Source organism: Phaenicophaeus curvirostris, chromosome 14 (assembly GCF_032191515.1).
Source record: "Phaenicophaeus curvirostris isolate KB17595 chromosome 14, BPBGC_Pcur_1.0, whole genome shotgun sequence".
In the NCBI taxonomy this organism is placed as follows: domain Eukaryota; kingdom Metazoa; phylum Chordata; class Aves; order Cuculiformes; family Cuculidae; genus Phaenicophaeus; species Phaenicophaeus curvirostris.
Window position 1 is genome coordinate 9,288,583 of NC_091405.1, and position 118,043 is coordinate 9,406,625.

The 118,043-nt window shown below is 41.0% G+C and overlaps 3 protein-coding genes and 1 long non-coding RNA gene across 6 annotated transcripts in view; 1 reads left to right on the forward strand and 3 right to left on the reverse strand.

The window, feature by feature from the left end:
- LOC138726794 (uncharacterized) overlaps positions 1–8,073 on the reverse strand; it is a 9,344-nt gene extending 1,271 nt beyond the window's left edge. Inside the window, exons 1-10 of the mRNA XM_069868804.1 lie at positions 7,864–8,073; positions 5,763–5,897; positions 5,180–5,304; positions 4,793–4,861; positions 4,182–4,295; positions 3,253–3,368; positions 2,899–2,954; positions 1,598–1,650; positions 830–957; positions 128–284 (exon numbers count right to left, since the gene is read on the reverse strand). Coding sequence (XP_069724905.1) covers positions 128–284; positions 830–957; positions 1,598–1,650; positions 2,899–2,954; positions 3,253–3,368; positions 4,182–4,295; positions 4,793–4,861; positions 5,180–5,304; positions 5,763–5,897; positions 7,864–8,073 — 1,163 coding nt within the window. The remainder of the gene's footprint in view (positions 1–127; positions 285–829; positions 958–1,597; positions 1,651–2,898; positions 2,955–3,252; positions 3,369–4,181; positions 4,296–4,792; positions 4,862–5,179; positions 5,305–5,762; positions 5,898–7,863) is intronic.
- Positions 8,074–18,085: 10,012 nt separating this feature from the next.
- On the forward strand, positions 18,086–33,515 carry ZDHHC7 (zinc finger DHHC-type palmitoyltransferase 7). The gene is made up of 7 exons (XM_069868742.1): positions 18,086–18,171; positions 20,628–20,950; positions 23,743–23,867; positions 28,402–28,498; positions 29,058–29,139; positions 30,272–30,402; positions 31,299–33,515. The coding sequence occupies exons 2-7, from the start codon at positions 20,645–20,647 to the stop codon at positions 31,473–31,475; spliced, it is 918 nt and encodes a 305-aa protein (XP_069724843.1). The 5' UTR covers positions 18,086–18,171; positions 20,628–20,644; the 3' UTR covers positions 31,476–33,515.
- A 1,515-nt stretch (positions 33,516–35,030) lies between these two features.
- Positions 35,031–62,128, reverse strand: LOC138726754 (hepatocyte nuclear factor 4-beta-like). Of its 3 annotated transcripts, none has more exons than XM_069868740.1 (10): positions 62,044–62,128; positions 52,346–52,517; positions 50,398–50,492; positions 43,322–43,428; positions 42,068–42,223; positions 41,440–41,527; positions 40,474–40,626; positions 38,506–38,742; positions 37,727–37,840; positions 35,031–36,519 (listed from the first exon to the last, which is right to left on the reverse strand). In XM_069868740.1, the coding sequence occupies exons 1-10, from the start codon at positions 62,105–62,107 to the stop codon at positions 36,380–36,382; spliced, it is 1,326 nt and encodes a 441-aa protein (XP_069724841.1). In that variant the 5' UTR covers positions 62,108–62,128; the 3' UTR covers positions 35,031–36,379. The 3 variants fall into 3 exon arrangements, with proteins under 3 accessions (XP_069724841.1, XP_069724842.1, XP_069724840.1); XM_069868741.1 differs by lacking the exon at positions 62,044–62,128 and adding an exon at positions 58,101–58,223; XM_069868739.1 differs by lacking the exon at positions 62,044–62,128 and adding an exon at positions 58,101–58,585 and having other exon boundaries at positions 36,380–36,731.
- Positions 62,129–66,082: 3,954 nt separating this feature from the next.
- Positions 66,083–73,592, reverse strand: LOC138726756 (uncharacterized). Its single transcript, XR_011338477.1, has 3 exons — positions 73,382–73,592; positions 71,879–72,014; positions 66,083–66,507 (listed from the first exon to the last, which is right to left on the reverse strand). It is a non-coding gene; the product is annotated as an uncharacterized lncRNA (long non-coding RNA).
- Between the last annotated feature and the right edge of the window lie 44,451 nt (positions 73,593–118,043).

Below are 118,043 nucleotides of genomic sequence, written 5' to 3' on the forward strand. Positions count from 1 at the left end.
AAATGAACTTTATATTAAGTAAAAAAATCTGTGCATTTATGCTTCAAATATCTATGCAGCTGTAGTCATACAGGTCAATATAGGAGAATGGGAATACTTTACCTCTTTAGTTCTATAATTAATTTACCTGTAATAAAATTCAACCAAGCCCCAGCCTTGTGTTAACTCATTTAGCTGGAAATCCGCAATGCACTCATGGAAAACACCACTTCCAGTCAGGCCATTGTACACCACGGGGCAGGCCTGCTTATCCAGCACCGCAGAAACATCAAAGTACTTGCCACCTTTGATAAGAGCAAAAAGGGTAGGATGTCTTTAACCTTCAACAGTATTTTATCTCAAAAATTCCCAAGACATATTATTTTTCCATATGGTTTCTTCTTATTCTATTCTAAAGAGCAATAGTTTTCCTGTCTGTTTTGTAAATTAAGTAAAATCTTTGATCAAGTCATATTTCCAGAGCAGTTGAATCCACCTTGTAACATAGGTTTTGACACCCCAAAAGCGAAAATCACATCATTTATCTGGCTTCGCGCAAGCAACAGCCACCACAAATAGAAACTGTAACTCTCCCTCTGATATAGCTGCCTGTGGCCCTGATCCTGCAGTGGGGACACACACCATTCCACCAACAACAATCCACAAATATGATTTAACCTAAGCACAGAAATAAATTTCTCAGGCTGTAAGATGATGCATTCAGCTTTCAAACTTGCTCCAAGGATCAAGTGAAATGATCCTTGAAATTTAACTAAGGTGTCTTTCCTCCACCCAATTAACCATGTGCCAAAAGCTGAAAGCAGATATAGGTGGGCTGCATTTAGCTCACCAGCAGTAAAACTGACTCCGTATTCATCCTTGATAACACCATCATCAGCCATCTCAGCCAGCGAGGCGTTGGACCATTCAATGCCAGCCTTCTTCCCATCGGGGAAAAAGACATAACCTACAGTGAGGCTGAAGAGAGGAAGAAATGGAGCAGAATTAAAATTCAGCTAAAGCTCAAATGCACCAGCACATTGGCCTTCTGGGGGAGCTAAGTGCTGAACATGGCCTTCATCCCTGGTAAGCACAGGAATAAAGTAGAAGTGTATATTGTGAGACATTGCACATGTTGAATGGCAGAAGCCACACTAGCAGGAAAGACAAGGCTTGCTGGATGGATTGTGGTGGGCAGGCGAGACAGGTGAATCATTCAGTTTCACCTGGTCACAGGGCCATGAATGATGGTCTTGAAGTTTCTGGTTGCAGAAAGTGCCAGTCAGGGCTTGTGTAATGCCCCACTGCAGACAGACACACCTTCTTAAATAGCTGGAAGTGCTCTATTTGTACCTCTAAATCATCTAGACAGCAAGATGGGCAGCTGCATCAGCCAAACAGTAATTGAATGGGAGAGAAATAATTGAAAGCAAAAGCTGTCCTTGCGATTAACTACAAATGGAAAATTGGGTGGAAGGAATGGAGAGGAACAGGGTGTGGATGGGAATTGGGCCATGCAAGTTCAAAGCAAGAATGTGCATATGAGTGTTCTGCAGAGCAACATCTACCACCTGTAAAACACACATTTTTAGCAGTGTAAACTTGCTTGGTTACTTACTTAGTTGTGGTAGCTGGCATATTAATAACTGTTAAATGTACCGCAGTTCCATCCTGTAAGACAGCAATAAAGAAAAAACAGTCTAATTTGTGTAGACTCATTTCTGTGGATCATATGCTGACTTGACAAAAAAACCCACTGGATATAACTCCAGTTATGCAGTGTGCAATCACTTTATACTCTTACATCTTCTCAATATATATCTTCAACAAAAATCTGGCTGCAAATGAGAGGGCAACCTATTGAAGTTGGTTCTGCTTTGACCAGACATCTCTTCTAACCTTTATTATTCTACGCCAGAAAGCAGCATACAGGAAAAATGTTAAATAAGAAGGAACTAGAATCTCATGTCTTTATTAATTTATCTTCCATCCTGTGATGTTATATATGTACAGACAATCAGGTTCTAAGAACTCCAAACTTCAGTCAAACTTTAATTCCTTCTTAACAAACACTCGGGTGAATTTTAATTAGGAGAGGAAGAGCCATGGTTATTTTGAGTCCTAAATAACTAGGAAGAAAAGGGAGAGGTCACTACCTGACTATACACATGTGCAAAAGCATGGTCTTACAAAAAAGAACACAGGTATAAGTTAAATCACAGCAATTACTCTATCTGTACATATATGGGTTTTTCCAAGGTGTGTTCCTGTGCTTGCCAGCATATACCTGGAAAAAAAACTCTTTTATTCTGGATTCAGTCTTAAGTCCTGTAATGCTGCCTATCGTACAAAGCTTAGATTTCTTCATGCCTGTGTTGGCAAAGGAAATGCCTTTTCAGGATAATCTGTTCAGGTTGCATGGCAGCTTGTAACAGCAGCATTCAGCATTTCCCCAGGCTGTGTACTCTCAGCAGCCACAGCTGGGACACGAGCAGAGTACTAGGGCTCAGCACAGGCAGAAATATTTGCTGACTGCTGTCATGAAGGTTTAGGATGCCTTCAAACACCTCAGGCTCTCAGCTAGAGTGAATCAGCACTGCATCAACTCCATGGAGTGCTAGGTACTTGCAGCAGCTGAGAATCTTGCCTGTAAAACTGCCTATTTTTTTTTCTGAAAAAAAGCCCAAACAATTTCAAGTTGCCAAAACAACTTTTGGTTCAATCAGTGTACTAAAATCTGCTTTCACATGCATGGCTCAGCTGCTCCCAACACTGATATATGCTAATGATGACAGCAGTTAGCGCTTTTGATTGCACGCCAAGGATGCTCCCAGGGCCTTATTTCATAAATATGAATAACAAGTTCAGAAACAACTCAAATTTCACGCTTAAGTAGCACATTGCCACTTTAATACCTACCTCGAAGTGTGCCAAAATCATGACATAACGGTAAATCTCAGACCAGTTCCGGATACCTGCAAAAAAGAATAAAATCACCCAATCTGAAGGTCACCATTTCTGGAAAATGTGAGCTAATAGTACCTGATTTGACATTAACTTTGTATAAAGAAATATCTAGTAATTAATATCCAAATATCCAGTAATTATCATGATAAGTACATTTGTGTCCCCAAAACAGTCATGGTATTTCCTCCAAAATGTCTTAACTTCATGCCCATTCATGAAATTGGTTATTTTTAAAGTCCCATTGTCCTGCCAGTACCAGCTACAATGAAGACAGCCAAGTCACTGAATTGTTTCTGGTGCTGTTACCGTAAGAGTGGCTCCGAACACCTTTGAGGGAAAGTTCAGTTTTCTCATGTTTTTTTATTTCAATTTCTCCAACACACTGGCCCCACTGCTCATGTCGGAAGTGTTGTTCCTTTTGTCTGAGAGAAAGGAAAGAGTGAATTGACAGGCAAAATCAACAAGGCAAAATCAAGGTGGCACCAATAGCCTCATAGACATAGATCCCACAATGAAGGAGAGATTTCAGAGCATCTGGGTCATCCCAGGCTTTACACGTTAGCAACCACTTTTACATTTCCCAGTTATTGCTACATAATGTCTATGAGACACTTGAGAATAAAGGAGTCACTGATTCCTACTCTGACAGACTATAAAAATGCCTTTTGTTTGAAAAAATGCTGTGCTACCAAACAGGTGCTGCTTAGAAGTCAGGAGGTATCACCAAATACAACACACTACTGATATACATATTTTCCACTTGTAGTTAAGACAAGACACACTTGACACATATTTTCTTCCCACATTTTCAATTTCAAGAAACTTGTGTAGTAACCAAGTGACTAACTTTAGCCCTCCTTTCTCACGATTATATTTGATCCTTTGATACACCTGCATCGTTGATCTCAGAAGCAGCCTAAATCAGGTTGTTAGCAATGAAGAAAGACAGAATAAGAGATATTCTTAATGCTTAATGTTTTACAGACCAAAACTGTAAGCAGATCCCTCCATCCATACAAGAGGAAGACCCCATCTATGTGCAAGATCCTTCTTAGGTATTGCCAGGTCTGGAGAGGTAATGAAACCAAGAGATACCTGACAGGAGCCACATCCTTTATTAGCTTACTTCAAATTAAACTCAGCTTCTAAAATCATGTGTAACAACATGATAGACTCTGAGGAGATTTATAAAAAAATTGCTATTAACCCTAGAAGAAATTAATCTCGCCTCTCACTGTTTGATCCTTTGGAAGAACTCAATAGTCCATGGCTCCTGGGCAAAAGCACGTGCGAATGTGCTGGGGTGACTGTCGACACTAAAGTTAAAGACTTCTGTGAAGTTCTCCCAACTAAGAAAAGAGGGGAAAAAATAAAAAATATTATTAGCTTTCAGGTTATACTAGGCTGTGTTCTGCACTTGCTACTCTGACAATGGCAATCTTTGTGTTTTATCATTATTGGAAATTTCTGATTTTCATAATTTTAAATGTGCTACTACTTTTCAAGGAAGCACGCAAAAGGAAACTGAGAAGAGCAACAAAGGCCTGCAAGGGTAAACAGATTATCTAGGGAGGGAAGTTGGCAGGGCACAGCTGCAAGCTAAGGCGTGATGCTTTCTCTCGTGTAGTCTATTCATAGGTACAAATGCAGCATTGCTCCAGAAATGCTGCGTTACTTTGACAGCAAATATTTTTTTTATCAGACAAACAGAGTCCAGAAACAGAAAGAGAAAGCAGAGGCAAGGGCTTCATGTGTTACTTTGTGCAAATGACCCTTTGAAAACGGTAAGCAAATCACTAACCATGAACTCGCTATATACTTCAAAGCAAAAGGGAAATGCTCTTACCGTAAAGAGAATTTAACTGGTACAAGTTCACCTTCCTCTTCACTCCACTGCTGTCGGTAGGGTCCTTTTCTGTAAGGCAAAACACTACAGTTTTGTGTCGCTCCTAAATAAAAAGCAAAATGCTGTTTATATGATTGGAAGTGGATGCAATAAGAGACACTGCAGAAGAATGATGATGTTGTGTGCTAAGGTAGGATAGTAATACTTTATTACAACCATATACCAGACACCGATATTACTAGCAGTTAATTTCATTCCATAAAAATCAATGTATGCTATTGTTACCAAATAGCTTTCGGTTCACGTCAGTTAAATACATTTCCAGATGGTGTTCCAAAAGTCTTGGGTTTAAGTGTAGATAAATGAAACTACAGAGTGCTGCAATACCTGAGTAATCCGTCAAAGTTTATTTTCCAGTGTGCTTGGGACTCTATGTATTCAATAGTGAGCCCTCCTCCACTCCAAATCTCTTCAGATTCATCACTCACCATCATGTTTGGATGTTGTGGGTGCTAAAAAGACATTTAAGGAAAGCATTTGCTTAATTCAGTCGTGGGGATGCAAAATGGGTGAATTCCTGCTGCGATGGTTCTTTGCAGAAATATTTGGTTGAACTGGCTTTTCAGCTCTACCTGCTTCTGATAATCAGATTATTAGAGAGGTAAATTTGCATCTAACACATTAAAAGGTAATACATTATTATTTCAGATACTACAACTTAATTATTTGTGTGGAAGTAGGGTCACAGCAAGAGCTCAGCTCCTTACAGTAGTGACTCTGTCAAGTTTACAGCCAAACTGGTGCAAGGCTTTGGGGGTGAATTAATTTTCTGAGTGAATTTGATGAGCCTCTAAAATTATATCCTTTTTCTAGTGCATGCAAGCTCCCAAAACTCATCAGTTTCAATTTCAATTTCATACAATTTCAAGATAGGAGTTAAGCCTTACTCAAATGCACATATACCACTTACTTCAAACTCTCCTATTCCATCCACCCTCAGGAAAAGCCACATCTCACAGATCCCATTTGGCCGTTTGGCAAGACGAGCAATCACAAAGGTCTTGTTGATCTCTGCAAAGCCAGTGAAGTAAACTGAATCAAGCGCCTAGGAAAAAGGAAATGGGCATCAGCTCCAGCTGGAGGCTGGAAGGGATTGGGAGAAGGCAAGTAACTGTTTTGTTTTCCAAGAGTTTCTTCCCAGGAATCAAGTTCTACTTTCACTTTTTCCACTTAACGACAGGCACCGCAGTGAAGCCTCATTCGTAAGACAGGACAGTCCATGCACTCAGAAAACATTTAGTCAGCACGGCACACAATAATCACATCATTCATTGACACAAGAGCATTTCTCCTTTTTCGTTCAAACATTTCCTAATTGTGGCATGTACAGAAAGCAGAAAGAGAGCTGATGAGAAGCATTTTTAGAGAGGGAACAGAATTATTGCATCGTAGCCAAGGACAAGGTTAATATTATCTTGAATTAAGATTATTATTTTGCATTAACTTCCCTTGACCAAAATCCTTACGAAATGTGCCCTCAAAAAGTGTCTGTGGAGATGAAATTGAGCCAAAAAGATCCTGTCTCCCCATCTAGTTTCAAATTGTATTTTGAGGGCAGCGTCGATTTACACACAGTGAGCCTACTGGATGCCAGCACAGAAATTCAGAGACATCATTTCTGGAAGGATTTTCCAGATTTGCCTTTAGACCTCTTTTGTGAGCGTTGCTCCAGTGCTGTTGAGTGGAGGAGCAGAGAGGAAATCGTAAGTGCTTTGGCTAAATCTCAAACCACTTTGGATGTAAGTTTGATTCGGAAGACAATGTCATTCCTACCCTATCAAGTTTGATCGAGATTGGCAAAAGACTTCAAAATGCTCCAAGCAGCTGTTTAATTAGTAGAAAGGAAAAGCTGGAGAAACCAAATTCTTTCGTAAAAAGCTAAGCAGAAGCCTCCATGCATTTGTTAAATAATGTGTCTTGAGGATTCCCAGAAGGCTCCGGGAAACGTCAGCAAGAGGTTGATTTTTCGCAGAAGTTAGTTCGGATCTGAAATCTCAGCTGGCATCTGCAAGCTGAATCTTGATGAGGCAAGGAAAACCAAGGGAAGTCCTGTCTCATCAGCCTTTCTGCCTTCCTGCTTTCAACAGCAAAGCCCATCCAAATCTCCCAGTTGGGCACAGTGAGTAATTTGGCAGGATAGCACATAGCACAGGCAAAGTACAGGGTGAAGGCAGAAGGTTTATTATTTATTAGGCAGATAAACACACCCGGAAAACTAGATTTAGTTCACTGTGTGTGCTAAAACAAAAGGTTTCTGTATCCCATTGTGCATCTTTTCCCCACCGATACCAGCTGGTCTGATTTAAGGCAATCCTTTTCCCTGCAAGGGACAGTCGAGGTGACAACCCCTCCACCCTGCCCTCCCGGTGATATACTGAAAGAGGGAAAAGGGATGCAGGTCCTGAGACTTTATGGATCAAACAGTGGGAGCGCCAAGCATCAGGATGCAATAGATGGGGGTTCCTGAGGGATGTAGGTCCCAAGGGATGCAAGGTGCTGGGTTGCAGGGAGGGATGCAGGTCCCTGAGGGATGTGAGCTCTGCAGAGGGAAGCGATGTGGGTCCATGGGGGTATGGGTCCAAGGGGAAGGGGTGTTGTGGGGAAACGTGGGTGTCAGGAGATGGGTGTTCTGGGGATTGGGAGATGGAGACGCTGGGGATGGGGATGCTGTGGATGGAGATGGTGGGGATGGAGATGGTGGGGATGGAGATGGTAGGGGTGGAGATGATGGTGGGGGTGGGGATGATAGAAATGATGGGGATGATGGGGATGATGGAAATGATGGGGATGATGGAGATGATGGGGATGATAGGGATGATGGGGATGATGGGGATGATGGAGATGATGTGGATGATGGAGATGATGGGGATGATGGGGATGATGGGGATGATGGGGATGGGTCCCAGCAGAACAAGGGTAGCCAGGTCTGAAGGGAGATGGGGGTGCCCGGAAAAGGGGTGCCACAGAAGAGAGTCCTGGGGAATGGGGTCCCAGCCCCGGGGGTCACTCACGTGGGGGTCGGGGCGGAGCGGGCGCGGCCGCCGTGGCTCCGCGGGACCCGCGCCGGCCGCTCGCTGCCGCCAGGCGCCGTGGCAGAGCAGGAGGCAGCCCAGGAGCCAGCGCTTCAGCGGGACCCAGCCGCCCGCCGCCCGCCGCGCCCCGCGCAGCGCCCCGCGCAGCGCCCGCAGCGCCGCCAACACCAGCGCCAGCAGCGCCGGCATCGCGGGGCGGGGGGGGGCGCGGAGAGGGGCGCGGGGAGCGCGGAGAGGGGCGCGGGGAGTTGAGCGCTGGCGGAGCGGAGAGGGGCGCAGGGAGTTGCGCGGTAGCGGAGCGGGGCGCAGGGAGTGCGCAGGGAGTTGCACGTTAGCAGAGAGGGGCACAGGGAGTTGCGCGGTAGCGGAGCGGAGAGGGGCGCAGGGAGTTGGGCGCTGGCGTAATGGGAAAAGACGAAGGGAGTTGCGCGCTAGCGGAGAGGGGCGCAGGGAGCTGCGCGCTAGCAGAGGGGGGAGCAGGGAGCTACGCGGTAGCGGAGCGGAGAGGGGCGCAGGGAGTTGCGCGCTAGCGGAATGGGAAAAGACGAAGGGAGTTGCGCGCTAGTGGAAAGGGGCGCAGGGAGCTGCGCGGTAGCGGAGCGGAGAGGGGCGCAGGGAATTGCGCGCTAGCAGAGAGGGGCACAGGGAGTTGCGCGCTGGCGGAGCGGAGTGGGGCGCGGGGAGTTGCGCGCTAGCAGAGCGGAGAGGGGCGCAGGGAGCTGCACGCTGGCGGAATGGGAAAAGACGAAGGGAGTTGCGCGCTAGCGGAGAGGGGCGCAGGGAGTTTCGCGCTAGCAGAGGGGGGCGCAGGGAGCTGCGCGCTGGCGGAGCGGAGAGGGGCGCGGTGAGTTGCGCGGAGCGGGGCGATGCGCGCAGGCTGCGGCCGCCGCCAAACCCCGCCCCGGGGCCGCTGAGCCGCTGTCCGGGGCCGTTGCGGTCATTTCCGCGAGGGGCTCGTCCTGGTTCTTGAGCTGAGGTCACTCCGGGAAGTTGCATTTACTCCTTTTATTGTTGGGGTTTTATTTATTTCCCCCCCCCCCCCCCCCCCGAGAAACGCGATCCCGACGCGCGTTCCGCCCGGCTGCACGGAAGCGCTCAAAGAGAAATGTCCCCGCAGAGGCACAGCCAAGTTTCTAGGATATCCTCCTGGATAAGTGTTGTGGGGCAGGAGAGGTGGGGTTTGGGGTCTCACACCGCGGGGTACGAGGCTCTGCCCCGAGGCTGAAGGTCGTGGCTGTTTCCATCTCTTACCACAGTTCCCAGTATAGATTTCTGACCCTGTTATGTTGGGGTCTCAAGCGAAAGTGGCTCCTTTGCCAGTTCTTACTGCTCACTCCAGCCAGCAGGTAGGGAAAAGGCTTAGCAACCCATTTCACCCAAGGCACTGAAAGAAAAATTGCAGCGAGCATCCCTTCAGCATCTTTTGTAGGTACCATTTCTAGAAGTTGATGGCTTTGGGGTGGCTGCACAGTATATCTTTTTTCCCTTTTGCAATTAGCAAGCATTTCATCATGTTTTGCCACACTGAATTAAATCCAGTCTCTCAGAAATGGTTGAGGCAGCAATCTCCCTTTGGAGAAAGACGAGGCTTTCAGGACCTGTGCTTCCCTTTGGTTTCTTAGTGTTCTGACTCTCTGTTAGGTCTATGGACTTCTCCACGGGCTTTCTGTTACTTGAAAAAGTATTTATCATACACCTTTATGTCTTGTCTCAGTTGTCCCTCAGTTTGGTTATAAAACCACCTCTGCTGTGGTTTGTGTTTAACAGATCAGTGCTTATGATTCTTCCTATTTTATTTTCTTTTCTTGACTGCAACTGCTTCTTTGTTGTCCTTTATCCAGTCTTTTAGGATACAAATGTACACTTACTCTGTCTCTGTGATTATGTTTCTATCTATATTTCAAAAGCCTTTAGTGTCTTAGATGTTCCTTTTCCCTTCTTCTTGGAAAGCTTCCTTATTTTTACACAGTTCCCCTTTTGTGAGTCTGGGCACAACTGTTTTATATTACTTTATTGCTATCCATAGACCACATCACATCAAAAGTAGAAAGGAACTGAAAAGCAGAAGGCACCAGAAGGAAGACAATGAGGTTCAGGAATTTATTTCTGTAAATGACCATTGCTTCAGTTAATATTCAAGGGGCACATCTTAAAGTTAACCACACACAGTAGGCAGAGTGCCAGCAAGATAATGAGGTTATTTCCTTACTTCAGATTGTGTCGTGGAGAGACTGAAAACTGTCTAATAATAGGAGATGTGTCACAATGTCATCACCCTGCACCTGCACAGCACAGCAGATAGGGTTCAGTACAGAGAGGATGGGTTATGAAATACAGGTTTTATTTTTTGTTAAAATTTAAACATGATATTGACACAAAGCAATATTCAACGGGGAAAAATCCACACAAATGACAAACCTTTGGGACTTTACAAATGCATATGTAATTAAACCCTCAGCAGCTCTAGTCTACTTGAGATGTAAGATCCTGTGGCAGATGACATCTTGTAAACTCTTCCCTTTTTTTCCTACTGCAATCCATGAGAAGCTTTACTGCCCTTTGCCAACCTGTCAGGAGTCTTTATACAAATCATTTGAACTTTAGCATTTGCATTTCTGAGGGCAGGATAAATGTGGTGTGGATATTTCATATGTACCTCTGATATGTGAAGTATCCAAAACCTCATAGCTTAACAAAGGCATCAGTGAAGGTATTGTGATTGTCTCGATGGAATCTGTAACAGAGATAAGCTCTGTTCCTTCCTATGAGGATAGGAAGCATGGGAACAATTTGCTTTGTGCAGCATGATGTTTCAACATTTCTTAGGTAATTTGTTTGAGGACTTGAAGTTATCTCTGGCAAACAGTTTATCTTGGCAATATTGTTTGCTGTGAAAACGGGTTCCAAAACAGCAAGACTCACAGAAGAACCAAAGTCCTGACATGTCTGGTAATGTTTTTAGCATGGCAAAACCAGCACTGTGCATATTAAAACAAGTCTAAATTCTGCTCCACATGCTTAGCAAAAATGTGGAGAGGAAAATATCTATCTGGTTTGGTTTGAAGTTCATGAGGAAATGAGAAACCTACGACTGATGTGTGGTGCTACAAATACAGAGAACAAAGCAAGCTGAATTAAAAAATCTCTGGTTAGCATAGGTTTGCTAACTTGTTCTTAAGCATCTGCACTATCAACCAACAAGCTTATCATTGCATATTGAACATTTTATACAGCGCTGTCTCTTTTAAATCCAGCTGCGGGGCAAAGGAAGATGCCTGTCTATTCCTCTCTTGTGAGACCTCATTTTGAGTATCATGTCCAGTTCTGGAATCCTCAACGTAAGGATATGGAGCTGTTGGAACAGGTCCAGAAGAGGCTACAGGGATGATCAAGGGGCTGGAGCACCTCCTGTACAAGGATAGGCTGAGGCAGTTGGGGCTGTTCAGGATGAAGAAGACTCTGAGGAGACTTTATAGAGACCGTCCAGTGCCTGAAGGGGCTACAAGAAAGCTGAGGAGGGGCTGTTCACAAAGGCTTGTGGTGATAGGACGAGGGGCAATGGGGATAAACTGGAGAGGGGCAGATTTAGACTGGACATAAGGAGGAATCTGAGCGGTGAGGCCCTGGCCCAGGTGGCCCAGGGGAGCTGTGGCTGCCCCATCCCTGGAGGGGTTCAAGGCCAGGCTGGATGGGGCTCGGAGCAGCGTGATCCCGTGGGAGGTGTCCCCGCCCATGGCAGGGGGGTAGCACTGGATGATCTTTAAGATCCCTTCCAACCCAGACGGTTCTACCATTCCCGCATCGCAGCGGCCCGGGGAGCGGACACCGCCCCCTCACGGTGCGCATGCGCTATGGCCAAGCCCCGAATGGGGGGGCCCGCCTCTCGCGATGCGCATGCGCTGTCAGCTCGGGCCCCGCCGCGCGTGTGCGCCTGCGCCGCGCACACACGCATGCGCAGCGCGCCGCTTCCGCCTCCCGCGGCGCTGCCCCGGCCGCTTCCGGGAGCGTCGGCTCGGCGGAGCGCCGGGCTGCGGGCGCGGCGGCGCCGGGGGTCCAGCCGCGGGGGCTCGGCCCCGGCTCGCCCCACCGCGCCGCCGGCACGGCCCAGCCGCAGCGCTGAGGGCAGCGGGGCCGCCGACCGCTGAGGTAAATCCGCTGCGCCTTCCCGTCACGGAGCCGGTTGCCGCCGCCTCTCTGTCCTTCGTTTCCTTCCCACCGCGCCGGCGGCTCCCTTCTGGGCTGACCGGGTGCCCCGTCCGGCCCCGGCGCCGTGATTGCAGGGTGTCGGCTGTGTCCTGCCTCTTTTCGGGCTGTCGAAGAATAAATGGATAAAGCCCGTCCTCCCGCAGCCGTGGAAGCGAGCCCGGAGCCCCCGCACGGCCGTGTTGCGGGGTCCCAGCTGCCGCCGTGGGAGGCGGAACGGGGAGCGAGCAGGAGCCGCTTGGCACGCACCAACTTCCTCAAGCTCGCTCTGGGGAGGTTTGCGGATCGAGGTGGTGGTGGCTTTCCTCGTTTCCAGGAGGGAACGGGAAGTGGGAATGCACCTAGTTCACATCTGGAAAGCGAGAGGGCTGTTTCGCACAGTACCACATGTATGGGATCTGTGCTACGGAAACAGTTGTATAGTTGTGTCAGGATGCTGAATTACAGTGATGTTCATTTTGCTGAAGACATAGACTGGAGTCCTTGTGACTGTTCACATTGAGAGGCATTAAAATTTCTTGAAGTGGGTGTTTTCTGACTCTGAAAATTTAGAGATTAATTAGACCTGTACTAATTAATTAGTAGATGAAACGGATGTAAAATTTTCATTGCTTCAGATTAGAGTTAACCTGTGAAAGCTCCTTGTGGCTAAAAAATATTGATAATACTTATAATCTCTTTAAGATTTTCTTGGGTTTCCTGTAGTTTATTTTGTCTCATGTTTGATTTTGGTTTTATGGCTTTTATGAAGACGTAGAACATTTAAGGAAAGCAGATCGATAGAATTCTGCAGTAGTTGACAGGCTGAAGGTGAGTATAGATGAAACGTGAGACTTTATATATGTCTGATACAGGGAACCACTGAAACAAAGGTTTTAACCCTCCTCTAATTGTGATTGAAAACCACTAGTGAATATAGTTCAGCTTTGATATGTGACATTACTTTTTGGAACCTGAAAGGAAGAATCGCATTTGGATATGGATATAACAACTGACAGAAAAATGTGCTTGCCAGCCTAATGTCACAGTACAATCAGTAGATATGGTACCTAAGCTGTCCTCAATTGAGTGTGAGGAGATACAGCGTATATTCATGAATACAAAAATTAGGATTAAAAATTATGCTCTAAAGTAGAATGTCATTCATCCAGTTGTCAAAGGAGTAAAGTTTTCAGTTTCCACATAGTAACACTGATCGTGGTTTAAGTGTCTAGCTTTTTGGAGTCTAATCTGAATTTGAGCTTGTGGCCCTGTTCCAAAAGAAGTGAGATAGAAAACCCAGCCATAGATTATATTTGTGTCCTTTTCTCAAGTAAAGGTGGTTCTTCAATCTGGGAGTGTTCCATCCTTGCTGTTGTAGTTCAGTGAACTCTTTGTGTATTGGATAGTGTGCATCTTTGCTGGGCACCAAAGTCTTGTGAAACATATTTTCTTTGACTTCCACATCTGTGGGGAAAAAAATCGGTTATTGAAAAGATACCTTGCTGAAAATCTTGAAGTTATTTTCATGCTTATGGAAAAGTGGATTGGTATCGCAGTTCTATTTGGTTTATCACTGATAGCAAAGCTCCTTAACACATTATATAAAAATGTATTCTGAAGACATGCATAGTTTTTTTTCCTTTCATGTTACTTTTTTACCCTGAATTCTCATTGCTTTTGGGGATATTTATAAAGATGCTACAGGCATAAAGACGTAAGTATTTAAATGACCACCTTCCCAATAAGACATCCATTTTTCTGCCTAAGTACCTGGCTATGCCCTTTTTTTCTGAGATTTAGAAGCAGCATATTCCCTTTTCAAAGCTGAGAAGACACAATTCCAGTGTTTTCCTACAGCTTGGCACATACTGTATAATCGATTGTCATAAGGAGAATCAATCATTACAATAGCTTGAAACTTGATTGTGTTAAAGGTATACTTAAGAGTGTCTCTCGAATTTGTTGCCAGGTGTTAGCATATAAACAGCATCGTGTTAGTTATGTGTTTCCACTGTGAAGTGTCACTGCATGCCTGCAGCAGAGCAGATATGGGTCAGTACAAAGGAAGGCTGTAAGGCATAAGTAGGAAATGAATGAGATAAACATGGTACAAAATATATTCAGTTTGAGCAAAAGCACCAAAAATTTAGAGAGATGATGAGCTGTTCTACTGAGGGTATGGGATAGATTTGAGGGTACGTTGATAATAACACTTTAGAGTTGTATCATGGGTTGTCATCAGTGGCTTCTTTCCAGAGTTGTGCTTGCTGTGTTATGTATGTCCCAGATTCCTGAAATTTGGCATATTTCTTTGTAATTGCAGATAGTAAAAGTGGAGTCTGTCAGGGCTAAATTGGGATTGTAGTTGATGGACTCCTGAATATGTGCTACTCAGACCATTTTTACATATTATGGTTGCTGAGAAAGGTCACCCTTGGAGCCCTAGCAGAGGGCTGCTTATACAGAGCTCAGGTGTTGCTGGGCTGAGCTGCAGAGTTTTCATTGCCATTACTGGTTGATGTAGTTATTGGAGTAGTTTTATTTGTTTGCTGTGAGGTTGTTTGGTAGACCAGTCACTGAGAAGAATTTGAAACAAGCCACAGTTTACTTATTTAATGGCTTTGCAGTTTGGATTGCATGTATGTGTAATAAAAAGTAGGTTATTCACATAAATAAGGCGTGGTTCTGTGCTGAATATTCATCTGTCAGCGATGAATGGTCCAGATTATCCATGGAATTGGATGCAGTAGTAGGTGTGCCAATTTGATTAAATAACTGCTATTTTTTAAGTAAATCAGTGATTACACTGTAACCTTTTAATGAGATTGCAGTTCTATGATATGCTTTCTAGGTAGGATTTAAATTTGTTGTATGCAAGTGCTGCGGGATTATTATTCTGGTGTACGATATCTGTTAGTGTCCCTACAACTATTGATTTATCAGTATGCTATCAGAAATGTTGAAGTAAAGGCATGGTCTGTATTGGTTGTAACAGAAATATGAGGAATTTTAGGAATTGTCTGTTGTATAGCTTCAAAGGAAAAGTGATCAAAAAAGATTTACGCTTGACAGCTGATGAATTTTTAGGCTTTATATATTTATATATACCTGTATATCTGTTAAAAAAAGAAAGACGAATTAGTGGGGTTTTTTTTTCCCCCTACAACAATGTTATTCCTTTCTTCCTCAAAAAACAGCAGGGAAAAGGATTGTGCTTAACCTTGAAGTGCCCTTTTTTAAATTTAATTGTCATGCGGGAGCCTTATGATACAATAGTTGTATCATTTGTCTTCCCAATGCCCTTGGTAGCTTTCTTTCAGTAAACCTAGAGAAGGGAGTTTTGTTGCTGCAGTGACCTTCTTTAGACCCACTGAAAAACTGAAAACGTCTAAGGCATGGTCATTTTACAAGACCATCTTTCTAGTGACTGTGCATTTGTAATGTAACTTTTTCAGGAGTTTTTTTGGTCACAATAATATATTAGCAATTTGTGCTTATGTTTCATTAACAATGAGGGGCAGTTCAGATGAGGCATTCTCAACCTGAGACTTTCAAATAACACCTAAGAGTGGAACTGCATTGTGTTAGGTTCAATGTAATCAGCTGTGCAAACAGATGATGTTTTGCTTGAAACTTTGAATAATTTAGTGTTATCTTCCAATGCTAGATAACAATTTTTAGAAGATCAGATTAAAAACTGTTGCTTGGCATGTTAGAGGCTGAAGTGTAATGCTTTGTCCTCAGGATTTGTATTTTAAGTATACAATAAAGAATCAATGTTAATTTGGTTAGGACAGGCATTGAAGCAGATAAATTAATAGTTTGGAGGAAAGCTGTGAGCATCTTGGTGGGGATGCTGAGCTCTTCATAAAGTCTAAGTGCTTTTCAAACATTGATCCTCTGCCTCTTGAAGGGGACCAAGTTGGGGATAATGGGATAGGCAGCTGGAGAGGAGAGTGATGTAAAGGAGCAGGGGAGATGGAAGGGCTGAGGGGAAATCACATGGGAATGACCAATTCTATTATTCTTGCAAAAACTGACCTTTGGTGGCACTTCCACATAAACCAATAACTGGTGAGGCCATGGTAAACACTGAAATTTTGCACAGAATTGCATTTAGGATTAGTGAATTGACTGAACAAATCACGTCCCTGTCTTGTCGATAAATTCTCTCTTAATGGTGTCAAATGATTACTCTGACTGTAATGTTTCGCCTGCAGAGGGTTGACGTGTCATCTTCTATTGCTTGTCACCTTCACCTCAGGGAATGGTGGATGATATTGCAAATTAATGTGATACACTCAACCTGTCTTCTTCTTGTCAATGACAACTTAATGATTGTGGATTTCACAATATTGTGAAAACTTGTTTAATAAAAGTATAAAGGCTTATTTATAAAGCAAAGCAGAAAGCAATCAGTAGCTTCATGCAGCTATATGTATGTAATAATCATTTGCATTACCTTTTAGGCTTGCAATAAAATACATGAGTTTGTTTAAATAAGGCAAGAGGCTTCATATTTTCAGGGGACATCTGCATTGGTATAATTGCCCTTGAACAATTTGAAAATGTGTAGTGAAGCAATATTGTATTTGGAATATTTTTTCCTAACAAGGTAGTTTTAGAAGATTTCCTTTATAAGCAAGTGGCTTAGTCTTTTCTGTAGCTGTTAAATGTGAGAATCCTTACATTACTCTCAACATACATTAATTTAAGTTAACCTTCCAAGTAAGAGTGAAGCTTCCATATCACGGGAAAATAAAACAACTAAAGAAATAGACATAGGTACTTTTTTAGCCAACTTTAATCAGACACAAATTTGAAATTCTTACTCCAAGCTAGGCATTTTATTCTGTACTATATAAAATAAAGCAAGGAAATCTTTCTTGATCACACATTGGGGCTTTAATTGCCAGGCAGTTGTTACAGTTTGCAGCAGTAGAACTGGGTGAGAGAATGGCAATGGCAGTCAATGTTGTTGCACAGAGCGGGTCGCCAACTTAATTTGGCAGAAACCGGTGCAGCAGCGCTTGCTGTGCAGGATGCATGTGGTCACTGACTTTTCCAGTCAGAAACTCAGGCCCACGCCTCTTTTGTTCTTTTCCCCAAACAGAGTCTAACTCAAGGTTCTGTGTTGCAGTCCTGCTCCAGATGCCACGCGGTGATTTCCAAAAGTTAATTGCTAACATTTTCACATTGCTTTTCTAAATAAAATAAGTTCCTCCTTTTCTTCTTTCACTAAGAATAAGGAAATCTACTGATACTCTCTTCCTTTGCAGTTTGTGTTGTATTTGAGTATTACATCCCTGTGAAAAGGAAGAAATGTGATTCAAGATTGTGGAACATTTGTATTGCAAAATTAAGCATGGTTAGAGTGGCTTATGCTAGCGTTTCAGTCCTTAAACTGGTTTGTAGATAAGTCATGTGGTAATTATTTCCCTGTATGGCGTAATTCTAAATGCATATTCCCTTTGGCATTGTTGCGGGCCATTTTCTTGTATGTACAGATGCTGGAACGAGTAGCTTCTTTATTTTAGATTGACCATAACTTGGTCTAATAATCAGAGTTAAAACAATTTTTTTTCTATCTTACTATTATAACAATAGTGGTTGGCATTCATGCTTGTTATTAATAATTTGCTACCAGAAACTTTGCTGTAAGCTCTGAAGGCAATCAAGTAAGATTATTATTTTATGCATACCCTCTCATAGTTGTACAGGAGTGGCAAACAGGAAGTAGTAGGAAGTCTCTGGATACATTAGTTTGTAATGCTAGAATTTGGATATCCAACTCATCTTAAAAAAACAATCAAGATGCATACAATGTGACTTGAAACACTGTTTAGGGATTTTTTGTTTGTTCTTTGATAGTTTAATCTGAAAGTTTTTTTCTTCTTGATCAGAGGCTTGTTTGCTGTAAGTACATGCAGTGTGCTTGAAAGTACTGCTATCTGTGTATTAACGCAGTGAAGCAAGAGTGCTTTTACTAATCAGTTTGTTGATGATGTCTTTTCAGATTACATCAGATATGACTGCGTGAATAGCTTAGAATAGCCCAAAGGAAGGACACGATGTCAAAATAACATACAAAACATTTGTGAGGTATGTGGGGTCTTAGTTGTCTTTTAATACAGCTAAACAAAATTAATGCAGTCATTTTATTTATTTACACTTTTAATTTGTATGCCAAGAGAGTTGCTTGCAGAATTGATGTAAAATTCACATTTATTGTGAAATACCAAATACCAATATACTTTTTTGTCAGAATCTTGATGTCTGTTCCAATTTAATGTAACTTGTTGATTTGAGCAGCTGAAAACTTACCTTGATTGCCTCTTCCGAGGTGTTGCACCTTAGCTGGAAGGAATTTTAAATTTATGTTCTGTAGGTTTCAGAATCAGGAGATTGCTTTTCATTTATCAATTCTCCGCAAATACTTCAAAAGATCTGTGCAGCAGGAGGTCTTGAAGGAGTGGGGTTTCTAAACAGAAAATGTTTTGAATTACTTATGTGTTGACTTTTTTAAACAAAAAGATACAATTGGCAAAAAAGAACATAACAAAAAAACCTGGAAAAGTTACTAATTTTGTCATTGCAAATTTGGTTGAATTTACCCTATATTTAACAAAAAAAAGAATTTGCCAGTGAAAAATATTTTGACAAAATTCTAACATGTGACTGAACTGTATTTTGCTGTTTCTGCAGTGCTGCCACTTAGCTTTTTATTGGAAGTTTGGCTCTTTAGAACATTTGTTAGGTCTTTTGTGTGTGTCATATACTTCAAGGCTTAATTGAATGTTTATTGTACGCAGCTTCTTGTGGGCCCTTTTTTGAGAAAGAAAAACAGACAAGAACATTTCTGAAAAGTTTTATGTGCCCATTTTTGATGAAGTAATAGCTGGTTTGCCCATTTATCTTTGTGTTCCAGCTGGTAACTATGTGGTCTCCATGAAACTTGACACCACTAGAACTATTAGAATAATTTCAAGTAGCCTTTACTTAGCCTGGTTAAGAGAGGTAGAGTTTATTCTTTTCTGAGATGTTTTTCTTGTGTGTGACTACCTTCATGCATGGCAGTGTTAGCAACTAGATCTGGGCACCAGAGCTGTTTTTCAGTTTTTGTTCTGCGTCCCAACCAGAGAATATAACCCACATTTAACTGTCCCCTATGAGTATCTTGGCTCGTTAGGTTAACTTTTACTCTGGAATTTCTACACTGCAATCTGCATATATTTGATTTCATTTCTAGTCTCTTGAATTATTCCAGCCTAGTTCTATCATTAAGACTGAAGGATGTGTTTATCTGAATTGCTTCTTGGTAGACAGAATTGAGAGTTTTTGGAAGGATTTAAAAACATGTAGCTTCATCTGCAACCTCAGTGTGAGTCTTTACCTGGTAATGGTCACTTTGACCACTTTAGACTAATAAAATGATCCTACATGCAACGTCTCGGGATGTAAACTGAAGTGCCATAATTCCTACCAGTCATATATAGGCTTTCATTAATAAGGGGAAAAAATGGAGACTTCTGTGTGACTGCCATCAGTCAATGTAATGCTTTCAAGTTTATCTCGGACATGGCCTTTAATAGCATGGATCAATACAAGTTTTGGAACACAGTATACTTTAAGGTAGAAGGCTAGCCTTAATGCTTAATGTTTAAGCTTTAATGTGTCTCCTTTTTGTTGACAGCATTTCAGTTCTACCCTTTTGTATCTTTTTTGTATCTTTACAGATGTCTGGAAAATAATTCTGTTTTTATGAAACCTCTTTAAGGTTTTAAGTCTTGGTTTTGTTCCACATTGGAACAGCAACAAAGCCCTAGAAGAATTCTCTTGAAATGAAATTAATTATTGTCTTTGAAAATCTGATTCATGTAATCTGTTGCCATGCTAATTTAAGTACTGCCATTTGTTTCCCTTAAGTTTGGTCTAATCTGAGACAATTTTGTAAGTTATCCCATATATCTTTGTTACAAGTTTGTGGGTTTTTTCAACACAATAGCGCTTTTGTCAATAAATTTAGCTGCTTTCTCACTTGCTCTTTTTTTTTCTTGTTATTGTGAACGATGTACTAGACCAGCTTTATTTCCATTCTGTTTTTTCTTTCTGCTCTTCCCTGTGCTGCTGGAGCAGTGTGAAAAGTCATCAGTGCCATAATTTGCTGTTTTCTGAGAAACGTGAGCCTTAATTTAATGAAGACTTTGAAATAAAAGAAAGAGGTTGCATTTTTAACAAAAGGGGAAGAGTCATTTATGGGCACAGCAAGATGGAAATAAAACCATTCTAAAATCCCTTTGTCAAGCATTGAAGTTGCAAGATCAAGTTATGGGATTATGGCTTACAAAATTGTTGATTAAACTTTGTAACTTAGTATCTTTTGAGTAGAGAAATAGTCCATCTTCATGTAGCCATACAGTTGTTCAGGTTTTGATCAGAAAAAATCTCAGTAATCTGTTTTGAACTTGGATACGTTTTATCTTGCAGAAACAAAAAGTGAGAGACACCTGTCTTTCCAGTTTCCTCATGCATAATAATGGCATCTTTGCTTCCTGCAGGGCAAGGCCAGAAAACCATGCAGTCATCAGGGCACAGATTCCGTGATGTTGAGCACCACCCACTTCTTGCTGAAAATGACAGCTACGATTCCTCTTCCTCAGAGGCCGACATGGCAGAGAGGGTTTGGTTCATCCGAGATGGCTGTGGTATGGTCTGTGCTATAATGACATGGCTTCTCGTTGTCTATGCAGACTTCGTAGTGACTTTTGTCATGTTGCTGCCTTCCAAAGACTTTTGGTACTCTGTGATCAACGGTGTTCTCTTTAACTGCTTGGCAGTACTAGCTTTGTCATCGCATCTGAGAACTATGCTAACTGATCCAGTAAGTATGCGATTGTTCCTTGACATTGGATTGTTCTCTCATGTAGCTGCTCGTCTGCAGAGAAATTTGGTGAAATGGTATCCATCTTCTGCTAGGAAAAGTAGTGTTAGATTCAAAGCCCTCCAGGTGAAGAGATATCTCTACTTTTCCTCTTGTTCTGTTAATAAAACCATAAATAATGTTTTGCTTAAGGAGCAGGCAGCATTAAATCAGTTTAAAAGTGAGAGGTAGGCTTATGAGAAAAACTGTTAGTTAAATATTAACTGAGGTTCTGAAGAAGCTCACAAAATTATAGTCTTTTCTGCACTGATTTTTCTTACTTTTTTCCCTCAAATATATTTTCAAAACTTCTTATGAAGTTGTAGCTTCATCCTGTTGTATTATTTGAAGCGTATCTTCCATTTATGTCACATAACTTGTAGTGGTTGACATTCTGGAAAACCTCAGTCACATTGATACCAAGTAACAACTACTTTACTACACCATTTATACATTACTGCATTTAGGTGTTTGGAGTTAGTGGGAGGAGAGATTTAAGTTGAACTCACGTGCAGTTGGAACAGTGTAGATAAGAAAGTTCTTAGAAGCATTCATTTCTTAGCACTTTTACTCTTCAAGATTTCAAGAGATGAAATTATTTATTTTGTACTAAAGTCTATTAGTAAAATCTTCAGGGAAGAAATCTGATGAGAGAGGGGTAAAGGAAAAGAATATTTTCTCTACATTTTTGAAACAGTAGCAGTGTATATGAAAGTTATGGGAGTGATCAAAAAGGCAGCAGCGTATTGTAGTTAATGGTTTGCTAGGTCTTTCATTTACTTTTGAGCCCACACCCAGTGATGAAATATTATGACTTCTACAAACTGTAACAGCTAAGAAGGTTAATAGTTTAGTGATTGCTTAAAAATATGTACTGATAAAACTACGTGTATTTCTAGACCTGTGTTGTTCTTCATGGATAAAACATGAATCACTACCTTTTTTTTTTTTCCCCACTCATCTCGTACTGACTCCCAGAATGGAAGACAAGACTGTGATGGAAACTAAGATTGAAGGAAAAAGGAATAAGCTGCCTCAAAACATGTGTGGACTAAATATGCTTTTATAACTGTAAAAATAGACTATTGAAAAGATTTGGTGACAGTCCGACACCATGAAAGATGTTTTTGGAATAAACATATTTTTATCAGCAAAATGCTAGAAGCATGGCCTGAATTTGTTTTTAGTGAATAGGTGAATTCCTGAGATGTTTTTGAAGCATAAACTTACATAGAACAAGCTAAATCTTTCTCTTTGAGATAATTCACTATGTCTACACAAAAATATTAACTTAAATGAGAACATTTATATTGCAAAAAACACTTCAGCAATACAACATGAGTGTTGAAGGAACTCTCTGTTCATATCCCTTCAAGGGCCAGCTGGTTCAAGTTTGAAGCACTACTTAACCGAAGTGTTCATCTAGGGCAGAACCTGGGCTGTGTTTCAGGCAGTACAAACACAAGGTTGTTACTGTAGGCAATAGGCATCAAAAACTTTCTGCCTAAGTACAGGGTTATTTTGCAATTGAATTTCAAGTGCCTGCTGGTTTGTTAATTCTTCCACAAGCTTTCTTAAGGTTTCTGTATAAAGTGATGATGTTGCCATTGGGTGTTTTAGAATAGGAAAGAATTATAGAACATAGCAGATGATTTAAGTGAACCTGAAGAAGACCATCCCTAAGTGAAGTAAATGCTGTCTCGGAGGAGTTGGTACAGAAAGGCCATTGCACTTTCTTATTACATCCCAGTTTATTTCACAATCACTGCCTGTCACAGATAAGCCTTTAGATCTATAAATAAGCAAGGTGACAGTAGTACTTGCCATTATTTTCTTCTTACTCATCCAAAGTTAGATTCCTATCTTGTGAGGCTCTATATTAATACTGTTACTGAGAGAGGCAATCTTGCCTACTATTCCTGTCTGCTCATCATCTTCCTAATTGTTCTGAAACAGCTGCTAATGTAGCTTTGTTGAACAGCTCAGAGAACTAATCACTAAAAAATAATTTCTTTTCCTGATGGGTTATTTTTCTTTCAGATCAGTTCCTTCGACTGTTTGCCATGTAGCTACACAAGCTTTCACAGTAGCAGAAGGCAGCAGGATATAGGAGATGTAGAATAAAGCAGCCACTGGTGACTTGGGCTGACGTTATTCGAGTTATAAGCTTAATTATAAAGGAAGAAAGGATAACTGTTGGTGCCCACAAGTTGTGTATGTGGTGCAGGTGGCTGAATCTTGGTTTCACAGAGCTGAAAGAACATCTTTCAAGTAGTTGTTGCTGATATAACTTTTGTGGCTGGCTTGTCTTAAAAATTGAATGTCACAAAAATTAACGTGTGCTACTGTAAGAAAGCATGTCTCTTTTAGTAGTGCTCTTTCAGAACTAATTCTCAGCAGATATTTTACCTGTAGCGCTTGTATCTGAATGCAAAGATGCGTCTTCCGCTTCATTTTATGTATATTGGTAACAGCAGATTCTATCAGAATTATGGTAATATTTGGCCATAGATGAGTCTTGCTGAAATGAAACTGAGCAAGCAGAGGTAATTGATTCATTGAATGAATGAAACCTACCAAGCAGAGGTAATTGATTCATTTGGGAATCATTCTGGCTTGTGGTGGACTAGCTTTGAGTAAATGAACTTATTTCAGTGATAATCCTGAACTTACTGGTATGAAGTCTATAAAATGTTTTTTAAATGCTATCATACAATTTCAGAAGATTTCTCCTTTAATTGAAATTATTCCAGGGGGCTGTACCCAAAGGAAATGCCACTAAAGAATACATGGATAATTTGCAACTGAAACCAGGAGAAGTGATCTACAAATGTCCAAAGTGCTGTAGTATCAAACCTGAACGTGCACACCATTGCAGGTATGCTCTAGTTTTCTCTAAAGCAGTTATGCTTATTGAGTCTTGGAATAGCATTCCTGATATTTGTGTTATTTTTTTTCTCACAAATCTCTTTTGGTATCCAATAAATTTTCAAATTCATAGGTTGCAAATTATTTTATAATTATAACATGTTATAGCCAAAAAATAATGTAAAGTCAAGAGACTTGCAAGTTTAAGATGATCATACCATGGTGTCTTAAATACTTCTTGATCTGTGAATGGTTTTTCCTGTGTATCATTCATGTTATTATGCTGTAATGTTGATAATGCAGGGCAAAGGAAAGAATCTCAAGGAACTTTCCCATAGAAGCTGATTTAAGGAATGACTCTTGCAATCTTAAATTAAGAAAATATAGATAAATTTCAAGCTATCATTTTAATTTGTGTTGTCTTCATAGTGCATAATTTGAAGTTATATGTGAATTGGCAGATTATTTTCCCGAAGTTGTCGGCGTAATTGGTTAAATGTACGTCTGCTTATGGAATAGTCATTTTAATAAAGACCGAAGTGATGATAATTTGAACCTGGAAGAGATAGTAATTAATTAACTCTCAATTATTTGGATTTTCAGGCACTGTGGATATGCATTTGTAATGTTTATTGTGTGAGAGTTGAAAATAGATATGCCATCATAATTAAGACTTGCATAAATATGTAAATGTTTCTGGTGGCTCTCCTGGATGTGAGAAGTGATGTATATTGAATTGTGTGGCATATTAAATTTTAGTCTCTGATTTAGTGCCCATCAAAAGAGCAGAGTGAAGTCTTGTCAGGACTCTCAAGCGATTCTGTAAATTTGTTTCTAAATTAAATGTCTCTGTGTATGTCACTTATCTGTGTGAAAGTTATGGCTGAGAAGCTGTTGCTGTTTTAAATACTCTGCCTTTGCAATGGAATCTTGTTCTTCTCTCAGATCTGAGTGGGTTTTCATGTCTGGAGTGTGAAGGGAAAAGTTGCATGTAGAAATAGTAAAACTAACTGAAGATTATTCTGTACTTATCTGTGGTGTAGGTTAGCTTTTGCATGGATGCAGATACAAGGCCTACCTTCATGTTCCATGAGTTTGGTACTGGCTGGCTTTATTAGCCCTGGGGTTAGAAGGCCTGGGGTTAGAAGCAGTGCAGCTGCTCTGTTGTGGCAGAACATAAGCCGTTAACCTCTGGGAATCCAAAATAGACTTGTGCGGTCACTTCAGATGTCCTGGCATTGTGTTCAAGGGACACCCAAGAGGCTCCGCTTAGTGTAGGTTGGATCTTGCTAATTTTCTCATCTTGGGTTTAGGCTGGCTTCTACAGAGACTTTGCAGGTGTCTTTGTGAAATATTTCCCACACCTTCAGTCCTGATAAGATTTACTGATTTGGGAGTTAGCCCTAAATGAAGTCACTTTGTGTTGAACTCTACATATGGGCTGGCATACCGGGAAGCCTAGAGTTGCTGCAGAGTCTCTTGGTTACATCTGGGCTATCATGCTCAGCAGGCACTGCGTTATCTTGGATGCTGCACTAGCCTGTGATCCCAGATAAGGTGGTGTTGATTCAAAAATTATTTCTTCATGAAAGAAGAATAAAAATGAGCTGGTTAGGGTTTTTGAATACATTGTTTATAGCAAGATGATGAGTGGCATTTATTGTCAAAGCAGAGCAAGAATGGATAGTGTCTGTGGTGAAGGAAATCTGTGATAGTTTCCAAGGGTTTGTTTTCACTATCCTCTGGTTTGGGAACCTGGTTTTGAATATCTTGTGAATTTTTTTACTTTTCAATGCCTTGGTAAAATACACTGAGATATTCCACATAAGGGCAAAGGATACGTTTTCATGCTTGCACAGTGCATAACTGGCTTCATGGAACATCTGAAAAAGAAAGCCAGAGCCTGAAAGCATATGTACTGTCCTTTTGGAATCCCACTGTCGTGTGTTTCTGAGCAGTTTGATATCTGGTTTAATTGTCTTTGCTACTCATACAACACATCTACAGTAGTTGCTGTTAACTTTTCTGAAGTAAACAAAAGGATTTGTGTGTATTCTTCTGCAACATTTGATACATACTGCATAGACCAGCTACCAGAACCTGATTCTGTTCCATAGGCTTATCATCACAGAAGTGTACTGAACAGAAAAAACGGTTTGCTTGATTATACTGCCAACACTTTATTGGCTTACAAAAACATTCCAAGGACATTAAAAGGATGGTCTAGTCCCAAGTAGCCAAAGTGGCAATTTGCTGATAGAAGAGACTTGAAAATTGAAGTTGGTTCCTGTTGGGAAATAGTTATGCTGAAAGCCACAGTGTATGTTTTGAGTGGTAAATTATTAACAGAAGAGGCTCTTGTGATATAGTTATGAAAATTGTTGTGCAACACTGCAGAAGAAGCTCTTTTGAGGAAGAAAAGTAGTTTCATGATACATATTAGTGATGGGGAGAAGAACAAGAAACCTTTATTTACAGCTAAGTATCCAGCCTCGTGAAATACATTGAACTGGGATTTTACTAAGCAGTTAACATTTTCAGCATAAGGAAGAGGCTTACCCTGAGTGAAGCTATGTCATTTTCCCTGAAGGAGCACATCTGTCATTATTTCTAGCCTATTCTGAGTGCCTGCATTTGTGAGTGGGGAATGGTTATTTAGAATCAGCCACGGAGATGTTTCCTGGGAATTTGTTACCCAGACCTATTTCTTCTAAGCCATTAGCTGTATCCTTCTGAATGTTATCTTTAGCATTCAAAACTGTAATTGCGGTTGTAGCTGCCTGGGTGCATTAAGCAGCAGAGCCAAGCTGGAGATGGCTTTCCCCTGTCTGCTGCTCTTTGCTCTCACTACCCTATTGCTCCTTCCTCTTGTGTAGGCGTGAGTGTTCATGCACAGTGTAATGACTCAGGCTGCAGCTAGCAGAGTGACTTCCATGAACTCTTGTTGCATGAACATCTATGCTTGGATAAGGGAAGAGATAGAATGGGGGTAGGAGGAAGGCAGGACTGCTGTTTTCAGCATTGCTGCAGATTTGTTGGCTGGAAATGTTTGTTGAATCGTAGTGCAAGATTAGAAATGAAGGCAGGGTTCCAGACGTGGTGTCTTGGATAGCATTGCGTGGGCTTGTGAAGAGTATTGAATGAGCAAAAATGTGCCCTGCCCACCTCACATCCTCCAGTATTTGGCTTGATTGAGTTTGGATATGATTTTACTTAGTACTTCACATTAATGTTCTTTTTAGAGCAACAGTATATATTCTGTGTTATGTTAGGAGGCTTGTGTAGTTGTGGTACTGGAGTTAGCCTACCTTTCCACAGAGCTCTGGAAATTAATGGGAGGCTGAACTTAGAGTCAGCAGGCTCTGAAATGAAAATCTTTTGGAGAGTCTTCTGAATGCCTTCTCTTGAGTGATACCTGTTTCTTCTGCACTGACTGCAGTGTTTTGAGTGTGTGGGTATCTTAAGCACAGTATTGGGATTTTCATGTGTAACTGGCAGTATTTAAAAAGTAATTTGTATCAAAGGATTGAATTGAATAATAGTGTCTGTATTTTTTGGTCTAATTTGTGTTTGTAACTGCTGAAATGAAAATGCTTAATATTCTGGATGTTCTGTAGGCAAATCTGGGACATTTTGAGTCTATGGCTAGCAAAACTAAATATCAGCACTACTTAAGCTATTGATTTACAGAATAACTTAACACATGTTGCAGCTGTTGTGTTTCTCTTGTATAACTGGTCATGTTGGGCTGCAGACCTGAATATAAGAGATGTGAGCCCTCTGGTTCTGTACAGCCTAGCAGATGTAAAAATGGACTTAATGAAATACTTTTTTTCCTGAAAATAACCTTGACTTAAAATTGAGCAGAAGCTAAACAATTAGTTGCACAACTAGCAAAGGACAGAAGTGGTTAAATATTCATTAATAAGTAGGCAAAGAATATGCATGGCTTATCATTTCAATATTTTTGGTTTATATTTAGGCAGTGAGATGTAACATTGTCAGCTGTTCTTTAGTTGAGATTTTGATTGCATGTTAGAGTTGTATGGCCCATTGAAACCTCAAGAGTGAGAATTTTTCTTGAAGATGTAGATATTTTCTGATTCACAAACTAGATTTACAACTTTAAAGTCTATAAACTTGAAATAATTACTGTGTCTAAAAAAGCTCCTCTAGAAGGCAGGTTGTTTTTTTTTTAATACTCAATCTAAAAAGAACTGAAACTTGGCTCATTCAGTGCCACAAATGTCTAAAATCAAGTTACTGTATTTACTTGGTTGTATGTTTGGATATACAATTATTCTCGTTTTAATACTGTTTTTCTTATCTGAGGATAATCTCATTTACACAGTCAGTTTTGTAACAACCAGAAGCTGAGTTGTCAGTGAGCAAGTAGTTTCTTTAAAGAAATACAAACAAAATCACTGTTTGCAGTTTGTCAGGAAAGATTTTGGCAAATAATATTATGACTACTGGATACCCTTGTTTCTACGTTAGAATACAAAGTACTGTTTCTCAACAGAAGTCTTTTCCCTTTCCTCTAGTATTTGCAAACGATGTATTCGAAAGATGGATCACCACTGTCCCTGGGTGAATAATTGTGTGGGGGAAAAAAATCAGAGATTTTTTGTTCTGTTTACGGTAAGTGATAAACAACAGCAGCTTGATCTCAGTATGAATCTACCTTGATTGTAGCATTTTTGGTTTTGTTTATTGATGACTAATGGCTTAAGGGCACAAATGTTGTGTGTTGGGGTTTTTTTCCCTTTATGCGAGATCTTCTCCAAGGAGGAAGATATTTCTACTCAAAGTCATTTTAATCTGTTTTGTAAAGTGCTGTTATTTTAACTAGCCTCATCTTGCTATGTTTTATATGGTAACAATTAGTGAAATGGTACTGTGATTTAAGGAGCTAATCCTTAAACTTAAATTGTTGCTCACATTTTTAGAATCAAGCTTAATTGGAATTTGTTTTTACATCATTGTATTGAATTAAAAATTGAAGTAGAAAAGTGTATTGACTGTGCAGTGACAAAGGAATGATAGGAATGCAGTGCAGTGATAGGAATGGTTGGACTCGATGATCCGGTGGGTCTCTTCCAACCTGGTTATTCTATGATTCTATGAAAGTGTAGCTGAAAGGAATGTCTGGTTTACTACCTGGCAGCAGTCAAAAGTAAGCACTCTCTCTTATTTCCAGATGTATATAGCCCTAATTTCAGCTCATGCGCTCATACTGTGTGGGTTTCAGTTTTTTTCCTGTGTCCGAGGGCAGTGGACTGGTAAGCAAATACTTAACTTTCACTGACATAATCTAGCAGGTATTAAGGGAAAGTCATAGCATGTCATGCAGTCCCATGTATGAAATATTACAGAGAATTGATCTTTTTAAAGCGAGGTCCTGAAAATGTTTCATACCTGTTTATCCACCTTTCTTATTTGTTTTATTTTTCCCTTAGTCATTCACTCTAAGAGCTGTGGCTGTCAGGGACTTTCTCACTCCCTTTCCACATGGTAGTAATTTACTGTTGCTGTAATATGACAGAAACAGATAGCTGGTCCTCAGCCACCTTGGCATTCTTAAACTGTCCCAGTTGTTTTAGTCTTCTGACTTGCATTTCTTAATGTTCCAATGTGCCAGAGCTTATTCTCATCTTGTGCTTTTGACTGAAGATGGTTGATTGTATGTTTTTTCTCGTACCTGAAGCAACAGGGGAATCCATGTGACTAATTTTTGCTGAGTTTTTCATTAAATGGTCGGGATATTAGTCCTTTTTTTTACTTGAAACATTTTCTTGTGAATTATTCCATTTCTTCTTTGTTTAACTGTAATTGAGTTAATCAGTTGATAAGAGACTCTTCAGAGATGTGACTGTAAGTGTAAGACAGAACTCGATTACTTTGTGTGGTGAATTTAAAAAACAAACAAACAAACAAAAAACTACAAAAAACAAAACAAATAAAACCCCCACAACTAATGAAGAAATCACAGGAAAGTGGGCATCTGGATTAACTAGCCAGTCAGAGCTAATAATGGTGATGGCTTTTACAGTGTTTGTCATGCATGAAACTTCAAGCTGCTTTCTTCTGCAAGTCCAAGTACTTAAATCATCTCATGTGCAAACATATATTTATACATCCATGAAATTCCAAGGGAGGATTTTGATTGTGTGGTACTGTATACTTTATAGGAAGCCCAAAGTGTTACTTCCTGGAAATTCTTCATTTCCTTGGGCAGCAAATAAAACTTCTGCAGTGCTAGAAATTTGAAGTGTTTTTAACTGTGAGATGTCATTTCATGTGTCAGATATTTAGCTTTTATTGCTGTTTGTTGAAGAGGGGATGTCTCAGCATGAACATGCTCTATAGAGTTTTTTAAAATATTTTTTATAACTACATATATCATTTTCACAGAATGCAGTGACTTCTCCCCACCTGTAACTGTGATCCTGATGATCTTCTTGTGCCTTGAGGGTTTTCTTTTTCTCACTTTTACTGCAGTCATGTTTGGCACCCAAATCCACTCAATATGCAATGATGAAACGGTAAGAACTTCTGCTTTTGTATCTTGTGACAATTGTTCTAGGAAGATGTGATGAGGTGTTGTTTTACTTGGATGAGGTTAGGCTTTTGTTTTGGGAGAAAACCCTGAATCTGAAGTAGCTAATCATTTTTATTTTCTGCAGTTGTAAGCATTTAAATACTTTCTCGTGGTTTGCTTCCAAATGGAAGTTACTGCGTTATTTGCTTTTCCAACATAAATTTTATAATTAGGTTTTCAATATCAAAAATGACACAGCTTTTTACTTACATTTGGGCTTCCACTTCTAAACTATCACCAACTCCAGATAGATCATGAGAAATGTCTGCATCTCTCTGGTTTACACTTAAACTAGCTATCTTGTACCAACCCCTCACACTTTCTGCTGCTTGATAAGCTCTATATTAACTGTAGCCATAGTTTGAACCTCTGGCTGCTTTGCCCTTAGGTCTGCAGTGTTAAGCCTTGAGAGAGGATGTTTTGTATTGGATAATTGACTGGGAACATAAAGAATCTGAATTTTGTGGCTGCTCAGAATTTTCTCACTTGAGATTCTTTAAAAGTGTGCTTCTGTACTGAAGAGTAACTGTGAAAAATGGTAAATATCCAGCTGTCATTAATGGAAAGTAAGAAAAAAATGATCATTAAAATAATGCATCTGGGCGAGTTAGCCTTGCTTCAGTAATTGCAGTACATGAATCTTTTTGGAAGCCTTATTGTCTGGTTCAATTAACTGAGTAAATTAGTGTTAGTATATTGCCTGCAGATTCTCTGCTGTAACATCAGCTCACTAGCTATACATTAAAAGAATGCAAAGTAGTCATCAGTTTGATAACTGCTATTAGACTTTACTCAACTTTGGGCTTAACAGTGCATCACTACCTTTCTGTTTATGTACAGGAGATTGAAAGACTGAAGAGTGAAAAGCCAACATGGGAGAGGAGACTACGTTGGGAAGGAATGAAATCTGTTTTTGGGGGTCAGCCTTCACTCTTGTGGATTAATCCTTTTGCAGGATTTCAAATCAGGCGACTCCTACTGAGAGGAAAGAAAGGAGGACCTGAATTTTCTGTTTGAGTCTACTTATGCTGGAACTTGCAAGAATACTATACAATATTTATTTGGGGCCAGAGAAGGCTGTCTGCATATATTCTGTGACCAGGTGAAACTGATATCAGACATTTGCTTGTAGCAAGCAGAGTTTTATACGTTTATCGTCACAGACATCTCATTAACTTTCAGAGACGCGAACTGGATCTGTAGTGATCTTAACAGCAAGATAACAAAGGAAAAGCACGTGGTCACACTAAAGAAGCCAAATGTCATGCTACTGTAATTTATTTTGAGATGAATTATCCATTTTTGTTAAACCCTTTTTATTTGATAAATGTTTGGGAAATTACCTGTGTGTTTTTATAAAAAGTATATACTTAGGTGCAGTTGTCAATCATAAGGAAGAGCAGTATGGTGAAAGTTGATCTCAAATGAGAACTAGCCTTCTAAATACAGTTTTCAGGGAATATCGTTTTGTTCACTTTTAATTTATATTTCAGCTTATCCTAATAAAAGAACTGTACTCTTTGTCCCACTTCAGGCACACATTCCTCATATGCAAGTCATTCAAAGGACTGGTGCACACAACAACATAACACATCGGAGGCACTGTTACACCCCTGCCAAATGTCTTCCCAGGCTCACAAAAGCATGTCTTGTACTTGGCTGTGTTAATCTCATATGGCATTTAGGTGAGTTCTAAGTCTTCAGCAAGCAACGCTTTTAACTAATGGCTGTGGGCCAATTTCTGCCCTCAGATATTCATCTCCGATTCTTAATGCATTGATTCTAGAGGAACTTTAGGTGTTTGAGGATTGAATCCATTCCTCTGTGCAGGGCTAAGTGGGACCAGCGACTCTATCCTCCGATGTGAGAATGAATGTACTGCAGATTGGAGTTAATCGGTTAAAAATAGTTATTTTCGTAAGGTCTTGCTCTGCCCCTTTTTTTATTGTACAGGCTTTTCATAGATGGGAAACTGTTAAAGATGCCCTGAACAAAGACATCAGAGGAAAGAGATGTTGCCTTTTTCACGAGTACAGCAGATCTTAAATGTAGAAAGATCTGCAATAGAATGAATTATTTTGAATTTAGCCATTTTCCAGCCAAAACTACTTTCAATAAATGAGAGCAATATAGATCTAGAACTGCTTTATGTGGGCCTGACAAGCAGCAGCAGTGCTAAGAAAAGTTTATAAATCTGCAAATAATGAGATACAAGCTGCTAGTGATGAAATTCAGCTAAAAGTGGATTCTTCAAAAGCTGTATGTAGACTATTTTTTATATTGTTAATCTGTTCTATAGATCACTGACAATATAAAGGATAAAGCAGGAGCCTTGATGCATAGCTTGATATCGTGCCTAGAAAGTAAATAGCTCCCTGTTCTGGGACTTGCCTTAAAACTGTCCTGTTCATGCTTTTGCTTTGCCAGTAGGACTGTTGATCTGTCCCACCTCAAGCAGTTCAATGTGCTGAAGAATCTTGCATTACAAAAAGTTTACATATTACAGAAGCTATACTTTTTTTTCCAATTACCTGCTTCTGCCTTTCTTTTTAAGTGTTTGTGGCATCTTGATTCTAGCTTCATCAGGTTTTATACCATTGGGTGGGTGAAATTACTATAGTATCCATTTATTATCTATGGCCCTGCGAACAAAATTGTGCAATACTATGTAATATGTCCACTTTGTGGGAGAGAATGCGTAATACTGGACAGTTTCTAGGTGGATGCAGCCAGTGAAGTTGCAGTCAAATGAACAAAACTACGTCTTGTGTAACTGAGGGGAAAGTTGGAAGTTCTACAAGAATCTTTGCTTATTCAGTTGCACATCTTATAGATTGGGAAAAAATGAGTATGGCTTTGTCATGAGGCTCTTAATGTGTATATTGTTTAATAAAAAAATCCTGATGGAAATCACAACATATCACTTCAAGCGGATGAACCCTGTGACTTAGCAAGTGCGTGCGTGTGTGTGTGTGTGAAATCAGGTTTACTTGGCTTTTCAAACCCTTGTTACGTTGTAATTTTTTTAATGTAAAAATAATAAAGTAATGAATCAAAGTCTTAGTTGATTAACTTCTGCTCTGTATGTTGGTTTTTTGCACATACACGTGCGCATTCACATATATTTAAATTACAACAACTTCTGCGTAATGCTCATGCATCCTTTGGCTTGTAGTTTATATGTACATGTATATCAAGTAACAGGTGATACTGCTCCAAATTAAAGATGCTGTGTTGCTTACTAAGTTTCTTAAGCTATGCTAACTGCTCTGCTGGTCTTAGGCATTTCCTTTTCTGCATCCTGTGGTGTAACTGCCTACGGCATGTATGAAAACACATGGTGAATACTTCTGATTTGAAAACTCTTAACAGGGTATCTCAGGCTTTGCACCTTCAATGTGTTTGTGTAAAATACAGGTTTGGGCTTCCTTCTGTGCAAGTGTTGACTTTTCCCACTAGTTCTGTAGCTTCAGATACAGAGACAGCCAGTTATGCAGCCTGGAAAGCAGCAGTTCAGGTAGTTGCCAACAGAACAAACAATCCAAGAAGGGTGACGAGGAAACAAGGTTTAAAATGGCAGCAAAGCATGGAGAGGCTGGAAACAGTTTATTTCACATTTGCAACAATACTGAAAAATACTTCATTATGTTTCCTGGGTATAATATCACACTTCTGTACACTGCTGTTTCTATGGAGAAAATAGCTGCAGGTGCAATCGTATAAACTTTGTGCCACTGCTTCTTGTATTTTTAAGCAGGTTAATGATTTGGTTATGCTTGTATGCCACAATAGTTACACTGTACTGTAGTTACACATATTTTAGAGAAGAGCTTGTTTACTCTCCAAATGCAACAGAGGTTTCTGCAGGTGGATACTACTGATTTATCTCCTTTTTATTATCCTGTATAATTTCTAGTAATAATGTCAGGTTCTTTCATTGACCCGTACTGAAGTCTTAGATTGCAGCAGTGGCAAGCAAGAATTCATTAATGGACTGCTTTATGCCTATTCTGTTCAGAAGTGTTGTTTCTATGATTTTTCTCACTTCTTTCTATTGGCGCTGTGTTAATACGTGAATGTATTCAATACTATTGAAGAAAGAAAGTGGCGTAAGTTTTTAAATACAGAAATTGGACTATAAAATTGTTCTTAAATCTGTTAATAACACTAAAATACACCACCATTATAGTTCTGTCTATTTTAAAGTGTTATTTCTCTGAATGGAGTGACAGTTCAACTCATGCACTGTACTTTGTGGTTGAATATGGATTGGTGCTTCTCGGTTGATGAGATTGTAATATCTTTTTTTGCTTGTGTCACTCATGATTTTTTTCTGTGTTCTGAATTTCTTCAGAGAAATACTATCATCCATTTTTTGCAATACTTCTGACTCTATTGCAGTAGCATACTGCACATTATCCTTGTACCCAAAAAGACCTCCAGAAAATAGTCAACATGCATCAAAGTAGCATGGATACTGGAGGCTGAGTCTGGTATCTCCTTGTTCCTGGACAATTTTATTTTCTTCTATCAAATAATGTCTTAGATTGTTAATTACATCAGTCTCAAGTGAAAGCTGGGTTTTGCAGCCACAGGTGATACTGGTTTTTACGAAAAATAAATCCATAAGGTCAAAATCCCCAAGGTATTTGCATTGGAGAAATCAGCAGAGAAACTTGAAAACCTGGTTTTGAATTAAAGAAAAAATGCAAACTCTCTTTATGAAATATGAGAATATGGAATTTATTTGTCCCATGGACTTATTTTCTTACCATTAATGGATATAAATGTACATTTAATTTCTAGAAAAGTAATGTAATCTTCATGATGGAGGAACTGGAAGCAATGGTAGGTAAGTACAGTTGCATCTGTCACGCAGCAGGAATGCTGGCAGTGGAACCTGTTTTCCAGATATAGCTATTGCAAATCAAAGTTATCAGCATATTATGTCAGATCAAATTCATCACAGACAGTAGAAAAATAAAACTTTGTGATCCTAGGTGAAATTCAACCCAGCCTTCAGGGATTTAAAAATCCATTTTGTGCTGTAGAATGGCAACTCTTAAAATATCTCTCCAACGAATGAAAGGCAGACTGAGTACAAAGTATTCCCCTTTTGATGAAGGTTCAGATCCTCTTGCAAACTTCCCTTTCAGTCAATAAGATTGCATTTCAATCATGTCCTCCACTGGAGGATCTCAAAGCGCTTCATGAGTGTTAGTGAAATAGGCCTCACAAAGCTGTAGCCGGGCACTGCCAGCTCATTGCCATGAACAGGATGCACTTGGGTTGAGGTATTTGTGCCATGTGGCAGAACTTAGAATTCTTCATCACATCCTACTGTTCAGTATGGTTCCCCCTGCCCCATAAGAGCTGTCTGACAGACAATAATTTGGGCTCTTACACAGATGAGCATAAGTTTTGTAGGAGTCCAACAACCTGCTTCCTAATGAGGTTCAATTTATGCAAAGTAAAAACCATACCACAGTAACTGTGCTTCAGGAAAACTTGAGGCTGTAGTCATAAATTGGCATCATTTTAAATACTTGTAACATGGTTAGTGCTTGATTAAATTTTACATTAACTGCAGAAGTACCTTACGTTTTAAATACAAACAGTTTTTTAAAATACGTGCCACATCCTGCCTCTCCCTTTTTTGCTAATTTACAGCTTTGAGGTTTAGGTTGCAGACATCACAAAGATATATAAAACTACAGCAAAATCAAGACCTTTTCCCACTGACAATTCAAGACTCACCATACTCATTACCAGGAGCTAAGGCATTTGGTTTTATGAAGATAGCAGCCAAAGGCTTTAAAAGGGTCCTGATCACACCATGCTAGGTGATAGCAAATGCAATCAGAAGCCCTGCTCCAAAGAGCTTACAGTCTTAGTTGCACTAAAACAAGCATTAACCTCAGTCATGTGGAATGAGGGTGATGGTCGTGGGAAGACACAGGGTAAGGCTCCTGCTGCAGTCTGGTACCTGGTGCTTGATTCGCGGATGGGAGGGTGTGACCAACAGAGCCGGCTACAGCCAGGGAGTTGCTGTGCTTTTCCTCTGCAAAGAGAAAGGGCCTGTTTCACTTTCAGTATGGTTTCCACATTGCTCCCAGCTTCTCCTGCACACCTCTCCCTATAAAATCTCCTGCTTGGGTATGACTGTCTGAGGCAAGAGCTGTGCTACGACGTTGGGTCCTGCGCTAGAGCCTATTTTATAGTCTTCACTGCCTGTGCTTGTAGAAGGAGATGGAAGGGATGGCTCAGGAGATGCTGTAGGAGAGAAAAGAAACAGAATTAACAAGGACCTAGATGTCGTTCAATAGAGCAGTGCTGGAATAAAACCAGCAAACCATCCTATGAACCAAGTAGCAGAAGCTTGAGGGAAAGAGGCAGGGGGATCCATCCCAAATTCAGGCATATGCTGGCATATTCTTTCTTCCTGGTTTGTGAAGAGGCACAGGGTGGACTGGTAGGCATGTACAAACTCTTCTCAGTATTTTGCACTTGGGAAATGCCTCCCTGGCTGCTTTTTAAATTTTCCTCTGCTTGTCAGAGGAGACCTCAACCTGCCGGCCACTGTACTTTATTTACAGAACACTGCACCTCTCTAATCATCCTTGCTGTAAGGTGATGATGCCAACATTTATATGGCGGAGAAATTGCAAAATATGCTACAAGAAGTGTAGGATCATAACTGGCAGAAGTAGACAGTGTGTGCAAGACATTGTGATTACATGGCAGTGGCTGTTAGATCGCAACTCATGTTCTTTTTGTTTTAATAGCATGGTCCATTTGCTACCACAGTGGATAAACACCTTAACAAACAGCCATTGCCTAGCAGCAGTGCCCAGAGGAGTTGAAAACGGTCTTTTATTCAGCTCATATTGTGTTCTGGTTGACAGCAACCAAAACCTTAACATAGGGAAACCCTTGCCACTAATAGCTATGTATACTTCTTTGTGGTGTTTCCCAGAGCTGCCCTTGTTCACTGAAACACACTGTCACCAATCTCAATTTCTTTTCTTTTTTTTTAACCCTGTGATGTTAAATAGTATCTCCAAATCCCTCTGGATCATGCTATTACGTGAAAAATCTCAGCCTGTCTTTTGGAAACATGTTTCCAGACTTCGTAATAAAGAATTCAGCAAGGGGATTGTGAAGACTGATTCAAGTCCAATGCTTAAACACATGAATAGTATTCTTCTTATTATTCTATTCAGTCACTTCATTATGCTAACAGTAATGATGTAAAAACAGACACTTACGGTTTGGAGCGGTGTGAATCACAGAGCTCATGTTGCTTGGGAGAACGTGTCCTGGCAGCTGTTCCAGGTTGAGGTTGGGAGGTCCTGATTGGTACTGAAGATCAACAGAAGCCCCTGCAGTTGAAGTGGGAAAGGACATCATTCTTTGCATAGTTACTGAGAAGCCAGATTCTCTGGGCCTAAACTCTTTTTTTTTTTTTTTCAGAGAATGTGGAAGACCTCTGTGGGTGGGGGTTAATGTCCTGGCTCTTCTTTTCTTCCTTTCTAATCTGTCTGTCCTCTTTGTTCTCTGCCTTCTCACTGTCTAGGGACAGCTGCCCAGGATGGCTGTGGTTTCAGCTGATAACTGACTGCAATGTTCATCTGATTTTTTGTGCGCCCCACTTACTGCTCTTACCAGGGTTTCCCATATAGTTATAACTTTTGCCTGTTGCTAACAAAAAAACGTACTGTCTTCTTGCAAAGTGCCTGAGTTTGGTAGGTTGCTTAAAAGTCAAGTGTCTCACTGGTGTGAAGCATGACAGAGTTTACTCATTTCTATAAAACTGATCCTGGGCCAGATTTTCAGAGACAGGCTGGAAAGAAATAGATTGGGGATTGGATTGGAGTGAGAAGGACCCATGTTCAAGCTGCAATTAAACCTGAGCTTTCACTTTCCTCCTCCCAAGACCAAGCTCTCTCTACTATACAACCTCCAGAGGACACAAACCCGAAAACAAAACCCTGTAATAGCTTTGAAATAAAAGAACTTTACCATCCTTTCTCAGTAGGCTTCGTACCTCCCAGCAGCATCTCCTGCAGCAAGCTGTCGATCCTGGCCACACCGAAGAGCCTCACAAACTGGACTTGCTCTATCATCTGCCAAGTGATGCTCTGCAGCGGGGGCAGCAGCAGGAGGATGTCACTGAACCGGCCTCGGCAGTCATACTGCCGATCATTGATGTAGTCTTCTAGGTTGACTTGGACCTGGAAGCGCATGTTCTTCACCTTCCCAGGCTCACTCAGGCCTTTGCAGTCTGGAAGGGGGAAAAAAAAAAAGTTAATTTCTGGCCTGTTTAACCAAGAAAGTGTTAGCTTCTCAGTCAGGGTTTGTAGAGGGAAAAGGATAAGATGCCAGTGATCCTCTGACAATTATCTGTCAGAGTTTCCAAGTTTATCTGACAGATCAGCATTGAACTGCATTCATGTCTCACATAGAATAGGGAAACAGTAATTTGAGGGGAATTTTTAGGAAAATAAGAGCTTGCTTCAGATCGAAATGTCTAGCTACAGCCATAAGTGAAGAGGAAGGATTTAGGAGTCAAAATATATTTGTCCTTCCAAGGAAATGGCCTGGAATTTTCCCATGAAAAAATTGAGTCCCAACTACTGCCATTAAATCTATGCAGGTTTAATGCCTGTAAGTTGTAATTACACCCACTGCAGTGTCATATTCTTATCTTGATTTCCTGTCTTTGACCTGTGGTTGATCCGTTTTCCACATATCACAAGTAAGCTAGTAAATGTACACTCTGGGCAGGATGAAGCGCCAGGATTTACAGCTTTCCACTCCTGCCTTTCCTGCTATCTAAAACTGAGATCTCTGGCTCCCTGGCCCGTTTCCTTCACTGTCTACAAAGAATCCACAAGCACCACATTTTAGAGATCATCGTGCCCACAGATTAGCTGGAGTGGTTAACAAATTGTTGCATGTCAGCATGTAATTCTATGGACTTGTTAGCATGAACGAATTGCACTTCTGTAGAGCTTCACACTATTTTCTTTTAGATGAAATCACAGTGCCTCATTGTCGCAATGATCTAAAGCTTCACTGAGATACTGATCAGCCAAGAAGGTAATTTGTCAGACTCAGTCTGATAATACCACCCTTACTCAGGTTTACAGCAGACTCTTTGGCGAGCCAAAGTTCATTATGTTTATAAAACTCCTGTATCTTAATTTCAAATCAGCAAATACAGCAAAAAATAACTAATGGAAGACAGTCTAATTTCTCCATGCTAATAGATGCCAAAGACAAAAGGGTGTTGTTCTGGAATTGAGATTGTTTCCCCTACTCTTTTCCAAGCTACAGGGCAACACACACTAAAGGAACTCTAGTGTTGTATGGAGAAGAGGCTGTGTGTGTGCTGTAGGCATGAAAAACAGTGGTTTGGGGAGAACCTGGGATGAGGCACAAACCTCTGTGTTTGTGGAATGACAATACAACAAAGATTCAAATCAAGCTTTTGTTTGCCTCCGTGTGTTTCCCTGCTCTCCATCCTGTACAAATCAGCCCTGCCCCTGGTCAGTACTGACTGCCAGAAAGATCCATTAGCAGATATTCTTGATATTTCTGGGTGCTCTGAACTGTCCAGCTCTCTGTGGTTTTTAATGCTGCTTTCTGAACTTTGATGGATGCCCAACACTGCCTTTGCCTATGCATAATTCACTGTAGGCGTGTATGTCTGTAATAGCCATCTCCTTCATTTCAGACTCATGGGCTTTCCTGAAGCCAAGCTACAGAAGCAGCAAAGCTCCTCTAGGGTCTGCATAATCTTGCACATTGGTCTGGGTGGAATTAATGCTTGCTAAATAGTAGAGTGTTCAGAAATAGGTCACTTCCAGCATGTCTTTGATGCACTGCTAATTATTGCTTATTACAACAGAGGCAGGGTGGAACGTAGAGCTGCTACCAAGGGGTTTAACTTATTAAAGGGCACTCAACTCCTTTTCAAGCCAAATGCCTGGCAGTTAGCAAAGAAGCTTACCCGGATCAAAGAAGATGATTGCTTTAAGGCAAGCATACTCATTGTCATCGATCTGGATGTCCCGCAAGGGCTTCACCAACTCATCTAAGATTCTGGTGGCCACACGAGCAATTTCCAGTTCTGGGCAGTGCATTGGGATGATGAAGTCATTCCCTGGGAAGACAAGAGAAATTCACTATCAGATTTTTGCTCTAGCTCTGCAGACATGGTTTCATACAAAAGTTGCCGCAAGGCACGTTGCCAGATAGTCCCAATGCCCAGTGCAGCAGATTTCCTTTGTGCAGCTTCATAGTCAGGTTCATTATTGAGAACCAAGCTGTAGGTCTCATTCTTTGGTCTTTAATAATCTTATTTGTGCATGTTGGTTCACACACATTGTACATAAATTCTGCTCCACGTTCTCCTCCAGTTTACCCTCTGTTATACCCAGCATCTGTTCACAAGTGATGCTGCATCTTTATTTTTGGCGTGCTTTTTTTTAAAAAAACAAAGTTGTCAATCTCTCTTTTCTTTAACATGTGGCTTTCAAGGTCAGTATTCTCATTTTTCCAATAATAATTTCACCTGTAATGTTGGTGCCAGAGAGGTACATGGAAAAGAAACACCTATTCCCACTATAATTTTTAATAGACCTTTCTGCTAAGATTTTAAGCAGCAATACCCAAATACCTAATTGCCTGTGTTCTGGCAATTTCAATTACAAAAAAACAAGGCAAAGCAGTTTGAGATTCTGTTTAAGTATTGGAGCTTTTTTCATCCACAATTTCAAAGCATTAAGGGAATAGTTGTAGAAGTCCCAGCAAATTTTCTCCTTTTTACACTTCCCCAGAGACTATCTCAAGCACTTAATCTCAAGCCAAATGTGCCGTTCATACCCAGAGGATCAGAGAGGATTTCAAGCAGGCAGGGTACTTGGCAATGACTTGGATGTGCTAATTATAAAAGGAATGAAATTCGCTACTTTACCTAATAGCAGAAAATCGGTGTATGGTATGGATCGCTTGGCTACCCCAAGGAGCAGGTGTTCCCCTGCATGGGCTCTGAGCAAGGCAACCTGGAAACAGCACAGAAGAAAGAAATACTATCACATCTGAAAAGCAGAGAAGAGAACAGTGAGCTATTGCTGTTTACATTAAGCCAAATTTTGTGTTTGCTTACATATGTCAGATCTACAGTTGAAGTATTATTAAGAGTTAAAAATTACTAGTACATCTTCACTTTTCAGAAGCGCTATATTCATGGCAAACTAAATTAAAAGTGGTTTTCAACTGAAAGAGCATAGAGGGGCTTGATTAATTTGAGTTCTTAGGAAATAAATGACTTCTATATTCAATATCAGGTGTTAAGAGAGAACCGGTCTTTCTTGACTGGGTCCTTTTGCAGATCAGAGTCACCAACTTTATTATATTTCAAGGGACTTTGGCTATTCAGCTTAGTTTTAATCAAACCCTTGCCCCTCATTATTAGTCTTTCTCTCCTGACAGTTTATTGCTCTGCATCTGTATGTTAATGTCAGGTTCTCCTGTTGAAAGGCATATCTGGGAATTCCTGTCGGAGACAGGGGATTGGCAGGGAAGAGGCATTTGCATTTTACCTGGTCGTCAAGTGGGAGTTCACAAAATGCCGGGATGTATTTTGCCCATTCAACCAGCACCAGAAGCTGCTGTTTCATGGATTCACACACATCATTGATGGTTGCAACCTTCTTCATAGCAATGTCTGCACTGTGCACCGGACTCAGCGATGAATACTGAAGGAGAAACAACCTGGTTGCATTGGGACCAGATCTGTGGTGTTTTGTCATTCTTGATAGCAATGAGTAATTGATAATATGGGGAACCTTCACAGACATTAACCTCCTCAGGTCTCTGGGAAGAAGTCTGCTGGTGTAGTTGCACAGTTATTAGATCAGTGATGTGCCCTGACCAACCCAGGGAGAAACCTCCACGAGGTGGTGCTCGGTCCCAACAGACATCCCTCCCTCCTCCTTCCTCACTCTCCGGGCTAGCTCAATTAATATTCCGATTAATATTCCCATTCCTAGTAGTAGCCAGCAGCACTGGGTCTCAGCTTCCCATCAATCACTTAAACCAGCCAAATGCATGAAATTCATGCAGTCTTTCTCCCCCAAGTTTCTTTCTGGACACAAAACATTTTGATCTTTAAAAGACTGCATTGGGACAGAGAGGGTTAAAACATAATAGGTTTTTTAAGGGAAGTGGATGCACTGCTGCATGTAATATTCAGCATCTGGACTGTATATTTTGGTGCAGAAGGGATATTCGCAATAGAATTTAAAGGATGCACAGGGTAAAATTCATTGTGGAATGCGAAATAAGAAAACAATCAGCATCAGTTGAAGCCCAGTGATTTTATTAGCTTTATTTCACTCCCCTAAAATTGTTGCCCTGGTAAAGAAGTCACAAGAAAAGATATTACTGACCATGATGGGAACATTATGTTCTGGGCAGGACAGAGTGTGCAGCAAGGAGGGATAAACTTCTGTATGACATGCAGTGAGTTTTTAGCATTGCAGCAACAATTTTGGTTAGGGGGAGAGGGAAACTGGGGTTTTCAACATCCCTCAGCCCCTGGAATTTCAGCTTTGCATCTCACATGCCAAAGGCTGCATCTGTTTCTTGCAGAATGTGTTGTCTTGATAATGCACCAAGGATGTTACCTGTCTGCTTTTAGATATCTTAATGCATTTCCTTCCCTGTGGCTCTGTGCATGAACCATCCAAGGGCAGAAAAAGATTGAGCCCTGGTTGGTTTAGTGAGTTCATAACCCCATATAGAATAGATGAAAGCTGTGTACTCATTTGGAGTGCAGTCCCCACATTTCTTACCTGCTGGGCCATGGCCTCAGCCTGAGTGAGCACGTTGATGGAGAGAGAGCCGTTGTCCTCATAGCTGCTCCTGCGAACACTGATCCTGTCACGCTCATTCTGCACAGCTGAAATGAGAGTGAGCAGTGCTTGTGTCAGCAAGAAACTTCCCCCACAACCAATGGCTGCTGTTAGTTGTGGTCTCCTAAAAGGAATGTATGTGGCTTTAGTGCCCGCTAGACCTTCCACTTTTCTTGGATGATGGAATAAGATTAAACAGGCCACAGGGGAAGGGAAAAGGCCACCAGAGAGGGAGAAAACTAAGCACAGGTGCAACAGAAGGTAATAAGGCTGTTTGGCAGTCAGTGCAAACCCCGAGGAATATCAGCTGCCCCACCGGGTTTCAAACAGCTCAGGGGGAACCTGAGGATCTGATATTGGCCGTTTGCACTTGGCAACTCACCCACACTGCTGGAGTACTGGCCTCTAATACTCTTTTTGTCATATCTGCACTAAGGACTCCTCTCCTAAGCTCCCCATACAGCAGGATGCTCTTGAGGTTGCATCTCATCTTACAGCAGCACTGGAAAAAACATCCTCTGATCCCACCTCAAAGCAGCCTTGAAGTGTCCCCTACCCCTAAGGCATTGAAAGTAGTGGTCCCCAGGGGATGTCGCCACTCATAAAGAGCAAGAAGAGTCACCTCATTAAAAAAGCTCTAAAGAAAGGGAATCTAACTTCCCTAATTCCCTCTTAAAACCATTCCCTCAGCCTTGACCATCACACAGCTGCTTTCAATGAGCCTGTAACCCTGATGACTATGCTGACATACAGCTGAGCGAACAAACCAAGCCAGGATTTGTCTCAGCTCTCCTGGCACCCTGTGCAAATCGCTGGTGCAGATCAGCTCAGTGTGTGCTGAACTGTTAATAGCGGTGATGCACCTGGGACATGCTATAGTGACACTGTAGAGTGAAGATCAGCCCTCAGCTTTTTTACAAGCTGAAAGGTCTGGCCATGCCACAGTGAATTAGAAAAAAACCCACCCTACTGATTTTCAGGTCTGTTCCACCTTTTAAACCATCCCTTTCCCTGAAGCACAAGCTACATCCATCCATGTTCCATCAACCCTACATGTTGAACGTAAAGGATTTATTGCACTTTGCAGCTTATTTTTGCAACATAGGCTGCAAGAACTGACTCGCCTCCACCACATCTATCAAGTAAAACAGCAGCAGAGAAAAAAGAGTTTAGACTTAGTCCAATCTTATTTTCAAAGGCAGTTTTCAGGTCCTTAAAGCAGAGAGAACAGGAAGATTTAGCATATGGTGGTGATGTACCACATCCCTCCTCCTTCATACAGCAGTTCCAGGCTCCTTTTGGTTTTATTTATGGAGAATGACTCAGACATAGCTGTCAAAGCACAACTCAGTCTTGTGCTTTAACCCCTTGGACAAGAAATAGTGCAGTTTTGTCTCAAAAGTGGCCACTGGAGAAGATTTTTCCAGCAAAGGTGCTTTGCAGGGTCAGCAAAAATCATTTCACCATTGCTCTTTTGAGACTGCTTTGCTGCTGGGCCTTGCTTTAGAGTAAGCATCACCCTGCATGGGGCACATTTCTCTGAATTCATGTAAAGGAGGGGATGTGGGCTCTGTTTCACACACAGGGCGAGAAGGTGAAGGGTATTTTGTCGTCAGCTCAGGTCCAACCACTGCTCTGTTTTCCTAATTGACCTCTGATGAGAGGCCAACAAAGTGAAAGGGAGGAAAACAAGCAACAGTGACAAAAAATCAATATCTCCCATTACCAGCAGAAGCATAGTATTTATTTTCCAGGCTTTGAGGCTCAACCTTGCTGTCAGTCAGGGCCTGCTTGCTGTTGATCTGGGTGTGCTTGAGGGGGAGGTTTGCTGGGGTCCAGCCACCAAAGCTATTTTGTGCCTCAGAGCTTTGCCTGAATGGCTGCAGGAGGCTAAAAAAAGCCAAAAGACGTTATCTGTGACTGAACTTCAGAATAGATAAACCCCTCATGGCTTCTTTTTGGTACATCAGAAAGACAAGTAGCAGCTTCCAGCATTGAGTAGAAACAAACCTGCCTGAGTCCACGTAATCACTGTTGTCCTCTGAAAGTCCCCATCCAGCCTCCTATGACTGGTTTCCTAAAAGATGCTCCCCCATGTAGCTCTCTGGGGGTTATGGGACTCTTTTTGCTCACTTACAAGAAAAGGTACAAATTCTACCTTTCCAATCAAGTCACACTTTTATCTGAGTCCTACAAACACAAGCACACCTGGCCCCAGTCCTCAATGAGAGACTCCTTTAAGAAGCCACAGCCTGTTTTTCTCCCAGGTCCTTTTATGGCACATATTTCAGTGCTTCTCTCATGGTTTGATAAGCTCAATCTTCAAGTATAAGTGGATGGTACAGACTGACTTTCAAGGTGATTTCAGTGTTATCACTATAAGTACCTAAGATGTAATGGAATTAGATACAAAAGGGAGTTAATATTTTACCTGCCACAAAATTAATCTATTACTGTGGGGTAATTATATTGCTATATTTATTGTGCTTGTAAAAGGGAAGGGATAGGTCATTCATGGTGAGGCATCGGGAGTGCTCAAGGGGTGTGCTGGTGCTGAGGGTGCTCAGGCTCAGACATGATCTTGACTTTGCTGTCAGTAAAACTCAGCAAACTTGCAGGAAAGACTGACATCACAGTGCTGGGTCCCACTGTCTCCTAGGAACTACCATTTCCAATGTATGCCTGGCAAAAAGTTTGCTCACCCCTTTTTTTTTTTTTGTCTCTAATCTTGTCCTGTGCACAGCGATCCAGTTCCCAAAGCCAAAAAACACTGGGAAGGGGCCACTGCAGCCCTGCACAAGGGGACGTCAGTGGGATTGAGCCCCAGGAGGCTGCTGGCCAGGGACAGTGTGGTCCTGACTTGGACTTTCCCCCAGGGAAAGGAGAGAGAGGGTGAGACGCTGCCTGCACCTCCCTCTGGGGAATTGTGCCTGGCTACAGCATGTCCTGACTGTGGGAAGCAGATGGGAACGCAAACATATTCTCCATCTGACGTAGAGAAGCCCTTGGAGGGATTTTGTTACTCAGAGCAAGCCTTGGCCCTTTCGCCATGTGTGCATCAAGGATGCTGGCATCCGAACAGGCTGCGGAATACACACGGTTGCTCTTGAGCAAACAGTAGTGTGTTTGTGAGATTGCAACAAACCCATGTTTCCCAAACATTTTGTCCTTGCTGCATTGCCACATAGAGCCTGTGATGAGGAATCACCAGGAAGTCCAATAAATAAGGGCACAGACATTGACTGGAAGGGGACAACAGCGGACCAGTAACTTTCTGTGGTAACTGCAGAGGTTGAAGCCTTCCCTACATGGGAGCTACCATTTCCACTATTATTCCACTAAGAACATTCTCATTTAATGCCAATGGAGTTGGAAATGTATTAATAAATGGCATAAAGAGGGAGCAAGAGGAGGGAAGTTTGAGTGCCCCAGCACAGAACTGCCATTCACCAGCGTTCACAATTTTTCCGACTCCACCAATGGATTTAGCCCTTTTGGTGCCTGACTAATTTATATGCACAAATACTCTTTATTTTTTTTCCTCAAGGTACTTCTGATTTTGTAAGTGTAGTGTATTTTATTTGCAAACAAATCCCAATGGTACATGAACATGAAATCATTTCATGGGCTTCTGGCCTGATTTATGACTATCACAACATTAGGAAGATCCTTTAACTTCCTTTGTAATAAATGGCAGACTCAGCCTTCTAAAGGCTGGCAGAAGAGATGTGCAAACAAAAAGTATGAAACAAGATAGATGTCCTGTGAAACACCAGTAGAACTGTCCTATAAAACTGCCCAATTTAACAAAAATAAATAAAAAATATCCTCAATCTTCCCTCTGTGTTGTATCCATAAGTGACACAATAATTCTTTTTAGTTCTCTGTAAAACTAAAGGAGTTCATGTACATTCATAAATTACTTTTGAAGGGGATTAGTGGTTAAATATTAACTCCTCTTATTTTCATCAGCAAAGTGAATCCTAACAGTGCTGTGCCGGCATTTCGAAAGACTTACAAGTTTTCAGATGTGCAACTCCATGCGAGTAGATGACCTGGCTCACTTGAAAAAATCACACTCTGCTAATTTATTCAAGGTTAAACGTGATCTCAGTAAGATGCTAAAAATAGTATTGTGCTGTTTTCTTTGGATGTTTAAGTATCTGGTACATTCACTGATGTTGCAGTGATCAAAAACCTGTCTGGCAGCATTGTGCAAAAACAATAGAAATCGAATCTTCTCCTGTGCAAAGAGAGAAAATCAGAAACAACAGCCAGAAGATCCCCCAAGCAGTCAGGCCACCCTGTGGTACAGTCCCACCTTAAAACCAAAAGAAGAATAAAGGAGTGAATCTCCTATAAAAATCTTAAATCCTCACCATAGCAACATTTCAGAAGACAAGAATGAGGTTGTGCTCAAGTAAGCATTTTCCTCTCCCCTCGTCCCAACACTAATGACTTGTAGATACCAAAGTAAATTATTCATACAAAAAAAAAAAAATGTGATAGAAATGTTTCTGAATGAACTAATTTCTAGAAAATCTGGAGACTGGGCTTTCCACAAGGCTCAAGTTTTGGGCTTTCCACAAGGCTCAAGTTTTGGGCTTTCCTTGCTCTTGTTGGTGCCAATGGAATCTGGATCCCATCTCAATGCCCAAACCTGGAGGCACAGGGCATTGGGGGACTTTCCTGGTCCTGTCTGAAAGTGGTATCAAGTTCAGAGTGTACAAATGCTCAACTGATGCTCAACTATCTCTGCCCAGCTGCTGCAAACTCATAGTGAACATATATCCCAACCGCACCGTACTGCCAGGACCAGCCCATGCGGAGACGCTCAGCCCTGCACCTGCACTGCTGCCTCTATAGACAGCCAGTTTAAAGCTACCTCAGGTATTTGCATCATATGGCTTTTTATTAAGCAGAAATTTCCCTTATACCAGGATAATATAGCCTTTCTCAGTCTCCTATGCAATAGAGTTGTTTCCAACAGGGGAAAAAAAGAGAAAGAAAGATCCAAATGCATCACGTCACATCTTACAACACAGGAAGACTGGGAAAAAAATCACTCTGGATCCAAAATCCCAAAAATATTGGTTAGTTTTGCTGGGGAACAGCAAGTTTTCCCAAATTGCACACACGCACGTTGAGCAGTGGGTCAGCAGGACACCAGCAGTGGGCAGCGTGCAAGAGTGGCACAACCCTGCTAACCCCACCCCAGGTGTATTGTCACAGACAGGCTGGGAAAAGGATTGTTTCCAGCTTCTTTCCCCATCTGTGAATAAACAATGCTATTACCACACCCTGGAAAGTCTGATTGCTATTATATGGGCTGATTGAATGGTGATGTGCCAGAGAAAGAGAGTGTGAAACTCTTGCGTGCCAGTGCTGGGACAATGGGACACATTGAGTGTGGATGCCTGCAGTCTTACAATGTGAATCAGCACATGACACCAAAAAACTATGCACAAACTTCTGTTTCATCCTCACACAGCTCTATCCTGAGACATGGTCTCTTTTTCCCTTATGCTTTGCAATACTGTTTGATATTAATCTAGAACCACCTTAAAGCAAATAACCATGTTCTTTTTGTGCACACAATTGTGCAAGAATATTTCTTTCACAGTCCTGCACACATGCTTTGGATATAGCTCTGGTCAGTTAAGCTAATTTCTGCTAAGCAGTTGCTCAAGGTGCTTTAAAAATCTTCTTTACCAAACACATGAGCAGTTTGTGAGCTCACAACCTGACTGTGCACTCATAAATAAGTTTGAAGGAATGTGACTATGTGGAACTTGAAATGAGTCATCTTCCATTGGGCTGCAATCAATACTGAAGGCATGAGCCAAGATTTTATAACTTTTACCATAAACCCAATAAAAATCATGCCTCAGCTCAAAGAATTGAGCTGATAACCAGATTTCAGCTTTCACAAGCTGCAGAGCTTGCTCCATTGGCAATTGGCTCCATCCCCATCTAGAATTTACCAGATATTCTTTGGTTTGGTCTTTTATTATTCTGAGGGACTTTTTATTTTCCATCTCCTGTATTTGATCTGTGTCTCCTAAATTAAACCACTAGGTGTTTTTCTACATTCATGACCCATGCAAGCTCACAAGACATCTTTGTTCTCCAGAAAAACATATGGTCAGAAGATTGAGAAGATTTTTTCATCACCAGTGAAATCTTGCAAATTACCAGAAATCAGTGACAAATTTTCCCTTGGTTTCTGTGGTACCATGATTTCACCCCTTCAATACTGGGTGGAATTAAAAGAAACTCTCAAGTTCCTTTCTAGTTTCCACAGCCTGTAGCTCTTGGTGGGCTGGAAAAGAGCCTAAATGAAGGTTGAAGAGTACTGAAACCATCACCCTACTACCTGCACATCACGGGGATGTAGCAGCTACTGTGGGCTGGGCCCCTTCTTTGTTAAGCACTCAACATACAGTCTCTGCCCAGAAACTTTGGAGTAAATAGAATAGCACCATCCACGATCTCACACCATGAAATCACTGAATGAGCAGAGATCGGAAATGCTATGATAGGTCCCAAACTTTCCCAGGAAAGGTGGGTGCAGGAAATTGAGGCATAGATCAACAGAAATGTTTTAACCCTTGCTAGAATTAGGAACTGTAACTCTATTTCCTTCCTGATGGTCACTGGTACCCAAATGCTTTACAAGGCTCCACCTCCCTCTTAATACAGCAAATGTGAAGTGCAACAAAAGGCATCAGCCAGCACTGGACTGGCCCTTCAGTACCAGTGCTAATAGTGGCTCTGTAGTTGTATTATACCCACAATGAGAACAACACTGAATGCTGTTGTAAGGCTCTAACTTAAATTCTGACTTGATAAGATAGGAAATGAGGCTTTTAGCTTTGACAGCAAGAAATCTCTCACTGCACTGCATGAGCATCATCTCCCTGGATCAGGGCTGCCACTGCTCTCCACCCTGCTCTGCAGTAGAAGTAGGGCTATAAACAGCAGCAGGTAGTTTTGAAAAGTCTCTTTGCACCTACCTTCTTTCTTCATGCCAGCTCTGAAACACTTCTTGAGCCTGCAGTACCTGCACTGGTTCCTCTTGTCTTTGTCTATCACACACTGTCGGCTGAACCTGGGACAAGGTCAGGAATAAAACGTGGAGCAACCAGCCTGGCATATGCACCCCACCCACCCTGAGCAGCCCCAAACACAGTCCCAAATCTCCTCACTGAGCTACACATTGCCTGTACTCAGAGACGAGACAAAAGTTTGCAAGAAATGGATTGAGTCAATGTTGGCTTGGCTCAGTTCTCATCTTTCCCTTCACCATTCCTGCCATCTGGAAATGCAGCAATTTCAGACCACCCACCCTGCAAGGACTCTGATGGTTTTGGCTGTGAAAGCACAACTGTGAGTCAAGTTGTGCCAGTGGCTGGCAGTGTAGGAACTCCACCTCCCACTTTCAGCTCTTGGGGGTTTGGTGTTGGAGGTCATTTGATCCCACCTGTTAACACTGCCCTGCTTTGTGTCAAATAATTACACTATGGACCACAAGCCCTTTTGTTTAGGTTTGAGGCACTTGACCTTCTAAATCCTGTTTGTTTCAACAGGGGATTTAGGAACCTATGTGCTATTCAAGGAGCAGCCCACTTAGACTTGACAGCGTTTGCCACAGTGGGTGAAGTGATGGAAGATGAATCTGCTACACAGAGAGGAGCTGGTGTGGGTTGCTCTGGGACCATAGTTAGGTTGTAAAAGCTGAGGCACTTTCCCAGGCTGCTAAAAGCCAAAGGTATAAAGGTTCGAAGACTTTCCAAGGAATTAACGTCTGGGATAAATAACAGAGCCCTGAGCTGGGCTAAATACAGCATGGCTCACCAAATAAGGATTTGCAGAGAAGCAAGCATTCGCTATTCACTTGGCTTCAATGTTGTGGATCTTCTCTGAGCTGCCAAATAGCGCAGAGATTCATGGATTCCTGGGGAGGGGCAACAACTCCACTCCCAGGAGACTGAGAGATGAAATTTCAAAGAAATCATAAGTAGCTGTTGCCACCTCCTCCTGCAGGGATCCCATGGTTCCTGGGATAGGCACCATGTGAGTGGACATCGCCATCACTCTGAGTATCTTTCATGGCTGATGTGTCCTGGAGTGATAAGGAGCCTAGGCACATTTTGAACAAACAGGGTGACTCGCCTAGCAAAAATTTGGAACAACCTTAAGGGAGGAAGACTTCCAGGTTTTAATTAGATATTAGGATCTTAAATGTATTCAGGATTTTTTCCCTTTCCTCCTGTGCTAAAATAAGCATGAAGATAGCTGCTATATAATTTATAGCCTCCTCTTGGTAAAAAAAATCTCTGAAATGTATACCTGTGTGCCAAAGTGGATGTGAATTATCACTGGTCCACACTAGGTTCTCAGAATGATTGTAAAATCATCACTGATATGCCAGCGTACATAGTTTACTGACTTCGAAACAAAAAAGGAGACACTGTGGGGGAGGTGGAGGCTTTGGAAGTGGCAGTTTCTTGGATGCCTGTTGTTTTTTACTGGAAAATCAAGAAACACTGTTTGAGATGAAACCTCTGGATCTTTGGTTCTTTGCCATCTTGGCTTTCGCTTGCTGTGCTGTGATAAGTTTGTGATGTCACTCCACACCCAGAAGCAGTACTTACATGTTACACTCCCCAGTCAGACCTTAGGGTTATAATTTCCCTTGATTTATACCATGAGAAAAGCAGTAACGGCGAACTTGTGAAAATGGATTGTTCAGTGTCACAAAAGGTGTCAGGGTCCTAGATGAGGCAGGACTTAGCTTACTCCTTAGCTCCCCGTCTTCCAGCCAGAAACTAAACTGTTAGCATTCATGACACAGTATTTCAGCATTTGGGATAGTGGGCCCCTTTGTACAACCTGATCCCTTCTCCAAGTTATTTACAGCATCAATAAATTGCATTTATTTATTGCAGAAAGGGCAGATACCTGCAGGAATAGACATGGTTCTTGCGGACGCTCCTCCTGAAGAAGCCTTTGCAGCCGTCACAGCTGGATGCCCCATAGTGTTTGCCCGTTGCCCGGTCCCCGCAGATGGAGCAGAGTGAGCTGATGCCATTGGCGAGCAGGTTGGTGTTTGCTGATTCAACTGTGATGGCCTCTGTGGGTAGAGAACAAGGACCATTAGACCCCTACGTGATGGAAACCAGAATCAGCTGACAGCAAGTTGCTTCTTTTAAGCAAAGCACAAACACATATGCACACATGCATAGGCAGTATGTGTTGCTAGTAAACCCTCCAGATTGATAGGCATGCTCTTCTTAACCTCAACTGAGAATAACTCAGTTGCTTTTGCTGCAGTGAACAGAGAGATTTCAAGCTGCACTATCCAACATGCTCATGAGAATTTAAAATTACTACTACTTTTCTTGACAGACGTGTGAGAAACCTCACCTGGATGTGAGAGAGAAGCTTTTGAGGGATAGAGAGCCACCTCCTCGGTTAGACACCTGAAGAACTTTGTTCAAAGCTGGTGCCCAGAGAAGACAATGGAAAAATATTAATAACTTGAATAAACAGAAAGCAGAGAAGAGACAGCAAATGCAGGAAGGATTGAGTTCATATGCATGATAGAGGTGCTGGAGATAAAAGGCTTCCCTTGAAAGCTCCTTGAGCTGGAAAACAGGGGCAGTAGGTCCCACAATGGTCACTATTTCTTTTTAGTCAAGTGCCTGCTCTGAACTGCCCTCTGAAGACGCTCTTTACCTTCCACTGAACAGCAATAGAGGGGTGCAAGAAGATTGACCTTCCAAATTAGGGAGTTAACATTAGGTCATGTGAATGCCCCTTGTCATGTCCTGTCTTTGCACCCACTCATTTGGGGCAGGAATAGCTCTGCCCCTGCCTGGCCTGGCCTGGGTGTATTCACTGCTCAAAACTCCCCTTTAAATTTCTCCCTTGGCCTTAACCACCAGACATGCTGCCCTCTTAATCCTCCTAATTTGAGGCACAGCTTGGGGAAATAAAAAAAAAGGAGGAAATAAAATGGATACACTTGACAAGGCGCAGATGATAGTGTTTACATCTCACTGAAAGGAGAAATGTTTGTGGAGTCTGCCCTGACCTGGGCACTCGCTACAGGACGGTTTTATGAATTTATCACACCTCTGGGAATATATTCTTCACTCCTGGGAAGCAAAACTCATTCTACAGTGACCTTGGCAAAGTCTCTGGGACAAGGCACATCCTGCCTCACAGAAGAGACAAAGAGTGGTGAGAAAAGCTCAGCTGCTGTTGTATTGAGCAATAACAAATCTTAGCGAGAATTACTCAAAGGGGAGAGATTGGCATCTAATTTAGACAGCCCAGAGAAAGTTTTCTAGTGCGTAGTACATCAAAATAACTTTGGGGAACCCACACACGACACATGTATATTCAGGCAGAGAGAAAGCTATTTCTGTATATGAATACACATCAAAAATTCATAGTGAAAATATTTGCTAGGCAATGAAAATTGTAATCAAATGCCAAAAAAAAAAAGCGCCAATAAATAGTTTTTAAAAAGGTGGAAAGTTTTTTGGGTAAGACTAAGATATTTTTAGCTAAGGCTTCACAAATGCAAAGGTCAGACTTCCTTTTAAACTCTCAAAAAACACTTCTGATGTAAATTTCACCTTCTAATGTATGGATGAATAAATAAGTAGATCGTAGCAAAGTGGAAGCAACAAGAAAGAATTACAGCAACAAAATCATCCTTAGGTTATAATGACAGAAACTGAGATTTGCCTGTTCCCAGAATCCATATAAGATGTTCCCAGCTCTGTCATTTGTCAGTACGTGGAACTTGTGTCCTCTGGGAACATTGTCTGCATCAGAAGCGCTTAATGATAATTTACATTGATTTTAATTTTTTTACAGTGATTTTATTTTGCTTGATAACTCAGTATTGAATGAGCTGTACTAGAATACTACTTCAAGGGTGGCTGTACTGCTAAACAGTTGTGCATCTGTTGCTCCACCTATTTTTTTGAAAGAACGTATGACCATAAACAAATGTGTAGAGTGTGCTGGTTTCCATTAAAAAATCTACACAACAAAAATAAAGATAAGGTCAATAATCTCTTTACTTCACTCGTGCTTTCCCTACTGACTTCAGAGGAATCAAGCCAAGGTCATATAGTGTCCAATGGGCCCTTCAACCTCCAGCTGAGTCCAGATTGCAAAATGTTCCCTGGTGCTTGAAATCCTTTACTCAGCAGAGAAGACTTTTTTTTTCTCTTATATGAGTAGGACATGTGAGGAGCTGCTTGCTGATATAAGGAAGAAATTAATAATCTGGCCTTAAACCAAGTTTTACTGCAGGAAGGACCATCAGCAGTGAGCACGTGAGAGCCCACAGATGTTAGAAACCAAATTTTGCCCTCGCTTGTACCTATGAATACAAAGAGAAGCCCATGGGCTACAGCTGAGTTGGATGGCTGAGTTAGGACAGATATGTAGCTAAAACTTCAGTCCCTCTTAGGTAGCCATGTGTTCTTCTCAGCTTGGTTGGCGATGAAGAGATATTTTTAAAAATATAAGAAAAGGAAAGCTCCGAGCACATTAATTGTGATGATTAATTTTAATTAAAAAAATCTTTTCTCCAATTAATGATGAGTTCCAAATGAGAATTAGCTCAGCAAAGAGCAAAGACACAACCAATATTATATGCATCAGAAGACTATTTTTACTCAGCTTTCAAATCTACCCAGTACTTGGGGAACATCTGGGTTTTTCCTGGACTAATCACAGCTAGGAAAGGCAGAGGAAAGCAAGGATCCCTGCCAGTACAGTTGCCTTCCTGCAAAATCAGCTGAAAACTACAGCCCATGTACTTCATCCCGGCTTGAAACAAGCAATAACCTGCTCAGAGCTTCATTTGACGCTCCACGCCCCTCCAGAGGGGTTACTACCTGGAGCTCAGCACTATCCTAAGATGGGCTTGAAGGCTGCTAGGATGGATCTGGTCAGAGACCAATTGGCTCACAACAGCTGAAACAGGGTCACAACTGTCTTCACCATGCTGGAATGAGATGCTAGCAGACATTTACCACCCAACCCCACACCCTCCTCCCCGAGTATTGTGTTTCACCTAATGTATTATGCCCATTTCTGGAATCCTCAACATAAGAAGGATATGGAACTGTTGGAACGGGTCCAGAGGAGGGCTACAAAAGATGATCAGAGGGCTACAGCACCTTGCATCAGAGAACAGGCTGGAAGAGTTGGAGCTGTTCAGCCTGGAGAAGAGCAGGCTCTGGGGATACCTCATAATGGCTTTCCAGTGCCGAAGTCCCTGAGATCAGCATGGCATTTGAGTGCTGAGATGGGAAAATGAGCACCACCGTGGGAGAAAGCGTTTGCTGAGACTCGACTAAAGAATTAGCCCAATATTTCAATAATGCTTCATATTTTAAGCAAAATGACAACTCCGACAAGAGCGTGAGGAAATGGGTATTAACAGCACATAAAAACTGAGTGAGGATATGGCTTGTAATGCCAGCCAAGGTAAAGGAAACAAGTTTGTACCAAATGGGAAAATTTCTGCAGTTACAACACGTATTTTATAAAGAAAAGACAGGATTAGCACTCGTTTCTGTTAATTTCCTTTTGCCATTCTTACTATTTAAAACAGACAATTTTTAATACTCCTTTTCCACTCCCATAATGGATTCCATTCTTTATCTTGAATTAGTCTCAAAATTTGTGGCAAATTATGGGCTACTTAAAGGTGGAAAATGCAAAATATCTATCTCTACAAATCTCAAAATGGTTGCAGCTTCCTGGAGCAGAAGGTTTAGCACCAGAAGTGCTCCACATCATTAATCAACCCCAAAAGTTGATGAGATAATATTCAAAAAAAGGACACATAAGAAAGTATGATCTTATTTGAAAATATTCCAACTTTCACTTTAAAAATTGGGTAGAATGTAAGAAACAGTCCTGAGTCCACTAAGATAAATATTGCACCCCTTCCTGCTTGTGCTTATATAGAGGGCAAAAATATTATTATACTTACTAGGGGATATAATACAAAGTAATCTTGCACAGTGGGGAAGATGATAGACGTTAAATCAGTCCAGTATATTTTTTTAAAATACCTAAAACAGGATTAATTTTTGATTCTAACAACTTTAACAATATTTCAGAAACTACAGAATAACCTGTTATTTTGGGTTACCTATGGGAACTGAACTCTGCTGGTTAGCAATGTATTTCCGAGCATGGATGTTTCAGGTCTTTTTTGAAGTTATTTTTACAAACTGTAGAAGAGGACACTTACCCAAGATAAACAAGCTAATTTCAAAACAGCTAGTTCCTAAGAGAACCAGTTACTCATTAACAGCTAAACAAATAACACAATACTGATCTAGATAAACTTCAGAAAAAACTCAACCTGTCAGTTCCACTGCATGAAACAACAGAGAACTCCAAAGAGGTTTTGGTAGCTAATCTTCAAAATTATATTGAATTTCGAGCAGATTTGTACGACTCTGAAATGTAAAAAATATCTTGTAATTCAGCAGCAAGTGACAAAGAGAAACATCTGTGTTAAACAGTATTTCTGTAGTATGATGGCAGAGGAAACTTTTCCGTGAGAATAAGAAATAAGATTCAGTCAATTTGGAGCTGGCAATAAAAATATATATTGGAAATCTTTTATTTAGGGACAAATATTCTCAAAGTCAACTTTAAATTCAAATTTCTTTAGGCCTTTTAACTTTACTTATGTCCTGACATCCCCTCGTGTCCCACAGTAATAAGTCTAAATCATTTTATATTGTAGGCGATAAACCTACTGAAACCCAGATTTGTTTTCATGAGGCGGCTGATGAGCAAACATGACAGACTGAAAAATCTCATCTTAATTTCACTAAGCTTCCTAAAAAATTAAATGAAATGCCGCCAAAACCCACAAAGAATATTGCTAACATTGGAATCTCATTCAGTTATGTGATTGGTTTATGCTATATGAATAAAATGTCCTTTATTTTTCATGCAGTGAACAGTTATTTTCACTGAAATTAATTTTAAGTTGGAGTACTTTTGACTTCTCAAAACGTACATATCATGCAATACGTTTATTTCTGAGAACAAAGCGGAAGTCTTTGCATATAAAAACTCACACCTTGCAGCCAAGTTCTTTGTGTGCTGTAAGGACTTTTAGACCACCTTAGCAGCCAGAACAAAAAATACAGGACATGGTAAAAAATTGGATATTGCTTCTTAGTCTAAGTACGTCAAAACAAGCTAAATTGGCCACATTGTGTATTGTCTGAGTAATGATGCAAATAGCATTTTTTTTTCCCAAGGATTAAATATGAACCTAAGTCATATATGGGAATGAAAAACCTATTTTTAAGGAAGAAATATTAGTAATAGCTCCTCTCATAAATCACACAGAGGGACAGAAGTATGGTGTGCCATGAAGAACTCCACCAACATTTCCAGTACCTTGTGGGCTCTTCAGGATGTGAAGCTCAGCTCACCAAGGAAAAGAATAACTCAAAATGGGACAGGCAAGTGAAGGGGTCCCATTTCATCCCAAACATAACAACAGATGCAACAGAATTTGACAGGTCAGCTGCTTAAATATTACCCTTTCCACCCTTTGCCCCATACCTCCCACCTGCCTTTCCTAGGTGTTCAGCTTTATAACAAAGGTAGTGGAGGCTATTGAAGAGGAAGCGAACAAAAATCTCACCGGTGTTATTTGGGAGAACCCGAAGGTTGTCAAATTCCAGCATGGTGTAAGAGGAGTCCAAGGAGTCAACGTAATCTGGCATATCCATGTCCATGATGGACTGACAAAGCTTCATTATTACTCGTCAACAGCAAGGGAAGCAGCAAAAAACAGCCCTGCTGTCAATCACGGCCAAGGTTTCCTTTGCAGAGAGAGACACACCAGCCCTTGCGATGACAAATCATTACCCAGCTCTGCCCACAGTCCCCTCCCCGTGCCAGGAGAGAAGGGACGGAACCATTCCCTCTCATGCACACAGTCCCCTCCCATCCCAGGGTACATCTGTGCTCTCTAGGTCCTGATAATGTGATGTAGATAAGGCCTAGACTCAAATGACTTGGATTGCATCTTCAGGTCAACACAGCCTGGTTTATGGCTGCTCCTGCACAAACGTTTTGAGAGGGCTCCAGAGAGATATTCGCACACATGCACTGCTCTTCCAGGGCAAAGCGGTTGTCATGTCAAAAACCAACCAGTCCAATGTCACCTAGTTCAGCTACCAGCCCCTGGCAGAAGACCAAATGACGTCACTTAAAGTTAGTGAAGACAATGAGTCAAAGTCATCATGGGCTGAAGACTGTCAAGGTACATCAACATTTAGAATCTGAGACGTTTCCATGAAACAGTAACAGTGTTGGATCACACCTTGAATTACTACTGGAGGGGAAAGATGAGACATGGTTTCACCCTGGTCCATAGGCAGGGAGGAGGTGACGTCTCTCTCCAACCACCCACCATGCCTTTCACCTGCAGCTTCTCTCTGCTGAATCCAGGCAGCCTCAGTGTTCAAAGCCGTCATTTAGAAAAAACTCAATTGTGGTTGCAAGATGTAAGGGCAGATGTTTTTAATTGATTACTAATGATGAAAATGGAAAAGACTGGAAGGAACCAGACAGATCCCTTCAGATGTGTGATGTTGCATTTCAAGCTGACCCATGCCTGTCTTTTCTGGGAAAAGCCCATACTGTGGAAATACAATTCCTGCTATTCCCCACAGGACTGTGGTGGTTTTCTAATTTACCGAATTTTGCACAGAAGTTTTCCCCTGTTAACACTCAGGAGCTGTACTGCAAAAGGCTGGAAAGAAAATGCAGCCCTGCCTTCCACCAAACTGATATAACCTGAAGTGCTTGGTTTATTCCTGGTTTCATCTTTCAGATGACTTCCCTGACATTACAGTTCCCCCTCCAGTGACGTTGTTCTGTGTGAGAGGGCCTTTCCTTTCCATGAGTTGTTCTGTGAGATTCAGTTCTACATCCTGTTGAATCTGGAGTAAAAGAAGAGTCTTGAGAAATAGGGAGATGTCTTGCCAGAAAAGAAGCCTTGGCCAAAAGATGAGGATTGCCAGACTGCCTGAACTCTTACTGAACCAAAGAGCAGGGCGGTCCCATGTTTCCTAGCAAACTCCAAATAGCAAGAAATACGCCAAAACTGAGTTTTGAAATGTCTTAGATAAACTCATTTTGATTTTATCCCCATTTTACCTTCTTTCAAAACTGATTTTTCCATATCCTAGAGGCTTAGAGTGGACATTGCAGTGGGTTAACTCCAGATCATAGAATCATAGAAACATAGATAAGCTTTTCTCCTATACAGGCTAGTTGCAGAAACATTCACCTTTATTTTCTTATCATTTCTGGGGCATAAAATAATTTAATGTGCCATAGGTATTTTTTTTTCCTTCTTTCCTTTTTTAAGAACATGTTGTAACTAGTTACGCCTTGGTTAGATAAGATGTTATGTTTTTATCCTTGGACTATGCCCCCAGGCTTTCAGTAGTGCCAGCATCAGCTAAGTTAGCATCTGATTAGTCGTTCTTGCCTCTTACTCAATGTCAGTCTTGATTATGCCTATTAATCTATCGTATTTTTCTGAACTGAGCTGTGGGCACAACCCTGCCTGTTTCTCATCAATCTGCTACTGTCAATCACAGCTGAAAAATCTCAGGTTTCTGTAATCCCGGGGGGGGTTGTATGGGTTTCTCACTGCTAAAACAGTCATATCAGTATTCACCGTGCTTTTGGGATAGAAGACATTTGGGGCCTTGCCTTTATATCAACAGGCCTTGGCTTCAGTGATCCCTCAAAGTTCTTGATTTCTCAGTCCAAAGTGAGGCTTAAGGCTTATTTCCAAAGAAAGCTCAGTGGTGAGGATGTACTTGGACATTTTTTCATCTTGGGAATGAGAAAAGGGTATTGGGAATGAGGAAAAGATTATAGAGGAAATTAATTGTTCCAGACCAGATTTCAACATCACAAGTATATTGATAATCAGGAATGGCTTGTTATAGGAGGTGGTGTCGGAGTGATACTACACAGCACTTCTATCTGTTTCAAAGAGATATTACTGCCCTGTTCTAAACCACCAAGCACAAAAGTAGCCCTGAAGAACACCAAAACTTTGCTATGGGCTGAACAGTTTCTTCTTTTTCCTTTCCCTGCTTTCTTAAATCACTTACTGAGTCAGGGCTGCAATTTGACTGTTGATCTATTATTCAAGGCTGGGACTCAATTTTATGAACATCAAGAGAAATGTAGCTCATTTCAGCTGCCCTCAAATCTACTCAACACTCTTCATTACCACAACAAACCTGACATCTGTCCCAACTGAAAACCAGAAAATCTCTAGCTGGTTTCTTCATTATCTTTCAGTGATTTAACCTGACAGAGCAGACTAGTTGGGGAGCTAGGGAAGAGATCGCTCTCCAGTTTATCTCAAACAAGTGTATAAATTTGCTCTTGGAAAGCTACCTTTGATGAGGGAAATAGGCTACTGGCAGATGGAAGAGGGATGGTATGTGGCTGTCAGTGCTTTGGCATCACCTTGAAGAAGAGCAAGCCTGCAGTCCCTTTACTCTTCTCACTGGCATTGTGCAGGGTGTCCACAGGATGTCTATCAGCCTTAGTCAGTCTCTGGTGGAAATATGTGATAAGCCCACAAGAGGCACTTTGGGGACAGAAGAAAACTCTAATCCTTCATGGATTAAGGCAGCAGTAAGGAAAGATTTGAAAGCAGAGATTTGGGGAGTCGGTCAACAACTCTCCATCGAGACACTCTTCGCAGCACTTGAGCTCTCCATTGGGCACAGACACAGCAGCTCTTGAGGGGTTACTTCAATTATACCTGTGCATGCCTCTGGGTTTTGCGCAGGAGCTCTGGCTCTCCCTGAAAAGTGTCAGCGCTGAGAAGAGCCAATCAAGTCAAACAAGAACCACTACATTGAATATGTGAGGCTCTGGAATTAACTCCTAGATTCTGGGGTGAGAGAAGAACTGGTGGGACCTAAGTCGTCTTTCTCCACCACCTGTTTTTTTAACTTTTTCTCTGTGCAGAGAAAAGATGAAGATGCTCAGTTCCTTGCATAAACCAAGTGCTGACCACAGGTATAGGTAATGCCAACATGGTTTGGTAGATCTGTGGACTCAAAGAGCTTTCATGAGAATGGATAAGGAAAGCAATAGAATATATGCAGTTGTCTATTGCTTCCTTTTCTCACCCAGAGGAGGACGAGCATGTGTGTGCTCAGCACCGATGCCCAAACAGTTGCTGCATCTGTGAGGGGGGAGCAGCTGCCCAGCTCTGGGTCACATCAGAAACCCCATTGACAACAGTATCCTATATTCCCCTTGGAGTTGCTGTGCCCCACAAGCAAGTCTTAGCAAGCAGTCTCACAAGAGGGAAAGAGCTTCTGTTCAAGAGCACTCCCTCTGGGCTGCGGAACTGATGCTTGTGAAGGTGAGTTGACCACAATGCATTGTGTACGGAGATAACTGCAGTTTGTGCAAAGCACCTTACTGGTTTTCCAGCAAGGGGGCAGGACAGGGGGTGTCTGTCCTTTCCTTGGTGCTTGGGCACTGATTCACATGCACAGGCATCTGAGGTGTACAGATAACCAAAGGCAAACCTGGCTGGTATAACACAGTCTTCTCAGTTCGCAAGTTGACATCAATCCTCCTCCATACGCACATACGTGTCCTTTTAAGATGTTTTCCATTTATTCCTTTTTTTGACTCAGCAAGGCTGGATATAGCTGCAGGGTGCAGGGGAACGGGGAGAAGGGAGAAAAAAACCAGAGTTATGTTTAATAAAAATAGTATGAATGTTCAAAGACAGTGTTTTGGGGATGAATCAATACAGTTTCTAATATATACTGCAGAGAGGACAGAGGGTAGGCTCTGAGGAACACATGGTCCCAATAAGACAATACACTTATTCCAAGAAATAAAATTTGGGTGCTCTTTGGAATGTCTTTTAGACAAGCTGAAGTGCAGGAAAGATAAGAGCTCTTTGATTAATTAAGAGAGAACACGAAGTACTGCAAGCAAGCCATCAGAAACAACATTGCTTTGGTGAGGTAAGTGGTGGGAGAAGACTTTTTCCAAGTTATGGCAGCTGCACATCAATGTCTGGAGGCTGGATTTAAAAGGAAAGTTATTCTATGCTGACCTCTAACATGGAGAGAGATCTCCAAGACATGAAAACTTAACAAAAGACTTATTGCTATGCAAAACGATGAGGCAGACTTAATCCACTAACTGTATTTTTGGCACAGTAGTTTTCTTCTTTTATTCTTAGAAGCACTTTTAAAAACCCTACCACTGTTTTGAAGATTTTCTCCATCTGAAGTGCAGCAGTAATTATATCCTTTCCTGAACTTGCAGGGAGTAGCGAGCATAAATCCACCAAAGTTCAGGTAGTTCTCAGGTACCAGAAGCAGTGGTAGCCGTAAAATTAAAAACAACAACTGAAAGACAGAAGCCAGCAAGACTTTTTTCTGAGTAATGTATAATTAGAAACAGCATGCTTCTGAGACTATAAGCAGTGTGGAATCATATAATTAGCATATAATTACAACAGCAGACATGACAATTTTTTCTAGACCAGATATCTATTGAATCAGTTCTCTTCTTTCATGGGTAGAGTTTCTTATATTATATATCACTCAGTTATATTTGCAACAGAGTTAGCAGCAAAATCTCTCTTTACATTTTCAAATATTTCTTATTACAGTGGATGATACTTTTCCCCTTGCTGTGACTTTCGCAGTATAGCAATGGGCTGCTTGTTCTTCCAGCTGCTATCTCCTAAAAACAGTTTGGCTTCAATCACTACTCTGAAAAATTCTCTTTAGGATTATTTTAAAAAATCCCAAACCAATAAAACAAAACAAAAAAACCACCAGAAAACCTTTTTCTACCAGGTCTGAATGACAGATTCTGGTCTTTACAAATTGTCAAAAAAAATCACACAAAATCCCTTTTGCCAGCAGTGACTTCTGGTTGGTTAATTTATTAAAGCACAAATGAAGCCTGAAGTGGAATTGAGGAATCAGTCTAAAGAGGTTTTACATTCTTCTGATGCATGAAAGTTAGCATGATGGCTTGTTCTTTCTGAGTTCATATAACTTCCATTCTTGACTACAGCCACTAGTGTTTTAGTCACTCGTGTTTTCAAAATAAATCGCCTCTTTTGGACACCTGAGTAAAATCTGAGTAAAACCTCATTTCCCAATCTACATGTGGTCTCGTAGAGCCTGATGCCCTTTACAAACCTGTTCCTAGCTGGCAAATGCTTCGTAGCAAATACCTGGTGCCTGCATGGATGAATTTGAATTTCTCTTCTTTGTTTTCCATAAGCAAGAGTTAGGTTCTCAGAGAGAGGAAATGCCTGCAATATTTTTTTAAACAGCATATTTTTCCTCACATCAACAAATACCTCTGTCAGTGAGTATTCCTTGGGGACATTTCAGAGGACTTTTTGTTTCTTGAAAGAGGTCAGCTGATCAACTAGAAATACTTATGAATATAAAAAGGAACAAATTTCATGAAATACTTTTTGAGAAAAAGAGTATATGTTGATTTCAAAATGACTTCTCATTTGTAACTGAACTTTAGACATCGAGGAAGGAGGGAGTGAAATTAAAATATTTAGTAATTAACAAAATTAAAAGTACTGAAAGGACAAAACCAAAACATTCTGGTTCTTATTTTTGTTTGCAAACATCAGTTATGGTACCGAATTCTGACTCAAATTTGAGACTCTTGGCAACTTGCTTTCTGTTCAGTGCATGTGGCTGAGTTTTCAAAACTCTTAATCAGCTTTATTTTACCTTCCATAACTGAGAGGAAAATTATGCCCCAGGCAGAAAAACCAAAAAAATTTAGGGGAACACACTTTGTCTGTAAAGATAAGAATTTCAAAGTGGATCATATCTGACACCATCAGCATATGAAAGCTTGTGGAACTCCATCTCACTCACCAAAATTAACGTGTAACTCGTTTCAGTGAACTCGTTCTAGTGTCTCTCAGGCAAGACCTTTTGCAATGTTTCACTCTCTGGCAGAGAAATGCTTTTCCACTTATTTCCTGCAAAGATGACACCGACTTTTTTCCATGTGAATCTTTCCTAGGCTGGGCTTATATAGGAAAATCCAGACTCAAATAATTCCAAGAGTTCGGGCTGAGCTCTGCTTGGTCTTAGACAAATCCAGTCTGAACTTCTCCAAACTGTCAACATATTCGACACTGAATAGAAAGCGAGAAACACACATTGGAGCATACTGTCAGGAGAAACAAAACATATGAAGAAAACCAAAGGAGAAGTACACAACCTTCCAGTCTTTCCCTCACTCACTCACTTCATTGCCCTTGGAGCGAGATGTTCCCCACTCATTAGTCCAGATTTATGCCAGTCATATTACTATGGGGTTGCAGCAGACCATCTGCTCCAGATCACCATCTATCACAATGAGCAAGTCGATTCTTTTTGATCTTCACCATCCCAGACTAAGGCTTTGTATCTTGATTGGAAACATCACTATCTCTGCAGCCACTAAAGAAAAATTCGCATGTCATAAAATCATAGAATCATTTCAGTTGGAAAAGACCTTTAAGAGCATCAACCATAAACCAAATACTGCCAAGTCCACCACTAAACCATGTCCCTAAGTGCCACATCTATACATCTTTTAAATAACTCCAGGGATGGTGACTCAACCAAACCCCTGGGAAGCCTGGTGCAATGCTTGACAACTGTTTTAGTGAAAAAAAATTTCCTAATAGTCAATCTAAACCTCCCCTGGCACAACATGAGGGTGTTTCCTTTCATCCTACGTCCAGAGGGTGATTCATCCCAGACTAAGGCAGGTCTCCAAGGGAGCAGGGATGAATTACGTAATGATGCCAGTCTCTCGAAACAGAGCACATGGGAAGCATAGGTGGCACGCTCACACTGCTATTTTTTTGGAAATTGAAGTCACATAGCTTAACTCCCCCTGCCAACAATGACACACAGAGCCATCAAGAATCAGGCTGGATTCCTTGGCCATGAGTGACGTCGACCTCTGACTAAAGCAAATGCACCAGCCTGACCTGGAGCTGGCAGCAGGAGAGAAGAGAAGAGCCAGGGAGAGGGGAGCAGCACTACCTCAGCAGCTGCTTGGAGTGGGCATGGGACTCATCTGGAGCACTCTGCTGCCTATAGCCAAGTGTTTTGGCTTTTCTTGCTGAAAATGAGGAGTAACCAACCCTGAAAAGAGTATTTGCTATGACTCCCATCTCCTCTGCTAAAGACATTCCTGCCTCTTTGAGCTTTTTCAGTTGTAATGTTGACACTTCTTCATATCTGTCATTAGCTCAGCTGAAGAGAAAACAGAAACACTATTCAAGACCCAGATTCAATGTGGGAGGTTAGGAGTGCAAAATCTCACCTCACACTGAAAGCATGATGAGTGTTTCATGTTGCTGTTGTTCTTTCTATTTTAGGGGATGCCTGTATTATTTTATAAGCCCTTTTCTATCATAGAAAGCACCTTTTTAAAAGCATTTGTCTGTCAAAAGCTGATGTATCTTAAAATGTAATATGTCACATTTCCAAATATTAACCCAGGACTTAGATTTTGGCTTGTTTCTGACAAGTTGTGGATCTAAAAGCATTTAACCTTTTCTTGATTTTGTTTTGTATTTTATGATTTCTGTGATAGAATCTAGATCCAGCTTTTCTACCATTAGCACTCAAATTTCATGAAAATCCACCTTTCCCAGTTGTAAGATTTTGATTCCATTCCCCTTTATCTTCACACTATATTTTTGGTACATGAGATAAACATCAATATATTTTGGCTCAGTTCCAGAGAAGCATCAAGAAAGGGTTGACTTCTGGCTGTGATCCTCTGAGTTTTCGTCTGTACTACAGTAAACAGAGGAACTGAAAGCAAGGTCCTACCAAGGAAATTATACAGCATTTCCTTGTGTAGTTTTGGATTTTGTTCTTCTCACTTAGATTTTTTAGCTTTGTAACTCTTCAGATAAATTAATAGTTCAAGACAAATGTGGAATTCCTCCAAATTACTCCTTTCAGTGTTGTCTTCTAAGTATACAAAGTACAAATATAAAGAACAGGAAAAGAAAACAAAAAAAAAGGATAGAAGTCATACAACTTAAAACAAAACAAAACAAAAACCAAAAAAAACAGGTCAAGTCCACTTTAACTGCAATAACCCCTTATGTATTTGAACATCTGATCTTGCAGCTCTTGGACACACACAAAGATCATGTTGGAGCTTAGCATAAATGTAAGAAAAAAGATCTCCAAACATGCGTAGAGTCTTCTGGAGAAAAATCCTTTTATGCAAGGGAGGAAAGTTGAAAAAGGCACAAACCTAAAGAAATACTGATTTTTTTTTAAAACATATGGATTATCAGAATGGTTATCATATCAAAATTAATGAGGCTTTAGGGATAATATCTGTGAGTTTGATGGATAGCATCAAAGGGATAAGCTAAAAAAGTAAGTGAGGAAATCAATAAGAAAAGACAGTTTAGTCTACAGAACTGAAGCACAGGAGCAGTCCCTATTTATTTGTGTTTAAAAGAGCACATGAGAAAACCTAATACTTCCTAGGAATCTCTGCCTCTATCTGCTCTGCAGCTACCCACTCAGTAGCAGTCATTATAAACCCTCCAACTCGGCTAAACATTGAAAGATAGAAAATAAGTATCATCAGCAAATATTTAATCCAGCATTGTCATTCAGTAATTTATGCTGAGGTTTCTTCACAATCCAAAGAACTGAGTAACATTAATGGAACTCCAGGCTCTGTGAATGGAGGAAAGAAATGCTGGTATTTGTTGGGGTGCGTATTTATGCACAAATCCTTTAGCATGCTCCAATGCACCTATCATCTCTAACAAGCTGCCAGTCCTGCATCCCCTTTTCCCTTTTTTTTTTAATTTCTTCTACCATATCTTTTAAAAATGCCTTAGTGACCATAAAGAAATCTGATATAACATAGTGATTCAACAATGTTCATAAACCAAGAAGTGGCTCTTCATTAAAACCAATGAATACCAGATGCATCTCACCCCTGGAGTTTCAGTATTACTGTATCCATCTATAGGTGGATATATAGTCTGCCTTTCTCATCCAGAATGAGAAGCTATTTTAAAAGTGTTTGGGGCAAATTCAGACAGATATTCCTTTCTAAAAGTTTCTCCCACAAAAATGTGGTAAGTAGACATGTTGACATGTTGGAAAGATGCTTTTCATGACATTAAATTGGAGAACTTATTGTAAACATAAAGCTATATTTTGCCCATAATATCCATTTTTGAACACTTCAGTCTCTTCCGGACTGTCTTACTCATAATTGCAGATCTCTTAGACCAGTGGGTATAGTAAAAGAAAGAAACTGTTTACTGAGTGACAAATACACACATATACAAACCTCCTAGTTCCACAGATGTTTTCAGGAAGCTCTAACCCCTGATAAATCTTTGCAGACCACTGAGATGAATAATATTTGTGAATGCATTTTTGAGGCTACCAAACTGGAGAGGTATTTGTGGCTGTGGGCTTTACCACTCACATGGAAAAGTATGTTTTCCTAATATCCATCATATGGGCTGTATTTTTCACATCTGTCTTTCATTAGACCAATTTCTTATCTTAAAGAGCATGTGGCATCAAACAGAACGTTTAGAAATTGGAATTAATCAGCAAAAAGCACGGTCCTCTTTTTTTCATTCATAAGCAGCCAGAGTCTCAAAATTCCCTCAAAGCAGGATTTTTACCAAATTTTATGAAACCAAATGTGTCGTAAAAGTCACAGTCTCAGGGAGGATCTGATATTGATTTTTATGCCATGTACCAATTTATATGACCAGCGGTCACATTGATCTAGTCCTTTTATTACAGAATCACACTGAAATCAGTAGAGTTTTGCAGAGCAGAATTGGTGGGACTGTATAGATTCAAGAAGTATTAGGATCTAGCCTATATCTAATCTAAAGGGACACACTAACTGGCAACTTGCACAAAAATCTTCATTTTACCAAAATTACCTCACGGATCTTAACCAAATTTCTCGATCATCTACTTTTCAGGCCCTGACAAACGAGACCCTTTCTGGAGATTTGAGCCCAATCTGAGGTATGTATTTACTGTTACTTACCTTATAGCTTTGGGAGGCCATTTGAGAAGACTGAGATAAAGGAGAAAGCTCATCTCTGTTCTTCACAGAGCTATCTGGAAAGGGATTTTTTTAATTATTGCAGTGAATATGACCACAATGATTGAGGTTGAATGAATGCACCACCCTCCAGCCAGTTCTCTGACTCAAAACTGACCAACTGCAAGCTTCCTGATGCCAACGCCACTCTCAATCAGACCCATTGCATGCTCATTTGCCCTTGCCCAAGAGTAACAGGGGAACAAAAAATTACATTTCAAATATAGCCAATACTTTGGAAAATATCCCTATTAATGCTACAGTTCATGCTGTTAAACAGTGAATACCAGGAATCAAGAACAATGAAAATATCCCAGTTTTTCTGCTTTCCTCTTTTCCCCCTCCCCAGCTTTAGTTATGCAATCACTCATTTACTTTAATGAAAATTTCCTAGAAAGTATTTACAACATACTTCAAGAGAGAAAAGACAGAATGTATACCCTGTTACAGAATTAGGACTTTGCAATGTTTTAGGAATCAGCTACTAGTTTATAATGTGAGTGTCATATATTATATATATAATATATAAAATATATACTGAATATATATAGTGTATAAGATATACTGTATTTTTATATATATACACATACATATATATACACATATATATGTATAAATATACAAACTCTCACATCTGTTGTTTGATTTTCTACCTAAACTGCACTGATCCTGCCTCCTCACATTATGTGAAATTTTGAAAAAGAGAAGGAAAAATATAATAGAAGAAAAAGTAATGAAAGTCAAATGGAAGGTTTTTGCCAACTCTAATAAGAATTTGTTTCAGGAGCCCATAGTGAGAAGAAGGGGCAGCATTTGCACTAACGGAGTGACTTGGGCAGGGGGAGGACAGAGCTAACGTGCAGTACCAGGTAATGCACTCAAACTCCCAGTACTACAACTATTTTTCCACTACCTTGTGAAATAACCTCTTCTCTGTCTTCCTGTTTGTTTGGGTTTTTTCCTCCAGATATTTCAGGGGAGAAGGGGGAAACCAGACTCAAATCCTGGATGAGCTCTCAAACCCAGGCTTCATTTCTGATTTCAGTTATGTTTAGAGCATAACATGGGTTTATTATTCTGTGGCCCCTTGCTGAAATAGGTCAGTGTGGCCTGCCCAGTTAAAAGTTGCCTGCCAACTATACTTTGCTCCAGGCCAAATTTCTGCATAAAAACACCAATGAAATATTAGCACAGGGGAAAGGCACTTTATTGTTTTTATTTATATTCCAGCAGCACTTAGGGAATGGATACTTCTAGACCAGGTGCTGTTCAGAAATGCAGAAAGAAACAGTCCTTGCTTATAATAAATGAAGTAGACAAGAGGTAAGAAGGAAAACTAACGAGTGAAAACAGAGGCCAGGTCTGCTCAGTCCCGATGCATGTCTTTCCCACTGGATGATGCTGCTGCATTGTGGGATGCACTTAAAGCTGGATCTCACAGAGTGAGAGAGAGCTTAATCGTGCATCTAATTGTTTTAATTTGAAGAGGCACCAAGGAGCCAATCCACAGTACTGGTTCCTTTATGTGAAAGAAGAGAGGATGTGGCAATTGCTAGAGTTTATTTAGCAACACCTGACAAGTCAAGAGAATGTCTGTGAACTTAAAGTGAAACATCATCAACATGGACTGAAATCAGTCCTTTTTTGGCTAGAATTCATTGATGCTTATAGATAGTACATATGAAAGACGACAACTATCACTCTAGGATTCTGTTTTCCCAATTTTATAAAACAAGTCTTCGCATCTTTCTCCAGAACACCTCCAGTACCACTTCCATTTATGACTTTCTAAACTACATTGGCTCCCTTGAATAACCAGCCTGAAAACAGTAAGCAATTTACACTCCATGAATGCAACATTCTGTTTACCTACACAGTTTTTTCACCTATTTTGGTCCCTAAGAGAATATACAATACTAATTACATTCATTTTTTTTCCCAGCAGTGTTGATAGAAACGCATCCAAAAGGCATATTTCCCTAGGCAATAGCCTGCTTTAATAAACTCTTATAGCACTGGAGATATTTGTGTTTCAATCTGTAAAAAAGAGATTAGGCAAACAGCGTTCTCATATTGCTTGAGCACTTCATGCCAAGCAACAATTTCATTGTACTTTGAATTAAACAAAGAGTGTGATTCCCTATTTTTCATCGTACTAAGGGAGGCTGGAGACATTTCTTCACCAAATGGAGTTATTCCAGTTGTATACTAGCATAACTAATAGATGACCGCAGTTCAAGATATTAAGAAGCCAACCAACATTTGTTGCGTGCACAGTAGATGACACTCTGATATGCATTGCTAAACCCCACACTTCTGCTGAAGTATATTTAATCATTTTACAGAAATTTAGTCTAATCCCTGCCTGAAAATCTCTGGTAAGAGCAATCACAAGGGGCTTTCAGAGAAAGGAATGCTTGCTCAGGCAAGACCACAAGTTGGATAAATTAAATCATGAAGTCTGCACCTTCAAAAATCACTTTTATGTCTGTGTTCTGTTATCAGTCAGATCCCTATACATCATGATAATATATAAACAACCAGATTCAGGCTGCTGGCTAGCTTACCCCAGTGACAAATTACCAAAACTGGAGGGGAGAAGGGGTCCGTTCTCTTAACTATACACATATAGATCTACTATTGAAACCAAATTTACCAATTTACCCTCAAAAATTAAGCCCTAACACACAGAACTAGCCAGGAGCCTGCCTAAAGCAGGGTTGTTCTGGATTTATCATAATTTTGAATAGAATCCAACCCAATTAAATCCATATACAGCATAAAGAAATCATGCCTGTAATAATGCATGAGGCAGGCACAAAAAAGCATGCAAAGTGTAGTATTTCCATTTCATTTGCTTATAGTTTTCAGCAGCAAAAGGACACCCACCAACAACCATGGATACCCTGAAGCACTGCTGAACACAGTAACCTTCCATGGTGCAAACAGAGACTTTACAACACATTGCACACCAGATATCAGTTTGGCCTGGCTAATTTAACAAAAGCCACTTTAAGCAACTTGATCAAACAGGAAAAGGTTGAACTGATGCTCAGACTTTCCTTTTACTCAAGATGGCAGCAGAGATATTATGAGTCGTTTAACACAGCTTGCTCCTGGATATATTTTCTGTACCGCTAATTGGACTGTTCTCAAGTCACTGGAAACAGACTGGAACAAGGCAGAATCTAACAGAAAATAAAACAAGAGTGTCCAGAGATGTTTCTGGACGTTACTTACAGTGCCCTATTGCTCCTGGCTAGCTCCACTTCTTTCCACAGAGGAACACATGGTGTTTGCACAGCCTCATTAGAGAAGTGACTTGTCTCCAGGTTGCAGTATTAGAGAGGCAAACTGGAGGAATATCCTGGAAAAGAAGAAATGGATGATGTGAAACAGATGTTTCCCTTTAATTGTTTACTGCAGATGCAGCCCAGTACCTAATCCACCTGCTATCTTCCCATAGGGATAATAAGTCACCCAATGATCCTGGACAACTGAATTTATCCTTTCCATGCCTCATTACACCCATCTCCACTTTGTCCAACAATATGCACCAAAGTGTTGCACAATGCTTGTATAAACAGCTGCAACTTTCTGCACTTCTGTGTGGAGTTGCAAAGCCTCTCCTAGCCTTCCTTATGTTGTCACTCAAAAGTAAACCCTTCCATACATCTCATGTCCCAAAGTGTTACACCTGGTTGGAACTTTCAGGTTCACAAAGCATTCAAAGAAAAAGGAAAAGGTCTCTAATCATAAGTGAATTATCAGTAAATATGGGCATTTTTGGTGTGATTACTTATACAGAGAGATTCATGTGCCAAGTAGGGTTTTCCAAAGAACGTACAGATGTTAACTGAAATTAATAATCAGGACATCAGGACAATATATGTGAGAACAGAGCTTTCATATCACAGCAGTAAATAGGGCAAAGTTCATGCCTGAAATCCTTGTTTCTTCTAGCACTGCTTTTGTCATAAGAACTGATTAGAAAGGCATGGTGAAGGTTTCTGAATATCCAGATTGATTTTTAATTTGTTCATATGTCACTATTCTAAAACATGTTTAGCATAGAGCAATGGCCAATGTTTACCTATCATTTTCCTCATACATTTCAAGATTCATAATCAATGATGCTGGTCAGTGAGGACAGAAGCACATGGTAGTGAGTTTTCAGTGTGCTTAACATGTAATTAAGCTCAAAAAAACCATCTAAATGAATCAAGAAAAACTCAAGCTTCAAGGGATCTCTGTTCTTCACCTACACCAAGACACCCCTGGAAGAAGAAGCAGCTCATATCTCTGACACTGATGGTGGCACTGGCTGTCCTCCTCACTGCCAAGGAAATTTGGCTTTGGTAGAGTGGCTAGCACACAAGTGTTGGGAGCTGAGAAATGGTCATTGACTAAACTTGATAGGACTGGAAAAAGAACGTGAGCTGAGGTACAAGATTTGTTGTGGCCCTCATTAACACAGCCTTCATCTTTTCTTCTTTTCAAGGGAACTACTTATTACTGTGCCTCAGGCAAGACCCAGGTGGAGATAATTTAGTTCTACTTCACTAACATTGATGTCTCTGGATTTAATATTGGCTTTTCTGGAGCCCTATTATGACTCTTTGGCTTGGCGAGTTCGCTCAGGTAGTTACCCTGAGCATAATATTTTGTTAACCAACTGGCTGCAGATCTATTTCAAACATGAAACAGGAATCTGCTCATCCAGGACTAACAAACCTGTTCAAGCTCTTCCACTGCTTGACACTCAGCAGCCTCCAGCTCTGGGGAATGTCTTCAAAGGCCTTTCAGCGAGCAGCTTAACTAATGACTGCTGGAGAAACACACAAAAGGAAAATTAAGTCTTCAGAGAGAAAATCTGATGGCTGGAGAGATGGGTGGATGCTGCTGGGAATGGTGGTGAGGGAGCGGCAGAGAGCAGGGACGTGCGTTGAACTCTGTCAACAGAGGTCACCGGGGACTTTGTTCAGCAGAAGCTGCATGCAGATTCAGTCAGCCCAAATCCCACTGCTGTCCCCATGCACCATTTTTCCAAGTGCCCACAGAGGACTGTGAATACCTGATTCACAGGACTAAAGCAATGGCCTAAGGAGAAGCTAGGAGAGAGCCCAAATGCAGCTCTCACAAACTGAGAGGTTTTTATTCAAGCACCTCAAAATCTCATCTCTCATACCAATGGCTATTACTCCCACTTACTTATGCCTGTAGTTTTAATAAACCAGCAGTTTTGATGTCTGCAGTAACTGTTCTCTACCTTCTCTTCCATGAAGAAAAATTAGCTACAATATTTGAGATAAAAGAAATAAAACCAGTATGAAAACCTATCTAATTTAATTAAATGAAAGGAACCTTTCAGACTGCCTATTCTGTGAATAACCTTATCTTCGTGTTTACTGACCATTTGACAGAAATCTAAATTATCCTAAATTTCATCAGAGTAAATCAACTAAACAAAAAAAAATCACTTCTAAGAAGAACTGACATTGTGAATAGCCATCTGGAATACATTATTCCTTTCCAAGTAGCATTGTTGATACCAAAAGTGTTGTAACACTATCCTTTTCTAATGTGGTTCTGCAGTGGCTCCATCCAGAATAAAACTAGTTGATGCCGAAGAATCCACTTAGTATGACAAGATCCCCAAAACCTGGATTATTTGTATAAGACTCTAATGCAACATTAAGTTTCATGGTCTGATGATATTTCTCGTATTTGTAAAGGAGACTAGAGTGAGTATCATCTAATCTAGGGAAATGCTTTTGCTGAACTATACACCTTTCAAATTCTTGTAAATCCTAAACCCCACTAAGGAGAGATGGAAATTGAAAAAGAGGAAACTCTTCACTAAAACAACCTTTTTTATTTTCTTGAGTATTTGGTCAGCTCTGTGAAATGGCTGCATTTAAAGTTTACCTGGATACAACAGAAAAAGGGCAATACACATTACTCTCATGCATAAACGTCACTTGAAGCACAACGAATTTATGCCAATATACTCAACTAGGTCTAATAATGCTGAGAGCTCAAACAGAAGCAGCTGAAACAAAACTACACAGCAGAAAGAACTGAATGCTCCACATGTTTTGGCTCGAGTAAATCAAAGAAAGGCCTTCCAGATTCCCAAATAAAGATATTTCTGCCACGTTAATAGCAGTTAATGTTGGGAAGATGTCATTTTTTCTAAAAAATATCTCCTCTTCTGCCACCTTGCAGATAGGTCTTTGTAGCTATGCCAGCACTGTTCCATCTCAATCCTTAGAGAAAAAGAAGTGATGAGAGCTGAAGAGATGAGTGATATAAAACTAATTTCCCAGCAAACTTAGTCTTGAGATGATAGAAATTACATGGACTTTGTTGCAGCCAGGTTTTCACCCTTTTTTTTCATTCTTCCTTTGCCCAAGTGCCAATGCACTATCTGATCCTGGCCTACTTACACCTAGCTGTACACACTCATGATTGTGCAAAAAAAAGAAGAAAAAAACCTTATCCTTTGTAAACAAGCTTCATGGCAAAAAACAAGAAGTGATTGAAAAAAATAAAACCAGAAAAAAACAAGATTGTTGTAACAGAGCCTGTTGGATGCTAGAGATTACCAGTTCCAGCTGTTCTATCAGCCAAACACTTCCAAGCAATTTAGCCTGCAGCAGCAAATCTCAATGAAATGCTGCTCAAACAAATGGGATGAGAAGAGTCAGAACCATTTTAGAACTTCTTTGAAGTCTTAGTCTTCACCATCAGTCTGCTCTTCCCTGAGGTTCCTTCACTGTGCTTCAGCCCAAATGCCATCCCCATATAGAGAATTAAAGAGCCCTGGGTGCAACTTTGCGTTGTTGTTTGCCCACACTGAGAAACTAAGTCCATGATTCGTAAGAAGCCACAATGCCAGCAAGAAAATTTTGTCCTTGTATTTGTTGGCAACTGCTGGGACAAAACATGGCTTGAAGTCATAACAGAACCTGGGGTCCACCCCCTCCTCCCCTCCAACCCTCACTGAGATCCAGCTGTGAGCCTTTCTTTTTGTTTTCTTTGTTCTCTGTGTTGCCTGATAGGAGAGGTCCTGCCAGCCTACAGTTAGAAACAAGAGAGCTCTGGCTTTGTGCTCTGACTGCCCAGAGATAGGGCAGTAATTTGTCTAGCCAACATGCCACCGACTGGCCAACAATGTCAAAAGCAAGTTTGCTATAAATTTTTCTTCTTGGGACATTTCCTTCACTCCCAAATGGAGAAAAAGCAAAGAATAATGACAAAGAGCCCCCCTTCTTTTCTTTGGACAACTGTGATTTATTATAGGCAAACTGAGGAGGATTTCAAAACCATTACTCCTATAAGGGAAGGTAACTTAATCTCCAGCAAAAATAAACAGCCATGTTTAAATAAACCTTCTGAGAATTGTTACTGCTCTTTTCCCTAGAAGTCAGGGGAGCACTTTTTCTCTCTGATGTTGGGCTACTGCCCAAAAAGCCAGTAAGTGTCTGCTCTGAAGACCCAGGGATCTCCTCTGGTTTGGGTGGCCTGGTAAGTCATCAAAGGATAAAAGGTAGAGAACAAAGGGAAAAAATAAAGTATTTCAAGCTGCAGTTGAAGTGCCTAACAGATGTTGGTTTCCTGCTTATGGGAACTGTATTTCTGCATCAGAGCTAACAGTGGGTTAGGGAAGGGTAGACGTGCAAGGTCTTTCCCCAGTATGCACTCCCAGAGGCCAGTGGTCAGCGGTTTAGGGACTTCCCACAACTCTTCCATGCGTAATGAAGTCAGCAAATCACACTGAGACCACGTACCTTGCCACCATCTGAGGACTCCACAGCAGTAAATAATGCCCATCATGGAAGCTTTCGGAGAAAAGCTCAAGCCAGGCAATACAAGTCTCTCATTTCACTGATGCAGAGGATGACAGCCCTTGTCTCCCATTGGCTGGGCAGTGCAGTCATGCTGACAGTCAATTTGTGGCTCAGCACAAAATAAATTTTCCACAACTGAGCGTGATGACTACAAAAGCCTTGGGAACACCCTCTCCTTGTAACCAGATTCCTCTGCAGAAGAGGCCAAATGGAGGAAGACCCAAGTTCTTCATGGAGGAGTGTACACCGCCCAAAGATGGGGATGAGGAGAGATAGATACCTGTATTTCTGCTTCCACCTTTCTTCTCAGGATCATTATGGTGGAAATGAAAATGCTAATGGACTTCCAGGGGCTTTCTGATTGAGCAGCAGTGAAACAGGGCAGATCGAGGATCCATACTTCAGACTGAGATAAGCTGAGCTAATCCAAAATCAAGCAACTGTTTCCTTTTGTGACTTTTGACCTAAGTGCCTGAATTGTCAAATTATGAGTTTCATCTTATCATACCAAGCCCCCGTGAGGCAGGAAGGTAAAACTTGAACCCTTCTGCAGTGTTCTTAAACAACACAGGCTGGATAAATAACCCTGCAAGAAAGCTCCATTTCAAAATATTTTGCAAAGAAAATAAAATGCTTTAGTATGAAAGTACAACGTGTTCCTCAAACTACATTCTTGTAAGTACATGTTGTTGTGATCTTTTTGTATCATTTTCCAGATTGATTAAGTATGTATTTATTTTTTAAAAAATGAAATCTGCAGAGTGGTTAGAAAAGCCCTTTCTGAGTTATGACTTCTTAATTCTCAGTCTGGGCTCCTTTAGTGGTTTCTAAGACTGGTGTGAATTGTCTCATACTATCTAATGGAGGTTCAAAAAAAGCCACTTGAAAGAACTCCGAAACCATCACCATAATCTGACTAAGGGAGTATTTTAAGAACTCAACTCAAATATCTTTCAGACACAGATATATCACTGAGCTACAGGGCATTTTTTTCACAGGATAGGTAGTTTATTCTGAGAAAAACTGAATGCTAATGCTTTTGATCCCAGTTCTCTCTGGCAGTTTTTCAAGATTCCATCATTTGGCAACCTAGCAAGGATTAAGAGACTTCCTAATGTCCTCCTCCTCTCTGAAAAGGATCACATGGCTGCTGTACTCTTTTTTGCTTGTGATATTCAGGCACACAATCAGTAGGGATGCCTTACCTGCTTTCCATTTGGTGTTACTTCTTGTACTTTGCCTGTTCCACTAATCTGATCAAATACAGTGCTGATGGAACAGCCTTAGATCAGACTTTAGCTTGGCAGTTAGCATCCTCTTCTTATATCAGCTCCAATCCTAAGCCATTTAAGACCATGAAAACACAGCATGGAGCTCCTACAAAGAAGAACAAAATTGAGGAAAGAAACCATACGTGTACATGGTGACAGATTTGTGATTTTACTGGACTGATTAAACCATGGAGCAGATCCACATTATTGTGAAGAGTCAGTACTTCTTAAGAGTTCTGGTTCAGAAAATACCACTTACCCTGGGCCTTTCTGGACAGATTGCCACAGAAAAAGTGAATGGAAATCCACTGATAACGAGTGCCCATTTGCAACACTAAGTTACCAGCCAGCCATAAAACTACCATAAATCATTATTTCTTGCCTGGTCACCCTAGTAGCCATGATCTACTTCTGGCACTCTTACATCTCAGATTCTTGACATCTTTTATGACTTTATCTGCAGGTATTCCCAGTATCTGAATAACCAAGGTGTTCTCCTGTATGAGGAAATTGAGGGCATTTTGCCTGGAGAAAGCTGCATCTCCCACCAGCCAGGCTTCACAGCACCGTGATAAAAGCACCCACCATGGGAAAGACAGAGGTGTGGATGTTTTCCAGGCTTCATACAAAGTATGTGAGTGCTCATTTGAGCAAAGAATCAGACGAGGTCTCTTCCCAAGTGAGTGCCCTTACCTCCATATACCTACCTCCTCTTTGTCAACCTTCAGGGCTGCTCTGAGGTGATCTATCAAGTAATCCCTGAAGGTGAGACAGCATTCTCTTATGATCCTATTACTAAGTTTGAAATTTCCAACTTTTCAACACTGCGGTATTTTAAGCAATTTTAAGGTCCCAGGAACATATATTTAGCTGTTTAAGAACATTTTCTAATGGAAAGTTAGACTTCTTTGGCAGATGAATGTGAGTTTTGAAGATGTAAAGTTTAATTAAGCCATTTTAGGAGTGCTAAGATAAGAGTAATTCTTCTGCCTCAGTTTACAGTAACTTGTCTGACATCACCTGGGCAACAGACAGAAAAACAGGGAACCCGACTTATCTCCCACACTTGACTGCAGACCTTGGTGCAAGGAAAGAAAATCTCCCCATTGACCTCACTGATTCTATGCACTCTCCACATCATGAACAAAAGCATTAAAGTCTCTCAGAAAACTACAGACTTGCCTCCTTTGAGAGGACGATTTTTTCCTGTTTGGCTGCCCTAGCACTTGGGAGTGTAACTGCAGTTTCAGACTGGTAATTACTTGGCAACTAGATAAACTGCACCATTGCTGGACCCTGAAAAACTAGACTACCATATAATCTTTTATTTGATACTTTATTCATCCCTTCTAGCATGAGGAGAAAATGTAAGCTAAGTGCATGCTATTTTTTTACTTTTAATTGCTACACTGTGGGCAAGAAGCCAAGACCAAATTATTCAACAAACATTAAGCAATATTATGCTTTTGGTGTCTCTATGCAACCATCTTCAGATGGATAGACATAAAAAAATCCCACATCAAACTATAATCAAGACATGTGACATGCTGGTTCTAACTGTTTATGGTATGTCTGTCATCAGGTATCATCTAAGATAAGCAGATATGGAGAAAGTGGTGGAAAAGAGGATAAATCATCTAGCCAAACCCCACCCCCTGTTCATCCAGTTCATTCCAGTGAGGATTATATAATCTACACTTTTCCACTCAGTGATACTTTTCAGGATAATTCAGGCAAGGTTCCTGAAAGGTCACTACTGCCAGAGACATCCTGCCTGCCATCAAAAAGCTGTGAAGCAAAGAGGTTTTCCAGCAAGATCAGAAGCTGGGTTGGGCAGGAAGATGCTTTGGATGATACCTACTATGCTGAAGATAAGATGTGCATTGCAGAGAAGTAAACTGACCTTAGATGAGACCAACAGAGACTGACGGTACCTTTACTCCTGTTGTTGAAGGAACATCGGATAAGTATTCCTGCAGGTCCCATCAGGTCTTTGGCCAATCCAAAACTCAGGTAACCAGGGTGACAACAGCGTGAAAACACCACTGTTTATTGAAAGACCAAACCTCTATTCATTTCACTGTAGAAAAAGCAACAGACACACTAAGCTGTAAGTAAAAATTCAAATTTCATGCTCCCATTTGCGAAGACACCAGCAGTTTTTTGTTTGCACTAACTTTTAGTGTAATGATATAAACAAGAATGAGTGGCTGGAAGTGTTAGGTTCCAGAACACTGTGCTTAGAAACAACAACAGAAAAAAATGACCCATGCCTAAAAAAATGTGGAATTTCTTTTTTTCTTGTTGGATTTCCAAACATATTGTGGACAACAGGCATGGTTGATCGAATCACTGCATCTGCCTCTTGACCTGTTTCACTGAAACTTAAAAAAAAAAAATCTGAGTGTCTTTAATCCCACTCATTCTTTTCCAACGTTAACCAAGACCTATAAATTACAAATGACCAATTTTCATCTGAAGCACAAATATGAAAAAAGTGTATTCATCCAATGGTATGTTGCAGACCAGATCTTTAGGGCACACTAAATCTCTCCAAAGTTGCTTAATTTCAAAGTCAGATTTCTGCATTTGAGAAAGATTTTTCTTCCTTAAGCCATGACCAGTAAAATGACCCAGACCTGGACTTCCTGACCTAGAGGCGCTGATTCAGAAGAGGAGTGTGAATTCCAGTGAATATCAATGGAAGAGCAAAATTCATGTCCCTCCCAGGTGCAGGGGCAAAAGGCAAGCTCTGTCTATTCCACATCATCTGTTTCAACACTTCTAGGAAACATGTTACCCATAAAGTTTGGCACAACACTCACTCACTTCCATCCTGAAAAACAAACAATAAGGAGAAGGAATTTTTTGCCTTGCCTTTCCTGAAATCTGAATCACTCTTAGAAGACCCTGTTGAACAACAAAACTGTGGTGACATCACATACACATCTGGCTTCAGATGAAGGAAGAAGTAAACCTGTGATTTCTGACCCCAGGAAGGTGCCCACTTCTGACATTATCTTGCCAGCCACCAGATACATCATAATTCATGTTCTCTACCACAGTCCTTTTCCTAAAAGGAAAATCTTTCTCTGAGACTTCTGTCTTCCAGGAATGCAAACATGAAATCCAGATATTCTTCCAGGGATGGCAAAAAGAAGGAGAGTTGGAAAGGAGTGAGCATTTCCAGTAGATGAGTTCCCTTCTGAAAATTCCAGCATAACACAAGTCAGTATTATCCTAGTAGCATATCCTGCATTGAATATTTCCTTTTAGCAATGAAATTGAAGACTCAAATCTGAGGTTTTACGTCCCTCTTAGCCTGAATGCCAGAATAAAGACTCAGCTCTTTATTTTTTGAAATATGAATATGAAATACAAAACTTTGAAATTTGAACCAAAATGCTGGCCTTGCTCTGTAGGCAGCTTTTCCTCTTTCAGGTGCAAGGAAAAAAAAAAGGCCTTCCTGAAAAGCTTCACTTATCCTAACTGTGGTTGAAGACTGTCTAGTGGACCACCTCCCTTCCCTCATCCTGGAATTTTGTGCTATGCGGTTCTTGTGCATGTCCTAGGACTTGTCTGAAGCTTGTTCTGCTCCCGGTGATATGGAGGACGGTAGGAGTTTGTCTCACTGCAGTTTCATGCCTTGCATGCTGCATAGTGGATGTTCATAGAATCATAGAATCACCAGGTTTGAAGAGACCCACCGGATCATTGAGTCCAACCATTCCTATCAAACACTAAACCATGTCCCTCAGCACCTCGTCCATCCAGCCCTTAAACACCTCCAGATTCCCTCCTTGGTTAGTCCATGTCCTGTGTCTGGTGGGTCTACACCTCATGACAAGGCATGAAGTTATCAGCAGGGACATCTTCTGATCTGGGCATTTCTACACCAGAAATAACAACTTAGTAGAGATGCTTCTTCAGGTTAAGCAGCTTTTTGGAGCACAGGCTACCTGTTCTTACAATGCCATGGTCAAAATGCGTTCCAGCAATCTTCTAGTCACTAGGGGCATGCAATACAGTACATCTTTCACATTATTTATCTTCCTTTGTGGGATGGCAGGAGACAGGAACAGGAGGACTACAGTGGGTGTGCAGGAAGAACAAAGTAACCCACAACTCTCCTAATATGGATGTTTATTACTTTACCAATACGATAAAGCTGAGATCAGTCCCTTTCATGCCAGCACTGCTGAATTATTATTGTTTCCTGCATGTGGAGGTGGAAATGTTGTATTTTAGCCCTGATTTGCTTTCTTCTTATTCTGTGGTTTCCATGTGCTAAAACTGAGTAAGAGGAGTAATGTGTGCTCTGTAATGGTGAGAAGCAGCTGCTTTCATGCGACCTCACAGCCCATTAAGCAATGCCAGATTTGAAGGTGTTATTGGAGGAAGCATTTTTACTGCCAGGATTCCTGGTGTCTCCGGGTTTGAGACTCCAGAGCAGACTGTTACCATTGCTCAGAGCAACAGCAAAAACCTCATTGCAGCTATTTAGACCAAAACTGGCAGAGTTTCACGTTAGAATGGAATTGTGCACATTTATGATTTGTATGGGATTTTATCACAGCATGGAAGTCTTATTTTTCTGCCTCAGTGCAGAGAATTCAAACCCAGACACACATGACTTTCTGTCTACTTCATCTTTCTGGAGCCAATATGCATGTAAACAACTCTCTTCCAGTACTTTCCTTACCAGACCAGTAACTTCTGTCCTCTTTTTTAAAAAATCAACTGGCTTTGGTTTTCATTACAGTTAGAGTTGATTAACCTGGCGCTCACTACTCATCACCTCACAAGAGCATGAGGCCAGCAATGACAGACAGTAACAACAAGAGACACCAAAGAAGGTCCGTGCAGAAACCAGCTGCCTGAGATAAGTTTTCAAATCTTGGTTATTCTCCTGTAAGACATGGAAGTAGTTTAATGAATCTAAGAAATACCATGTAAGGGAAAGCTGGAAGATAAAGGCCCTGATCCTGTGAAAAAAAACAAGTGTCACATTATAACGACATTAGTAGTTATAATTACATGAGTAATTTTAGTAAGGGAGATTATTCCTACTTCTTGTTATGATGGATTCAAAAGGTAGACTGCAATTCATCTGCTTTCAGTTACAAATATCTCTAAAATGGCAAGACATTCAAGGCTGCAACAGACACTCTATTTACACATGCAATTTGCTTAGAGAACGATCCACATCTGTGCCTTTACATAAGCAATTACATGGTATCTGGCCAGCCAAATATCAGCTAGCCTGTTATCAGCACACCTTTACTCTCTGTGAATCCCTTATGAGCCTAATGGTGCTGTGGAAAGTGTGAATTAGCCCAAATGATTCCACTGTTTCTTCAGTGAGACCATATTTTAAAAAAACAGTTGTGATAAAGACTTCAGGTTTCCCAAAACTGAAACAACTCACTGAGCTACCAGATTGAGAAAAGATCAGATAAGAAAAAGATTAGTCTGGCCCAATAAATTTTTAAGATGCCAGTTGAACTTGCAGTGGGAACAAGCCTGCACAGCAACAACAGGGAAAAAAAAAGCCGAGGCTTCAACAATGCAGCTGCTGCTGCACTAATATAACATGAAATCATCTGATGGAGTTGAAAACCTTGAGCAGCTAAAGTCATTTCTTGTAAAATTACAGCCTAATAAGAGGAACTCCAGGGAGACAGGACAGGTCTTCTTGACAGAAAATCTAGGAGTTAGCAAACTCCCAGCAAAAATTACCAGATTTCCAAAGTCATATCATGTAATTTAAGACATCTGTTTGGACACTGAGTGGGAGAAAATCTTTCATAAGAAATAGATCAGGAATTTCTTTCTATTCCCTGTTCTTTAGAACAACCCAAGGAATTGATTTTTTGACTATTCTTAATTTTTAAAGTACGGCATCCTCATCAAAAGCTACAGTATTTTATCTAGAAGATTATTTTTCTCCAAATAATTATCTTAAAAAAAATTAATGGAAGAATTATATACACCTAAGTTCTGGCTTCTGTATTTCCTTTAGCCATCTTGGGATGATACTACGTGAGTGGTTTACATGTCCTCTAGCACATTCTTCTAGAAAGACAAGAAAATAAATAAATAATCTGTTTTTCAGGGTTATTTTTAAACAAAACCAGAAAAAGCTCCACTTTGCCCTCTACTTTTGCCAAAGTACTTCAGAAATTTAGGGCTTCCTACAAACCCAGATGAGCTGCTAATGGCACAAATAAATAGAACTGTGTTTATTACATCATAAACATAAATCAAACCGTGAGTCAGTAGTTGCTAAGGTGTCATTAGGGATGGGCAAATCTCATGACAGCAGCACCATCAGTCTTCTGATGCATAGCATTCAGCATGGCATAACATCAGGGCCTGAAGCCCTGACCAGTGTCATATTGCATGGGGCACCCTTGAGCTGCAGCACAAGTATTTTGGAGGACACCCAGGCAAGGACACCCAGGCAGCTCTTGCAGGAGGCTATGAAAGCTCTCAGTGCAATCAATGCGTCCCCCATCAGTTCTCAAACAGGGCCTTCTGCCAGCACATAGTTGAAGTCTACCCGTTTAAACCACAAGGAATTTCTCTTGGTCCAGCAAGAACTCAAATGTTCCTCTTTTTTTCATTTTTGGTCTGGAATTTCTCAATAAAAACTTTGCAATGACAGAATGTCTATGGCAAAAAAAGTCATGCCTGTCCCTGCCAGGACTCTCAATTCTCAAGATACCATGGTTGTGAGGGTGTCTGTGTCTTCTCAGTCTCCTCTCGCTCTGTATATCCCCATTTGGGTCCCCTTCTACTGCAGAGAGGACAAATATAATTCCTTTCCACTGGGCTGGAATTGCCTATGGCAATTGTCTGTCACTTTCCAGAGACAGCGGGTTTAGAAGCATGTGGACCCCATTCCTTCTGGAGCCAGAGATGAGCAACACAAAATCTAAGATCACTTTTATCCAAAGGAGTTTTAAATGAACATATTACTTCTGCAGCTAGACAAATTTAAATTTGTTAGGGAACAGGACAGGGCATCACTATGATCCCTTTTGGAAGCTAGACTGGAGACGCTACGGCTGTTTGCTGAGGCACAGCCTCTTCCCATCATCCACAGTTTTCCTGAAATAACTCCAACCAAGCAGTAATTCATAGTTCTTGACTAAGCTATAGAAAATCTCATATGAATCTAGGAGATAGCTTTTGGTTTTCCATAAATAGATGTGATGGAAACTAAGCATTTACGTTGCCTTAGACGCTGCCAGCTTTTCAGCTTCCCTTCTCTGCAAATCTGTAGGATTATATCACTCTGTGCCTAAAAACATATTTACACTGGGAACAACAGGCCATGTGGAAATAGTGTCTTTTTATACTGACAAACCACTGGAAAATTAACCCACAGTCCTTGATAGACTTTTGGACCACACTGGAATATAGAATTTTGGAAAACATGAAGAAACGTGAATGGACATCAGTAAAGGTGAAGATCTCTGGCTCTGTTAGCAAGAGTCTTTCAAAAGCAGCTCCTTATAACGGAGTCCACCCTCCTGCAGCCCATCACTTCAGCCTCCTCGATTTGCCCCCTGTGGAAATCTGGTGCTGAAAAGACAGATATCAGATATGATCCACTTCTCTGGCCATTTCTGTCTTCCTGAGTAATACTAAGATTCTTCTAGCTAGGCAGGGGGTTGAAGCAATGTTAAGCCTATTCAATATAGCTGCCTCTGTAGTACCTTACAAGTCAGAATGAGCCCCACTGTTACTACAGCGTTATGTTCCCTTTTAAATCCACTACTTGGATTACAGACATAAGGGGTGATTTTCCTTGAATTGCAACATAATTTTCTGTGTGCAGAAACTGGAATGTGATTAGTATTAGGTCTTGTAGACTGGAAAGGTCAATGTGTGCAACATGTAACCGTAGCAATACTCACTTTTGATTTGGTGCTCATGATGTTGCACAATCCAACCACACGAGACCAGCAAACCTTGCATCAGACTGAAAGCTGATTCCAGGTGACACCTGCTAGGTCTTTAGGTGGTTACAGGTAAAGATGAAATCTGTGCAAACGGCAGACCAATGGTGTCATCTCCCCTGGTCCTTTCTCAGCAGCTGCAGTTATGCAAAGGATACAAGAAATAGCAAATTTGGTCCTTCCAGTCCAGAAGCTAAAAAAGAGAGCTCCAGGAGTAAAACGGAAATACTTGCAGTTCATTGATTCGCAGCACTGATTCATGCAGGCAGCCTGGATGTACATCAAATCCTCCACTGAAAAAGCTGTATTAGTCATTGTTTCCATTTCTGCAGCAGACACCACAATATGCATTTTCTTTCTGCAATTACTCATGCAATCATTACTTACAACCGTCATTGGCTGATTCGAAAAAAATAAACATGAAATTAATTATATCAGTCATTAATTACCCTGTTCCTGGACAAAATTCCCATATACAAAGCAAAGTTTACAGAATCTTGTCTGACCCTTCTGAGGGGTCTATTGCTTCTTCACGGCGTTGCAGAGCTCTCCCCAAGGAGAGGTCAATCTCTCTCCAGGAAAGCAAAAAAAATAAATAACTTGTCATGAAGAGGGCAGGAAACACTCTGGGTTTTCTTTTTTATGTCACATCCCTCCCTCTGAGAACATTTCCACTTTTCCAAGGGCAGGGCTGACTCTTTTCTCCTTGCAGGTTTCAGCTGTAATCCCTCTTTGAACAAGCTCTTGCCCTTCACCACAACGACTCTTCCTGACACTGGTAACATTTGTTTGTCATGGCTGGGGAAAAGAAGTAAACTGAATCACACATATATCCATTTCTATGAACAGCTTTTAAAACTCTCCAAGATGCTTTCCTCTGAGTGTTCATTTGTGTCATCTGAACAGATGCCAGACCACCAGCCATGAAGCACTATCAAGTGTAACAATTCCTTGTTATTTTATGTATTCCTGCAGTTGGAAATAATCAAATATTGCTAGCGTTCTGTGGAAAAGTAGTCTTCAAACATTAGTGAAGTTTTAAGAAAGAAATAGGACTTTCATCACATCACTGAAAGAAACATCACTGAAAGAAACAAATTCAAATTTATCTTAGCTAGACAAGGTACAAACACCACCTTTGCCCCCACTACTGCCGTACTCGAGTACTGGGTTTTCTATAAAACACAGCTAACAGAGAGAACAGAAAATGTAAAGCTTTTTACAAATTCTAAATGTTTTGGATGATGTGAGCCCTTGGACCTTAATAAACATGCACAGAATTACTGTTGCCATGACAAAAAAAATGACCAAAACTCCATCTCAACAGGGAAGTAAGCATTGCAGAACCATTATTTTATAAATACCTTCCTATTTCCATACTTCTTGATTTGCTTCCACTTGCCTACATTTTGCATACATGTTTTACCATTTATTCTGCATCCCTCAGAGGCTGCAGTCATAACAGCTCTCATTCTAGAGCCTCTGCTTTTGGCTAGCAAGCTGTGACAGGCTCAGTAAAGCCATCTGGAAAAGAGGTGGGTTATGAAGATCTCATCCTTCTGTGCATAACACCACTAATTCAATAGGAGTATCAATACACTCGGCCACTTAGTTCGATCTAGCTGATTAGGTGGGTGACCATTATTTATTACAAAGGACTAATATCAAGAAACATCTGACTGTGATGAACAGATTCACAGCAGAGGGCTGAGGAACATCAGATTCTTCTGTCCTTAAGCCATCTTCCTCTTCAAAACACAAAGTATTAGAAGGCACAGTTTTTCTAAATGTGATCTTGTACTGAGCAGGAAATATTGCCTGTTACTTTCATTCTTGGTGATCTAACCTGGATTAAGTCAATGATATCAAAGAAAGACTGCCAAAATTTGGCCCTTTTCTTCACCCTGAAGAATTTACATTAAACTAGATTCGGCAAAAAATACAAGAAACTTAACAAGACAGATAAAGTGTGCAACAATTCCTGGGGAGAATAAAGAAGAAGGATTTCTAGAGATGGTATTAAGAGAGGATTTGAAGGAAAGGAGAACATAAAAGGTATTAGAGCTGTTAGGGAAATGAACTGGAAACATTTATTCCTGCTGTGGAAAAGGTTGGACCTTTGTTGAAAAACACAGAAATGAAAACAAAGAGCCTTTTGTTTTCAAGCTGTGTCAAAAGCACTTTCACTGGTTTTGACAACCTTTTGAGGGAAAGGTTTTGACAAATCCCATGCTTAGTCTTCTGAAGAGGGATGCGAGGACAGAGGATAGCAGAGGTGCTGGGGAATGACAAAGACACTGATGGGGGCAACAGCCAGAAACTGGAGAGAGGCAATACCAGGAGGAGTTTGCAATGAGGTCAAAGATATATGTGACCCACAGCCTGGCTTTCCCAAAGATTTTTTTTTCCTTTGGAGTTTGGAAATCATCTTAAATCTTCTACGTTTTTTGCATTTTAATAGCTGAGTGGTAGAAGGGTCCTCACAGTATCTCTTCCAGCCACTCCAACAGATTGTATAGCAACTAAAGCAACCAATACATCTTTTCAAACTCTCTCACAAAAATCAGATGTCACAGGAAAACAAGGACCAGAAAAAGCATAGCTAAGTGCTTGGCTTGTTGTGACATGGAGATGTGACGGTCTAAACCCCAGCTTTGGGAGAAGCCAACAGTGTTTCTCTTTGTCACTGACAGCCCCATCAACAAAGCAACGTGAGGATCACAAGAGACAATAACTGGTCCTAATTGCAGTGAATCTCATTCATCAGTTTGATGCAAGGTAATAAGAGGATGGACAGGCAGCATTTTGGCTACTGTAAAGAGCCCTTTGGAAAGGGCAGGTTTAAAGAAATAATTAAAAAAAATAAAAAAGAAGGGCGTAGATAGCGGGTGCGAGATAAATCTTTGCTGCCTGAAGTAAAACCTGTAAGCTGCTCTGCTCCGCTTTTCAGGTCATAAAAAGAAATATGCTGCACATGAGGAATTTGTTCTTAGCTCTGTTTCATGAACAGACAGGCAAGAGCCTTAAAGAAGTCGCTGTCATTTTTATAGAAATAAAATATTTTAACAAAATGTTCTGTCCTAGAACAGGGTCTGTTCCCTGTGTCCTTGGACACCTGATCCCCAGAGACAAAGTAAAGTGTGTGGAGCTGGAAAACAAGCAGATGAATGGCCACCACCTCCCTGCAGCAAGACAGCTGCATACAGGAGCTGCTGAAACAGAGTTCCTTCATGTCAAACACAGTGTAAATCTCTGCTCCTGCAACAGCTCCTTGTAAACTGGCCATTCCTACCCCTGCCTGTTGGGCTGTGGAGCAAGGCAAGCTGCCAAGTGGCTTCATGGGAGTGGGAAGCACCACCACTGTGGAGCAGGGCTGCCAGCTTCAGGTGCATTGGGCATTTGATGCATCTGACAACCTATTTGCAATGTTCCACCACTGCTGCTACCTCCAATCTTGCTCTAAGCAGTCCCCAGCTACCATCTTCTGTAGGGGTGATGAATCCATCAGGGGTTTGATTGTCCCAGCAGGTCCCAGAAATACCCCCTTGCACGAAGTTCAGGAGGTGAATCTTTCTGCTACGTGGATGTAATACATCGTCACTGGATGCCCTGCCCGGATAACGAAGGCATCATCCTTTCCTCCCTCTGGTTCAGCCACACATTTCTTTGTGCTGTGGGTACAGCCACCATCCTTGCAACACCCCATGGTCACGCTTATCCCCCTTGGAGGATTAATAGCCTACATTTCCACACTGGCAAAAACCCACATCCTGTGTTAGGTGCAACAGTGCACATAAAATGTACACTGGCCTTGTGGTTACATCAAGCTATGATGTGATATCCTGGGCAGATTCATTCTGCTTCTACATGTCTTGTGTTTATGAATATGCCAAAGGGTAATCCTGTCCTAGCAGCCTTAGTCAGACCTTGTCAGCTTTTTTGGGGGAAGGGACAGGTTTGAAATGAATATAAATAAACTTGTGCTTATTGAGAAATATATCCAAATGAATATGGCATTTTGCATAGCTTTTCTGGCTTTGACATGTATAAGATTTTTAGGTTGTACAGCACGATGCATGGATGGTGGTGGGAGCATCCTATGGGACCCAAAGGCAAAGCATCAGCCAGAACATTTGGGCAAGATCTGTACTTGTTTCCAAGCCACAGCATTTATTCAAAGCCTAGTGTAGAGGTATTTTTCTTTCCAAAAGCTCCTGATTTGTGCTAGGTTATTGTTGGCTACTCTGTATTTCTAGATATTTTCACATCTGTTAGTTTGTAAAGAGAGACATTGTTCTCTCCTTTCTGTTCCTGTATATGAGATTGTCTTGGAAAGGATACCTTGTAAGTTAAACAGGCTTCACATTGACCTTAAATCATATCAAAACTCAGGTGGATGGCACAACATACATGCAAAAGACCCAGTTTCAGTTTTAGAGCATCTAGGGGTACCAGTCCTTACTTACCGTTGTCCATCTGTAGAGTCAAAACCCTCTTGGGCATTTTCACCACATTCCCCAGGATGAGCAAGAAGTAGTACAGAAAGTATAAGAGCAAACGCACTTTGACTGCAAGACAGCTTAATTTTAACCAGCAGAAGTTTCAAGAAAAAAAAGAAAAAGGACTTGTTAACACGAAGCATGTGGAGTCAGACATCTAGCATTGTGGAAGTGCTATAAATCTGCCTGGATCTGAGGCATGAAATGCATCATGAAAAGTATAAAAGCAAAACTATAATATCATTTTAAAATTCATGGTAGGTGAATTATTGAGAGCACTACATATCTGAACTTTGAAGAACATGTTCTTCAGCTGTATATTTCCTGGAACTTTTTGTATAAAACTCTTTTTTCTTATTTCCCTTTACTTCAAACAAGTCTAAGCATTAAAAAAAATTCTATTTTCTATAAGTTCTATTAAATCTGAAAGACAATACAAACCTGCCACAGAAAATGAGTTACAGTAGAAATCATCACTGATTTCAGCTTTGGGGAAAAAGGTCATTCAATACTGTAAAAGAGAATTTGTCCTCTCCTGCTAAAACTTTGTTGACTCAACTAGTACATCTCTATATTTTTCTTATCACTTTTAAGATGTTCTGAACTTCATAACCCCACCACAATTATTTTGTCGGCGTAAGTTTCTCTCTCTTCCTCTCCCAAAAAAACACTATCATCTTCTTGTAAACAGATGAAAACCAGATGGGGAGGAGAGCAAGAATATGGCAAGACTTGTACTGTCTACCTGAATTTTGCTGTGCCTGTTGAGTATGGGTAAGCATTATCAAAATTAAATTACTCTCTAAAACCTAATATAAATCTTTCTTTTGGCTTTAATATTGTGCCAATGAAGCTGGAATCGTGATCCCGCCAAACTACATGGGACCAGAGCTTTATATCATCTACAATTCTCTGCACCACAAGCCAGCCAACAAATTGCCCAGCAAAAATATTCAGGATTTTGCTAGTCTGCAACTATTTGTCAAGAAAAGTCTACAGAGAGCAATACGAACCCATAGAAGAAACACAATGTAAGAGCACTTTCTAAAACAAACCAAAGCTCATCTTTTTCTGCTGATCTCTTTTGTAGTTGGACTTCTTCACATTTGGCTGATAATTCTTGGCAGACTAAGAAGTGAATCTCAGTCCTTGCACCCAGTACACCGAGAGGTTCATGGCAGGTATATATACAGTTATGAAACTGTTTCATCTAAACGCTAGATGTAATGTATCTGAAATGTTCTTTGCCTTCCCTCTGTTGTTTGGCTCAGTGGGAGACAGCGTTGTGCAATCTTTCATGCGTAGTTATATTTCTGCCAGTTATAGTGGAAAAGTTTTAGCAAGGAAAAGTTCCTTGGCTAGACACCAAATACACTCTTAAAAATTAATTTTAGGGTTTTGCTAAGGTTCAGCATTAACTGCTAGAAAGAGCTGATGTGCCCTATATTTTAGTGCACCAAAGCAGGGTGCTGACGCCTTCCTTCATCCGTCCCTCCTGGGAGCGTCTCACTGTGTGTTTCTTTGCAGGGGTTACCTTTTGTTTGCCTCTGCTCCCCAGAAGACTAGGAGTGAAATCTGGTTTTGGTTGAGTATGAGTATTTCCTTACATTGACAGCTAATTTGCAGCTTGCCTGATGTTATGCTAGCCAGGAGTTTATGGTCCCATTACGATCGTATAGTAGCATCTTGCAAGCAAACAGAAACCCTCTCTGTCATCTAATCATCAAACCAAAGTCAGGTTTGCAAGCCAACGAGTAATACAGAAGCCTCTTCCAGGGAGCATAAAAACTTCATAAGCAAGCTAATTCTGTGGCCGAAAATAAACACCCATGTTTGAGTTAGACAACCCAAGAGCTGCTAAACTGACCTGTTATGAACTCGTGACATATGAAATAAATTCTGCTCAGTAACTCCAGACAGACACTGTGACCACTGGGCAGTTCAGATGACTGTTAGGATTAACGAGAAATTTGGAATTTATAGATGAGTAGTAAATCCTTTGCAACCCCTGAGTAAGCAGACAGTGTGTAGTTGTGCTGGCTCAGGAGCTGCGTGGCCCCAAGATTTACAGGCTGATGCCCAAGGTCTCTCCTGGACTAGGGGAAGAGGACCAGATGTTACTTTCCTCCCTTGCTCAGCTGCATTGATGGTCTTCTCAGTCTGGATTCAGAGGCAAAGACTTTCCAGCATTTGTCCACCTCCAGCTACATGTGGGAGAAACCAAAGCAGTTTCCCAGTGACTCTTCTTCCTAAAGCAGTGGAAAAACCTGAGTAGAGGAGAGACAAATGGCCCTGTGATCCTTTGCTTGGTACAAAAGGTTCCCTTCAGCCAGCCCTTAGAAAGAAGGTGTCATGATCACCCAGAGTAATAACAAGTTTAGCTCTTTTTTGAAAGGCCCAGAAGATCTTAGAATAAAGGGAGGGTGAAACATGGAAGAAAAGCACAAAGCAGATTCGGGGTGGAGGAAAAATCCCAGCCACAGAATAGCCAAGCGTATGGTCTATATATCTTCTTTTACACTCTTAATCCCTGTTGTCTGCATGTCGCACCCCATCACTCACTCTCCATGGATTTACACGATGGATTTTCTTCCCCTTGGTGGCACAGTGCTTTGGCATTTGGACCAGCAGGGCATCAAGTATTGATCTCTCCGGAGTGACTCTTGATTCCACGTTACAATATCCCACACTGAAGTCCAAGGCTGTGGCTGCCTCTTCTGCTCCACTTTATCACTGACGCCTTATGTCTTGGCTGCACCTCCTGCCTCTTTTTTTCCTTTTTGTACTTCTGTTATTTTTTTTTTAATCAAGCTTTCCTCGAGAAATCTGTTGAAATGAATAACTGCTTTGTGTAACATCATCTGGAACAGCGTTGAACATGAAGCTGAGATTTATATGAGCTGAATGATCAGACAGTTGTTCGGGATGGAAAATATTAACCTTCAGAATCTGACAGTTGATTTTAAGCAAGCCTCCCTATCTAACCTATTTATACGAACCTTCTCACTGCAGCACTTTAATGTGTTTATCAATGCATTCACCATCATATGTAGTACTAGGAGCTGCAGAGACTAGCTGCTGACTAGGGAGTTTGGGTGTGAGCCCTTTGCTCTGCTCTCATCACTGTCCATACCTTACAATGACTCAGTTTCCCTCCAAGATCCCCGAATGTGCTCAAGGTTGGATTTTGGTGGATTCAGAGCTGTCCACTGCTGTGTCCCAGGTCCTGCTGCATGCTGCAGAGCGCTGGGAAAAAGAGGCATCCTGAGTTTGGGGCAGAGAGACCTTGGGACAGCTCATTGCAGGACTGCGAAGGAAAGCCTCATGTTTGTGATTACTTTTGCATGAAATAAAAGGCATCAAGACTTACTCTGGCCTGAGCTTGGCTCTTTGCCTGTGGAAAACATAACGGTATGTAATGTTTCTCATGCCGGTGGATAGCCGAATAACTATTTTAATTACTGTTTATGGTAACTGAATCGCAATAGAAAATTCAATAGCACATTTTTAGGATCTTAACTCATAGCCAATATATTCTTCCTCCATATGCTGGGTAGGTTGCTGCATTCAGGAATATCCTGGTTCAGATACCTGTCTAAGGTTAGCTGTGGCATATTTGTCCAATTCCAAGCAAATCCTGCCCAAGATTCTTCCAAACTACTATAGTTTGTTTGAAGAACCAATGGGACCGAAGTACCTTGCAACTCCGAGCCTTTTTGATGAGCCCACAAAAAGCAACCACAACGTTGTAACAACCAGCTGAAGATCATCAAAAACTTATTTTAGAAGGATCATGGAAAGCATGACAGCTTCATAATGCTAAGGCAATTATGTGAAGCTCCGTTGGGACTGGTAAAAAAATAGCAGCAGAGGACTTGGCATTAACCACTCCTCTTTTCCTACCACCCATCCTTCTGACTGGACTCATCATTTCTGGTTTTAATGTTGTCAACCCTCATTTTAATTAATAAGAGCTGGCAACAGTGTAAACTGTCCACCTGTTCCCCCCAGATTGTGGTGAAAGCCCATTAATAACTCAAACACAATGCACATGTGAGCTTTCCAGCAATGAAAAAAAAAAAAAAACAAAAACTAGGAAATACCTTGATATCATTGTCCCAGGGAACACTGACTTTAATTTCTCTTCATTTCTCTAACATCTGGTACGAGTTGCTGGGGAATGATGCTCCATTCAGCCTTGGACTCCTTCCACCCTGTGGATTCAGTAACAGAGTCGAGACACCTGTATCTAAAAGCAAAGCCACACAAATCTGATGGGATATGCTGCCTAAGAGATATTATTGTTTTCAGATGAGAAGTAGCTGTTAGGCCCTGACTATACTGAAAAGACAACACTGTATTTCTCACAAGGACTGGGATATTAATTTCTGGCACAATTCAGTGTCAGGACACTTTTTCTCTCCTAAAATTCCCCCACCCTGAGTCTATAGTTGGTGGTATTATTCTTTATTCCCCCACCAAAAAACACAAACTCACTTTCTGTTGCCTTGCCAGTCTCAACTGGCTGTACAAACCCAGCCCAGAGTTACAATGGTGAAGGAATGTGCTGCAACGCTGTGTCTTGCCAAGCCCAAGGTAGGATTATCGTGGCCTCTCCAAGCCTTTAAAAACGGCCATGGTTTGCTACCTATTACGCTTTCCTGAAGAAGGCAGCTCTGCAACAGGCAGGAGGCTACAAGCTCCCTTAGATATGCTGCCAAGCAGGGGATTTATGTTGCACCTCAGCTACTGGGATGATAGCACTGCTCTCTGGAGAAGGCAGAGCAGCTCTGATGGAGCAGTCTATGCACTGGCACAGCTAAACAATATGCATATATTTGCATCTATCACTCTGGGAGTCACCCTGGGCTGACTGCTCACCGTAGACCCAACAGGGGCTGTTGCTGTGACGTAAAGACTAAAGAAAAGACACAGAAATGACAGCTCGGGTCATGGAATATCTGTGATGGAGAAGGTTTGGCTACAGTCCTAGACAGGTGGGATCTGGTACTGGCAGCTGATACTGCCAAAGCAGTATGTTTTACTGATGCAATATTGTCACAGCATAAATAATGGTGCACAGAGAAAACAGTTTCATTTATAACAGTCAAAATGACACCCTAAATCTCCATCTGTCTCCAAATAAAACCTCTTGATGCCATTGCTAAGATATGCACTCTCCACCGCAGCTTTATCTAATGAGCAAAAGGGCAGACTCAAATAAATACTGCTTATGCCAAGCTCAAAAAGCGTGTCTTTCCTGTCTGGAGATTGTACCACATGAACCAAAAGTTGTCTCAGGTAGATCTGAATGCCTACAGGCACTGAGCAAACAGCTTTGCGAGAGCTGAGTGCAGTAGACAGAGCTATTTATCATAGGCAGGGGCCAGAAACAAATGAAGTGACTTGTAAAACCAAACACTTCTGTGGCTCTGATTGAAAGCACACAGGATATACGTGTTCCAGGATTCAACACAATGGCTGTGTCTAGCCGGACATGCCTTTAAGTGATTGAACTCAAGCTCTGTCTGGGCAAGACATCAAACTCCACAAATCTCTATCCAAGCCTCACACCTGATGGCACTTTGAGCCAGTCCAGACAATAATCTGGAGTTTACGTTCTGCTACTTCAACCCCCTCCATCCCCAACGTCAGCTGCCAGCCAGGCTGCCTTTGCTCAAAGAGAGCAGTGAAGCATTTCAAAAAGCAAAGAAGCCATGCAAAAAAATCAGACTTCTGGCATTGCTGCGGATCTTAGGCGGAGGAGGTGTGAAACCATGTGGCCAGCGAGCACCTCCAAGCACCAGCTACAAGGAATACTGCATCACAGAGCAATATGGTTCAAAGGGACCTCTGGAAGGACCCTGCTAGAGTGTCACGATTGTTGTCATCTTGGTAGTAATGCATAAATCAACTGAAGTGTCATTGCATTTGACACAGGCACAGGTCTTCAAGATGGAAGGAGGAAAACACAATTTCACTGTTGACCCATTCACCTCAGAGATAGAAAGGAAAAGCTGAAATTCTAATTCAGAAAAAATAAAATCATTAAATAAAATCAGCAACTAGGCAAAAGTTGCTCTTGAACAACCTGCTCCTGTTGACTTTTCTTTGAGCAAAGATCCTCTCCAGCCTCAAATATTCTGTGTGATTCTAGTGGAACTTAAAATAATTTTTCATGTTGTTTCAAATATGACCGGATATAAACATGCATTTACATGCATGTATGAGACACATTATGAGCAGGTAGTTGTTTGTAAAGTTGTGGATTAAAACCAAGGTATTTTCAACAGTCAGATTTTATATAACTTCAAGTGCTGTGTGGAAAATAATTTAGTTGCTTTAGCATTTTTCTTCTTGAGATCTCCAACCCCTATATTTACCAATGTGGCTGCACAGATTTCATAGGAGCAGTGATCATTACACTCTCTCATTGACCCCACTTTGTTATGCCCATACTCATATTGTCTCCCTATCAAAGCCACACAGATTCTTTACTTAATATATTGTGCCATCTCTAAAATTGCATAACTCCTTTTGGTTCTTTCTAAAGCTTTCAGACAGATGACATTCAACAGGAAAACAAAAAAAAAGCCAAAGAAAACGAAAAATGCCATCTCAAGGAGGAAGAATAACCTGTAATCTTATATATCTGGCTTCCAGTTTTTGGCAATAGCAAGCCCATAATTTGCATATTCTACAACGCATCATTTTGATAGCAATTATAATTCCTGAGGAGCACTTTGAATGAGCCATCCTTGGTGTCCTGACACAGTGAGCGTCTGTTGTATCCTCAGCAAAAGAAGGCCCTTAAAACGTGTAAAGTGTTAAGTCTAGATTTTAAGCACTAGAAAGGGTTGGAGGCTGAGGAAAGGGTAAGACGAACATGGATATGGAAGCTGAGGATCTGGGCATAAACGCACACAGTGTGCAGGCAGTGTTATTTTACTGGGGGACATCATCTGCCCCATCTTCTGGCTCCAAATGTAGACTCAGTCTCACATGAGTAAACTGCAGACAGAAAATGAAAACATTTCCAAAACCTAAACCTTTCTGCAGTTCAGCTCGTGCTAGTGAATTATTTGGTTACAGAGGAAATGAGAAGAAGATGGTTCACAACCTGGAGGTCTTCTCAGCCTTCTGAAACTGTTAGAAAGGCTACAAGGCAACAGCTTATCCCTGAAAATAATCAGGTCCTGTAACTATGACAAAAAAAACTTAGAATAATGCTGGCAGCAGAACAGAGTCTCTTGCTGGGGACAAAAACAAGAACACAATAATTTACAGCAACAGGAGGAGGATTTTTTAATTTTCTTTTTAACCAAGACAATCTGAATCATTGTAGAGGCAAGAACCTAAAAATGAAGACCAGAACTCGTGTCCGTTCTCAGTGCAATTGAAGTCACTTCAACAGTGTTTTTTTCTTAACAAGGATGCTGATGTTATGTCTACTCTAAAAAAAAAAAACTGTTTTTATTTCAGTTTGGTCAACCCCAATGAGCTAGCCCAGGTTAAAATAGAGGTAAAAAACCTGCAAGAGCACAAGAAAATATGGGATGGTTCAGATCAAAGGTCCTTATATGCTCATGGAGAAACATACAAGCATGGCAAGCAGTGACTAATTCCCATACTATATTCAGTCCTTAGAAACCCACAGCTTTAGAAATGTTTGAAGTCAGAAGTGCCAGCTGATGGACAAGTGTAAGAGCCTTTCATGGGCTTGTGCTTCATATGACAGCTCAGCCACCAGAATATCCCACAGAAATGAGCTCCTCAGTCAGGTAATGGATGGTGGGACAAATTGCACTGCTCAGGGGATTTAAACTTGTTCTGTGGACACCCCAGCTTCTTCAGGTATGAGTAACAGCCCAGAAGTTATTTGGGTTTTAGGCTGGGGTTGAATTCAAATTGCTGAACTGAGTGAAGGCCCAACAATATTTTTCTTTCTTTTTCTTTATCCTTATTTTCATGAGTATTAATTAATATAAATTTGTTAACTGACATTAAAATCATATTTTTCTGTTTCTGTATGTGTATAAACATGCCTTAAGTCAAAAAAGAAACAAAACTAAGGATCTAAGCACACTTTAGGCTTAAGGAAACACCGTGCTCCGGTCTCTAGTTTGTGCTTGAAATCAAGAAAACACACCAGAAGTATCTGAGACTGGTGAGAACAGGTATTAGTCTACCTGGTTACAACAAAGATGAATCATAGCTTTGGGTTTTTTTCCTTATGGCTCCAATCCACGTAGCAAAACAACCCTTCTCTTTTTAAATATATATATATACACACATATATATATACACATATATATACATATATACATATATATACACATTTTTGGCAAACAATTTGCTTCCCTGGCTTCTTACTCTACATTTTGTATATGAAGGCTAAGCATATGCCTGGCTACATGAAGAGGTCACCATGCAGGTTACAGATTAGGAAACAGTACAGCTTGTCAACATTTGGCCCTGACAGTGTTTCAAAATATAAATACAGATGGTTCTATTTAAAAAAAAAAAAAGTCCGAATTCTACTAAAGGATCAAGCTTGTTTTCTTTTCAGTCTCATTTTTTCACTGAGTGTTTGGTACATTGCGTTCCATTGTTATCAAGTTTAATCATACTTATATAATAAAATGTAATTAGGAAATGGAAATAGAAATTGCGAGTCCTTTGGTTTTGTGGTTTATTCAAGAAATTCGGAGCCCAAATTGAATAGAATTTATATATGTCAAGTATTTCTGGGAGTATATTCCTAGGGAATATACGATAGAAGGGAATACAAACCCTAGTAAAGTAGAACAAAGAGAATAACTCATCTAATTGCTACATCTCTAGACCACACAATTAATTCCCTTCATTCAGAATTGACTCTGAACCACTGTGGCTGAACTGCTCTTTGCATGAGCTCTGCTGATCCTGTATAAGTTGCATGATACCTCAAATTCAGTTTGCATTTTAACAGTTCTTGCTCAGGTAGAGATTTCTACCCCAGATTCATAAATTGAAGCCTTTATAGTTCAGCTGTGTGAAATATCTCTCTGCATCAAAGTTCATAGGCTGACACTGGGGTCCTGAATTACAACAGAAAATTAGACATTAAATTTTGCATAACAAGAATGAACTTTTCACCAAATGCTTACAATTCAGGCCAATATAATTCATATTAATAACCTAATACATGGCTTTCAATAAACTGTGTGATCCAGCACTTGAACTTATAGAAATCAGTTTAACATGTATCTCAGGCCTGACATTTTCAGTGACCTTTGGAGGCTACTACTTTAGAAATACCATATCATGCAAGCTTCATGCCCCAGGGCTGATAATCCAATAAACCCACATCTTGTCATTGCTTCCTGTTTTGCTGAAGCTTTTCATCTCTCTCTCCTGTAAGCAAGAGATTCCTGTAAGCAGATATTCATTTGCTGTGTGAAGGATAGTGTAGATGATAGCCCTGTGTTGAATAAAGTAAAAACTAATGCTACTCAAAAAAGGGACACATTGAGAATCAACACTGTGAAGACAAGGCCTGGGTTAGGACCACTATTTTTATCATGAAAGGTGAAAAAATATGGTATTCCTTAGCTAAGAGCTAGATAATATTCATAGCAGGTCACCAGTGAGTGTGGAGAAGAAACGAAGTTTTGGAGATTTATTTCCCTGGGAATCTTACTGGCACTCTGCGTAATCTTTGGCTAAGCTGCCATGGATAAATACTGTGGAGGCAAAACTCCTTGAACATGAATATGAAACTAGTTAAAACATCTTGCTCACTTTTATCAGTTCAGAGTCATGTCTTTGGGATAGTCTTATGAATCTGTTCTAGGTAGTATTTGTGGTCAGGACTTGGATAGAGGAAAGAGTGAACTGAGAAAGGCTGAGAGTGTATCACAGTAGGAAGGTTTGCAAGAGATTTACCAGTCAAGATCAAACTCCGAATATTCTTGGAAAACTATTGAAATGGGCTGAAATTAAAATCCTCAAATTGCACAAAGAAAAGAGCAAAGGATTGTGCTTATAAAGAAGAAACCGAGAGTGAATGGCAGGGTCTGTGCTCGGGTGTGAAAGACCCAGGAACAAGATGAAGCCGCAGACTGAACGAGTCAGGGGATTGAAATTGCTTGAGATAAAGTCAACCTTGTGCGGGGTTGCAGTAATGTGAGTGTTCTAGGGCTAATTCATCCTGCTCAGTGCTGCTGGCTCTCAAACTCAAGAAGTCATCTTTGTATGGGAATGGGAAAGGTGATGAGAATACACTCAAAGGAAGACAAAAGAGAACAGCCGAGGAAAAAAGAAAAATTCCGTTGGAAAACACAGCCTATGAACAAGACTTTAATTTGTCTAAACTAAAAAAGATGCAATAGAAGATGGAAAATATGTGTTTACAGCTAAACGCATAAAGATTATCCAGAAAAATGGCAACCAGCAGATCTCCAAGACTGCTGCGAGGAGCACACAAAGAAATTGACTTTATTTGTGACAAAGAACACTGAGGCTGGGTAGTACAAAATATTGAAGAGCCTAAGAAATGTGTCTAAGAAAGCCAGATGAGTCTGATCCTACTTCAGTGCAAAAAGAACCAAGCAGCATCTTGCCACCCTCTTGAGCTGGGAACCCTGAATGCATCTTTGGGCATAAGCACTGTATGTAATTCATACACTGTTAGGATTTTTTTCCCCCTTTTTACCTCGAACATCCTGAAGGCAGCAGTAAAACGTATGTTAACAACATACTGTATTAGAGACGATAATCTTCAAGATAATTAAATGTGGATCACAAGGGGAAGGAGACAGCGCTTATTATGCTGCAAGTCAGAGCTGGAATGTCAAAAGCAAAAACATGTATTTTTGCATTTCCTGTTAGTGCATGAAGATACTTCAGGGTCTGTGGTTCAGCTGTGATTGTGTGTTCCAGTCTGGAAAGAGTAATTGATTTTAAAAAAGAACACAAAACTAGAAGCAATATTTGCTGCAGTAAATACTGAAAGGCAGCGTGGCAGCCCGGCAGCACACAGTGGGAAGAGTGTGAGCAGCAATGCCAGGTGGAAGAGCCAAGTCACCATCCTTATCAATGATGGACACTGCCTTTTCTTTAACACACTGCCCTGTAGCACATCCTACTAATGCATTTGAGGAGCGCAGTGACATTAGGGTTACATTTACACCCTTGCTATCTAAATGAATACAAATACACCACTGAGGCAAGAGCTGAAACCGCTCTGAAACCTCAACAACCTCCAAAGCTTCCTTTGCACAAGGCACATCTCACCCAAAGAAAGCTGATTTTGGCCCTTGCTGTGCCTGTGTTTGGCAGAAGAAAAATTCCTGTAACACTTGTGCTCCTGCAGCACCAGGCAAACCTCAGGGGACACATCAAGCTCCCAGCACATGAAAACCTCTGCTCTCCTCAAAAGGATACAAATAATCAATGTTCGACTATATGATGAATGACCACATCGGGCAATGTTTCCTGAAGCGATAAATCACCTGATCCAGACGGGAGGCGCTGTAAAAGCTGTTGGGGGCTGCGGCTAGCAAATTCTAACGGAGATTTAGGAGATTGTAGAAAATATTCCTGAAGCTTTCAAGTCCATGTGCAGCTGCAGCACAGAAGGCAAACAGGACATCGGTTGCACGGATAGAGGAATGTAATATAATTGAAAAGGTTTCATTATTATTGTATGAGGAAATGATAAGATTTTCTGCAGAGTCTGATTTGGTCAAGAAATTATATGGGAAATAAATTCTATCAGTTCTCTGGGCTTAAGACAGGAGAAACATTCAGGACAATGGGTTTATTCTCCTTTCTAACAGTTAGATGGACTAACTAATACTCAAGAGAGTAATGTTTTGTGTCTGTTTGCTTTGTCCAGCTGCCAAATGTGAAAGACACTTTCAAGCAAACCCAAAAAGATTCCCGTCTTCTGTCAGCAGAGCTCAGCAGCCACACATCTAGCCTCACCAGTGCTGCCAGAGCTGGCTCCAGCATCCAGCACTGCAAGGCGCGTCTACCCTGAGAAGACCTCAATGCAAAACCACCAGAAAGATGCTAAGGAGAAACTAAAAAAATAAATAAAAGCAAGAAGTTGCCCCTTAGTATAAGGTAATGTTCTCGGTCACCTCTGGTGACTTGATCTCACATAGCTCTGGTTTTCATTTGCAGATGTCATGCAAGGGAATGTAACTCCAAAGATCTCTGACACAGCAAATCATTGACAGCTTTGAGTTTAGCCCGAGATACATTTCATGCTTTGCCACATGTAACACAAATATTTTGCAAACATTGCTTCAGCAACTCACCAATGAAAGAGAGAAAAAGAATAAAATAAAACAAACATACTACTAAACTCAGCAAATGACATAAGGCTGATTAATGAAAGAGATGGTTTCTACACCATTGGCCTTCTGTGAGGTCAAAACCAGAAAGTGTTTGTTGATACATCTTCAAAAATAGATGTAGCAGCAAGAACAGATGTACTCACATGCACAAAAATACAGTTTGGGGCAGCAGTTAGCTTTGCTGGGTCAGCCACACATGATGGTTTGTCAACCATGGCCCTGAAAAAAAAATCATAAAGACATATACTTAAGCCTATACATCTACAATAAAGGCAAGACAGCTATTGGAATTGGTTGCTTAGGGAGTGCAATGATGATGCTTAGAGATGCAAAATCCCACTTTTCACAGAGGATGACAGGGCTTGGAGGGGTTTGTGGGATCCCTGCAAACCCTTTATCTCCCTTTGTGCGTCTCATACAGCCAGCTCCAGCACCATAGCCTCACAGGTGGCTGCCCTAAACATCAGTTTAAACTGACTTAGCCTCTTTTCTAAGGAGTTGACGTTTATATGACAAGTCTTCTGATGGCCTGTAAAAAATGTGAGATCCTATCTAAGGTTATGTGCTCTCAACCATCAATAGAAGACCTTTGCAGTCCCCAGGGATGTTTGTCTTTCCCCAAGGATGCAGAGGCAGCCCAGAAACTCAACACAGACTCTCATAAGGTGCTAGAAGGTACCTCATGGATCCCCATCCAAGCCATAGCAGGCCCAGTTACAACACTGTCCTGGAGCCTTTGGTAATAAATGCTTCTGCTATTGAATTTGCTTCGGGGGGAGAGTAAGTCACAAAAATCGTGCTCTTCTTTTTTTAAAAGGTTTTGTGGTTGTGTGAAACCCCTGAAGTTCAAGCAGCTGTCTAAAACTCAGTGTCTATCAAAGATGTTTAGAAGATAAAAATGGAGAGGGGTTAAAAAAAAAAGAAAGAAAAAAGGCAGAAACAAACCACAGAGGTATATGTAGGGATACAGAGTTATCTCAAAGCCTCAGTAGGTTTGAATTTTACATATCAGCTCTGTTTTTTGTGAAGTGCAAAATAAATGTTTTATGCATTTTCAGATGCAGAGATTTTACACAAACAGCTTGTGTTTTCAAATATCCTCAAGAAAAGAACAAAGAGAAAGCTATGTGTTTGTGATTTTTTAAAGCATCCCTCAAGCTACAGTTTTGCAAAAGTCTAGGCCAGATTTCTGCCAGGGAAAAGTTCAGCAAATAGGAGAAATTTGAAGGAAACCTGAAAGTGGTTGAACAGAGAAGGAAAATAAATTAAGAAGATTTATTTTAGTCTATTTTTTCATCTCTTTAAGACTTATAATTTAGCATTATCTTACCATAGACATAGACACAGGTCATTATTGCTAAAGCATTTAGCTGTTTATCTTTACTGTTCTTTAAGCCATGATATTTCTGGCCAGAAAAAGGCTATATATCAAATTCATACTTTTCTACTCATTTCATAATAAAAATCAGCTAATTGCATCATCTCCTTTCCCTGCCAAATGGAGACTGTCATTTTACTTGGCCCACTTCATCTTGTTTTCTGTAGAAGTCATGATATTTCTGGATGTTTCTCTCTCATTTGAGAAAATAAACTGCAAAATTGCATAAAATTTCCATAGACACAAGCTGATTTGTGTTCAGAATAGGACATTTCTACTAAGACCAGTGGAATTATTACTTGGTGTTTGCCGGTGATATATTAAAAAAAAGTAAATTAAAAAAGCACGTCTTTAAATTCTGTCTAAATCTCCTCAGCTTGTATTACATTGGGCTTCCATGCAGTACTTCAATACTTAAAGAAAAGATTGAGTAAAGGAAATGGAAACATTTGCTGGCTCTGTAGATCTCATGTTGCAACATCACCAAATGGATTGGTGGAATCACAATTATATTTCAGAAACAAATACCCAAATTTGGCTAAATAGATTCTAAAACTACAATTTGTTTGCCTGTTCCACTCAAAGAACACATGAAATGTTTCATGTTATCACTATTACTTTTACCCATCCAACTTGTAGATAGCTCTCTTTCTTTCTAAAGAAACATTCATTAGAAGATACAGCAGTCTAGAGTGCAAAGCACTGCTGAAAGACATGGCCTTGCAGAGACCTCCAGAAGGACATGCATATGTTATCTGCATGTGCAGCTTCTCCTTCTGGCTTTGGGGTCCCTCAAATCACTACCTGAAATCCTTGCAACCCAGTGATGTATTCCCCTATGAGCAGCCACTGCTAAAGCTTACACCTGCCCCACACGAAAAGTGACAGACCTGGGATTTTGAAAGCCTTTAAAAACTTCTGAGGAGGTAAAGGAAGTCAGGTTTGGAGGGAGGCGTGATAGCTTTACTAGACAGAGAAAGACGAAGTGCACTATTGGCAAGCTCTATCCTAACATAGTGCTTGAGATACAACCACACAGGAAGCCTTCCACAACTCTATGTGAGATGACAAGACATGAAATGGTGGCCATACCTCCCCTGCAAGGCATTGAGCTTTTTTATGCAATTACACACAACTACTTAGAATAATGTGGTCCTGCCTTTTCCTTCAGGGAAGTCTGGTCTGCCCACATCCAAACAGGAACCCTTTGATGCTCATGGGTTGCAATGGCTCTGAGGCTGCCAAAGCCAACTGTTGAAATGCAAACAAGAATAAACTCTTCTGTCCCGCCACAGTGCCCCGTGTGCAGACATAGCCCTCAAAGACACTTTCTTTAGGCTATGCTCTTCCCTTGGTTATGCAGTCTGGAGAGAAGCTGGTTTACTCACACAAGGGCTGGGCAGCAAACAAAGGTACCACCTCCCTCTCCTGCTACAGGGCTCGTGGCAGCCCTATACAGACTTCACTATAATTAAATGGGGTAGATGCTGGGATAAAGATAAAAGGCCATACATCAGTGGATTCTGTCTGGTAACTCCTTTTACAACCTCCCACTCTATCATCAATCTCTCTTAACTTGCATCCCGCTGAAGAGGGGCAGGATGAGCAAATCCACAGCAGAGGCTGAGCAGATGTTAGGCTGTTTTTTTTCCTTGGTACGGCCTTCAGGACCCCCACATAGGCATGGAGGGTTCCCACCAGGCACATAGCTGTAGTCCACGCTGATGCATCCTCTCTACGTCTATCCTTTGATTCCCAGCACTCTGGCTGCATCTTGCATCCTTGCGAGCAAACCAGAGGACACGTCATTAACACTTCAGCAGCAGGACCCCCTGCTCCCATGATAGGCTTCCTCTTGCAGGAAGATAAGAAAAAAGAATAACAAGAATACAAACACCACTTGGCACTTCCAGCGATAGCTGAAGTATGCACTTTTGGGATAAAGTCTTTCCTTTCTAACCCAGATGCCGAGAGGTTGAAAATGATCTGCTGCTGGGAGTTTAGCCTGGTTTTCTAAGGAAACAACAAAAAGCAGTTAAGGTTGGCGCTGGGGTTATGTGGGTGTTTGGCTGCCTCTGTATCCTCCCCCTTTGCCTCCATCTAATTTCAGCTAACTCCAACAATCTGATCCATGCTCTCTGCCCTGGTTGCTCTTCCAAATTACAACCTGCTTGCAGATATCCTTGAATTCCACTCATATTGATCACTAGTGCCCAAAAGCTTATTCTGATTTGTAGGAGCCAAACAATCCAGCAGACCCAGCATCTCTGCCTGGTCAGGTCACCTCCCTGGGTGCCTCCATTGCTTCCTGCCTGCGGAGCATCCCAGCACCAGCCCTCATGTTGCAAACTCTTTGTGCTGTGTACCAGCAAGAGGATTTGGCCTGAAAGTTTAAAGCAAAGCAAAACTCTGTGCAGATGCCTGGAGTCATGAAAAGCACAAATCGTTTGCATTGGCTTGCTCAGATGTTGGCCATGTTATATAATTGTACCTTTGCACACCAGTTTCCAAGAAAAAAAAAAGCAACTATGTGCATTTTATTGCTGAGGTCAGGTTCCTGTCTCCCCAGTCCTGTTTCTCATTCTCTAATCAAATCATTTTTCTTAATATGGCTAGTTCCTAAGAGGTTTTTTTTTTGCCATAAAGTGTTTTAACCTTAGAATCTTATTTACTATAACCTTAATTGAAGGGTTTATTCAGATTTAGGCTATAAACTATTTTGTGTAATCAGCCAACAGCTCGAGATCAGCAGCAAGTACTGGGTCCAGAAATTTGTGCCAAGCCCAGCCACTCTCAAGGTGACCTTAAACTGGGTTGAAATAACACTCTTTGGAAGCATAGAACAATACAGTAGACTACAGCACATTTAAAGGAAACTAGTCCAGCTACAGCAAGACCAAAGAGCCTTTCAAAAGGACGTTAGGCTACCCTAGAATTAGTTGGGTCTGGGCCAACTCACTTTTGAGTCTGATTTTTCAAGATCCCCTATGATGAAGTCAAGGAGAATCCCACCTCTGCACCTTACTTTGGAAAAGGGACCAAGCATCAGACACGCACTCAGAAATTCTCCCAGTGAAAAGGCCTGGGCTGCTAAATAAGAGCTTTTTTTGTAATCATTTCATGCTGCTGGAGACAACATAGCACAGACACTGAAATGCCACATTCTGGTCATTCGTTTCTGATAAACAATCAACACAAGGAAATTTTACTTGTAGCCACTGCAGTGTGCCTGAAGGTATCATTCTTTTGTGTACATCTCAAGGTATCAGTTTGTTATGCAAGGTACTTTTTGCTGAATTTAATAAAAAATAAACCAGATTAAGTCTCTCAAGCAAGTGGCTTTATAATGTTGCTGTGTCTTTTTTACAGATTAGACGTTTTTTCACATAAAGAAAGATGCTCTACTCAGCATGATGCCTTCACCATCATGAAGTGTCATGTCTTTACAGTCACAGTTTGATCTTTGCATGGCTTACTTTAAAAAAAAAAAAGTGTGCCCAAGCTTTCATGTTTTCTGGAAACATTTTGACTTTTAAACTATTTGGGTACCCTAAAATAAGAAAAATACTTGACAAAGAAAAGCTGCTAGTTGAAATCATTACTTGTTTCATATTTCAAAGAGAAAATTGAAAACACTTATGAAGGGTGTAGCTATTTACCAGTCAAGAGTGTTCTTATAAACAAAATAATACAAAACATATCCTCTTTGCTGTTTTGTTGTTTAATATGTTCCACTGTATCACCACGGAAAGATCAGAAGAGAAAATAGCGTGTATTTCCAAGAAGCCTTGAAATAGATAAGAGAGTAAAGGACAATAGTATGGTAGCAACGTATTCTAGCTTTCTATGCACAGGAATTGTGAGCCATGAGACAGGTATCAATTTTCCATCAGGAAAGCAAAAAACAATCTTTCACGATATTTACCTGCAATTCCAGTTGGGCACACTAGGAAAAGCGAAGAAACCTGCAGGCCAAGAGAAGAATTGTGTTCATCCAGTGGGCAAATGCACGTAGGAAAGGCTTGAACATCTTTGACAACCTCTTAGCAGAAATTCAGCTCTAGAAAACAGGTTATTAACAACATTATTAATAAATTATTAATAATTATTATTAATATCAATAATAATAAATTATTCCTATTAATTTTTCCATTATATTTGCAGTGGTTATGCTCATCATAATTGCCTTACTTACACCATTTTACCCACAAACAGTCCTAAGAGTATGAAAAATATATTGATGTACAAAGCCTGAAAAGCATCTCTTGCAGATGTGTTTCCAACAGTGAAAGCATGGGGAGGATATTTGTTCTTTCCGTTGGGATGGAGAGGCTGTGATAGCACTCAGGCATCTGCATGCTGAAGAAGTGAAGGAGCTGGTTTGTTTTAAAAAGTAATTGAACCGAATGGCTTTCTATCATTTCACATTCATAGAACAGCTGAATGTGCCCAGTGCTCCATCCAAAAATTTTATCAGATTTCTGTTCTTTTTAAACCAAACTTCTAGATATAACATTATAGTAAGTTAAGAGTGATGTATTTGCTGACTCTGGTCCCTTGACATACCACATACCTCAGAGGAAATGCCACGTGAAACTTATTTCTGTTTCCAGGCTTATGTGATTCCCTGGGAGAGGGCAGCTCTGCCTGAATCCATGCAGCCTTTCCAACTGTAAGAGGAAACCGCTGTCAGCAATGGTTCATTCATGGCTAACTCTTCCAAGCTTCAGCAGGCCGTATTCTGAACATCGGACAGTGGTGGGATTGCTTTTAGTCTAGCTGTCCAGAGTATGGGGTTGGATTTATCATGCATGACATTGTACATATCTCATTCTGTTCGCAGCAACAGTGTGTAAAAAGGCTGTAAACACCTACAGCCAAAACGTGAAATAAGTCCATCAACTGTAGTGAGGTTGCATCAATTTACACCACCTCTGATACTGCTGATGAGGAAAAAAAATGAGTGTCACATTCAAACCCTGAACAAGACATTTACAGTTTCAGTCTCACGGATAGCTTATGGGCAAGAACAGAGTCTGAGCTGCATATTCAAGTGGTACAGATCCAAAGTTTCTGGTTTGTAAGGGAAAAGGAATTCCTGAGATTAAACTTTTCTTTAAGATTCTCATTCCTCTGGCTAAGAAGTTGAGGTAGTTTTACAAATTTTCCAGACATTTGGGACTGGTTATATGGATTCTCCAAGGCATTAAAACAAATCAAAAGATTTATCATAAGGCATAGAAGGTATGCCTAATAAGAGCATGCTTCTATCAAAATCAGAAGTAGCCCAACACAGTAATTGTCAGAGAATAACACAAGATAGATCTCTTCTCTCTCTTACTATCTGAATCCATACTGTGCAATGTCAGAAGTCAGGGTGACACATCTACAGGGCAGGTTGGAGGGGTTTTCTGTGTATCAGAAGAGCAACACACAGTAACTGCCCACCAGCTTCCTGTAGCGTGGAAGAAGTGTTTCAAGAAATGAGTGACTTACTTTATATTTTTAGATTAGGCATTCGCTCATTTTTCCAGGAGAGAACTAACAGCTTCGAGAGAAAAAGTCAATTCCTTACATAAAATGCCACAAAATTCAGAAGTCAGAAGTTCAACTTTCCTGCCAAAAAAGATTTTATCATAAAATGGCTACACCTTAGACCAACATTGCTAAAGCAGGCACCAAAGCTCTCCAAGTGACTTGTGCATCTCTGTTCCATGCTATACAAGAAGCTACTGCATTCTCTGTGTTGATAAAACTCCAGCTGCTTTCTCAGGGCAAATGATCATAAAGGAGGGCACAGACTTACTTTTATCTGCTCTTATGATCAAAAGAATGTTCTGAGTTAATGTGTTTCTTGGAGACATATCAGGCAATCTTATTTTCATTCCAAAAATAAATCTGATTGATACTAGTGGACATTATGTCAAAGAGGACAAGACAAGGGTAGAGGAGAGTACAAGAAACGTGGGTGAAACGTGCAATATGGAACTGTTCGTTGTTTGCATCCCTTGATGAATACTCATGAGAAGTTTTAGTTGTAAATCATCCACACAAGGAACTTGAGAGTCAAGCATGGTGATTTGGGTGTATTGCTAGTGGTTGGATTTCTGAGCAGGCAATACCTGCCATTCCCAAAGCCATGAGTCAGGGGTCCAACATAAGTAGACGTTCAGTGAAGGAAAAATTAGTAAGCTTCAAAATGTGGCTGCCTTTTCTGTGTCTCAGTTTATAGCCTTAGTTTCTTTGGCTCAGAATGTTCATGGTTAAGATTGGTTTCTCTGGGTGAACAAGGTTGTAAGCTGCTCTTGCTTTTATCGTGATGAGGCACAGATCCTGGAAATCTTGAATCAGCCAAACAGGACTATAAACGATGTAATAACATCTTTGATGTTGTTGGAAAGATGTTTTGCATCTGCCTTCCCTAATTCTGGAAGGGAATAATTGGCTTCATTAATAAGGAGACAAGCAACCTTTCTTCTTCCCAGCTCTTCTGTCCAGATTCCATATCTCAGTGACCCAGAGCAACATAGGCTCCTGCTGCCAGGCAGTACTTGGAGGCTGAGTTCCACTCCTGGCCCATTTCCCATAGCATATCATCAAGACCTTCATGACTATCCTTTTGGTACAGTCAAGAACTGCAATAGTTATGTCGTGTTCTCTTGAGACTTTCTTGATTTTCTCATGTATATTTCATTAAAATATAGTCTCACTTCTTAAAAGTCAATTTTACTCACTCCTGTCATGCTATTAGCTACAGAATACAAAGAAAACTGTATCCATATCCCTAGAGCACTAACTGTAAGCCCTGCCACAATGACAAGTTTGTGAGAAACTGTCCCAGCTGGTGTGAGGAGGAAGAGTGACTGAACATCTAAGAGGATGCAACCATCAGGCTCACCACAGTAATATCCTGTTTCCTGAAGTCAAGGCACACTTGAAAACATTCTTCTTGCTTTTGCTGTGCATCACAGGTCATCTTTCACAATGCCTTGATTCTGTATTTGGAATAATAGACACCCTTTCCATTCCATAACTCCTGCTCCTTGCATAGAACAGGTTAAGACACCAAAAGCTCATGTCACACCATGCCATGGGGTTGCAGCATAAGGCGTGATGCCATCTCATCATCCGCTGACTCACTTGCATGAGGGCTGGTGTCCAAGCCACCGGACTGGCAGCGGACTAATGGCACTTAACAAGAGGTGATTACGTTAAGGATGAGGTACCACCATGCCCAGAGGGAACCTCTGTGCAAGACATTTCATTCAAATACTAAATGGTGCAACTCCCCCCGACGTTGCTCCACATCATCCCACCAACACTCTGCAGTTATTTTTACAATGGCCCTAAAGGAGACATCAATAAAATAAACAAGCAAATGAGCATCAAGATAGTCACAATTTAGTCAGCAGCTGTTACCAACTGCATCACACGTACGTGAATTAGAGCAGTGCCGTTTGCAGGCAGGACTTACACAACTATCGTTCAAGTCTGTAGGCTACCTATGGCGCCTGTTTGCCTCTTTTTTTCAATGCAATGTCCTTCAACAAATTGTGAGGATCACCCATGATCCTTTAATTAGAAATTTCATTGGTACGTCTGTGTTACAGACCCCCATCCCATGGTTCTACAGATACCCACAGGAGACATTGTCCATACTTCTTTCTTAATGCAAGCTGTAACAGTACAGCCATCAGCAACCAGAGGCAAGGTTTGATGCCGTCTCCTGTTCTGTTTCTTCCATGGTGGAAATAATTTGTTCTGTAAAGGCACTCTCACCAGGATGCCACTACTCCAGAAAGTCTGCATTTTCCTCCCTGGCTGGTTTAGATTCTCTATTTGTACAGAACTGGGGTTCTTGTACAAACCCTAAGAAGGCAAATCTGGAGCATAAGTGTAATAAGTAGCTTGGAACCCGACTTCATGGTTCCATAAAATAAATCCTGACAGCATTTTGTGATCCTCTGTTTTAGAAAGGGGATCTGTGTCTTTGCAACCTTTGTAATACTGTGTTCCTGTCCTAGTCAAAAACAGATGTTGAAATCTACAGTAATTTTCAGTAGACTCGTTAAAAAAGGAATCAGTGGTTGATTTTTGCTTCCTCTTCTAACATTTTTCTTGCCACCCTCCTCTCTCAGCAAAAACTTCCCCTGCCCCCTCTCCCCTGTTAATGTGATGGGGTACTCTAAGTACAGCCCATGCCTACATATCACTGCCCTCGGTGCTCAGCACAGCCCTGTCTGCCTGCAAAGGGAGATGGAATGCAGAAGCAGGGTGTGTGCAAGGCCCAGGGGTCTCCAGTCTGCTTTTAATTAAAGGTGGAGATCACAGAACACTAGACTGGTTGGCAGGCGATAATAAGGGATGGGAGAGCTCAGCACAAACAGGGGCTTTGATGAGAGATTCACATCTCCTAAAATTACTGTACCCAGAGGGCTGGTAGGGAAAAGATGTTGGTGGGAATAGGATTTCCCTCTGCTTTGCACGCCCCCATCTGTGGGAATGACTCCTTTACCCACCTACCAAAACTGAGATGCTCCCATGGATGTGATGCAGCTTATCAAGAAGGGAGCAGATCGCTGTGCCCAAACACATGGGTGTTTAAACTGGGTCTACAGATGGAGTAGCTACAAGAGACCATCTATTTGTCAGCAATCAAGCACAAAATTAATGATATGTCTCATTGGTATAACAGCAGAAGTTGGGGGATTGTTCAGGCTTGCAATCCACAGCAGTTTTTCAGGTTGCATGTATCTTGGTGCTAATTGACCTGCTGAGTTACCTATTCCACTTCATTTTCTCTGAGGAAGGCCCACTGGGAAGCCATCAATGTAAATAGGCAGAAAAACCAGCAGTGCTGTCTGCCCACCCATCAAGCTAGAAAACTGCCCATTAATTTCCAGAAAGCCTGAACATTAGCTCAAGAAAAGCTAGGCTGCTTGTGGCTGCACTTTTCTTGTGAGAAATTTCCTTTACATTGCATTTAGCTGAAGCAAAGAGCATCGTGGTCTGGTATCTCATAGTAGGTGGTTTTCCTGGAAGAAGGTAGAGCTGGTAGTGTCACTTTTCTATGTGCTTTCAGGGGAAGGGTGAAACATGCCCTCAGCATTTTTTGACAGTTCCAGCATCATAAGAGACCTTTTGGTAGAAACCATCCAGAGCAGGTTTGGAAGAGATAGACTTATGTCCTACACCCCTGAGACCCTCAGGATCAGATGAAGGGGAAAACTGGCTCTGTGTGTTATTTGCTGGCATCTCCATGCCAACACAGCTCTCATCTCAGCAATGAGTATTTTCCCTAAAGCTACAGTGTGCCGTTTCCCTTTGCATGGGGCCAGATTCGGGGCCAAAAAGCAAAATCTGAAGAGAAGCATCCATTCCCTGTTCCCATAAATGGACTTCCACCTGCACTGCCACCAAGAGGTACAGACATTCAAGTTAATGTGTGTGTTAAGTAATGAATCAACTGCTAAAACTGAAAAGCTGTCACAGAGTACTTGCAAAGCTGGCGCTTGGCTTAATGGAGCTGAGAAAAAAGAAGAAGTAATTTGGGACCACCTAAGTGGCAGAAGGCTCCCCACCACAGTGCTGGATCAGCCTCAGCAGGATGGGCTCCAGAGCCAGCGTACAGCATCATGAAATTAGGCATCAATGGTGAAACTGAGTCTTTCATAACTGGCGAAATAAAACACTTTTCTTTTGGGGACCAAAAGGAAAATGTGCTTGTGGAGGTTTAAAGCATCAAGATCACCTCATGTCCTGTCTTCCACTCACCCCTCTGGTTCTTGGGGACTGTCTTTCATTCAATGGCCAAGACAAAACTGCCCTCATATTTGACAAAAATAAGGCTTTCAACACCAGCTGGAGTTTTCAGCCACTTGCTTTTGGCTCTTTCTTTTGCTCCATTCTTACAAGAAAAGTCTTTCTCCTTCACAGTTCTGCTGGGATCTCTTAACTTTTTTTGTAACTCCTTTTCAATTTCAACAAAAAATTTGCTCACCTCAGCCTCCACTATGAGCCAACAAATGCTGGCTATACACCATGGGAAACTAAAATAAAGAAAAAAGAAACAAATCTAATTAAAATTTTCCGTTAATGCTTTTCAATGCCAACAAACTTTTAAGAAGCCAGGCTTTTAAACACGAAAAAAAAATGACTGAAATAACTGCAATTTCACTTTCTAAAAGTCTGTTGTTTTTTCTTTATTTTTAATTCTGATCAACAAAACCACTTTTCACTTTTAAACTGCCCGAGTAGAGAAATGAGTGGTGGCTCTTACTCCATTTTGCTCTTTAATGTGACAAAAGTGCTTTGGGGCATTGAGTGGTTGCATAAACTTTGCATAAATGTGGTTGATTTGGGGTTGATTTTTTTTCCCAGAGGTCGGTCTGGCAGTGAAAAAAACCCCTCATTTATCTGCAGTTTGTAAGTATGGAGTCAAACCCTTCAATTCCCCAGGAGTGCCCCGCTCCTGACCCCTGCACAAGGAGAACTGCTCAACACTCTCCCTGCTTGAGTCCCTTCCACGCAAGCTGCTCCCCTTGTGGTACTCAGACACCAACCAGCTTTGTTGCCCCAAGACCTCAGAGAAGCTCCAAGGCTGCATCTCAGACGTGAAAGGTTGGCACACGCAAGACAAAAAAAAAAAAAAAAAAAAGAGAGAAGAACACATACCCAATTCTGTAATATTGCACACAAAGACCTGTCTTACAGATCCTGCTAATATTTCTGTTCCCAATGTATGAATTATTAATATTTAGTATCTGTGACTCACTAATATTTACTTTAGGAAGTATTTTTATAAAGTTTGACTGGTTTTCTCAATGTAGGAGCTAATGGAGGCTCCTGTTGTTAACAGCCAGGGAGCCCTCCCTGAACAAACTTTTCTGGTCACTCTTTAAACTGGGCTGCTGGGCTCTTCTATGGCCCTGAACCTCTAATGCTGAGCACTGAGGCTGGCAGGGATGGCTGCCGATGGTTCTGCTGAGACACAGCTAATTTTAAATCTGGATCTCAAGGCAAAGGAAAAAACCTCTCTTTTACTGGCAAAACTGTCACGGTTGAATGCTGTGTTCAGATTACGGGAATAGGCTGTGGGAGAGCATACGCAATCCCTTTTTTGGGTACTTGGCATTGATTTTATCTGAATCATGGATTATATAAGAGAAGAGCAGAGACCTCACACAAGTTTCTCCTGCGTCAGCGGGGGACATCCAGCAGGGACTGGGGAACCCTCCACATCAAGTCCTCACCATGATGCTGTGCTGTGCATGTGCCCAAGGAGCCAGGGCTTGAGCACTTTTCCAGTCACATTCCTCAAAAGAGGATCACAAGCATTTGATGGAACCCCACCCTGAGCCGTCCACACTATCAGTTAGAGTTACTTCTTTTAAGTCCTTTTCTTCATCTATACTAGAGAGTTTTGAGCTCATTAAACCTCAAATGTTTTCATAATTTTATTGCTCTTGTTGAAATTGTTGGCATCCAAACAAATTCCAATTTAAGTGCCTTGGATTTACAAAAATTATCATTTTCTGATAAAGAAACTACCAGAAAAGCACTGACCAGCGGTAGGCTACTTACTTCTGTGCATCTGTTTTGCTGCAATGGTTTAAGAAAGCTGAACTTCACTCGTGTATTTGGAAAGGCAAATGCAGCCTGCTGAGCTGGCCGGCTGCCCTCAGACGCCTGAGATTGTTTCATGACTTTGCAGAGGAGAAAATTTCCATGATCTCCACCTCCCCACCAAAAGCCTGTCCTCGCCTGGTGCTACATGCCTGGCACTGGTACGAGATGCCTTCTCTGCATTTTATCAGCTCATGCTGCTCTCCAACAGCCAACAGTCAGTTTGTGTTACTCTGCTCAGTGACATCACTACAGGGATGCCCTAAATCCCTCCTTGCCAGCATTACTGAGCAGTGTTTTTCAGGGGTTGTCCCCAGTACTTTACCTCAGAGTTGGGAGGAAATCCATGGGTCCACCTGCAAAGCCACCTCATGATCCCACAGGACTTATTTATCTGCCAAAAGACCTACAGGGGGAAAAAAGTGTGAACGCCAGAGTTAGGAGAAAAATTAATACTTTCTGTTATCTCAACACATACTAGCATGATGCTGCACGACTTTACCTGGGCCACTTCTACAGAAAGGTCTCTGTGTCACCCACGGGATAAATGCCAGTCCATTATTGTGTCCTGTCCTGATCCAAATATACGATAACCCTTCCCCATATGATTTCATGTTTCCTTTAGCCTTGAAAATTATAGAAATTACAGTTGGGATTACCATCAAGACACTTTCTAGTCCATCCTCCACTCAAAGCAGGATTAACAGTGGCTATTTCATTTTTAGAAGCTACCATCCCACATTTTCTTAAAAACTTTAAATAGTAACCAGAAAGGAATCATGCAGAGTATCTGTTCCTGGCCTTTCCTAATGGCCAGTCTCAACATTTCTTACTACAGTTTAAGCCCATTAATTCTCAGTGAGGTAGACACAAAGCACTAATGCCCTCTCTCCCCTTATGGTACCTTTACACACTTCGAGTCCTCTCCTTCTTCTTTGTTATCTTCAGTGATACTTCCTCCCTTCTTGAGGAATGTTTTAGCTCTCAGGTTGCTCTCTTTGCTTTGTCTCGAACTTCCCACAGTTGGTTGCATGCTCATTAGGCAGAAGTGCACATACTGCACTAAAGACCTCAGCAGCATGAAGTAAAGCTGAAAAGTTTCTTACATGCCTTGCAGACCATGTCCCTCTTTGCACATTTGATACGATATTTCTCTCCCTGACAAGAGTGTGATGTTTTGCACTTCTGTTCTTCCCTTCCAAGTGCCAGCTTCCTCTGCAGACTAGTTCTCCAACATCCAACACAATTACTGATGCCATTTTAGAGCCCCCTTTCATCCATCTAAAACATTTTTTTTATTACGAGCACATCAAGTGAGATAGTATGAAAAACCCTTCCACGTTCAATCTGTCATGTTTTACTCATTCTTTCCAACTCAGGCTTGTTAAGCTGGTAGAGAAGGAAATCAGGTTGCTTTTAAGATTTGTGTCTGACAAACTTGTCCTCTGGCCCCTTGGCATAGTTCATAGGTGGTATTTTCTTAGTTTTTGCAAGTGCAAAAACACGGACGTGCTGGAAGAAGCCTTGAAGCAGCTACTGAGATAAGAATTTGGGGATTGCTGTCAAGCACTTCTCAAGACAGTGTATGTGTTGGCAGGTCCTCTCTCAGGGTCATGGTCACCTACAGTCCGTAACCCAAAGGAGCCCCAGGCTTGTGAGAAGCAGCACTTACTTGTAAGCACTGAATTTATTTTACAAGCCTGTGCTCCCATCGCCTTCAGCTTTCAGCTCTAACATTCCACCTGAGCCTCCTGACTTTTAGCTCACTATAAATAGCCTTATATTCAACTTGACACTTCATAGCACTACGATGTGCTTGGCTATGCAGCGGGTGATGAGGGAAACTGCATATAGCCCTTGACTGCTTACATGGTACGAAGGGTGAGGAGCAAACACTGCAGAGAAGAGTGTTGCATAAGGGAGACCTTGTCTGATGATTAAACTCCATACCCCTATTTTAACCACTGTCAACAAGATATAAGGGTGGTTTCTATTTACAGTGAGGCTTCTTTACACTGCTCTGACCACACCCTAAAGTGGCATAAATGTCTTCTAAGTGCCTTAAAGTAGGTCCTTAGTATAAGTGAGAACCAACCCTGTCTTTTGCAAAACGGCTTTGAAAATATTGCCAGGCTGCATCCTATAAATGAATGTGGGTTTTTGGAAGAACACCCATCCCAAGGTAAGGCCGTGCTATACATAGCCTCTGATGAGCTCAGCGTGGGATAAGGAGCAGGCAGCAGAAACCAGAACAACAGGCAACAAGACATTTCCCCTGAAACAGCAAGCAGGGAGAGCCTGCATCCTGCTGATTCTGGAAGGTGACCAGCAACATGGGAGAACAGGGTAGACTCCTACCCTTACTTGGATCCACATAGGCTTACCTTTCCTTTGCCCTCTACTTACATTCAGCCTTCCAGTTTTTATGGCTTCTCCACTTAAAGCATGCATCAGAA

Bases quoted from the DNA above. Each gene is read 5' to 3' on its own strand.
- LOC138726754 (XM_069868741.1), bottom strand. From the start codon at position 58,215: ATGAAGCTTTGTCAGTCCATCATGGACATGGATATGCCAGATTACGTT. The intron at 42,224-43,321 runs GTAAGAAATGTG...TTTCTCCTTCAG, and splicing joins CTGAGGCCATGGCCCAGCAG to TATTCATCGCTGAGTCCGGT. The intron at 38,743-40,473 runs GTAAGCTTCTTT...TCCCCCTTCCAG, and splicing joins AATCATCTTCTTTGATCCGG to ACTGCAAAGGCCTGAGTGAG.
- ZDHHC7 (XM_069868742.1), top strand. From the start codon at position 20,645: ATGCAGTCATCAGGGCACAGATTCCGTGATGTTGAGCACCACCCACTT. The intron at 23,868-28,401 runs GTATGCTCTAGT...CCTTTCCTCTAG, and splicing joins GAACGTGCACACCATTGCAG to TATTTGCAAACGATGTATTC. The intron at 30,403-31,298 runs GTAAGAACTTCT...GTTTATGTACAG, and splicing joins CAATATGCAATGATGAAACG to GAGATTGAAAGACTGAAGAG.